The 144,179-nt window shown below is 42.1% G+C and overlaps 1 protein-coding gene and 2 pseudogenes across 2 annotated transcripts; 1 reads left to right on the top strand and 2 right to left on the bottom strand.

The window, feature by feature from the left end:
- Nucleotides 1–21,029: 21,029 nt before the first annotated feature.
- Nucleotides 21,030–104,560, top strand: LOC148019412 (Clathrin adaptor complexes medium subunit family protein). Of its 2 annotated transcripts, XM_087661054.1 has the most exons (13): nucleotides 21,032–21,261; nucleotides 21,400–21,494; nucleotides 36,581–36,784; nucleotides 36,879–36,995; nucleotides 37,102–37,230; nucleotides 37,389–37,515; nucleotides 86,287–86,390; nucleotides 86,471–86,575; nucleotides 86,660–86,754; nucleotides 94,441–94,528; nucleotides 94,618–94,678; nucleotides 94,794–94,867; nucleotides 104,213–104,559. In XM_087661054.1, exons 1-13 carry the CDS (start codon nucleotides 21,204–21,206, stop codon nucleotides 104,309–104,311), a joined length of 1,356 nt encoding a protein of 451 aa, XP_087517180.1. In that variant the 5' UTR covers nucleotides 21,032–21,203; the 3' UTR covers nucleotides 104,312–104,559. The 2 variants fall into 2 exon arrangements, with proteins under 2 accessions (XP_087517181.1, XP_087517180.1); XM_087661055.1 differs by lacking the exon at nucleotides 36,581–36,784 and having other exon boundaries at nucleotides 21,030–21,261; nucleotides 104,213–104,560.
- Nucleotides 52,648–65,843, bottom strand: LOC148019413 (uncharacterized; annotated as a pseudogene).
- On the bottom strand, nucleotides 66,894–68,603 carry LOC148019414 (uncharacterized; annotated as a pseudogene).
- Nucleotides 104,561–144,179: the final 39,619 nt, after the last annotated feature.

The following is a 144,179-nucleotide window of genomic DNA, read 5'->3' on the forward strand; positions in this document are numbered from 1 at the left end:
AATTCACTATGGAATAATCAAGTTGCACCATTCTTTTTAACCTAAAACCATTCATTCTAGACTTAAAAAACATTGCCCTTTGAAACTTCTAGTAGGAAGGTGCCCTTGCCTAAATCCTTAAAACTTTTAAAAGGAGTTGCATATATTAGTTTCAATTTTTTGGGAAATTCTTCCAACATGGAATTATATGCCACAACCCAATCAACTTTCTCAAATATCTTTTTCTTCACATGCCTATTAACCCAGGCCTACCCTTTGGATTGTGTAATTCCTAAAACATAGGCTACGAACACCTATCTTCTTCAAGTTTCAAGAGTTGTTCCAACCAATCATATAGATTTTTAAGGATCAATTTTATGATCCACTGAAATTCTTAGGCTGGGCACAAAAAACTCCATAAGCACAACTTCCAAACCATATATTAAATGAATGGTGTCAATTCCATAGTAACCTTGAAAGCTATCATGAATGACCACAATCCAAAATCAAGCTTTGTGTCCCAAACCTTTCCTATTTTTTTCGACATGCACAATTTAAAATAAATTTTTAATGAATTTAGATTAAAAGTTTATCATTTGGGTCTATGACCACTATAACTAATGATGTTCCAACTACTCACACTTTAGTAATTGACCATAAAAAAATTCTAGAATAAGTGATCAAAAGATTAAATAATCATAATTAAGATATACAACTCAAGCCAATAAGAATTGCAAAGTTATTCTATTTTTTTAAAAAAGATTTAGTTTGGTTACATATTGAAAAGAGGAGGTCAAAATCCCTTGACAAGCATCTGAAAATTAAATTGGCTCCAAGATATATGGGCCATAAGATCAATGATAATGCATTTAAATTGGGCATCCCTCCTCATTTGCATATTCATAATTCATTCAACATTAGTTTGTTAGAAGGATCGCAATATAGCACATAATGAGCTATAACTAGGAGCAACGGGCTCAAAGGTCATGCACCAGGAGAGAGACAGTTTAATGAGATTCACAAGATTCTAGCCATCTCAGATAGAAATAGAACAGGAGGAAATGCCAATACGGAGAGAGCCTTAAAAGCAGATCTTACAATGTGCAAGCTACTCGCGAAGCAATTGCTAGACAACACCAGTGCTAAGCAAAGTGGAGCAGCCTCCTTGGCAGCATCATTGCTAGCTAGGCTAGGAGTCCCACCCACCAAGAGCCAAAGAAAGATACCCGTAGTTGCGAAGCAACTGGACAAATATCAAGCAAGCAATGACCCCTACAAGTTTGTTGAGTAGTTTGAGTAGGTATGCGAGGCTAACTGTTAGGGGTAAAGGCACCTTTGCCTAGCTACCCATGTATTACTACACTGACAGTCACCGCCACTGCACACTGCAGGTGGCGGGCGCCCGCGTAACCGTCACTTTATTCTTTATTCTTTTGCCATTGCATCCCGATTGATTGGGGGATTGAAGCTATATGTAATGCTATGATTTTGGACTGATTTTGGGGCTGGAAATACACAGTTTATAACAATAAGTGCATGCTGAATACTCTTGGACTGAAGCTATCTTTCATGCTTTGACATACGCCTATTGGTTCCGGATGTATGTCTTGGGTTATGCTATGATGTATTGATCATCGAGGGATGACTTTGAGCTTGTCATTGAATCCGGGTGCTTTTTGGAAGCTTGAGCTTATTTCAGCCCACACTTATTGACATTGGTATATACTTTGACAATTATACTTCTTGGGTTTATGCATACCCGTTGCCTACGGCTTGATGCTCATGTCACGATTGATTACCCTATGCATACGTTGAGCTTGAGTGCTCATTGAAGCTCCACCTTGGATGCATTTTGGATTATCTAGAGTAGTCTTGGATGTTACTTGGCTTGTCAGAGTTTAGATTGGGATGTACTTGATGTCTTATATGCCTATGGATGCTACATACGGATGCTCTACCGCCTACATGTTCGGGATGTACTATTGATGTATTGTCTTGGACTTATGTCATTGGCACTTTGTCTTGCCTTGGCTTGAGCTCTTGAGCTCGTACATATGACTTTTGTGCCAGTGGGAGCATTCTTGAATGCTTATTAGACATTGAGCAGGCGGTACTTTTATGCATTGAGCCGTTACATGCCATTGAGCAGTTACAGACACTTGAGACTTTGGGACTTCTTACCTTTTGGGATGATACATCATATGTCTTGGTTCACTGTATGCTTATGAGCTAAGTCTCAGTTTTGGATCCGTATCTTTGTGAACTGACACCTACTTGTGTCAAGTTTTGGTAGTGGCAGGAACACTTTGCCTCATTGCCTGGGGGGTGTGCCTACTCACTGGCAAATGTTTGTATGACATACTTAGGTGTTGGATTCATGCTTATCGACCGTCACATGCTTATGCTATGCCTGCATGATGCCAGCTTTGGTCTTGGCAGTATCTGATTGCCTTGGGATCCGATTTTGGCACTGTTAGCTCTCTTTTACTGAAATCTGGAATTTATTGCTTGCTGGATTTTTCATGCTGAAACACTCTGAAATGATGTACTTTCACTAGTACTTGGTGGGCAGCAGCTTTGGTTCCACTTTCTTTGCCATTTTTCCTCGATTTTGGTGATTTTTTTGGTCATTTTCTGTAGTAAATAGCAAGCAATTTTGAACTGTCTACAGTCTTTCAGCCTGCATTATGGCAAGTTCATCACCACTGATCATGCTATTTTCAACATCACTAAGCTTGATGGTACGAATTACTCTTATTGGAAGACCCAGATTTGGCAGGTGTTGATGCAAAAATCGCATATCAAACCTTTGAGGTTAAACGGGCATCCGCCTGCAACTATGCCAGATGAGGAATGGCTTGAGCTTGATGAGTTATGCAAGTCCACTATTGTATTGTCTCTCACAGAACAGGTTCACTATAATGTCTTTGAGGAAAAATAGAGTGCATGGCAGTTGTGGGAAAAGATCAAAAATCTCTAGGACAAGAAAAGTCCAGCGAGTCAGATGTATTGACTGAAGCAGCTTATGGATTTGCGCATGAAGGAGAATGTGACTATGTCTGCTCACTTGAGCGAGTTCCATGCTATACTCAAGAACTTGACTTCGCAGGACATCACTTTTGCAGAGGTTGTCACTCCTTTTTTCTTGCTTGGTACTCTTAATGAGTCATGGGATGTATTCCACACTGCATTATGTGCCTCTACTGCTACCTTGAAATTATCTGATGTTGAGAGTGCTCTTCTACAGGAAGAGGTTAACCATAAGAATTTGGATGCCTCTCGCGTGTCTCATGCTATGACAGTTAGAGGCAGGAATGATGGATATGGAAAGCATGGCAATGGTAGTGGCCGTGGACGGGATTCTCAGAAATCTCGGTCCAAGTCTCATGGGAAGTCACATAGCAAATCTCGTGGCAGGAATGCAGATGTTACTTGTCACCATTTTGGGAAAAAGGGCCATATTAGGCCACAATGCCATGAATTCCACAATGAAAGGCGCAAAGATAAGGGGAAAGACAAAGTGCAGGATAAGTCTTCTGATCACAGCATAGTACCTGCAAAGTCCAGTGTTAAAATTGAAGAGATCAATGTTATGCAGCCTGAGAATGTTGATGATGATGATTATATCCTAGCAGCCTCTTCTAGTGCTTCACAGATAACAGAGATACACTCTATGTATGCACAGTGTTGGCTCTTGGACTCAGGTGCGTCCTTTCATGTGATACCTTGCCGAGAGTGGTTTCATTTATACTGTACTGTTTCAGGTTCTGTGCGCTTGGGTGATGACAGCTCTCTTGATATTGTGGGCATTGGTGATGTTAGGCTGCAGTTTCCTTCTGGCAGTAGTTTTGTTATGCAGGATGTATGTCATGTACCTGCTTTGACACGCAATCTCATGTCAGCTGGACAGCTTGATGATGCAGGATATCATGTATGTTTTGGAGACTCTGCATGGAAGATCACTCGTGGCAGACTTGTGATTGTAAGAGGTGCCAAGGCTGGCAGTCTCTATCCCTTGATTGTATCAGCTTCTTCCCTTGATCATGTTTTGTCTGTGGGTTCTATCCCACATGTATCTCTTTGGCATGCCCATTTGGGCCATATGTCTTTGAGGGGAATGAAAATGCTTTCTGGTTTGCAGTACTTACCACCCCTTGATTATGCATGTTTTGATTCATGTGAGCATTGTCTTTATCGCAGGCAGACTAGGTCTACGCATAAGAAGTCTAGTAGGCCACGCATGAGTAAGCCCTTGGCATTGGTACATTCGAATGTCTGTGGGCCCATGCCTTGTCAGTCTATGGGTGGTGCAAAGTATTTTGTTACATTCATAGATGATTTTTCATGGAAAGTTTGGGCTTATCCCATTAAGTTGAAATCCGATGTCTTGGCTGTGTTTCAAAGATGGCTTGCATTGGTTGAGAACCAGTCTGGGTATAGGCTAAAATGCCTAAGGATACATAATGGGGGTGAGTATGTCTCACGTGCTTTTGAGTAGTTATGTGATGAGAGGGGTATTAAGCGTCAGTTGATTGCCCCCTACACCCCCCCCCAGAATGGTTTGGCTGAGCGGATGAATAGAACCATCCAGGAGCGTGTACGCAGTATGCTTAGCCATGCAGGCCTACCACAGAGCTTTTGGGCTGAGGCAGTTAGTATAGCTGTGCATGTCATAAATAGATCACCCTCTAGTGGTTTGGATTTCCAGGTTGCAGAGGAGGTATGGGCTAGAAAACCTCCCTCTTATACGCATCTCCGTGTCTTTGGATGTGAGGCATTTTGCCATGTGCCCAGGGACAAGAGAAGTAAGCCAGATTCCAAGAGTGTCAAATGCATTTTCTTTGGTTATGGGGATGCAGGCGAGATGGGTTACCATCTTTGGGATCCGCAGGCGTGGAAAGTCATCTGCAGTCATGATGTAGTCTTCCATAAAGACAAAATGCATAGGCAACCTAAGAGAGTTGTTGAGATCCGTAGGGTCATATTTCAGGAGGAGCCGAGAGCTCCCACACAGCCAGTTGAACAGCCTACAGCTGCAGCAGATGCTCATGGTCAGGGTATTGGACAGGCAGCTGGGCAGGCAGCAGAGCGTGCCGTGAGACGGTCTACTAGAGACAGATGTCCACCTGATAGATTTCATCCCTCGATGCATTATGTCTTGGTTACAGATGCAGGAGAGCCTTTCACCTATGATGAGTCTATACGCAGGGGTGACAATCACTCCTGGGAGAGGGCTATGCAGTTTGAGATAGATTCCCTGCATAAGAATGACACTTGGGATTTGGTTTCCTTGCCTACGGGCAAGAAGGCTTTGCCATGCAAGTGGGTATACAAGCTAAAAAGTACCCCTGGACACCCCAAGGCAGCATACAAGGCTAGATTAGTAGCAAAGGGTTTTAAGCAGGAGCATGGTGTGGACTTTGACAATGTCTTTTCTCCTGTGGTTAAGATGACCACCCTGTGCTTAGCCTTGGCTTTGGTTGCTCAGCTTGACTTGGATTTATATCAGCTGGATGTTAAGATGGCTTTCTTACATGGGGACTTGCATGATGAGATTTATATGGAGTAGCCTAAGGGCTTTGCAGAACCTAGCAGGCAGCACCTAGTATGCAAATTAAAGAAAAGTCTTTATGGCTTGAAACAGGCACCTAGGGAGTGGTATCATAAGTTTGATGCCTTTATGCAGTCACAGGGCTACAGCGGAGTGCTATGGATCCGTGTCTTTACACGAAGAAAGCCCGTGATGGTTCTTTATTGATTTTGGTACTCTATGTGGATAATATGCTGATAGCAGGGAAAGCTCATGATGAGCTAGATGCTCTTAAGGCTCAGCTCAAGAAGAGCTTTGAGATGAAAGATCTGGGACAGGCTGCTCACATACTTGGTATGTGCATTAGATACAACAGGCATCAGGGACTCCTCTACTTGTACAGAGGGAGTACATTCATAAAGTCCTTGAGCGCTTCCACATGCAGGACGTAAAGCCTATTGGCTGTCCATTGCCTTCTTATGTGAAGGTATCACAGGCTGATTGTCCGCAGACAGAAGAGCAGAAGGCCTAGATGGCCAAGATTCCCTAAGCATCCGCAGTGGGCAGTCTTATGTATGCCATGATAGCCACTCATCCAAATATTGCCTTTGCAGTTGGTGTTGTGGCACGCTATATGGCTACACCTGGCAAGAAGCATTGGGATGTCGTGAAGGGTATCATGAGGTACCTGAAGGGCACTACAGATATGTGCATATGCTATGGCAGCCAGGATACAGGAGTCATGGGGTACACTGACTCTGATTATGCAGGATATGCAGATAGTAGGAAGTTCACTTCCGGCTATGTATTCACCTATGCTGGAGGTACTGTTTCTTGGATGTCCAGGGTGCAGAAATGCACGGCCCTTTCTACTACAGAGGCTGAGTATGTTGCAGCCACTGAGGCTTGCAAGGAGGCCATTTGGTTGGGTCGTTTAGTTGCTAACCTTGGTATTGATGCTATCCCTAGATTGCATTCGGATTCTATGAGTGCTATTCAGTTAGCCAAGAATCCGGTCTTCCATGCGAAGACGAAACGCATTGAGGTGAGGTATCACTTCATACATGGGGTTGTTGAGGACAAGTTTGTTGATCTTGTCAAGATCTCGACTGACCAGAATCCTGCAAATCTACTCACGAAAAGCCTCTCTACAAAGCGCTTTGCCTTCCTCAGGAGGTTGATGGGTGTGGGATGAGATGACGTCTTTCCTCAACTTGTTGTATATGTGTACATGTTGTACTGTCTTTTTTCTTTTTCTTTTCACTCCTCACTGTGGTAGATTCACCTTTAAGTGGGAGGTTGTTAGGGGTAAAGGTGCCTTTGCCTAGCCGCCCGTGTATTACTACACTGACAATCACCGCCACTGCACACTGCAGGTGGCAGGTGCCCATCACCGTCACTTTATTCTTTATTCTTTTAGTGACAGTTTGAATAAAGGAAGGCCCGGTCACACATTGTGACTGTTGGAGTTCCCATTTCTAGTCTCTCCCTTTCTTGCTCTTGCTCTCCCGCCATAGCTCTCGAGTCCAACCTTTGATCCGTCACTCCCTTTCACTAACAACCTATGGAACCCGCTCAATGAGCACAAGCATTCGGTCTTTGCTTAGGAGACAAGGGAGGAACTTGGTTTACCAGTCTAGATAATATCAAACGCAATAATTTCAATGATCTAAAGGATCTCTTCATCAAGAGATTCTCGAAGGTAAGGTACTCTAATAGTCTCATCATTAAGCTGATGAGAATGTTAGCTAAAAAGACAAAGAGAACATATGAGACTACGCCACTCATGTGAGGAGTCTCTACAAGAGGATACCTACAGTTGAGTGACCTAATGAGAGAGTTGTCTCCACCATATTCATCAATGGGATCCACAACAAAGAACTCTATAAGGCCTTAGCGAGCAACTCGAACCTATAAAGGGATGTACTGATAAAAGTCTTTGAGGAGGCTATATGAGTGGATGACTTTCTCATAGAGAGAAGCTCTAGGGCTACATAGTAAGAGAATAACACATTTAGAAATGCTGAGAGAACCGCAACACAGTGTGAACGATCAGCCCCTAGCAAGCAAGATAAAGGAAAGAATATCAACTAGACCCAAGCGATAGCTGATCTAAAGTCAAAGCTGGCCATACCACAAGAGTCGTTGCAAAGGCCACATGTGACCTCACGTGCAGTGTGTGCATTGCAGATGGAACCACCTGCCCTTTGAGTGTCCCAATCCCAGATCTTGGCCTTGTGCCAACTGCAAAGATTTGGGCATGACGCTATGCACTGTCAATTGCCAAGATGATTGCTATACAACAACCCTATGCTCAACCATACTATCTAGGAGTTAGGTAGCCTAACTTTGGAAGAGGAGCCCCTTTGTCTCTATTCACACTTAATTATTCAAAGACAGCCACTCCAAGGATCAATATCAACCCAATAGGAATCCCTATACCACCAAGTCCTATAATGGCCCACCCACCAATGATGCTCCATTGCACATTGTAGAGGAACCTTTGGAGGAAGACTCATACATGAACCCTTATGTCTCTTATGATGAGGAGGGTAATCCCATATTGATAGACTTTAGGCCTATGCTAGTCTTGGCTTTAGGTAGAGGGAGAGGTAGAGGCCTAAGAGGATGTCAGAACCATGAGCCCATAGCATGTTGGAAGTGTGGCCATCTAGGGCATATCTCATCCCACTACCCTGAAAAAGAGCAAGCAAATAGAGAGGAGGCAAACTTGAGGTGTCTCGAATGCGAAGTCACACACTTATTCACCTATTGCCCTAGGCAAAAACACTATGATAGTTCATTTGAACTCTTTTTTTTATTGAGTCACCTAAGAATAACACCACACCCATCCCCATAAATGTCATGACATGAGACCAAATGAAGCAAGCTGGTATTTCATTACCTAGACCTAGCAACTTAGATGCATCCTCTATAGGGAAGAAGAGTCAACAAGGAAGAGCTCTGATGCAAGAATAACACTCAAAACAAAGAGCATGGTCACTTTAACAAAGGGAAAGTAGGTCACTGATGCAAAAGTAGAAACATCTTCTCCTAAGATGAGAGAGAAGAGAAGTGCTAAGGTAGGAGAGTACCCCGACCCCAACCAGCAATTAAAGGCTATGGATAAGGTCAAAGAATGGATAAAAGAAGCACAAGCTCACTTGCAATATGCTAAGCCTATCATTCAAGACAATATTAATGAACTCTCAACCATGAGCCCACTAGTCTCTCCCGTGTACTTTAGAGCAGGAGAGGTAATATCACCACATGCACAATCAGATAGGCAGAACATGGATGCCATGAATAGATGAACTACCCAAGAGCATTGGCAAGAAGCCCATGAAGGAGAGGAGGGTAAGATGGTTGATAATTTGCTCACCACACTTATATCAACTCCTATAACATTGTTACTAGGAGGATTGCTTAAGCAAATCCCTATACTATGGCAAGTGGTGAAGCAATGGGTAGAATGAACTAATAGACATGAACTACAAGACTTGTCCGACCATGATGCTATGATGCACATACCAAGCCTAACATTGAACCCAGTGTTTAAGTCCCCACAAGTGAATGTCGTTTGGGAAGATATTAAGATACACGCAATATTACATGTCATTGCTCTAGGAGAAATGCAAAACGGGATAGTAGACACAAGAGCAAGAGTTTGTGTACTTAGCCATACAGTCCTGCAAGCTTGGGAAAACCTGTTGGTAGAAACTACGTGGTTCAATGTCACACTAGTGAATGGAATGAAGGTCAGACCCTTCAGAGTCTTGAAGGATTGGCCTTTAAAGATAGTGGGAATTCAATTCTCCGTGAACTTCATAATCATGAATGGAGTGGATTATGATATCCTACTAGGCAATGCCCAAGTGATAGAGGATTGGGGGAATGGCCTAATATTCTTAAACAATAGATCAGAAGCAGTATGGATGCTTAGAAAATGTCACCAGTGGACCTAGATGCAATCTCTGCCATGCTACAAGGTGACTCAAAGGCTAGAAGTGATTATGGACCTCTAATTAAGTACATTCCTTGTCCTAAGGAGGTGCGTGACTGGATGCATGTGTTGGCAACCATTGATATGCCATTCTTGGATGATGAGGATGAGGATGAGGATGAGCCACAACTTCTAACCTGCCCACAGTGCCTCTATGCTACATGATGGTCAGGAGTTCCATTAGTTGACCGACACCAATCACCTATCATGTCCCAACTAACAAATTCAAACTTCATGGCATCAAGAAGTATTACCCTTTTTCACATCCGCTCCATGAACCTCCAATGATAGAACTACCAATGAATGTGAGAGTTGCAACTATCACTAAAATAGAGAATGAGGACGAGGAAGCAATAGCACCAGTCTACCTGCATATAATAGTAACCACTCAAAAGGCATACACCTTTGATGCACTAATTGATGAGGAAGTTGACTATAATACATTCACACATGACCACTGGACCACTACTATGGTTAACCCCAATTGCAATCAAGCAATGCAAAACTCAACCCATTTGGGGGGTAGTCCTACCCACTCTTAGGGAAGTGTAAACTAATAGTTTCTATTAAGATTGAGAGCCTACCAATCGTCTTTTATGTACTACCTAACAAACAAAGTGTTGGCAAGGAACCCACAAGGAATCACTATTGGGTTGCATGTTTTTAAAAAAAGTTCACTATAATGCTAACTATGACTCCCAGCGCATCCACCTTGCCATAAGCAATATTAGAATAGTAATGACTTCTAGCAAGGGCACCACAACCACCCAAAATCCTATCATGCCATCGGTAGTTAACCCTAGTATTAGCCCTAAGAAGGGGGGTAGTGCACCACAATCTAGACCCATTGTGGAGTCCCACCAACATCTAGAAACCACATCTAAAGCTACTGATCAAACAATCAAGTGGGTCCCCAAGCATAGACCATAGCCTCACAAAAGCCAATCATTAGGAATCCATAATTTTCATGCCTCACACTCTAGACTTAAATGGAGGAATTGGCACTCTTATGGTACATAGGTTACTAGGCCGCACTGGGTTCCAAAAGCCCTATTGCGTGCCCAAGGTTACTATGAAGGTAACACCTTGGTGTGACTACCCACATTCACAAGTGGCATGTATGCCCCTCAATCACAGGCTCTAAAAATAATGTCCAAAAACGTAAATCAAAAGAAGATAAGAGAAAAGGCAAGAGGAAGGGTGCTCAATCCATGAGTACTCCAATGGTCTATTGACCAAAAGCTCAACTAATCGTCAATGAGCAACCCATCATCAATGAGCTCCTACCCAATACTCTGATGTGATCACCACTACACAATCCGATGACAAAGCATCAACAGAAATTCAAACCCAATCAACTTCTCAAACCATGCTCACCAAACCTGATGAGAATCCCTAAGTAGAAACACACATACCAACCTATCCAATCCAATTAAACCAAAGCCACCAATAGGCTTTAAGCCGTCGTAACAATGACAATCCATTCTTGAATTGGCTTCCAATTTGGACATGGACATAGGAGATGACCTAGTAACGTGCATCCGATGATTAGACTCAACTTTCACATTGTTTGTTAGAAGTTATGAACATTTGAACCTAGGCCTACTTGATGAACACATAGCAAATGAGGTACATTCCTTGTCGTGTTCTTGGAAAGAATGCGAATTCATCTTCATCAAGGCCTCCACCATTGCAGAACTGTTGATTGCCAATGAAATTTGAAAAGAGCAAGCCTTAAGCCAATGCTTAATCACATCTTTCAATAAGAGAAAAATTCCCATGCCACCACAAGAAGTTAAGCTCCAATTATTAGTTGAATCTAAGTCCAATGTCTTATGCAAATGGTATACTCTGCACATTCAATGGGAACAAGAGTGTTATCAAATCATGACCAATGCAAAGCAACAACATGCCATCAAGACTTTTGAGTATGACTAAACATATGTGGCCCTGACTTCATTTAAGGTATTAGCAATGTCAAGAAATCGACCATTAGAAGACAATATCATGCTATATCCATACTTGGATAGGATCCTAACAGAAGTGGAACTCCACATTGTAAGCTGAATCAACTCAGGTGACCTCTTGATTAACATATCGATTTATATCATACAAGTGGGCATTCGTCCACAGGATATGGACTCCCATGCGACATTAGAGTATAACCCAATTGTTTACAATTGGCTTTTGAAATAGTGAGGGGGCACACCAAGGATTCTATAAAGGGCCTTACACCTTACGTCCACAATCCTAGGCAAGAATTTTGTCATTTCCAAGGGGAAGGGGTAAAGTGGAAGGTGAATGAAAAATCAAAATAGGAATTGAACTTCAAAAAATTTTGATGAATTGAATTTTCTTCATCTTTTAGTAAAAATTCTCCATGAAGTTCTTGTGTGGAATCTCTATGTCGTGTTGAGTCAAGCTTGTGATATTCATCGGGATAAACCCCCCTACGAATAGGAGCTTTATGTACTAAACTCTTTTAAGCAGTTGGATTCAAATTATATGTAACGTGCTGCCTATCGGCTGTCCAGGCACACTTTTAGCGGTCCATCGAGAGACGAGTCTAAGTGATGCCGCCTGGCACTCTCATGGAATGTCACAGGGTTTTTCACCTAGGGTTTCCCAAGTCCGCCTTGCAATGGAACGTCCGCGGCTAAACTCACTAGGATCGACCTAAAATTTGGGTTCCTAGTGGACAAGGTCTCTTGATAGCATCCTAGCGTCGAATTCTGGACATCCTACTTTATGCAGAGATACCCAATCCAAAGTAGATCCATACCACACTTGGTTCAAAGAGAATGGGAAACGAGAGAGATGCGCCACTCAACCTCTCTACCCATAGGGCATAGTCCCATTCTAGTCCCCTAAAACGGCATGAATCAAGTTTTAACCTAGCAATGCCTAATGTCGAATGATGGTAAAATCTTGTGAGAAGCCTCCTAGTCCTCTGGGACCACCTTGCCATAGGAGGACCCGTCGGGGTTCCGCCCACCTACTTCCCTTGATAGCTTTAGTTTTCTAATTAGATCTTATCACATTTATGTGTGACATTGAAAATCAACTTCCTTAATTGAGCCTTTTAGGGAACAGGGTTCATTCGCGTAATTTATGGCACTAACATGAAAATAGAGCAAGCAATCCTTTGATGAGAAAGTTCAAACAAATTCCTTAACTTATCTTCACGTTAATCTTTGTCTCATGCCCATACAGGAGAAATTATGTATCCCTTCTGTCCAATAGAAGTACCCGGTCCAAAGCACATGGCACCATAATTTCCATCCATGATCTAGAATAGGATCTTCCAACACCTCCAGATGTTGGGCTCATGGCAATCTACAACTCTGTTCCAGACTAGGCAAGCTGTGTCCAGAGCTCCATCTGACCCAAGCAACCTAGGAGTGAGACACAACTTCCGTGGTTGGCCTTTTCACCACTCAACCTTTGGCCCGTGAATCAAGCAATGCCCTCTCGTGTTAATCTGTGGTGCGATCTTGGAGATGATCCACCGTGCAAAATATCCTTCCTTAATTAATCCAATTAAGCACAATCAAGGCAATCAGCCTAGTGTCATCTTCCAAGAAAACACTCCTTTATTTTCCCATGACAACTTGTCATCACTAACCCCTGCTAAGAATTTACCATCAAGCACAAGCACTTGGAATAACCATCCAAATCACATCAACAATCAGTTTAATGCAAAAGCATTTAGGATGTTATTTGATCAATCAACAAAACGATGGTATCCTTTTCCAAACATTGCAAAAATAGTTGTGATAACCTTTCCATCGTGTATTTGCTCTCCCCCTTGGGATCTAAGCGATTCCATGCAATTTTACTTAACCTTCAGCTATGACACATGCCAAGGTCTTATACAACTATGCAAGAACGTAATTTCTATTGAGCACTTATAATGATCGATAACCTAACCCTCTTCTCAACAAGTACGAAAGCATCATTCTTTCCTTTGCCTTGGGTTTCCCTAAACCCTTGAGCTCTCTACTTGCCTTTGAGGCCTGGAGTTGTCTGTATCTAGCCAATCCCCAAATTTGGATTAATAAACATAGTGGTTATCAGGTGAATCTGAAGGCATCTTAGTCTTTAATCTTACGATCGGTACCGCTGTTGGATGGGCAGTGATGTCCTCGCTCGAGGCTTTCATTGCAGGATTGCCATCCTCGTGTGACATCTTCTGCTTGGGGGCCATTCCCGATCTTCGTCTTCCTCCCTAGACACGAATCACACAAGATTTCTATGCCTTTTCCTTGGTTAGCAGGGGGAAATTTGGGAAGAGAATTAAACTGCGGTGGGGGATAATTTCGCAAAAAAAGGGGAGTAGGTGCGTGAGGCCACCCTCTTTGGAGGGGAAGAGAAAGAGTGGTTATCATCGTGTGCTCCTTCCCATTGTGGTTATCATCCACGACATCATCGCCTTCATCATCATCTCCATCTTTCTCCACCACGTCGTCAACTCCATCTTTCTCCACCACGACATCATCGCCTCATTGACATCGCCATCTCCACGTCGCCATGCTGTCTATTTGTCGACGCCACCCCCTCTTCCTGTTGGCGACGACAGGGGGGTGGTATAAAAAGTTCAATTATTTTTTCTATAAAAATTAGGGGGGTTCCTATGCCCCGCGGGCAAGGTATTACATTATCCCCGCAAAGCTTTTAGTAAAAGGTAGTCTTGTGTGTAGGCACAGTATTGATTGTCGAATCTATCAGATGACCTATTTGCAATTGGCAGGAGTTCTTTATCGAATGGGTACTTTGAGATCCCGATTTGCCTACTTAAATATCGTATGGACATGCGAAAGAGGGTGCTTAAAGGCAAGGAACTTTCATCGAAAAAGCAACGATTATATAGGGGGTGCGGGCATGGATTGATTGATGTGGAAATTTTCATTTCTTGGTTTATACATTTCATTATCTGATAGTGTTTCTTTCTAATCACTTTACCTTTTATGCAAGAAATGTCCTTCAAGAGAACTCATTGTGGGTCGTTGTGCGGTGACAAGAACCCAAATGGCAAGGTAATAGGATAAAACTAACAAGCTCCCATTCTTGGAGGAAGAACGTAAAAAGCATTGCTTAGCCGCACTGAGACACGCATCTTCAACCAGTTGAAACACCACATCATCCATAACTTAGAGGAGAGCTGGTGTCATCGAAAGAGGTAGTCAGACAAATAATAGAATAATGCAATCTTACTAGGTACCTGGACAAGGTAGGTCAAGACATAGATCATAGCAAATGCACAAAATTTTTGAAAAATTTTGATGTCTAGAAGAATAGTGGCACGATGATGATAGGGAGATGCCACTAGGAGGGTGGAAGTCAAACTTAGCTCGGAAGTTGCGAAGAAGGACTTGGGGTTAGTGAACAAGCCGAAAAAGAGGCTGAAGAGAGATGTCTATGTGATGTTAGGAATGGATAAGAAGAAAGTTTATATGAATGATTGAATTAGCTTGGTTGATATTCCTAAGTCCACCATTAGACTGCAAGCAAAGAGTGGCCACACTTTCTCCTCAAGTCAAAGATATAATGCCCTCATGAACAGAATAGTAGTGCCCTTACTTAAAAGCCTTGCAACAAATGCATTGTATGAGGTGAACTGGAATGCTTATGTTTGAAAAACAATCTAGGCATCGGCAAAGATGCTAGCAACAACTCTAAGGAAACAGGAGGAGAGTCTCCGACTACAATAGTAGAGTCTGAGAGGAAAAATCTAACATCCAAGGCATTGACCGTAGGGTGGTTTAGAGGGGTGTTGACAACCATAATATAGGAAGTCATGGGGGAGATGGAAAGAGAAGAAGTAGTGGAGAAGACCCCTGAACGATCACCGACCCAAGAAGAGCATCACTCTCCTACTCTAGTGAGCTCTCCTGCTTCATTCTCAACAAGGAATTTGGGGGGAAAAGAATTCAGTAGAGTTCAGCAGGAGGAGACAAAACAAGCCGCTAAGAAAAGAGAAGTCGAATGCCCAACTCAGTAGCAAGAAACTTCAAGTGAGAGGATGGTTAATGAACACAGAGAGCAAGGTTTTGTGCCATCAAGGCAATGAGAAAGAAGAAAAGTTATGTTGAGAATCCCAAACAGATAGATCAGAGCCACAACAGAAGGGGCCAAGGACCTAGAAGCCACCCGAGTAGAATCAAGGGGACTAGAAGAAGAATGCAAAAAGAAACATGAGGAAAAAAATGAGTGTTTGTGGAGAGCGGAAGAAGAGTCAAAAAAATATGAAGAAGAATGTTAAAAAAAACCAGGAGGAGAAACAGTCTTTGCCCCTGCCCATGAATAGGATGCCACTTAACATGTTCCCTTGTAATTTTAAAAAAACAAGAAAAATAGAAAAAAAGGAAAAAAGAAAAGAAAAGAAAAATGAAATCCCTCCATTTGTACTCTATGAGTGTCACAACCACTACACCTAGAGACCACCCTAGCCCCTCCCCTACTTCACAACTTAAGGCACATCAATGATAGACCTGTCTCCCTAAGTCACACATCAACACCTCCCTTTATACAAAATGGGTCCTCAAGTGTGGGACAACACCTTAGGCTTGCCTAACATGACCAACCTCCTAAAGGCTCCAAGAATGATTCCACACCAACTCTCTATGTCTTCAACCCATACCATCAGGTGCGATGGGACAGGTGCTTAGCTAGGAGGGGGCAATGTTAATGCTTGAAAGATCAATATGAAAAATATGGAAAATCAAAAGCAAAAGATAATCCCAAGGCAAGAGGAAGATGGAGGACAAAGGCGCACTAAGGAAAATTCGAAGACCCAAAGTGCAAGAAAAATTCTAAATGTAAGAGGGTGGCACACAAGAATAAGCGCACTTTAATATTTTTTTCAAAAAGAGCACCAAGCGCATTGTAATTTATTTTGTAAAAGAGCTCCTTGGTCACATAAAAAAGTATCGAACAAGCATGGGCAATCTAATCAAAATCTACATGTCTTGAACCAAGGAGATTTTGAATATATTATCTACATATTTGAACAATAGATTGAGGGTTTATAACCATCTAACCATCAGTATTTTGTAATCTCACCATGTTTTCCTAAGTAGGGGTTGCATGCAAACCACGAAAACAGGCATCATGCACTTGTGAAGAAATGAAGAATGGCTATACCTATTGTACCTATAGTGAAAGAGGATATTGTGGATGGGTTAGTAAAGGGGATGCACGACCTATATTTGAAGCTTGCAAAGTTGGATGAAATGGGACACGTTGTAGCCCCTAAGCCTCCTTGGGTGCATTGGGAAAGTCATGTAGAGACAGAGTAAAGGAGTGGCCATGGTTATTACTATATATGCATTATGGGCTGATTGAACAACACATAGTGCAATGTTTGGGTATATGATTGGTAAATTAATGTATGGACAAAAAACTATTATGCCTATTGAAGGGGTGGCTGCCATGTGGAGTGTGTTACCTTTGGAAGAAGGGCTCAGTAGAGAAGAATTGCTTACTCTATGCATTCGACAGTTAGGGAGAAGACCAGAAAACATTGAGACAATAATTACAAGGTTGAGGGCAACAAGGTTTCACAATAAGAAAAGATTTGACAAGAAGTAGAAACTCAATATAGGAAGTAGATTGGGTGTTGGTTTATGATAATAGTTTAGATAATCAACATAGCACTATATGAAAGGTCTCAAAACAACGGTGTTGTCTATATGTGGTGAGACATCTGCATGATAATGCTACCTATTCTCTCAATGAGTTGGATGGGATAGAATCAAGGATTCCAATTGCAATGAAGCAAATCAAAGTCTTCGAGGGACGTGAGTCTGATGCATATGAGATAAAAGATTTGGATACAAGTACTTCCCAAGGGTGTGTGGAGGAGGATGATGAAGATGCCATTGAGGTGGATGGGGAAGGATCTGAACTTGTCAAAGAATGATAGTATGGCATATGTCAAAGGATGTGTAGGTTTGGAGGGGGTGCATATCATACAATTTTATGTCCATACTATGAATGTAGATGAGAACCCATAACTTCATACATTAAGGGGTTTATACACAATACATGTTATATGAGAGCTAAAGACATTGTAGAGTCTTGATTCGGCAAATTACTTATAAGAAATAAAGTTAAACCCAAGAGGAGAAGGGAAATTCATGTAAGTTAGTGACCAAGAGTTTGAATACATGTGACCTTATGTATGGAAGTAAGTGGGAACTTATGGGACTTGGTGAAAAAGGGGAAAGTGGAGAAAAGTGGGGGCTGGGACAACAACATTTAACATGAGCAATGGTGCAACTTGTCATGGAGTGGTGTGCATTAAATGTGGAGAGAGAGAGGGCATGCAAGCTGAACCTTTTGGTGAAGAGGAAGAGAACTAAATTTTCCATGACCTTCATAAAATTGATTGGGGCAACAAAGAAGGGATCTTATGGCTCCCTTGAGCTATAATAAATAGGGTATGCAAGCTAAATATTGTTGTCTTGAATTTTCAACATGAATCTTTGATCTTAGGGTTAAACACTTAATACATATGCTTAGTAAAAATAGGGTTGGACTCTTGAATCAAGTCCCATATAGGAATTTCATAGGTTTCTTCACTTACCGTCACTTGGTATCATGCTCGATTAAAGGTAGCTACTATATGCTACATGTTTTCTTGGTTTGGATATGAGATTTGAAGGTTGTTTGGTTGCATAAGGCCTATATATAACATGGTATTGTCTTACACCAAGGTTATCTCTAGGTTCTTGTCTTAGAGCTTTTGGGCAATTGTCCCAATACACGGTATTGTGCTTGTATAGTGAGTGTATGCATCGGACTTGTTTTGTTCTGCATTGTATGAATCAAAGCACTTTGTGACAATTTCAATCAAAGTTTCTTTGTTCTCAAATTGATTCAATTTTCTCTTTTGTTATTCTTTTCAAATTGTACTCTCTACAACTCCATTGGTTAAGGCCTTCAACTTAATACTCCTTAACAATATTCTTTAGGATTCTTCTCTTGTTTTGATGCAATCAAGTGATGATGATGAGGAGTTCATTATGACCATGAAGAATGATTGGGGGGATGATTTACATACTTAAATTAATTTTCATAGCACCTTAATTATACTAACCTTTGTACTAGTCCCCTTTCATACACCGATTCTCAGTTTACACACATTTTTATAAATAGTTTGGGATTGTGATTGAATTGAGATCATTTATTTAAGATCCTTTATTGAATCAAGTTTGTTACATTTATTATTCCAAACATTACTAGAGGGATCATGCATTCCTATTGTGTTCAAAAGAGAGACTTTCAGTTGTGATTGTAACCTTTGTGTCTTGTGAATATGTTGTTTGTTAGAAATAATACACATACCAATTGAGAGAATAGAGAAATATCTGTGAAGACTTGATGGTTAGACATGGAGAAGGAAGCATAGTGAGTGAGTTAGAGAGAGAAAAGGCCATCATAGATGGAGACACGGTGTTTGTGATTATTTTCTTGTTGAAGTGCATGTGCTTATAGCTTTGGGTTTTCATTGTTGAAGACTTGACACCTTTGAGAGGGAATTGAAGAGAGCAGAGGTCTACCACTAGAATTCTACCACCAAGTAAAGATCATAGAGGGCATGAGGTTTTAAGAGAGCATCATTGTGTGAGCAAAGGATTAGTGTTTTCCTTGGAGTCATTCATGGTAATTGCTACTCATTATACCTAAGTTGGAGACAATCAAGTTTAGTGATAAGCCATGAAACCCTTATTGGTGCTCCTTTGTGTCTCAATGTGGTAGAGAGGGTTTACTCTATCTGTTGGTTGCATATCAATGTATATTGATGGAGGTGCTAAGGTATGTGTAGTCAAACATGCTTGTTTGTAGAGAATGGACTTGGAGATGATATACCTTTCAAGATTCCAGATCAAGCTTGCCAATCACTTGTAGATTAATTGCTTGGGGATCATTCAAGAGATAAAAAGTTTCTCATGGTTCCAAAAGAATAAAATTGCAATGTGATGCTTGCATGTCTAGAAGCCTTTCTAGCTATTATGGGGAGATAATGGCTAAGAGCGGTCAAAGCCATTCAAGATTGGGGATGAGGCCTTCTTGATCTCTATGATAGGAAGAGATTGAGAAGGAAGCTTAGCATGGTAACCAAGAAACTAACAGAGGATAAGAGTGAAGAGGAGGAAGGAATAGAAAGTGAAACATCCACTTTAGAATGATGGAAGAGGAAGACACATCAAGATTAGAGACTGATTCCAAACCTGGAGTATCTAGAGCTCTCTTGGAAGGAAAGGAAGTTGCTCTTAACCAAGTTGTGGAGGAGAAAGACCCAAATAGTAGAGAGAGAGAGGAGCTATTAGATAATAAGGTGCATATACCTGAAAAAGGAAAAAATGCTTAGCCTAGACCTAATCCAAGGGGAGAAAAAGGCCTACCAAGGTATGCTTTATGAATACCCTAACTTGTTCATTACTTCTTATGAGGATATTTGAGGGTATAAACGAGAAGAATTACATATAGAATTAAAGGATGGAGCCAAACTTGTGTGTCAAAGATTGAGGCCACAAATAAGCATGTTTTTAAAGGAGTAGGTAAACTTCTTAATGTATGATTTATATACCAAAGTGGAGTTCTCACAATAGGTAAGTACTATTGTTATTCAAGCAAAGAAGAGTGGTGGCTAGAGAAGATATGTGGATTTTAAGCCCTTAAGTGCAGTTACTCAAAGAGTGGTGGCTAGAGAAGATATGTAGATTTTAAGCCCTCAAGTGCAGTTACTCAAAGGAATCACTCTCCTCTACCATTTACTGATAAAATTTAGGATGAAGTAGCAGATTATAAGATGGAATTCCAACTAGCTAGGGCTCTCGAGGATCAAAAGAAGAAAACCTTTGTTACTGCATGGGGTTGCTTATATTACAAGTTTTTCCGTGTGGCTTGTCCAATGGGCAAGCTTGGTTTAGAAAAGGGTGAATGGAATGTTTTCTCCTTATTTGCAAAAGTTCATAAGATTGTTCATTGATGATTGTTGATTCTATAGCCTAAGGTATATTCATTCTTAGAAACTAGACTTAGCCTTTGGCAACTAAAATCTTTAATTTCTAGTTGAACTACAAGAAATGTAAGTTAGCTCAAGCTAGAGTGAAGTTGCTTGGCCATGTGATATTTGAGAATGGAATTGAAGCATATACTTGCAATAATAAAAAGAGAAATTAATACATTTAATATAGCCATACAATTTGTATGATACTCTAATTATTATATATTTACTAATAACACCCAGAATGGGGTTGCACACCCTGAACATTTCAAGTCACAAAATATCAATATCAGTAGTCGCCGTGGGGACATGGGAGGATTGTAGACTTCCCTTCGAATAGATGACTTGATTTGCATGAAATGCAATGTAGATCGAAGCACACTTTTGCTTATTTGAGCGCGATACGATGTATGTTGTTTGACTATCGAAAAACTTTAATGTGATGTGCTTGGAAAGAAAAGAAGATATAATAAAGGACTCGTAGATGCCACTCGATGGACCCCAACGTTCTTTAAGTCACAACACTAACTTCTCAAGTCACCGTGGGGCGGTGAGAGCATTTGTCGACTTGCCTTCGAACAGGTGACGTGACTCGATTCGCAGCCAATGCCATGTAGAGCCGAGCACGGGTATCTGGCGTCCATGTCCACCTGAAAGCACAGAGACTGCAGAAGAAGATGATCTCCCAGTTCTTTGTGCTGTCTCTGAGGGGAGACAACATCATCTTCAGAGATTGTAAGCGGATCGCCTAATTAACCCTTGCTTGCTCACCATCATATGGAACACGCCTCTTGCTTGAGGTGCATCTTCGTATATTTGCTGGTAAAAAAGGCTGACATTTTTCTGTTTCGTGCTGTAATCCTGACCTCGCAGATCGTGCCGATGTCACCAAGAGCAGTGCGGAGATCTTCTTCCGTAAGGTGAAATTCTGGAAAGGGGAAGAGGGAGAAGAGGCGCCGCCTGTATTTGTGAGTACACTCTCTCCTTCCCAATGGTGGAGCAATTAGACATTAAAATCTTTTAGGATTTTGCCAAGGTCAAATCTATGTTTACGAGTGGATTGTAATGATAAGATCATGAAATTTGACATCGGAAAGCAAATTGAGCCCTAGATGGTCAATATCTCATATATTGTGTTTGATCCACTTAGGGTCGATTTTTGAAGGTTTATGTAATATACTAATATATTTAGTAACTGGAATTTATGTGGATGTTAGGCTTTGATGGGTTTAGACAATGAAACTGAGAGAGTGATTCAAATGGTCTTCCCTAGAGCCTGATGGTAAAAAATGGAATATCAAGTGTGAAGGAGTGATAGTATGTCAGAATGGGCCTACCATATCAATACATTCTCATGTTGTATCTTTGTTCAATCAGCCATGATATAGGGTTGGGTAGGCTTTCAGAAAGTTGTGCAAATTGCCATAAAAGTTGAACAGTAGTCAAGTTTATTTTATCTAATGATCTGGTTCCTGTATAGGTGTAAGCCTAGTTATGAGATAGAATATTCTTGTATATAAAGAAAGAAACCGTATTTGAGCCCATTGGGCCTGCCGTAATCATAGATCTTTATGCTGATGACTCTTCCAGACCCCTGAATAAAAATAAAAAAATCCATACCTACTAAAGATATGGCCAAGTGGCTTAAGACATTGGTTTATGAGTAAAATAATTAAGACACACAACTCACAAGACTTAGAGAACCCAATAACAAAAATGATTCTCCTACTCTTATATTCCAAGAAGAAAAGACTGCTAACAGCAAATCCATGCTGTAGTCCAGCCCATACGCCTACTGCAGTAGAGATAGGCTTCAAGTGTATTCTTAAACATTGCAGGGAATCATGTGATGTCACTCTATAATAGTTGGCTGTGGGATGCTCAATTTGTCCATGTCATACTAGGCCAAATCTACATCATTGCAGAATTTACAGCTACCTTAAAATGCGTATTGCTTAGGCCTCTTTTACTTGATCTATTGTCACCACCAACCATTTGCATTGACCATTAGAGCACCATGATACTTGAAATGTTTGCACAAAGCACATTGAGGTTCATTATCACTGTCTAAGAAAGGATTCATGTTGGTGAGATCAACTTGTTCTATGTCTACATAGGATAATGTGGCAAACTTGTTCTTGAAGCCTCTTCTTTGAGGATGCATACCATCTTGGCCATCAATATTGGTAAATCTCTCCCAATGGGCTTTTGACCACTGTAAGACTTTTGTATGTTTGCTATGCAAGGCTATGTCTCCATACTTTGTATATATATGAGTTAGCATGACTATTATATAAAAAATCTATAGCTTGGTGTTGGGTTAATAGCATCTTGACTAGTCTCTTAGGGCTACTAGGTGTTGCTTGAAGATATACTAGGGTTTGTACTCAGGAAACACAGAAAGTATGACCACGACTAAAAAACAAAGATTGGATAATGACGTGCAAAACTCAAAACCTAAATGCAAAACTCACAACTCAAACACAAATAGAGAAAGAGAGAGAAGAAGAACTTTAAAGTGAATGAATGTTGTAAATGAATGTAAGAGTGCACAGAATGCTCAAGGGTAGAGTTGAAGAGTGTTAGAGTGTGATGTCCACTAGAGATGGATCTCGAGTGCTATGACCACCAATTAGAGATGTCAGAGTGTGAGAAATTGCAAAACACTGATCATCAAGGTAATGGGAGACCTAGGCAACATCAGAGGAATTGGAGGATGATGTAGGTAGCCACATCAATTGTAAAAACGCAAGCTGATTTAGTTGCCAGGTGGAGATCAGCCGGTCGCCAAGTTTGGAGTTGTAAACACAAGTTGATCCAGGTGTTGATGATAGGAAACTGTAGGCGATAGTTGGTAGCTGAAAATGCAATAGCGTGCGACCTCTAGGCAGCAAGGCGACAATAGGGATGGAGATGCTAGGTACTAGAGAAGATGGTGATGATGTGGCAGCAGTCACATGGGCTCGACAGCCATTGAGTGGAAGGCTGATGGTTGAAATTTGCATGTGGGAGTGAGAAATGTGCACATAAGGGTTGAGATAAATGGTGGATAGCTTGTTTATTTATAGATGCAGAAGGATCCTCCCAAATTAGGGTTTTGTACGTGAGTCATAAAAACTCTCTAGAATTGCTCCGGGTGGGAGAATAGATACGGTTTTTGGCCTTTCAAGTAACTGTGTCCCATGGGGAGAATGAAAAAGGGATGGTTAGATCTAACACATGACAAAACAAACAAGCTAACCCAACCACCTGAGGATGTTGATGACGACAAAAAGGGTGATGAAGGATGGTGAGGTGGTGGTAAGGTGGTGAAGAACCGTTGGTGGAGATAGCTCAGGATTCAAGGGGTGCTTTAGCCTTTGTACAATGAGATGCATAGAGGAGTGTGCTACACGATGAGAATGCACATGCAGCAGGTGCCACTAGTCTTCCTCATAAAAAAAATCGTTCACTTGCCTAATGTCCTTAGACAAAAATGATGATGATGATCATGCAATGCAAAGGGAATGTACTAAGGGAAAGGAGGCCAATGTCGAAGACAATTGCGGAATCCTATAGAATACCAAGAAAGGGTAGGTACCCCCTCTTAACCTTGGATGTCGAAGTCGAAGGAGGAAGAGAAATTTGATGTTGGTCTTCGTGTGGTGCTAAGAACCATGATGATAGATGAAGATGAGGATGAAGCATCTCGATTGGAAGAGCAAGGTAGAAGTCACCACCATGATAGCATCAACAAAGATGATGCACGATCCGCTTGGGGAGAGGAAGTCTCCATGCTGGTAGAAGAGCAAATGTCCTAGGAAGATGAAACCATAGAAGGAATGATGCATATCCCTGGTCTCTAGGTCAGGAAGAACTGGTGCAAACTTGCATGTTAGCCCTACACTGAAATACAAAACCTTGCAAAGAGAGTTCAGAATTTGCAAAACAGAGGTTAGTAGTGAGACGCTCCAAAGCAAAAAAAAAAGAAGTAAAGCTAAATAAAATTTGTGCAATGAGTGTGTATGTGTGAGTGAATGCAACAGAAGACTAAAGAAGGAAAACCCAAGGGTGTGGCTATCATGGCATACTTTTATCAGTAGGTCATGTATATATGCAGATTTGTTGAAATTACATCTTCATTGCATGCTTTGCAAAAGAAAGATGTGCCATTTAGATAGACGACAATGGAAATTTTAGCATTTAAAAGGTCAAAGAAAAAGATGACTTCGGATCCTGTGCTTTTGTTACCCGATCTAAGGAAGTCATTTGTTGTTCAATGTGATACATGTGATACATGTGGTAACAACGGTGTAGAAAAGAGTTTGTAGGTTTATAAGAAAGAGCTCTTGGCTATAATTCATGCATTGTCTACATGGAAACATTATTTGTTGAGGGCTGATTTTACAGTGCAGACAGACCATCAAGCTTTGATGTAGTTTCTGACACATACAAAGTTGTTAGAGAAGCATATGAGATGGGCAAATTTTCTCTCTATGTTTCACTTTCAGATTGTACATATTGATGATAAAAAGAATATGTGGCTGATGCATTATCATATAAGCCACAAATTTCTGCCGTCAGCATGGTTTATCACATTGAGTTGGATGCCATGAAAGAGCAATGTGTTGCTGATTTAGACTTTGCTAATGTTTATGATCAACTTTGCAATGGCCAAAGGCCTAGAGTTATCATTGAAAGTCGCGCTTCTCTGTATGCAGACACAGAGGTATTGCTACCACGGTCAAGACATTGGAGCATTTTTTTTATTGGCCAGCTTTGAGGCATGACATAGAACAGTTTGTTAAGATATGCATCGTATATTAGAAGGTAAAGCATGATAGGCAAAAGATGCCAGGTTTGTTGCAGCCCTTGCCTATTCCAGACAGGCCTTGGTAGAGCATTACAATGGACTTTATTTTTGACTTCCTAGGACATCTACAGGGAGTGATGGGATATGGACTATCACTTGCAGGTTTAGCAAACAAGCCCATTTCATTCTGATAAGAAAGAAACTAAAGGCTGATCATATGGCATGATTGTTTTTGTAGCAGCTCTTTAAGTATCATGGTATGCTAGAGTTGATCATTAGTGATCGAGACCCTCAGATGACTAGTTTATTTTGGAAGGGATTGTTTGAGAATATGAGTATCACGCTGAAATTCTCATCATCCTTTTATGACAGACAGATAGTCAGTCTAAGGAAGCAAATTCCACAGTGTTAGATCTTTTGAGGTGCTATGTTTCAGACCACAAGGCACAGTGGGAGTAGTATCTGCCCTTGATTGAGTTTGCTTACAACAACACAATGTGTAGTTCTATGGGCAAAGCTCCATTTGAGGTGGTTGAGGGTGGCAAGAAGGTACAATCTATTTTGCAAACTAAGGATAAGATCTTTGAGGTTGATCGTTATGTGAAAAACTTAGATGTAGCCTATGCAAAGATAAAATATGCAGCTAATCGCCATAGATATGCTTTGCAGTTTGTAGAGGGTGATCATGTATTGTTGTATTTTGCAAAGGTAAGGTTGAAAAAGATAAAAGAAAGAGAAAGTTGTATCCGAAGTTGAGTATGGGCCATTCCAGATGTTGGAGAAGATCAACGATATGGCATATTGATTGAAATTACCTCTACATTGGCAGATACACGATGCCTTTCATGTCAGCTTGTTGAGGCCTTTTCATGGTGATGTGCTAGAGGAAATGTCTGCTGAAATTCAGCTTGAGGTTGAGGAGTTGGATGAGATTTTGATACTCGAGTAGATTTTGGTAGATAAGAAAAGAAAAGTCAAGAGTAAAGTTTCCAGGAGATACTTGGTGAAATTTCAGAATTATCCACCAATGGATGTCAAATGGATGGAAGAGGATGATTGACAGACCATCCTCAGTTATTGTAGCTTTATCTAGATGCCTTTCAGTTAGAATCAACTTTAGTTTCGGGCTCTGTCAAGTTTAGCACAAGGGTCCGAAGTATTGTCTGATTCTCAAGTGGGAGGTAGCACTTGCACTGCTCCAATTATGGACAGCTCTCGTATGTAGTGGATCTCGAATGTATTCAACATGCATCCAAGGTACTGTGCTGATAGTATGTTTGCCATGAGGTCATTTCTTAGTGTACTAGTCATTGTGAGATGTATGCAGATGAGTACGAGTTTTACTTGGGCATTGGAACTATACTTTGGCATTAGCTTATGATTAATTTTGCATGAATTTTGCCTCAATTTTGAGACAAAAATTCTACTAAGTTTCAGCTCAGTTTTCGATCAGCTTGTCACTTTTGGGATTAGTTTTGCTTCAATTTTTGCATTGATTGTTGGTCAGTTTTTGCAATGAGTTTGTAATCAGCTGGGGGTCACATTTGCATCAGTTTATGATCAATTCTTAGATCAGCAAAAAGTGATTAGTTTATGGTTAGATTATGCTTAGTTTTCAATGGTTTACATTTGATTCCATGGACAAGAGTATATGTTATGATTGCCATTGATGTTTTAGCCATGGTTTATGCTTGGTTATGCTATGCTATGGTTTGGTTTTTCCAGATGAGTTGCGCTCATGAGAAATAGACATGCACATGATAATTTGGTAATGTTTTTGAGATTCTTTGTCAGTCTTATGTTATATTATGATTGGCTGGTAATTTTTAGCATGTGTTGGGCATATGGAATGGTTGAGCAACATGCAAAATGTTGTGTTAACTATGATGCCTTGTGGAAATTCCAGTCCACTATTTTCTGATGCATTTGGTAGTGCAATCGAGGATGATTGCAAGGATTTTAAGAGGGAGGGCTGTCATGGGAACGTTTATTTTTGAAACCTCACTTAATATGTGCATTAATTTTTAATCACATGGTTAAGTAAATGTTGCACATGTGAGGTATAACTAGGAATAGAGTAAATTTACAAGCCCAAGAGCCAAGAAAATCACAGGATATCAAAGGAAAAGTTGCTATAAGTTATGCCGCATACGTACTTGGTGATATCTGGTGTCAGTTGTTGGCTTAGGTTATTCATTTGGCCATAAGTATCAGTTGGTGACACTAGAGAGGTGGTGTTTAATGGTACCTAACGCCAATTTGATGGTCAAATATGACATAGAGACACTCACGAATGAAAGTTGCCTATCCGATTTAATTATTGGCCAGTCAGATTATTTTTTGGGTACCAAAATAATTTTTAGATTAATTTTCAGTATTTAAAGACTGAAAATTCATATTTAATTATAGATAATGCTGGAAAAACCATTTGCGAAGATTGCCACTTGTAAAAAATGCACATGCAAGTTTGAAAAACATATTTAGAGGCTAGAGAGAGTCATTTTAGTGCTTTCAATCTGCAAGAGAGAGAGACAGGAGATGTTGCTGGTCTGATTTGCAGCCATTGGAGGAACTTCTAAGGTAGCCAAGGGCAGGAGAAGACTAACTAACAGTAGGTGATAGCATCTATAAGCTGTTGAGAGAGGGCAACAATAGTGAATGATTGATTTTCTTTAGATCTTTGCATCTACAAGCTATTGAGACAGGGTAGTAACAGTAAATGATTGATTTTTTTCAGTTCTTTTTGAAGAAAGTCTGAGTTCTCTCTCTCTCCTTAGTACAGCCTTGCTCTGAAGATTACAACATTGAGATCACCAGAGACTAATAACTTTCAGATTTCTTTGCAGTAAATCCTAATCTATAGAGTAGAAATTAGGGTATAGTAACAGCCTCGAGAAGCGTGCTAGAAATTGGAAGCTCCTAAAGTTGGATTGAACAGGGCTGAAGCTGTTTTCAGTCGAATTCAGGTGGAGGGACTAGCAAATCAATGAATTGTGAGAGTGCGCAACGGAAGAAGAACACGAACACGGAGGAGAGGAGAGAGAAAGCAGAGAATGAAGGAAGAAAATCTGCACTGACTGAAATGAATGCTGAATACACTGAAATGGACTGATCAGTCCCTGCACGCAGCCCAAAGCGTCAGTGAGGGCACCAGATCAGGCTGATGATGACGGCAGCATCGAAGACGGAGGAAGATGACGGAGTCGGAGTGTGCACCTGCCAAAGAAGGAGGGAAGTTGATAATACAACTGACTGCCAAGTGGGAAATGGCTATAAATAGCCAAAAAACCCAAAAACTGGCCGACCTGAAATTTGAGGCCATAAATATGTCCGACCAGCATTTAATGCTGATCTGACCAGCATTTAATGCTGGTAAAAATGCCAGGAATGCTCAGAAAAATCCCGGAAAGGGTGGACAATGTCCGGCAGGTGAGGCAGGCTGATGAATGCAGAAACTGCCCCGGGAAATGCACATCTGAGTGCTCTAGAATGAGCTACCTCCTCCGTCAAAACAAGTGATAGACAAGTCAGAGCTCCTAAAGTCCTCATCTGACTCAGACTGAGGCTCACAGGCAGGAGATGACAAGGCATGACAAACATGACTGCTAACACCCCCTCTCAGATCCTGGATGTGGCGGAAGGCCAAGGAAGAAACGGATCCTGGGGTGGCAAGAGGAATGCCAAGGTCGATGAAGTCCGTCGATGTAGACTACTGCTGAAGGAGCTCCTCACGATCCTGGGAATCCCCCTCTAAAACACTAGGGGCCAGGGAATCCACAGCCGCATCACCGAGATCGTCCCCCTCTGAAAGGGATGGGGGGGTACGAGGGAACCACCGGAGGAGAAGGTGGGGGATGGGAAGGAACCTGTGGAATAGAAGGTGCACAAGCGGGAACGGGTGTAGCAATAGACTGCCTCGGAGGACCCTGCATCAAAGAAGGGGAATGGAGCTTGTAAAGCCCGCTCTCCTGCCAACCTGTAGATAAGACAGCTCCTGTAAGAGAATCCTCAATAACAACGGCATGCTCGGTGAAGATCACTCGTGTGCCAAGCCTCGTAAGGCCATAAACTGAGAGGAGGGGAAGGCCCAAATCCGGAACATATAGGGCCTGTGAAAAGGAGCTCGAAGGTCGGTCGGTAAACAAAGGCAATGTGCCAATACCACTAATAGGCACCAATAAAATGTCACCAACAGTGACTGAACCCTTTGATGGACGGAGATCCTGTAACAAATCACCTTTGGGAGTCATATGACTCGAAGCACCACTGTCCACTAACCAAGGCTGCGCAGAAGACACTGCAGCCACGGAAGAAGGATCCTCCTCCAAAGCATGGATATGAAGGAACACTGACTCATGGGTAACAGCTGGTGTAGAGGTAGAAGAAGGCTCCGATGTAGATCCACCCTTCGCTCCCGGACGAAGGTGAGGGTACTTCTTCCAGCATTTCTCCTCGGGATGTGTCCCTTTCCCACAGTGTGGGCACTTCGGTCTCTCTGAATCTGAGTCAGAGCCTGAAGAACTGTCCTTCTGCTTAGCCTTTGACTTCTTCTTCTTCTTCTGTCCTCCCGAACCTGCAACAAAGGCTCTAATGGAGTCGGATCCACTAGCATTGACCTCTCTGAGTCGCTCGTCATGCTTCAAGACAAGCGGGGATAGCTCCTCCCATAGAAGCTTCTCACGGGTCCTCGATGTAAGTAGGCTGGTGTAGAAGACATCAAACCGAGGCGATGGCAGCTGAGTCAAAAGAATCATAGCCATGTCTTCAGAAGATATCGTCCGACCGAGGGACGCAAGCTCATCCCTCATATCCTGTAATCTGTTGATGTGGTCCGTCATGGAAGGACTATCATCAATAGCGAGCATCCGCAACTTCTTTTCAAGAGATATCCGGTGGGCAAACGTCTTCTGTTGATAGAGAGACGCAAGCTTTCTCCACACGTCCGCTGCAGTCTTCAACCTGTGAACATGAACAAGGACAGAATCCTGCAAACTCAGAAAGAGGAAAGATCTGGCTCTAGAATTGAGCCGATCCCATAATGCTGCACGATCCATAGATGTCCCATCTGCGGGATCCACCTTAGGCCGGGGAATAGGAACAGAAACAAGCTCCCAAAGATCAAAGGAGTCCAAGATACACTCCACCTTGCAGGACCATAGAGAAAAGTTGGAGCCATCCAACCGGTCCTCTTTGGGCAGCTGAGGAAGTACGGGTACCTGTACAGGGGGTACCAAAGGCTGCATCTTCGGCCCACTGGAAGGGGATCGCCGAGATACATGAATAGAAGGGGGACGGGAAAGAGGAATAGACTCCGTATGACGATCCTCGCGATAGAAATCACGCCTCCGTTCAGATGAATGTCGAGACAAAAGCTCATCATCTGAATCATCAAAACCTGTAAACTGATGATAAGACATCTTCTAAATCTGCAAAACACCAAACACCAAAGAAAACTGTGCCGATGCCGAAGAATGACCACCAGAAGGGTCACCAACCACCAGAAGAACCACCAAACTCCAGGAAATCAGGTCGCCTAGCACGAGAAGGTGAGAACGCAGCTGTGTAGGGCACAAAATCCGGAGGGAAAGTTGCCAGGCACCAAAACGCAGCCCAGAAAAGAAGCGCCAGCTGGAGATGAGCCGCCAGGAGGGAAAACGACCACCTTGGATGCAAAACGCAGCCTGTAGTGGAGTCGCCCAGCTGAAGAGAAGGCCGCCCAGCTGAAAACGCAAGGAGACAGGGCTGGTTGATGACGTGGCAGCCTCTGGAAGGGGCTGATGCAGCAAACGCAAATATTCAGACCACCTATGCAGCAAACGCAAATATTCAGACCACCTGGAGGGGCCGCCTGGCTATTGGAGAGAAGGGGGACAGCAACAGATGATAGGTGTGGTGTCTCTCCAGTCGATGAAGACCTCCGTGCTCTCAGTTTGGCGATGATACCATGTGAGAGTGCGCAACGGAAGAAGAACACGAACACGGAGGAGAGGAGAGAGAAAGCAGAGAATGAAGGAAGAAAATCTGCACTGACTGAAATGAATGCTGAATACACTGAAATGGACTGATCAGTCCCTGCACGCAGCCCAAAGCGTCAGTGAGGGCACCAGATCAGGCTGATGATGACGGCAGCACCGAAGACGGAGGAAGATGACGGAGTCGGAGTGTGCACCTGCCAAAGAAGGAGGGAAGTTGATAATACAACTGACTGCCAAGTGGGAAATGGCTATAAATAGCCAAAAAACCCAAAAACTGGCCGACCTGAAATTTGAGGCCATAAATATGTCCGACCAGCATTTAATGCTGATCTGACCAGCATTTAATGCTGGTAAAAATGCCAGGAATGCTCAGAAAAATCCCGGAAAGGGTGGACAATGTCCGGTAGGTGAGGCAGGCTGATGAATGCAGAAACTGCCCCGGGAAATGCACATCTGAGTGCTCTAGAATGAGCTACCTCCTCCGTCAAAACAAGTGATAGACAAGTCAGAGCTCCTAAAGTCCTCATCTGACTCAGACTGAGGCTCACAGGTAGGAGATGACAAGGCATGACAAACATGACTGCTAACATGAATTTGGGGCATTTTCCATTTCCATCAAAGCGATGAAGGCCAATTGACTGCTTGAATCAAGGGGCAAATCAAATTGAAGACTTGCTGATTATTTTGGACAGCTAGGGGAGTTGGAATACCAAAAAGGATTGGGAGAATCCCATTGTACATAAACTTCTTCTTCAATTAAGTTAAAGAAATACCGAAAGGGGCGCCAGTTTTGGGGCCTAGGATGTCCATTGTCCAAGATTGTAAGTTATTTTGCATTTCTCAATTTTGTAATAAATGTTACCATTGTAACTAAGTTCTAATTAGGGAAATCCAAGGGAGATTGGTTTCACATGCTTGTCTTCGAGTATGAGCAGCAAGAGGAGTATCCAAATGACTGTCTTGTAGAGTGTGCAAGTACCATCTAGGTATTTGTCTAGCCTCTTGATTATCTACATGCTCTTGATGAACCTCAAGTTTAGTATCTTGCTGAATATTCAGATCAGCCATAGGCTGAATTTCTGCATTATTAAATCGAGCGACTAGCTGAAAATTTTGTTCATTTAATGAAGCTCTAGTTGTATCACAAAAAAAAAGGTAACAACCCTTTAAACACATCATTTGCAGCCTTATATGTCATAAGTAGCAAGAGATAATTCTGATTTTTCATCCAAAATCACATCTCTACTGACAAAAACTTTCTTGAAAACAGGATCGTATAAGTTATGCCCTTTGCTTTCACCAATATACCCCACAAATATGCACTTGACAGCCTTATTATTCAACTTCTTTCTCAATACTTTGGGAATGGGAGCATATGCAAGATACCAAAAAGTATGGAAGTGACCAATTGAAGGTTTACTATTGTTCCAAGCCTCAAAAGGCGTTATATTTTTCAATACCTTAGTAGGGCATCTATTCAAAACGTGACAAGCACACATGACTGCTTTCATCCAAAACCCATGTGGCAATTTTTTAGCTTTCAGCATACATCTAGCCATCTCCATGAGTGACTCATTGTTCCTTTTTACAATCCCATTTTGGTGTGGAGTATATGCAGTAGTATATTAATGTGCAATGCCTTTTTGCTTCAAAAAATTATTTAGCAAGGAAGACATGTATTCCCTCTTTTGGTTTGAATTGAGAGTCTTAATCGGACAATAGGATTGAATTTCCACAAGTGCAGTAAAAGCCAAAAATGCATCATATGCTTCTAACTTTTTCATTAATGAATAGACCCAACAAAAACGAGTAAAGTTATCAATAAAGGTGATGAAATAATAACATTCACCCAATGACTTTATTGGCCTAGGTCCACACACATCCGACAACCTGGCCCTAGCTCTAAAAGCAACATCATGAGGAAAAGAAAATCGATGCATTTTTTCCAAAATGCATTCCTCACAAATGTGCTTAGGAGGTCTCTCCAAGAGAGGTAAGCTTTGCAACATCTAAATACGCTGCATAAGCATCAAACTGCCATAGTTAACATGCCCCATATGAGCATGCCATAACTTTGCTTGTGACGTAGCAGGAGTAATAATAGATGCCAAATATACTGACTAATCAATCAAATGAGCATCTAACTCATAAAGTCCATGACCTAATGTGCCACTAAATACTAAAGTTAAGAATTTTTCCTCCCTAACCACGCATTTATTATCATCAAATGTGACTTGCATTCCATACTTTGTTAAAGAAAAAATGGACAATAAATTCTTCTTTATTCTTGGTACATATAATACATCTTGCAAACGGAGGGTAGAGCCATCAATGGCTTTGAAGACAATCTCTCCAGCACCTCTAATGGGATAAGACGTATTGTTGGCATATTGCATTGATTTGCCAATAGGACTTGCAATAATAGAGGTAAACAAATCCCTACGGGATGTAATGTACTTAGAAGCACCACTGTCAAAAAACCAAGTGCCGGCATCCTCTATAGAGTTGAATGCTCTATCTGCCCAAGAAGAATCATAACTACAAGTGTAAAAACAATAGTCAGGGTCAACAACGAACGACACAGACTCTATAGCAATAGCAGTAGAAGGTGCATTTGAAACAGACATTTGAGACTCCTTTTTCTTTGTGGCATTTCTTGCATTTTGTGATGTAATGACCTGGTTTTTTACAGTAATGGCACTTGCCCTTCTTGGCTTGTGTGCCCCCTGCTTCTTGTTATTCTATGAAGTTCTTGAACTTTCAGAACTCTACGGAGCATTCCTAGACCGATTGCCCTTGCCCTTCTGTCTTGCCATAAAAGCCTGTTCAAAGGCTACAACATCCATCCCACTACTCTTTCTTGTTTGCTATTCTTCCAGCGATAGAGAAATTCACATTGTGAGATTCTATGCCATGTGAAAGGCCAAATAAAAAGGTGGCAAAGAATTCAAAGTAGTAGAGGTCATTTGAGTATCAAAATAATATTCATCTACATTCATTAACTGCTCGTACAAGTCCTGAATTTTATTAAGATGATCTTACATAGCATTATCTTCTTCCATCTTCACGTTTTCAAGCTCCTTTTATAAGAAAGAAATGTGAGTATCATTTTTTCTAGCAAACATATGCTCAAGTGTAAGCCATGCTACTCGTGAAGTAGCTGTATATCGAATGTGTGGGATTATAGACCGCTGAACTGCCAATGCAATAAGTGACAATGCTTGGCATCCCTAGTGTCCCAAGCCTTCTGTGTAGCTATTTCGGGTGGTGGCTGAACCGGAGCTTGCCTTTGACTATGACCTCCTTGTGGAGGAGTAGCAGGAGCCATATCTCAAGGGCGAACTTCTTCTCCACTGACTTAATCCCAAAGATTTTTTGCAACAAGTACATTCTTCATCATGAAGGACCATAGAGATTAGTTATTGCCTTCCAATCTATCCTCTTTAGATACATAAGTGAGGACATCACTTTGTCCTTGATTGGCCATGATAAATGCCACTCTTCCAAAATGAGCAAGAGCAATAACCAAAGCTAGCTTAACCTAGAAATCTGCAAATTTTCAGAAATTACAGCAAATGCCAAGCTGTAATTAACTTAACCGTGTCACACTTGACTACTATTGTCTCAATGTGCTGAAAATTTTCCAGATTTTAGCAAGTAGCACGTTGTCCAATGCAAGAACAGCTCAGCAGCACTAAAAACAAAAAAGCCCCAAAATTTGACCGTCCAATGTGCACAATTTCAGACTAAAACTTCAGTACACATGCCAATGTCTGCCAAACATGCGAAAGCCCCAAATTTTGTAACCCAAATTCCAAAAATTTCTGCAATTTTTGCACGAATGCACTTGTTGTAGTAGAAGTAGACTTTTCCCTATGGAAGCTCCTTTCTGTAGCTCTGATTTTTTGAATAAAATGATAAAATATACTTGTGACAGCCAAAAACAAGCTGAAGACGAGTCGATGTTGAGCTGTGGTTGCTGGAAGTGCAGGTGGGACTGCTTGGGCTGGCGGCGGAGATCTCAATGCCCAAGCAGACCAGGCGGCAGGCCTGGCGGATCTGGCGGCTGCTGGTACAGCTGGCAGCAATTGGAGGAGCTGTCAGATTGCTGGAGGTGTTGGCAGGGCTGATGCTAGGTGGCTCTTCAGGGCGGTGCAGGTGGAGTCGTCGGACTGGTGGCGCTGCTTGTAGGTGAGCTTGGCTCGGAGTTGTTGAATGAGCTGTGGTTGCTGCTGCAGCTGGCATGGGAGTTGCATGATCGAACCTTATGCTCTAATACCAAATGTTAAATTAGAGATGGCAGCTATCAGCTCAACACACATAGTGTGGACAGTAGAGAGAGTGTAGACATAGCTCGACATTTGATTAGATTCAAAGTGTGTAAGTGAAAGTACAAAAGTACAACCCTTAGACTTTAGGGTTGTGTAAGTGCCTTAAGGTCCGTACACACACACACACACACACACACACACACACACACACACACACACAAACGTGTGTAATGTGTGATAAGTGACCGAATTGTGTAACATAAATACACAAATAAAGAGTAATATGACTTAGGGAAAGGACCTCTCTTATGGAGCATAAAAAGTGCCCTGGTGTCCTGCTAATCACCAACACTCCTATGTGAGCGTAGGCGTGAGTAAAAGCCAACATTCCATAGATATTTATTTTGCATGGGTAGTGAAAGCAAACCTCATAACCTTCCTATACCATAGAAATGTGGGTGAATTCAGAATCTCAAAATTATAACTCAACTTTCGAACAAAAATTGGAAATATATAAAAATTTAGCCAATTAGTGAATATTAACCACTAAAATTATCCTTGCAAAAGAGGCATGCAAACCACTATAAAATTTAGGAGTTCGGTAATTATTATCCTACAAGTCCTTGTAAAATGCAGCAATCTTAGCTGGTCGATAAGATTGCAGCTGAAAATTATTAATGAGGCCTGACAATCGCATAGAACTAGAAGCAAGAGATGATCATCCAGCGAATCCACCAAAACAGAATGCACCAGTGCTAGAAGCTGTTTTGCAGCATCCAATCTTTGTAGACAAAGTTCTCTCTCTCTCTCTCTCTCTCTCTCTCTCTCTCTCTCTCTCTCTCTCTCTCGCGCGCGCGTGCATGCAATGTGCACGAGTATATTGTGCAGCTTTTCTGAGTTTGATGTGGCTGCAGCAATTAGCTTGGAGGTTATAATTGGGCTATTGTCCTGTATTTTCCAGTGGTTTATTTCATGGTATACTTGTTTGAAAAACAATAATGGTGTTATGATTGCAGAATGTGGATGGGGTGAACTACCTACATGTGAAGGTTGCAGGGCTGCTTTTTGTTGCAACATCAAGGGTGAATGTATCTCCGTCTCTTGTACTTGAATTATTACAACGGATCATTCGTGTGGCTAAGGACTATCTTGGCATCCTTAATGAAGAGTCATTGCGCAAAAACTTTGTGCTTGTCTATGAATTGCTTGATGAAATGATAGTAAGTCAAAGATTATGTTGATTGTTTGCTTCGCTAGAGATGTTGCCATTCTTGAGGTAAGACTCACTGATAAATTGTTTGTGCTGTTCTTAAGGATTTTGGTTACCCACAGACCTCCTCCACTGAAGTTCTGAAATCTTATGTGTTCAATGAACCTATTGTCATTGATGCTGCAAGGATACCCAATCTGGGTGCTGCTGCAATATTTATGGTAGATATTTTCTACACCAGCACTTGTGTTTAATGGCACTTAATTTCTAGTTTTGCAATTTGGACTTTTCATAAATTTTTGCCACAGATAACTGTTACTTTTGCAGCAAGGTTCGAAGAGAATGCCTGGGACAGCTGTCACAAAATCAGTTGTTGCAAATGAACCTGGTGGGAAAAAGCGTGAAGAAATATTTGTAGATATAATAGAAAAAATAAGTGTGACCTTCAGCTCCAGTGTATGTATTCTGAAGTTGGTCACACCAACTCTTTTTGTTAGTTCTTTTATTTCCTTTCCATCGTTGGTAGAAGAATAAATTGCTAAATTGTAAAATTGGGAAACTTGCCACCACATATACCATTGAGAATCATCTTGTTGCAATCATTTGTGGATCAGGGATACATTTTAACATCAGAAGTTGATGGAACGATTCAAATGAAGAGCTACCTAACTGGGAACCCAGAAATTCGTTTGGCATTAAATGAGGATTTGAGCATTGGGAGTGGGGGCAGTTCCAGCTATGGTATGTACGGTTGTTGATTGCATGCATTTTCTGCTGAAAGATTATTCATAAAATACAACTTAAGAGGGTGTGAAAGTGGCTGTATGCAAAGAATTCACAAGTTTTTGCATTCGAGGTTATTTTAATCAGGTTTGCTTTTTTGCTTTTGCCCTTGAGTTGGTACAATCCTAATTAAGAAAATGTTATAGCCTAGGCCTAGTTAAGAAAAGAAAACATGTCACAGTAAGCCACAAAGGATTCACTGCAAGGTGTATACCGTTTGGCTATTTAAATAGACATGCCTTTAGATCTGTTCTCAAGTTCCAACTTAATGCAGCCTTATTATGAGTCTTATAGATCAGCAATAGTGCCCAGAATCGAGTTCCCTGAAACATTTCGATAGGGAATATTATTGGTCATGATGTTGTGAAGTTCAAAAAGAAAAGTGTGAATGTGGATGAGTCCAAAGGATGTGGATTATGCCTTCAGTGACACTTCCACAACTTTTACATGGGACCAATGCAGTCTCTCTCTGTATGGGCATCAATTTGAATGTTCTCAATCAACTTAATGCTTCAAAAACTTTTCTCTTTTCCTAGACTCATCATAGACTATGAGAAGCTCACATATTGAAATATGAGAGAGACATAAAAAGAGAAACTAGATTATCTCCATGCAAATGCATCAAAACCACACAAGCATTTGGCCCGATGAAATCCCATCTGATGGTTGTCTTGATCCTTGAGGGTATTCATTTATGGAATTAGAGCAATACAATGATTGATAGGTTTTGGCCAACCTGCTTTCCTCATATAATTGAATGGTCCATCAATCAAGGGATGACTGATTTAATAGTCATTCATCCACCTAGATGGAAGCATGTCCAACTAGGGCTTTCCCTTTCTGGATCACAAACATCTAGTAGTTCCACCACATAAGAGAGACACAAACTTCAAAATAGTTTTTACTTGGATGTTTCAGTTCTTGGCCACGTTATTAGCTAAGTTAAAACCATCCCAAGCAATGCATTGAATGCAAAAACAAAAGAGACCGGAAAATTCAGGTTTGTTGCATCTTCAAGTTGAGAAGGAACAATGGGATTTTCTTTGTTGAGCATCAACAAGGAAAACAACCTCTTTGGGGCTGTTGTAGCACCAAAAGCAGCTCCTTTTGGGATTGGGAGTCATGTTAACAACAAAGAGCTTTCTTGATGGCACTTGATTTCTGCTTCTATTTGAGACCTTTTTGTCTTGAAGAAAGAAAAATTGAGATTGTGATACTTGCCACTTGAGTCACAACAAATGCAAGTCCCCCATCACCCCATTCCCTATATACATATAGAACCCAACCCAACAAACCACTATCTAGATACCCCCCCTCACCATGTTCCCAATCCACTATGTCCCCAATATGCATGACCTATTACCTTTGTAACCAACCTTTTGTATATCAACTGTTACTAAGACATATTAGCTCAATGATTTAATTTAATTTGATGCTCATTTGCTTTGAAAGGCGATTTATATTATTTGAGTGTTTCAAAATATGGTTAAATGCTCATCTTTCTATTTAACGGTGACCAATGGAGTTGTCGTAGAATTATACTTGGGTCATCATTAACGAGATGCCCAAGAGAAATTACAAGTTTAGTTGGGTGGTAACATTGACCAGAAAGCCTAGATGACTAAGACTTCTTCGCTTGGGTAGTCACACTAACTAGAAGCTGATATAACGAGTGGTTTTAAAAGGCGAAACTAGATGCTCATGATCAAAGAAACAAACCATGAACTTGGAAATCTATACAATTAAGCTCTCTAGAATCTAAATTTGTGGGCTCCTAAAATTTAGGAGCTTACTCAAAGGGAAATTCTGTTTGTGTCAAAGGCTCGAGAATCTTGTAAGGAATAATTCTATCTCAAATTCTTAACCATTTGAGAGAGTTTTAGAGCAAAAGGTTTAGAATCTAAGCTTCTTTCTCTAGAAAAGTGATATGTGGTATCTAGATTAGGACATGTGTCATTTTGAAGAGACGAGTATCCTTGTACTTGTCATTTCTGGCCTCTACTTTCCACCTTCGAGCACCCAAGCCCCACCCCTATATATTTGAGGTCACTGTCTTCATTTGGAATAAGCTCTCATATTGAAATTTTAGTCATATATTTTGTACTCTCCTATCTATGACTAATCTAAGAAGCGCTTTGTACTTGGCTTGATTTAGTCCGAGCACTAAAGAAGAAAATCAGCTTGCTTTCCATAATATACAGAAATTAGAGTTTTAAGACGCTTATTTTCAGAATTGCATCAAATTAGGCCTTTGTATATGATTCAGGTACTTCGTATGTGTGCTTTGTTTCAATAAAATCTTATAAAGAGGGAGAGGCTAGTGCTCGTTTTAACGTGGTCTCTCTCTCTCTCTCTCTCTCTCTCTCCCGTCTTTCAATTTTCATGGTGATAATTGATCAAGTTGGTTAAGTTCAAAGTTTTGTCATTCTCATGTTTTTCCATGCGCTTACATTGGTATTAGAGCAAGGATAGCGAGGACTTTCTTGGAAGAACTTTTCTAGGGCGACAAGATCTTTGGGCTGAGCTTTCTTAACATGTCAAGAGGCGAATAGGATTTGGTGAACAAAAAGAAGACTCCCGACACTTTGTAACTTTATGTTTGCCCGATTTTGAGAATATACAAAGATACAAGGAGCTAGAAGCGGATCCAAATATTCAAGCATTGATGGAGAAAACGGTGAAAGTATAGGCTGAAGCAAAGGTCTTTCAAGATTTCCTTACCGAGAAGGCTCTTGAGATAGATGGTGTTATGACTGTGAACTTGGAAGGCCTACCTTAGCATGAAAGGTATCAATGTTATTTGTAACTAAGTCTATGAAAGGTAACACATTACCTATCTTTCGAGGATCCGCCCAAGGAGTGACTTCAAAGTTTCGTTATACACAAGTTGCCTTCTCTTGTCCCAAGAATCCCTCCATGGAGAGAGTCAAGGAGAACGTCAAAGAACTGACTATTTCCATGGTAACTGAATCTCCAAGATGCCTATAGCAAAGGAAAACAATGCTAAAAGAGACTTCAAGCTTGGAGAGAAAAGGGTCAAGTTTGACATTTTCTATGGTAAGAGAGATTCTCAAAAATCACTGTCTTTTGCTAGACAAATTGATGTTGCTTTTGGTGGTGAGGACTATACAAAAAAATCAAAGATTAGGGTGGTTAAAATGCATTTAAAGGATGCTACTTTAAATTAGTGGCTCAAAGTTAAGAAGGAAAGGAACCCAAGCCTTAGAAAGAGTTTAAGGATATATTCGACAAGAACTTTCTGCCTTCATTCTTTGAAGCCGATGTGCAACAAGAATGGGGATGAGTTAAAGCAAAGTCAAGGAGACAATGTTGAGACATATATCAACAAGTTTGCAGTAGCTGTTAAGTTCCTCCTCTTAAGAGAAACCAATTATAGTGCTTTGACTAAGAATTCAGTCTGTCTTGATCCTCCAAAAAGCTCTAGAATGATTGGATAAAACTCTTCTTGCAGAAAAAGACAGCTTTGATATGATCTTATAGACGATGACCCACAAATTACAATTATAGGCTTATATGAGTGCTCAAGGATGTCTCCATTTGAGGTACATCATGTGGAAAGGGGACTGCATTTGACTACTAACATGCAGATGATTGTTCAAATTTAATCTAAGAAAATTTGGATAAAGAATGACGAGTTTTTGGCTCGTGGCACATACTGATAACAAAGCTCCATTGACTTACATCATGTTAAGAGTCTTTTGCAATTTGATATATTAGTCTAGGAGATTTGTTTATGTTGATAGGCTACATTAATATCCAAGATTAAGTGGTAACATTTTTATTTTCAGTTTGTGTGAATTTTTTACTTGCTGTAATTAGTGCCTAATCAGGTTATTACTACCTTATTTGAGAAGGAAGACTGGTTTCATGGTTCTCTTGCTGGAACTCCAATAGTTCCCTTGATTTGGTCGATTGGTGGCACCTAATTGGAAGTGAGAAGCATTGGTTTAGTGTTCAAATTGTATTCAGCTGAGCATTACAACTAGAATGTCTTATTATAGTGAGATGGGATCAAGCAATGATGATGCCTCTTAGTTTGAAAATTCACAAAATGAAGGGGAAAATGCAATGTTTAATCTTGGATAAGGCATTGAGCATGGGCAGCAAGCAATTAATATTAGTTTTGACCACAAAGCAGGTCTCTCAAGGACTCAAAATGCTGATGACTAGTAAGAAGAAGAAGAGGATGATGATCAATTTTAGGCGCAGTTGAGGACAGCAGCTGATCTCTTTGGACAGTTGGCAAAGAATCCTTGATTCATGCAATTCTTGAATGCTCCTTCAAAGCACAACAAAGGCAAGACAAAGAAGTTATATTCTAGAGCTTTAGGACAAATGAGGTTTTGAAAGAAGAGCCACTTAAGCCACAAGATGCACACAATGTTGGTAATGACCAAAAGCAAATGATGCCATTGGGGCAAGTATTGCAAATGCAAGGCTATCTTGATAGATCCAATCCAGTGAGTTTTGGATAACAATGCATGCATGCAAATGCGAAGCACTTGGGATACTTTGGTGGTGGATCTATTTTCTATACAAGGGCTGGTCAAAGACCATCCATGGGTATGTATGGCTTGAATCCTTATGTTGTGCAGCGAGCAATGCATGGAATGGAAGGCCTATGTATTTGACTATGGCAAGTGGAATTCAAAAACCCATGTATAACAATATTGGCTGCATGCCCAGGGCACAAAGTGGCTTGTTTGGTAACACATTTGCAAAACTTGGTGTGTTTGAAACTCACGGTGTCAATGTTGGTTATGCAAATGATCTGTACAATGTTGCTAGTCATGAGGAAATGCATATAATAATACTTGGAATGTATGAGAAAATGTATATTGGTATGGCTGATGATATATAGATTCCCATGCATCGTTACATTGCAATGTTTCAAAGTATACAAATAGGAATGTTTTGTAATGCATCTCGTGTCCCTAGAATGTTAGCTACATATGAGGGGCTAGTCAATTGAATGGGAGGTTTCATGCTAGTTAAGTTAAAAGTGCAGCAATGTGAAAGTGTAAAGGATCTCCATGTTCGAGAGGGAAAAGTGCTTAGAATCTAGTACAAGTTTTGGGGCATGAAGAGTTAGAGGTAAAGTTTATTGTTTTTGTGTACTTCTTGGTGAAGTTTCTATTGACCCAAGTGTGAAGTAATTGTGTGATAAATTAATAGAGAATAAAATAATTAATCAATGCACAACAACACTTAATCACAAGTAAGAAGTGATGTATCAATGAATGAGAGAGAGAGAGAGAGAGAGAGAGAGAGAGAGAGAGAGAGAGAGAGAGATATTAGTGTCTACAGAAGGCCAATGTGGCCTATGAGACAAAATCCAGAGTACATCCATGTCTAATGTCATCTCATCAGTAAGGTAATGATAACATTACGAATAAGTGGGTGGCCTATGAAACAATACTGAAAATAACTATACGATGGGACTATACTAGGGTTGAACCATGTGTAGTGTTGTTCCATCGATAGAAAAGAAAAAGGAAAGTAAAGGAGAACCAGATCTGATAGGACCATGTACAAAAGTGTGGTGGAGACTATGGGCTGTAGCTGATCTCAAGATCTGCACATGATCTCAGCTATGATGCAGTCCCTAGTTGCTTCATTGATATGCCTGGTGGTGAGTCTTTGGTGTCTCGTGATAATGGCTCTAATCTGATTGCGGTGTGGCATCCTCGGACGTGGTCCTGGTGGACAGGGTCGTCGTGCTCGTCAAAGGGAAATGGCTCTATCCAATGTGACTCCACGGTGTGGCCTGTAAAGTGTCTGGTTGGCGGGGTGGCTGTCTCTACTAGGCTGGTAATGTTAGTAGGATCGGCTCTGTAGAAGAAGCCTGTCACTGCTCTGTGTGTGTGTCCCTCTGGGTGAGCTGGCCTCCTATCCCGTGGTAGTGTAGTTTGGCGCCTCTTGAGTTCTAGGAGGAAAAAACCTAGGCATCTTTAGTCCTCGTACTCCATGACTCGGCGAAGGGGTCCAAATCCACCATGGAAGAGGCAGTGGTACCGTCCTCATATGTCATAGCATACTGTGCATCTGCATATGTAGTGCTCCTCCGTCTTAGGCTCTTGACCACAAAGCTGGCAAGTCCTATCCTCTACTGGGGTATTTGTCCATTTGCCTGTCTTCATTTGAAGCCTATGTGAGGAGGTGCGAATCCATCCGATAGCAACTCGTATGCTATGGGATGGGTGTCTATATGTGCTGGCCGAATAGTGAAACCATCATCAAAGAGACATAAGAAATGACTTGTGTAGAACTTCATCCTCGATCTTAGAGGGAGTGGTGGATGGATCCATGTCCTTGCTGTCTTAATCCTCAAGATATCAGCTTTGATCACTTGGCTTAGCTCTGATCGGCTGAGAGAAAGTGTAGGGCAGTCAAGGCTATAATCCAAAGGTGGAAGACGGCGGTCAATATCCAAACCATGTAGACTCATCTAAATAGCCATCTGTGAAAACCAACAGTTCTCACCTCTTGCTGCTAGTTGTCTAGATGAGGTTAGTGCCAATCTAGAGTATCTATGGCGTGGAAGTTCCCATAGTCTTGTGCCAAAAGGTCACTGCCCTGAAGAGTGCCTCCGTAACTATAGCTGTTGCCCCTAGCTCTTCTCTGACAATGGGATGTGGGGTGGAGGGCGTATTCCTAATCATGTGTGCTATCATCATGATCAATGTCTTTCCATGCTATCCCAACTATCATGATAATCCCTCTCTACTCCAATCTGATCAATGAGTGGGCTAAGACGCTTGTGGTACAAGCTGCAACCCCATACCTCTACTCCATATAGTAATGTAGGTGTGTGACTAGGGTGTCAAACAACCAGAGTTTGGTGCGGGACTCCTGGAACTGTATGTGAGCACATTAACTCTCGAGTGTCCCTAGTGCTATGTATCCACGTGTGAGACGTGCCTTTGATGCCCCTCTCAACGAAAAACGTGGGCCAGAGAAGGTGACTCCCAAATAGACATATTCCCTCACATGCTCAAGTATGTCTCCCCCAAATGTGAACTGGTACATAGATCTAGTCACCCATGCTGTTGAAGCATTGAAAACCATGGTTTTGGTCTTCCCAAGGTTCACAGTGAGGTCTTTCTCTCTACAGAAGATGTGCAAAGCATCTAGATGGCACTGCAATCCCTCCGGTGAATGTGAAATGAGAACAATATCATATGCATACAATAATATTGGTATCAGCACCCTTGCCAGGCTGGCTCCAACTCCTCCTCCTCGATCTATGTAATCAAACACTTTATCTATGTATAGACCAAACAATGTGGGTGAAAGTTGACATCCTTGTTTCACTCCTATGGTATTGTCAATCCTCTCTGATAGCCCCCCAGGTGCTCGTACACGACCTGTCGGCTGCCTCATGCATAGACACCCCATCGTATACCCTCTGGTACTCCAATGTCCTGCAATCTCTGCATGATGCGTGTACAAGGCACTGTATCAAAAGCTTTGCGAAAGTCTACAAAGCAACAATAGATCCTCTTGTCTCGAGCTCGACCCTCCTCAATAATGGCTCTAAGTGTGAGAATATGGTCTAGTGTGGCATATCCTCATCTGAAACCTGCTTGTCCTTGGTGCTCTCTTGCCTTGTATTTCAGCCCACTCGCTAAGTTCATGCTCCAATATAGATCCATATATCTTGGCCAAAGTATGACCGATCATGATAGTCCTGTAGTTGCTAGGAATCAGGGGATCACCACTTTTAAATAGTGGAATTATAGTATTGTTTGACCAACTCATAGGGAAACCTTCACATACTGCTCTATTGAACATATGTGCTAATATGTGTGCTAATATGTCACAAGCATGTGAGAAATGTTTTGCTACTAGTCCATCCTCATCCTGTGCCCTCCCATTTTGTAATCTATAAATTGCATCCCTAACCATTTTCCATGTGAAGAAAGACCACTGTGTTGGCCTACAAGCTTGTGGGGGCTGCATAGGTGGCTGTCTTGGCAAGGCATAGAGTTATCTCCCATAGTCAAGCCAAGCATTTAGTGATGTAATCTGTATGGGGGGTTGTCTTTCATGAAACATCCTCCATGCGCTCTTTCTATCCCGCCCCAAAAATAGCTGATATATCTTTGCTTCTGCTTTCGCTAAGTAGTCTCGTTTCTTCTTCCGCACGGCGTTTGAAGAACGCCTTTGCTTGGCGATGTGTTTGAGTGCCTAGCTCCACTTCTCTCTGTAAGCGAGCTCGGGTGACTACACTCATCATCATACCAGCTATTTGGGGAGCAATAGATTGTGTGGGTCTACATCGGGGCAAGGTGTGTGGGAATGTATACATGGCTGATCCATGTATGGCCTCTTCTAAATCCCTTGTACATTCTTTCAACGATCTACTTAAGTCCAATGTATGTAAACTGGTCTGCAGAGAACCACTATAGATGTGTGAGGTGTCTTCTGTAAAGTAGTATTTGGGATGTTTAGGGAGGCATGGTGTTTCATGTTTCATATGTACACAAGAGAGCATGAATGTCAAAATAGCATGATATGCTGCTATGCGAATTGGTCTTTTAGATATCTTAACGTTTTGGATGTCTGGTATCAATGCTGGTGAGTCCATCCAGTAGTCCATAGTACTTGCCTCTCCTTTGTGATTCCAACATGTCAAATTGTCAGATCCTGGCCATTGTGGCAAACCATTAAAGATGGCTAGTCTATGTGCACTTTCCAAAGTCAATAGGTGTGTCCCATAGGTACTCACTTCTTTATCCTGGGCTCTCCTGCGTAGGCCTATTTCATCTATGTTGATCTTTTTTGAACATGGCATTATCATGCATATAAAAGTCACTCTATCTATCTCCAGTGCGTGCATTGAAATCTTCTACTAATAATATGTCCCCAATGCTAGCATATCTCATGATATCCTCATAAAGTACATCAAAGGGAGATCCATCTTGTGTGGCATATGTAGAATTTGTAGGAGGAAAGTGTTAAGAAATACCCTAACACAGAAACATAAACAAAAACCGTACGACAAAGCACAGACTAATCAAATAACACAGTTAGGTTAGGGTAACTCAGAGACAATGAACACAGTGAATAAATGAAGTGATATAACTACTGAATAATACGATGCTCATGCAGCAAACACACTATGCAATGAATGAATACTGAACCTCGAATTCTTGTATCTCAAGGATCAGGGCAAGGGTAATGAGTTGGAGAGTGTGTCATACTCTGAACGGATCCCAAATTGCAGCAAGGCAGCCTCCGGATGTTGAACACCAGCAAACGCAGTAGTGAGAAGTTGAATTTGATGCAGACAGCAGTGAGGAGAGAGAAAGACTAAAAACGCAAGCAGGACAGCCTGCAGGAGAGAGAAAGACTGAAAACGTAGGCAACAGGACTGTGATGACATAGCAGGCTGTACGGTAGCAAGTCTGCACAGGAACAACAGTCGCTTGACTGAAATCAGCTCCAAACTACGTAAAGAGGGCTGGAAATCAGGCGCCAATTGATGGAGACAGCAATGGACAGCTTCGGCTGAGATGTCCTCCGCGAATGGGGTGTGGGCAGCAAGCTGAAACACCTTAAATCTGCAAAAACGAGATTAAGGGAAGAGTGGAGGGCTGGCTGCCAATTTATAGAAAATTAGGGTTCTAGATCCTCTCCCACTTAACTCTCTTGATCCGCTCCCCATTTTAGGGTTTTGGCTAAAATAAGCCTAAAATAAGCATGTTTTGGGGCTGTTTAAGTGACTAAGTGCATTTCTTAGCACAACACCCCCTCTCATGCCCAAAAGAGGGCTAGAAAAGTAGGCCAGTCTAAATTTTGAGTTACCCCAAGGCGTCCCACCCCAAAGTAGCCAGGGCATCGGACAAAGGGTGCGCGTCGGCTGCCTAGTGGCCTACCAAGACTACAGAGGCAATGGTTATCTTACCAAGGGAGCCCAAGTGATCACCCCAGAGAGGCCATGGCATCAGGCCAAGGGTGCACGTTGGCTGCCCAAGGGCCTACCAAGTCCTACAAAGGCGGATGGATACAACAATGGACTATGTTTGTTGTGTTTTGGTTTTTTTTTTTTTTGGTTGGAAAAGTGTTTTGAAAATACATAAGGAATATAGGGGAAGCGGCCGATTAATTGACAGATAGGAAAGGATAAAGAGAGTTTTAAACCCAAGTCATTCACAAAACTAGCAAGCCAATGCCTCACACTGACTAGGATAAGTGCCTAAGGATGATAAAAGTGTGTGTGTGCCAATCATGTGGTGAATATATGTAGAGGCAAAAAAGATGATGGCGGGCTTAGCAAGACAAGCAAAGCAAGCAAGGATAGGGAAATTGCCTTTTAGGAGTATTGCCATGTGTTATGCCACGAATATGGTGGATCCTAGAGTCGACCACTCCAAAAGACCGAAGAGGGATAAATGCGCATAGATGCATGCTTACATGAACAGAATGCCAATGCATGGGGTAATGCAAAGGGAGATGCAAGATGACATGCTCATGCAATATGCTATGCAACGGTGCCACTTGGACAGTGCCCTTGCAGGGGAATTGTTCACTTGTCCAAGTGCTCTTTTACAATCATGTCATCTTGACAGTGCGGATGAAGTTACAAATGTCCATAATACAATATAAAAGAATAAATGAGTGTAATGTCTAAAAAATGTAAGCATCATCACTGTCACTATTAAGACTAGAAGCCGCCTCCTCTCAAACTGGAAGGGAAAGCAAGAGGGAAGCACCCTCTCCCCGTTAAGTTGAAGAAGTAGGGGAGGGTGTACCCAAGCCGATCTTGGGTAGCAGGTACTGAAGAACTAGCCTGTTGACCGCTTTGGTCAAAATGTCTGAAAAATTATTTGATGAAGATAAACTCTAGGCGAATAGTGCCTAGCTCAACTTGCTCTCTAAAAAAGTGAAAGTGGACTCCCACATGTCGTGTCTGTGGTGTGATGATCTGATTGCCCGCAAGGGCAATGGTACTCTGGTTGTCGTAGTAGACAACTGTGGGAGAGTCACATGGTAAATGAAGTGCCGCCAGTAGACTCCTCAGATAGATGGTCTCGGTGGTGCCATCAAAGAGAGCCCGGTACTCAGCCTCGGCCGTAGAAGCCGCCACTGTCTTATGCTTACGACTGGACCAAGAAATGGGAGCCGTGCCCAAGGTAAAGAGGTAGTCGCCATGGGAAAGCCGGGTGGTAGGATCTCCTGCCCAATCAGAATCAGTGTACCCGTGCAAACATAAACCAGAACCATATGTCAGGCCATAAGAAAAAGTACACCGCAAATAACGCAACACACGAAGATGTGCAGTCCAATGTGACATCCTAGGTGCTGTGAAATACTGATTGAGTGTGCTAACTAAGTAAGCTAAATCTGGCCTAGTGTAAATTAACCAAAGAAGTTTTCCTACAATAGAGTGATAGGTATGGTCATCGAAAGGCTGTCCTAGGGTATCCTTCGACACGTGGACAGTAGGAGCAAGAGACGTGGCCACTGGCCATGTCTGATCCGTAGTGTATTGGTCCATGAGAGCTGAAGTGTGTACTTCTGCTGTGACACAAAAATATAGCTCCCAGAATGAACTGCCTCCATCCCCAAAAAATAGGACAACAAACCAAGGTCTGTCATTTCAAATGTAGCTTGAAGCTTAGCCTTAATTTTTGCTATGGCAGCAGAATCTGAACTTGTGATGAGTAAGTCATCAACGTATAGCAGGATATAGCTAATCCCCTCTGTAGTAGATCGAACATATAAGTTCGGATCATAAGGGGTAGAATGGTATCCATGAGTCTGTAAGAACTCATTCATCCTATGGAACCAAGACCGCGGTGCTTGCTTCAGCCCATAAAGAGCTTTATGCAAGCGGAAGACCTTATTCCTCGGGTTGCCAGAAGGAAAGCCTGGTGGCTGCTCCACATAGACCTCCTCCTCGAGAAAACCATTTAGGAAGGCACTCTTGACATCCATTTGATGTATCGGCCAACCGTGGTGAGCGGCTAGCGCAAGTAGCAACCGAAAGGAAGTCAACCATGTAGTAGGGGCAAAGGTCTCTTCATAATCAATGCCATGCTTTTGTCGAAACCCTTGCACCAGCCTTGTACTTGTTTAAAGTCCTATTAGCTTTTAGCTTAGTCCTAAAAATCCACTTTGTCCCGATGACACGCTTTCCTATCTTGTTGTTAGGCGTGCGTGTGTACGCACGACACGCGAAGACTGTGAAGTGGGAAATAACAGGCCGAGAGCCGAAGAATGCCTCATACGGGGTTTTCTGAGGAAGAGCCGCAGTTGGGCACTGGTTAAGGATATATATCGAAGTGTTAATAGCCTCAATCCAAAGGCGCTCAGGAAGCTCTGCTGAGAACAACATAGAGCATGCCATTTCCATGACTGTCCGGTTCCTACGCTCGACAACTCCATTCTGAGAAGGGGAGTTGGTAGAGATGAGCTGGCGAGAACTGCTATGCTATTGTAGAAACTCGGAGAATTTGTGGGAGATAAACTCACCATCGCTATCACTCCTCATGCAATCGACACAACGACCAGTCTGGTTATGGACCAGCAGCACCCAAGCAAAAAAGTATGTGAAAGCATCGGATTTATGCTTGAGGAAGTACACACACAAGTATCTAGAATGATCATCCACTATCAAAAAGAAGTACAGTGCGCCATTCAAGGCAGCAGTGGATGTCGGCCCACAAAGATCAACATGAATCAATCTAAGAGGTGCCTCAGCTCTATGAGAGGACTGCTGAGGAAATGGGGTACGGTGCTGCTTCCCGAGCTGACAAGCTTTACAGACATCTTGAGCGAGCTTCAGGCGTGGAAGGCCCTCAACCAGCTCACAGCGTGACAACTCATAAAGTGAGTCATAACCAAGATGCCCTAAGCGAAAATGCTAAAGACGCTCATTGTTCGTAGGCTCCCAAAAGACGGCTAAGGCTTGGAAGCTATGGAACACGGAGCCCTTGGCTGTCAGCTCGGTTAGAAAGTGTGTCATGTGGTATAGGCCATTAGGCTGTGCCTCACCGCGAGCAATCACTAAACCAGTTAGAGAGTCAAGCTTCTCGAATGTGGTTGTTGTAAAGAAAACCGCTCGCCCCAACCGACAAAGCTGCTGAATAGATAACAAGTTCACCCCAAGCTGAGGGACATGATATACATTGTCCAACGTAGCCAGATTTGGACCCTTATCAGTGGCAAAACTGACGCAACCTTGTGCCTGAATCTTGACCGAGGAGTTGTTTTCTACGTGGACCCGCCCGGCTGTAGGGGCTCGGGTACAGAAGATGTCCTCTATAGGAGTCATGTGATGTGAAGCTTCACTGTCCACAATCCAAACAGGAGCTGAAGTGCTTGGCTGTGTCGAGTGGGCCTCTGCAGTAACCTCGTCGGGAGGCAACTCACAGATATGGACGAAACTCGCATCTGATGTCTCTATGGAGACGATGTAGGCCTTTGCAAACCAGTCAGACAAGCCCTTTGGAGTTGAGAAGGTTGTCGACTGAGATGGTTGTGCGGTGGCAGTACGAGTCTGACCTTTAAACTGCCCCTTGCCGTCACCTTGCCTCCCCTACAAGGGGTTGCCCGACTGAGGGCAGGGGTCTGAGACTTAGGTTTTGGTAGTGTGCCTCTTGCCTTTGATCAACACTCGTCGTCAAATTGGCGAGCCTTTTGACAATGTTGACAATACCTATTCTTTTTAGGTACATTCTGCCACCCAAATATATCCCATGGTCATCTTGCATGTATCCTTATCCATAAATATCATGCATCATCATCTCTTTTCATTACTTGCACTATCCCTTTGAGGTCTTCCCGATATAGTATGGCCACACCTCTAAAACATCTAGTGCTTCCTGGTTTTCTAGGTGTTGGACGAAATGCACTTTTCCACCTGTATCCCGGCACGTCTGGTAGTCGGCTACCTTTACATTGGTGTATTTTTGTGTACATTGCTATATCTATGTTTCGGAAGCTATCTTCAAAGTAACCAGCATCCAAGCGTAGGGCTTCATTACAATTCTATATTGACATCCGAAGTGTCTCATAGGCCTCGTACCGTCATGAAGTCCTTTTGTCAGTGATGATGACTCGTCCATCCCTATAAACAACCCACTTTCCCTCTTTGCGAGTCTCCAATACCTTGGGCATGTGTTCTCTACGATGCACTATTTGTGCTGGGGTAAGGTCCTCATCCAAATAAATCTTCTCACCCTTGAGGCCTCTCCTGTTGGAGAAGACCTTTTTTTTCTCTGTCTCCAAAGCGAAGAATTAGAGCCTTGGACTTAGAGTCCTCTTTCCCCACTCTCCAAGCATTGACAATAGGTACGTTTGAAGCCCCAATTTTGTCAGCAAGTGTCTTAGCATCTTCCTGTGGGCTGCTCTTCTCCTCCCATCCTACTACCCGTACATGTAAAACCCTAGCCCGTCTCCTAGCCTCTTCTTCCAAGGTAGCATTCATTACTTCAGTCTTGTTCACTGATGTTCCCTTATTGTTTTTTACTACCTCAATCCATGGGCTGGCTTCTTCTATCTGCTTTTGTGTTGTCTTTGCCACTTCTGCCCACGAGTGAACCTCCCTTTCACATGCCTTCAAAGCCTCTTTCTCTTTTTGTAATTCTTCTTGCACGTCCATTTCTTTTTTCTTAAATGTATTCAACTCTTTCCCCAGTTCTAAGATTTCAGATTTGTAGGCCATACTAACGGGTGTGTGACAGGCGAATGCTCCAGGTGATCATAATGAAAATGCCACACTTGTGTGCTGATGACGCACAAAGTGTCTTTTTATATTAAAATGAAATCCTAAACAATTTGACCGCCATAGGAAATCCTAACTAAAGCCCTAATCCTAGTGTCACTTAGTGTCTAAGACAATAGGGGCGACAACTATATTTAATGATAGTTTAAATGCCTAAGGAGCCAAGATCATGGATCAAAGGGCATCATTGTATAGCCCATGAGATGGCCTATGAATTCCTCTCCTTGGAATGGGTGGACTAGTCTAGGAAAGATAACAAAATCCTCTATATGTGGTCATGGTTGGACATGATCATCTTGATGGATATAGCACATGACAATACAATGAATGACATATCATGTTTTAAAAGGTATCACATGTAGAAATAATTGAATAGCTTGAAACTTTGATAGAGGAATAGCCTTTATAAAAAGATCTATCAAAATGTCTTTTAAATAACCAGCCCAATCATGATCAATGAATCCATGTATAAGTGAAAAAACAACCTTGAAGAAAAGGCTTAAATCCTCAGTGTCCTTGAGGTATGTGAAGACACTCTTCACTGCTTGCCAATGATTCACAAAAGTGCTGTCAATGATGATGCTTGATTGGGCAGTTGAATACTTTGTTGGTGATGGAAGTATGCCTTCCTCAATGATGACAAATTGGGGAGCCAAAGGTGGACAAAGAACACCCACATAAATGACAGCAAGTAGCTGCTGAAAATGATGCTGTAATGCTGCAATTTGGACAGCATTGATCCCAATAATAAGCAAATAATCAATATTAGCACTAAAAATTAGCAAATGTGAAATATATGGCACTGAAGGAACATGTGCCAAAAAAAGATCACTCATTGAAGGAGCGTGACCAAGAGAAATTTCAGCATGCTCTTGATCATAAGAATCAAGACATTAAAGTCTTGATGTGAGTGTGTCGGTCAATACAATGGAAGAAAGTACTTGATCATCATAAACCACCCATTGAGGGCCATAAAAAAGAAGGCGGAAGTCCATAGTAGCAATGAATAAGATGGAAAGAAGATTCTTCTTAATGCTTGGCACATAAGAGGACATCCTGCAACATCATGGACGTGCCAGAAATAGTATTAACTTGCATATTACCCAATGCCTTCAATTGCATAGGAGATAGTGTTTGCACACATAATTGTGGGCCCCTTAGGTACATGAGAAATGTATGAGAATAATTCTTGACAAGAAGTGGTGTTCCTAGAGGCACCATTATCCAAGTAGAAGCTACATTAGTGAGAGAAAAACAAGCATTATGAATAGGAGGATTATACTAACACTCCATGAAGAAAATATATTCCTTGTGCTTGGCGAGGTTGGCGGTCTTATTGGTGACAGTAAGACTGCACTCCTCCAATGCAATGTGCCTACGACATTCTATGTGCCCTGTCTTGCAGCAGTAAGTGCACCTCTTTGATTTGTTGGATATGCCTTTGGAAAGGTTGAAAAAGAATGGACCAGCATGGGAAGGTATCTTGGAGGAATTATTTGATGAAGAAGATCAATGACCAGCATGGATATTTGCGTGAGTGTGTGCAATGGAAGAGAAACACCAAACAAAGAGAATAGAAGGGAGGAGCCAGGAATGAAAGAGAAGATTGCACTAAATCTGGAAAGAATGCTGAATACAATGATGGACTGATCAGTCCTTGAGGCTTGCACATAGCCAAAGCATCAATGAGGGATTGGATCAGGCTGGAAAATGATGACACACTAGAGATGGTGATGGAGTTGGCGATGGTGATGGAGTCGGAGTGTGCAGCCAGCAACCCCTGTGAATGACACAGAAGAATGCTGCAATGTGAGTGTGCATCTGCAGTGCAGAAGATAGAAAAAATGAGATGCCCCAACTAGTGGGCTGGCTATAAATAGCCACAAAACACCAAATCTGGCCAACTTTCAATCTAGGGCCATAAATGTGCAATTGGCTAGTCAAAAACTAGCCAACCAGTCCCAACTAGAGATGAAAAATGTTGCCCCTCTCTAGTAATCAGGCCACCCTGCACAAATCACGAATAATTAGCTCTTGATTGTGGAAACTGTGGTATGCATAGTATGAACACTCTGACACTCGTTGAAAAAGAAATACACACAAAAACTAAGTGCTCTAGAACAGTTAGAGCTCCAATATTCTTGTCAAACGCTGACGGAGCTCACAACCAATAGATGACAGATTGACAAAATATGGCAGGCTAATTTTTTCCCCCTCTTAGATCCTTGAAGTGTTTGAAGACCCAATAATCTCATATGATGAAGCATAGAAGCATGTGGAAGAGGCTTCATGAAGAGATCTACCGCATTGTTTGCCGTGGATAGTATGCCATTGCTAACTCAGAATCCATGATCCACTCTCGAAAAAAGTGGTAGTGAACCTCAATGTGCTTTGTGCGAGCATGAAACACATGGTTCTTGGCCAGAGCTAAAGCCCTCTGGTTATCCATGCGCAGTTGTGAGTCCTATCTATGGAAACTTGAAAGCCACTCTCCGTCGACAAGCAATGGAGCCAAATTGCCTCTGGAACTATAGAACAAAGTGCATGATACTCAACCTCTGTAGAAGATAAGGCCTTGATAGGCGGCTTCTTGCTGCTCCATGAGATAGCTCCCGAGCTGAGGGAGAAAGCAAAACCTATAGTGGAGCGTCTTGACTCCACATGACCTGTCCAATCTGAGTCACTCCATCTAGCAAGAGTGGCCCCCTCTCAAGACATGATCCTGTAGGATTGAGTCCTCGGTAAGTAGTGCAACACATTCGAAGCAGGTTACCAGTGAGCTTGAATAGGAGTCTTCATGAAAGAACACAATGATGCCGCCACAAAAGAGATGTTTGACGTAGTATAGATAAGCGAGATTAGTGATCCAATAAGATACTTGTACCTGGTAGCATTAGGAAGGGGGTGTTCGTTAGTAACCAATTTGGACTATGGGTCCATGGGGCAAAAAATAGGTTGACGACACCTAGCCATACCAAACTTCGAAAGAAGCTCAAAGATGTACTTGTGTTGGGAGGTGAAGATGCTTTGTGTGCCATTTGATGTGCCATGTGAATGACAAATGACAAGATGCTGAAAATGAATTTTCAAAATTTGCAAATCTCAGGACAAACTTACAAATAATGGTGAAAACAAATTAGAGAAGTAGTGCTATGTTAAAATATTCTAATGATGGAATGTAGTGAAACAAGCTGTAATGCACAAAAGGCCGATAAGAGGTACTAGCGAGAGAAGAACCTAAGATAATTTTCTTAAAAATTGTTAGTGCATTTAAAAGAGGAAACATGCAAAGTATGAATGAAAACATTAGCCTTTAGGTATATGTCATTCACAAGTAAAACTTTGGAGCACATACATGCAAAGTAAGAATGAAAACATCAGCCTTTAGGTATATAGCATTCACAAGTAAAACTTTGGAGCACATATAAAAACCTTCAACCTTAACAATTTGCAATTCTTTTTCTAGACTTTTCAAGGTTTATCACTAAGATACTAGCAGAGTAAATCCATTTTTTGAAATTTAAAGACCTTGGATGGCTTTGTTTCTCTTATAAGAAGAGAGAGACAAGCTGGTCGAAACTACAGGCAACTTGGTTGCCTATAGTTATTGTTATGTCCTTGGACATCTGGATGGGTGCTAGTAGCATTGGTCACGGTGGTTACGAAGTGACTTAGTGCAAATGCACTAAGGATATTTTGGGGTTAAGACAGCCGAGTTTTATAAATAGGACTCCAAGCGCTATTATGCACATTCATTGTGAGATCACCACTCTTGGACTCTTGGCCCATTGGCCAACACATCCGTACATTGGGATAGTATGAGCTAGCAATATGGGATGTCAACCCTTGAGATGTGGTTGTGGTGTGTAGTGCTGCTAGCTCCCAAGCTCGGGGGTGAGTTTGCTTGGCTCTATGGTTAGGAGGTGAGTTTGATGTCTAGCCCCTTTTGTGTGAGTTTGGCTTGCGTCATGTCTCGTGTGCAGGTTGGACCCTAGGGAGATGTTTCATCGGTATCGGAGTATCAACCTGCAATTGGATGCAAGATCCAATGATGTGCACAAAACCACTGATGCTCAGGGAACTGTAATGGTCCATGCTTGACATGTACACCTTTATCTCGTTAAGGGTGGTATGGGACACTGTTGGTAGGAGGGCCGTGCACGGGGGGCATGTGTTGCAAGTGGTTGGTATGAGAGGAATGTATGCTTTTTGTTTCATACTTGTGCTTGGGTTTTGTATTGAGGCAATACTTGTGTGCATGGTTTTTTGGTGGTTTTGACAATCAGAGTTGGAGAGCTGCCACTCTGGGGCTATGGTAGACCCATGTCAGAAATTGAAGCCCAATGTCTTGAATAAGCATCATAAGTTTTTTTCCTTTCATGGTAATTTTCGTCAATTTAACATTTGATGTTAATGTATCAGTAAATGTTATTATTGTGCTAACATTTAATGCTAGCGTTCTTTTTAATCTTAGCATTAACATTAAAGCTTACCTTGGATTTAAGTGTGAATTTCGGCAATTTGGGAGAGAGAAAGATAAGGAAAAAGAGAAAATTTAATTGTTGAGAGCGAAGACGATTGTGATAATCATTGAGAGAGAAGACGATTGTCATTAATTGTTGAGAGAGAGGGTGATTGTGATTGGGGGGAGAGTGAAATTAATTTTTTTTATTTTTTATTACGAAGCTAGAGGATGTGGATCCGACTGATCGACGATGAGCAGGAAGAGAGAAGAGTCGCTTGCTTCGTGATGTGATGGGTGGAAGAGAAGTTGCCTTGATCTCCTTCTTTTGTGACGTGAAGGGCAGCGACAGATTGGGGTGCCAGTCAATTATGTCGGCATGCTCATAATTGGTGTGGCTACTCCGAGCTACGTTTCATCCATTTAATCCTCCACGTGGAGGAAATAAACCTTTCTATACTAGGAATTAAGCCATGTTACTTGCATGCATGTTAAAGACACATTCACTTAATGTTATTATTTTCTCAAACCATTATAAAATTTCATTGTTGTGACCTTGGTCCACCGTTCTTATTTGTAATGTGACTTGAAGCAAGCCCCTTGATCTATCCCCTTGTTTCTTCAAAAAAAAAGAAAGGGGAAAAAAAAGAAGATTAAACACTTACTGCAATCTGTTTACAATCTTATTCTTTCTCTCTCTCTCAAGTCTTAATTGCACAACTTTTTGTATGCTCTCTCAAATTTCTTAATCCCTCTCAATATATTATCTTATCCATTATGTCTTTCGGTGGAGTATCTCCCTTTGATGCACCCGTTTCCACTAAACCTCAGTTTATGGAGGAAACCTGTTTGGTCAACCCGAACACACGCACGGGCAGTATCATGAGACTTCTTCTTCTTTCAAGTCCAAAGGGGATTCGTCTATCATGGCGATTCTTCAAGATCAAGTAAAGGAAACGTAGTACTAGTTAGCTAAGCTCTGTACTCTCTATTTTCCGTTTATGCCCATAACCATGAGAATGTTGTCTCTTTAATTCCAACCTGATCCCTTTATAAAGGGAGAAAGAAGGAATGTGATGAGAGACGAACATCGATTTATGGTTAGCCAAATGGACGGCATATTTTTATTTGTATCAATTTGATGATGCCTAGTGCATTGGTTAGATACAAATTATGCTACAGGGGAAGGCATACACTTGGTGGGTGCGTCTACACCCTAAGCTAGTGACATGGATTGATTTTTAATCTGTTTTTCGGAAAGTTTCGTGATTGATGATTGGATTGAAAGTTTTCGAAAATTATTTAAGCTTGGTTTGGGAAAGAAAAGCTTGAATGTACTCTCTCAAGAATTCAAAGATTTATTGTATAAAACAAAGACCTTGGATGATTCTCAAGCGTTGCTCTATATTTTATATCTTTTTGGATTTCCGTCGGATTACTAGAATGAGGTACTCCACAATCCTCTTCACTCGCTTAAGGAGGTCTACAGATATGCAAATAGTTTTGATGTTACTTTGGTTGCAAGTGGGGGTAGCTAGTCGACCAGGATTTTCCATCGAGTTGTCCTAATTTTTAAGTCAAAGAAGTTATCTACCTCAGCAACAACTCGTCAGCCAACTTCGGAAGACCATAAGAAAAAGGATAGTAAGCACAAGGTCACTCACAACGAGGATTGCTCAAGGACCATTGCTGTGCATGCCATTAGAGTGCCATTAGACAGACCATTTTCGCAGTGATTGCGAGTATTCCCAAAGTGGGTTATTAGGAGGGCTACTTCCAGGGATAAGGTCTATGCCATGATCTCCGGGTCTTTCAGGTGGTAGCTGCCCTGGAAGTGACCGAGAGAAGCAATCAGCATACATTTTCAGAAATGACATGCGATCATTCTCTAATTTAGACATATTCCCAACATTCTCACTATCATCCTTATCCTTAGCAAAAACTAAATACGCTGAAAGATGATTTTTCATTACTTTAGAAATAGCAGCTGCAGATACAATAGAGACAGATTCCCCTTTCAACTTTACATCAAGTGTGAGTGTCTTTCCCTTATGTTGAATAGTGATCTCTTTTGCATATGAATCAATCACTGCATGCATACGGTGGCACCATGGCATACCAAGCAACACATCACAACCCTCAAGTGGAGCAATGTAAAACTCTTCGCTGTCCACATATCCCTGTATGTGCAACCGAAGCTTTCCAATGAGTGGTGTGACAGGTTCTGCATGACCCTTACATGCCATTCCAACTTCCCCCATGGCTCCCATCTCATCCTCTTTGATGCCTAGACGGGCTGCCATGTCAGTAGAGATGAAGTTGGCTCGTGCACCATTATCAAAGAAGATCAATGTATGCTGATCCCTAATTTTGCCCCGTGCTCTGCACAACTCAGTAGCATCATCATTGGTCTGATCACTAACAACATCGGGCACCAATCCCACTGATGTTTTGGGCCTTTTACCTTTAGGATCTCCCTGATTTTCTGATTTTGCAGCTTGCTGCCTATTGGGACAGTTCTTTGCAATATGACCCTCCTGTTCACAAATAAAGCATTTATTTGCAGCCATCAATTCCCTACGTTGTGCCAATGTTTTTGAGCCCTTTCTTTGCTGTTTTGGTCTCTTTTCAGGCTGGTTTTCAGATATGCCCCTTTTCTCAGCCTTAAACAACTTTTTATTCGGCTTCTCTCCGCTCTCTTGGAAGCCCAAATCCTTTCCATGCAGCAAAGCATCGGCTGTAGCAGTAGTCTCTATGAGCCGAGACATGTTAGACACGGTGGATTTTATGCAAAAATCCCTGATTCCTTTTGGCAGCCCACATACATATTTTTCCACTTGCTCATGAAGGGGTACGGCACGATAAGAAGTGACGGTAACAATGCATCCCAAAACTTGTATTGCTCTAAATTCTTGCATTCCTTTGCATCAAGCTTGTTCCAAGCTGTCATGATGTCCAACTCAAAGGTCCTAGTCAACCAATTTGATGCAAACATTTGCTTCAATTGTACCCATGTTGACGGTGAGCTTGGACCACCACTGCAATGCATTCCCCTTAAAGAAAGTGGTTGCCTTTCAAATCTTAGAGGATTCGGTGAAGTTTCCCCCTGAATAGGCTGCATCAAACTGTTGTGAAGGTCAAAGCTTTCAGCCTATCTTGTGCACCACTGAAGGACTCAAACTTCACTGCTTTTCCACCCTCATCAGTCTTTTGCTTCCCCTTTGGGAGTCAAGTTGTCATACATTGGCTGCTGCAAAAAGGGTGCATTTGCTGTATTTACATCATGACCAAGCCCAAATGAAGCATTTGGATGACCAGCAGTCATTCCTTGAGCCCCATAAGCATTCGAGGGTGCAGATGCATTGCCAAACATTCCACTTTGTGCCCGAGGCATCAAGCCAATGCTACCATACATAGGGTTTTGCACATTTCCAGCCATACTCGAATACAATGGGCCTTGCACACCATGCATTGGCTGCTACATACCATAGGGATTTGTGCCATGCATTCCCGTATGCGGCCCTTGGCCAACCATTGCATGAAAAATCGTACTACTATCAAAGTATCCTGGCTGCCCCATCATAGCATGCATGCCCAGCTGTCCAAAATCCATTGGATTGGCACTTCCATAATGGCCTTGCATTTGCATTCCTTGCTCCATAGGTACCAACTGTTTAGCTTCATTGGTCGCTTTAGGAGCTTCAAGTGAAGGATTTGGCACTACCTTCGGTGTACTTTGCTGTCCTTAAGGTGTAGAAGTTGACTTCTTCTTCTTGCCCTTGCTGTCCTTCTTCGGAGCATTGAAAAATCGGGTGAACTGAGGATCCTTTGCCAATTTAGCAAAGAGATTTTCTGCTATCTTTATCCAATTCTTGAACTGGTCATCAAATTCCTCTTCACTTTGCTGGTCATCTACCTCATGACGGCTTGAAGGCCCTGCATCTTGCCCAACAGCAACATTTTCAGCTTGTTGTCCATCATGAGAGCCTTGTCCAAGATTAGGCATTGCATTTCCTTCATTCCCATGAGAATGTCCATATTGAGAGGCATCATTACTGCTTGATTCCATCTCACTGTATGAAGACATGTTGCTGTAATTTCTCAGCTGAGCACAAAAATTAGCACTAGCACAAAGCGTTGGCTTGCAATCAGGTGTCTCGGGCCCACCAAATCAAGAGATTTGATGTATCCCGGCAATGGAACCATGAAACCAGTCTTCCTTCTTGGAATGGGTGGTGATAACCTGATTTAAGAGTTAATTACAGCAATAAATAAATGCACATAAAATGAAATACACACTTTACCATAACATTCTTGGACAGTAGACGCCCTGTTGACCCCAAAATTGGCGCCCCTTGCGGTATTTCTTTAGCTTTCATTCAATTGGAAGGAGTACAACTTGAGATTCTTCAATCTCCTCTTGCTAACCAATTGCTCTTGCTGTCATAAATGTCCAGCAAGCCTTTTGGGTCATTTGCCCCTTGTTTCACCCAGGACTTCTTCTCCAATTTGACACTTGGTTGGCCAAATGCTACTTCGGGAAGGGCTGGCTCCTGAAATCCCTTGATAATCTTCAACTATCAGCTATTGATTTCAGTCCCTTGAGCCTTCAATCTCTGGCACGGATCCCAAGGTGGCTGGTAAACGCTAATTTCTGCTGTGAATTAGGGTTTACTGCAGAAATTACAGATCAGCCCACCAAAAATGACTGAGATCTCTGAATGGCTGAGAATTGCTGAGAATGGCTGAGCATAGGCTGAAGGAGATGAGAGAATGCTGTAGAGAGAGAAAATTTTGAGATTTGTTGCGAAGAACTGATCAAAATTAGTTGCTGCTCTCTGCTTACCAGCCCCAAACGGATGCACCAACAACAATAGGAGCATCAGAAACTGTGATCTTAAGGAGAATGCGCATCAGTAGCAATTGTCAGCTTCCCAAGGTCAAGAATATGCAATCTCCATCACCAAAATGGTCTCCAATGACTGGGAATTGGCCCCAAAAGCTAGCAGCAATAGTCCAACACCTCTTTCCCACAGCTCCAAAATGAAAAAACGAGATTTCCCTCTCCCTTCAGCCCTATTTAGCCTTTTCCCTCCTTCCATGGGAAAGTTTTGCCAAGTGGCAGCTTTCTTAATTCATTTTCAGCAATTTCCAGCCATTTAATTAATTTTCAGAACTAATTAATTCTGAAAATTAATTCAGCCCTTAGTCCATGCCCAGAAAATTGACCTTGCCTATCCAAAAATTAATTGGCTAGGCCATTTGCAACTCAAAGTGGTCCCATGCATTGATTGACCCTTGGGCAAGCATTAATCCATTAATTAATGCCTAGTCCCTAGTGTCACCACTGACACTTAATGGCCAATTAATGGTCCTAGGGGCAAACTGACACCAAAATTCACCTAGAATCTAACAAGTGTAACTTGTTACAACTTTTGCCTTTGACACCTATCTTTTTCATAGGGTCCTTTGGTCTTTAACTGTGAGAAAGTAGCTTGCACCTCACATGTGCATCTTTTAATTGCACATTTGATTAATCCTTTAATCAAATGTCAATTAAACATAAGCAAAGCATCAAATTTTCACATCCTCGTGACATATAGCCTTCGCGATTGCTGCCATTACCTCGTTCTACTGCGGCGATCTATTGCCGCGTTTTACTGTGGCGTTTTAATACGATGTTCTACTACTCGGTTTTACTACCGCGTTTTATTGCAGCATTCTACTGCGGCATTTCACTGCGGTGTTCTCCTCTTGCGTTTTATTGTCTCGTTTTATTGCGATGTTTTATTGCGTCATTCTACTGCTATGTTTTGCTACTTCACCCACATCATCAGGCATCATCCTTTGCAGTCACCTCAATCTCCTCACACTCTGGTGATCAACGTTTGGTGTTTTTCTCACTCCGTCACTCCGATTGGTGGTCACAATACTTGGGACCTATCTCCGATGGACGTCACTCTTCGACACACTGCTTTGCCCTTGAGTATCTGTACACTCTTACATTCACTTCAGAGTTGTATTCTTCTCTCCCTTCTTTTGTTTGTGTTTGAGTTTCTGTGTTTGAGTTTTGAGTTTTGCGTTTAGGGTTTGAGTTTTGCTTTTTGTGTTTGTGTTTGTCTCTTTGTGTTTCTGTCGTGGTCATATGCTCTTGTGTTTCCTAAGTGGAAACCCTAGCAGTTTTCTTCACATGGTATCAAAGCTGGTGCTCTTGTAAATAGTATCTTGCGGATATTGTGGAGAGCTAGTCTTTGTGCGAGACACACAATACAACTCGTAACCGAATCACAATGTCCCAGACATCTTATTCTCCAGTTCCTACGATGTCCTATCAGGTTTCTCCATCACACTGGAGGCCTTGAGACGGCATTATGGACTCGGTGAGGAGGACGACACTCCACTTTCACCTTCACCTTATTTTTCTACTCCTATTCTAGATTTCACTAACATGAGAGAGGACTTTGAGACATAGTTGTCAGGTACGAAAGGTACGATACGGTACGGTACGATAAAATACGGTACTAAATGGTACCTTAAGATTTTATAAGGTACGGTACGATATTAGAACGACAAAAAAAATAACTTGATTATTTTAGAAAAAAGATAATAGAATAGATATTTCAAGTTTAAATAGCAATGCTATTAGAGTATATAAGATTAGTACTTTAGGGTAATATGCCAAAACCTAATGCGGAATGTGCAACATGTGCTACTGCTACCTACAACTTATAACTACATAGATGGGAGTGGATATATCATACATGCATGATCTTACAAATAAGAGAAGTGTGGGCTTGAGAGAGAGAAGGTTGAAAGAAATTGTTTGAATCTCAAATAACTTAATCTCATGGGAGAATCATATTAATATAAGGAGCATTTAGCTCGTCCCAAAGTGCAGTTGGAATGGGAAAGATGCATCCATTAAGTTGGTACCTTATGGTACTAATACGTAAGGTATGGTACCTAAAGTATGGTATAGTATCAAACCTTTCGTATGTGGTACTAGTGCAACTAGCGAGAGAGAGAGAGAGAGAGAGAGAGAGAGAGAGAGAGAGAGAGACTAAGAGGATATGAGAAGCTTGAGAGAGAAACGAAATGATATATTAACGTCTACAAAAGGCCAAAATGATCTATGAGACAATGAGTTACAATCATGTGTATGATGGTACCACTGTCTGGGCAAAATATGTATGTAGCACAAAGCAAAATAAGAAAAGAAACTAACTATGGCTATGTGTAAAACATAGAGCTCTATCTAGTAACAATGAGCTCCAAATGGTACAATCTCATGTGGGTATGGAGGACCTAGCTCTAGCCCGAGCAATAATTCCCTGTATCCACCTATGAAGGTGTCGTCGATGTTTGTGCCGAGGCCTAGGACATCTGGATCGGCTAAGCTGAACGGCTCGATCAATCAATACTCCTTGTTTGTGTGTGGACTGTGGCGGTGAGAGAGGCTCTCGTGTGGATTGTGGCTATAACTGTATTGAAGTCTTCTGAGTCTTCTTTGCAAAGAAGTTTGTGAGTTGCCTCTGTGAAGGGCCTCGATGTCCTGGAGTAGCTGTGCTCCTCCTGAGGCGCATGCCACAAAACTGTTGTATCTCAAGAAGAAAGAGGCCAAGGCATCGCTGATCGGTAAAATCCATGACTCTAGATAGTGGTCCAAATCCGTCTCTAAAGAGACAGTGGAAACGATCACGGACCTCATAATACGCTGGGCAGCGGCAAATATAATGCTCCTCTGTCTCTGGCTCTAATTGGCATATCTGGCATACGCGCTCCTTTGGTGGGATGGATCTATATCTGCCAGTCTCAATCTCTAGCTGATGTGAGGAGGTGCGCAACTAGCCAATAGTACAATCCCATTGGAAAGGTGGATGTCCATGTATCTCGGGCGAACAATAAATCCATCATCTGTAGTATGAAGGAAATGCACGTGGTAGAAAGCCATCTTTGTCCCTAGCTCTTGCCCTGGCATCAACCATGTCTCTAATATCCAACTGGGTAAGATCCATCCTGATGATCTTGCGGATCTCTAACCTGCTCAGATCAAGAGATGGTGTATAAAGGGAGTACTGGAAGGGGGGTAACTTGTCCATGCTAAAGCCAGGCAACTCAAACCAGGCCGACATCTGTGCATACCAACATGAAGTATCACCCTCTTTGGCAAGTTGTTTGGAGGACTCAAGGGCCAACTGTGCATATCTGTGTCTGGGTAAGTCCCATAGGCTATGTATATATGCGACCGATCGGGTGAGGGCCTCTACCACAATCGGTGTAGTTGCTAGCTCGGCTCTGATGATCTCATGTGGCACTAAGGCCTTACATTTGATCATCCTGGATATCATGGACACTAGGGGTTTCTCCATCTATCTCCATTCGTCATAATTGCGCCCTGATCTGCTACGGTGGTCAAGACTAGGCCCCCATATCTGTACTCCATAAAGTAGTGTGGATGTGACCAGTGTATCGAAGAGCCATAGGTTGGTGCGGGGTTCTTGGAATTGCATGTGTGAGCACATCCTCTCCAAACCACCTAGTGCTGTGTATCCGTGAGTCAGTCTAGTGTCCACTACCTCTCGCATAGAAAAGGTGGGCCTTGTGAATAAGACTCCTAGGTATGTATAAGAATCCACATACTCCAACTCCTCAGATCCATATGTGAATTTAGGTGCTGATCTCCTGACCCACTGTGGTGTAGTATTATATACCATCACCTTGGTTTTACCAAGGTTCACTGAAAGCTAGTATCCAAAGCATAGAGTGTAGTGCATCCAAGTGTCTTTGTAGACCCTCTGGAGAGTCAGCTATCAATAGAATGTCATTTGCATACAATAGGAGGGGTATCCAAGTGCCAGCTAGTGGAGCTCCTCTATCTCCTTCCTGTGAAATGTAATCAGCAATCCCATCAATGTACAGGCCAAATAATGTCGGAGAGAGGGGGCATCCCTGCTTCACCCCAATGGTGGAGTAAATAGGTGCCGAAAGGCCCTTAAGTGTTCGGACTCTGCCCACAACTCTCTCATACAATGCCAAAATACCCCAATTGAGCTCTTTCGGTACTTCCATGGTATGCAATCTACTTATCAGCCTGTCTCTCGGTACTGTGTCAAAGGCTTTGCGGAAGTCCACAAAGTAGTAGTAGGTCCATCGGCCATGGGCCCTTTCTTTCTCAATGACCGCTCTGAGTGTGAGGATGTGATCCAATGTGGAGAAGCCTCTCCTAAAGCCAGCCTGTCCCCGTGCTCCAAGACCTCACATCTCTGCTCACCTGCTTAACTCATGCTCAAGGATGGAAGCATATAACTTAGCCAATGTATGTCCAACCATGATAGTCTGATAGTTACTGCGTAGAGTAGGGTCCTCTGACTTGAGGATAGGCACAATAGTGTTCGTGCTCCAGCTTTTTGGTAGGCCTTCACACATGGCTCTGTTAAACATGTAAGCTAGGAATCCTGCCACCAAATCTCTAGCATGGATCAAGTGCTCGTCTACTAATCCATCATGATCTTGTGCCTTTCCTCTGCTAAGTCTGCCAATGGCCTCTCGAACCCTACTTTCTGTAAAGAAAGTGGTGGTCTCTGGACAAGGCTCAAGCGGGTCAGGAAGAGGTGGTTGACCCTCCACAGTATAAAGACTAGCTGCATACTCCTCCCATACAGCGGTGGACGTAATAGGTGTGGTTGGGCAATGCTCTCTAAAAAGCCTCCAAGCCTCTCTAGAGTCCTGGCTCAAGAATAACTGATATAGGTCTCGCTCCAGCTGGGCCAAGAATGTTCTCTTCTTCTGCCGTGTGAGGCGTCTAAATAGTATCTGTGTCTGTTTGGGACCCCAGTGCTATCTCTCTTTGTAGCCATGCTCTGGTCTCATGGCACTCATCATCATACTAGCTGCATACTCCTCCCATACAACGGTGGATGTAATAGGTGTGGTCGGGCAATGCTCTCTAAAAAGCCTCCTAGCCTCTCTAGAGTCCTAGCTCAAGAATAACTGATATAGGTCTCGCTCCAACTGGGCCAAGAATGTTCTCTTCTTCCGCCGTGTGAGGCGTCTAAATAGTATCTGTGCCTGTTTGGGACCCCAGTGCTATCTCTCTCTGTAGCCATGCTCTGGTCTAACGGCACTCATCATCATACTAGCTGTTCCGAGGTGTCACCCGAGTGGAGTCTCTCTGTGTGGGTTGTGAGTGTGGGAAGGCTACACCTGCAGCGATGTGTAGGGCCTCACTGAACTGCTGAGTCAGCTCCTGTAGTGGAACGTCGGGATTTGCATATGTAACAATCTAAGGATCTCCGCCTCATAGGTATCCTTTGTCTCTCTGGAAAAGAGGTATCTCGGGTGCCGGTGAGCTGCATGATGGGTCTGCGTGTCAGTGAATTGGAGGTCGATGGTGAATGATAGGTAGGCATGATCCACTACAACTCCGAGAAGGCGTGGGGATATTGAGAGGTTCTAGATGTGAGATATCAGCATCGGTGGGGCAAGAACATAGTCTACTATGCTGGCACCATGTCGGTGAGGATAACATATGAAGGCGCTGGAAAGAGGGTATCTAGCCAAGCCATTAAGAATGGCCAACTTGTGTGTTGTGCCCATCTCCACAAGGTATCTACCATATTCGGTGACTTCCTCCATATCCTGAGATGTCCTCTCTAGCTGTAGCTTTGACACATCTTGCTCCTGTAGCATCTCCTCAGATGTATCAAAGAAAGACACCTGATGGGAGGCTGTCCTGGCATTAAAGTCTCCTAGTAAGATAACCTCTCCCTTCTTCGTGAACTCCCAAATATCCTCATCCAAAGCCACATATGGTGATTGCCCCTTGGGTGGGGCGTATTGGGACGTCATAGGGGGAAAATAGCATATGGCAACATACAAAGTGCGTTCCTCACCACGCACTCTCACCCACATGTATCTGGCCTGCTCATCTCTGCGGACTACCTGGATCATCTGCTGTAGCTTCTCCTTGAATAACATTGCCACTCCTCTTGACCCGCGATTACTGTGGTCTGTGCGTGTCTCCTTCCTGCAAGCTAACTCCCACCTATAGCCTGCCACCCGTGGAAGTGTAGTATGTGGTCCTTGATATGTCTCTAAGTAGAACACTATATCTCTCCCTCTGAATGTCTCCTCAAAAGCTCCCACATCCAATCGGAGGGCTCCATTACAGTTCCAGACTGCCACTGCAAGGCTGGTCCCATAGGTCCCATAGGTCTTACACCGTCATTTGTGGCGCCTCTCCATGACTACCACTCTCCCTCCTCTATAGAAGGCGAGTTTGCCCTCCCTGGCTGCCTTAATTCTTGGCATGCACTCCCTCATGTGGGCTAGTTGGGTTGGTGTGAGATCGTTACCCAAAAACACACTGGTCCCCTTCAATGTACGGCGTTGAGCTAGAAAGTCTCTCCTAGGCTCCATGGTGGGGAAGCGGAGAATGAGTGCACACTCTTTTGAGCTCTCCCTTTCTGTGCTTTTCTTGCCCACTCTCCAAGCGGAGACATGCGTGTCTTTTTTAATATTCATTAATGTGTATAGCACCTTGGTGTCCTCATCCACTTTTTCATGCATCTTCAGCCCCATCACCCGAACATGGAGTGCTCTCATTTTCCTTTTTTGTTCCTCCTCCAATGTGTCATTGATTATGGTTGTTGTAGGTGCATGTGCTAGGTGTTTCCCCTTATTTGCAATTTGAATTCATTGCTCTGTCTCCTCTACTTGCTGTTGGGTTTTCTTGAGAATCTTTGCCCAAGAAACAACGTCCTTCGTCGTCTCCTCCTTTTTTTGGAGTTGTTGTACTTCCTCTTTGATGCGGGTGAGCTCCTCAGTCATGCTAGGTTGTATTTCTCCTTCCTCTAGCTTGGGGCTGAGCTGAATGTCAGTCAATAGCTACCTAAGTGATTGAATCTCCCCATCTTGGGCTTCTATCTTCAATTCCAGCTGTTTAATCTTATTGTTCAGTTGCATGTTCACTATGCTCAGTCCGTTGTCATACTCTTTGTTGACTTTGTTGATGGCATTGGTAATCATCTGCTTTATCTAGACCTTCTCCATTTTGGGGGCGAACTCCGTACAGATAGGGCAAGTGACGGACGGACGGGCCAGTGAGACGAGAGAGAGAGATGACAGGCGACGGTGACGGGCAGTGAAGTGCGGCAGAGAGAGGGCAAGTGACAGACGGATGGGGCAGTGACAGACAGGGCAGTGACGAGACAGGAGAACGAATGGGGGGCAAGTGACGAACGGACGGCAGGAGAGACGGACGATCGACGGCGAACGGACGGGGGGCAAGTGACGAACGGATGGTAGGAGAGAGAGGGACGAACGTACGGCGGACGGCAGGTAGGAGAGAGACGGACGGGGCACAAGAGAGAGTGAGAGACGGGGGGCAAGAGACGAATGGACGAGAACAGATGGCGGACGACAAGCAGGAGAGGGGTGGACGCATGGACGGGACGAACGGATGGTGGACGACAGGCAGGAGAGAGAGAGAGAGAGAGAGAGAGAGAGAGAGAGAGAGAGAGAGAGAGAGAGAGAGAGAGACTATGCTTGGTGATTATGTTCAACATAATCATGAAGTGTTTTCTGGCTCTGACATTGAAGATGTTCTGGAAGCCACTGTGGATCCTAAAAATGTGTTGCGCTCATTTTCAGTGTTTTATAAACGTGTGGTTATACTCTTCTTCGTTGGTAGGATCCCAGTGCTTTTCTATATTCGCCAGTGGCTCCAAAGTCTACTACAAGGGGAGTGTGTTGAAGAGATTTTTGTTGGGCCCCGAGGCTTTTATGAGGTGCTGTTGAAATCTGAGCATCATCGTGCCGATCTGCTGACTAAACTGCCATTGTTCTTTGATTGCCGTTTGGTTCATGTTGTGCCATGGCGCCCAGTGGCAGATTTTCAGCGTTGTGGGTTGAAGTGGAAAACTGTCGAGCTGTCTACTGGCCACTGTTAAAGGATGCCTAAGGGCCACGAATCGTAACCGTTTGTGTATGTTATGGGACACTGCTCAGAAAAGGCCTGCTTGGTTACGTCTTAATTGCTTTGGCATGCATCCTTTGCACTTTCGTTTGAAATGGGGTAACTTTGCAGGGCATTGTTTCTCGTGTGGAAAATTGGGGCATTTTATGGCCAAATGTCTAGCGAAGCAACTGACTTCAGATGGTGAGCATGTTTTGCCTCCCATGGAAGATATGGTGCTTGATGCTCTATCGCAGGATGCGACCCAGCCACCTAAAGTTTTGGATAAAGGCAAACAATATGTTTCGGGTTTGGATTCTCGTGACAATGATTGGGTAGATGTACGTACCAAGAAAGGTAAAAGGTTTGATGCTGGTATGGCGAATACTGTGCCGATGCTTCACAAGATTCCTTGCGTACTTATATGCGCAGGAAAGACATGTTGTCTTCAGAGCACACTGCTCATGCTATGGTCTCTTCTGTTCCTCGCAATCAGCCCACTAGGAAAGTATATACGGATGGTCCGAAGGGCCCACTTGCTAAGTTGGCTTTTGATGCTAGAGGTAACGTGATTACCCCATGGGATCGTTGTTATCCCCGTTCCATTCCCAAGACAGTGGATACACTGTCTACCTCTAAATCTGCTCGTCGGAACTCTTTTGCCGTGCTAGCTAATTTTCTGGATGAGGGAGTCCTTGACATTCTAGCAGAAAAGGTTAAATCGAGGCAAGCTTTGCCTCGTTCCTGATTTTCTTTTTTGAATACACATGAAGATAGCCAGGTGGAATGTGCGAGGCATTTGTTCTCGCAATAAGCAACATGCCGTGTGGAGTTTATTGCATGAGAATCAGTGGGATGTCTTGTGTGCTGTTGAGCACAAGAGTTACGGTGAAGTAGGAAAAGTTGTGGATTGCCATGGGTTTCGCTTGTTTTATGCAGGGACGCATGCCATGCATTATTCGGATGTGCTTATGATTGTACATGAGAAATATCAGCCTGTTCTTATTAAAAATGATGTATATGGTCGTTTTGTGGTGATTGAAGTTTTATTTGAGGGAGAGATCTTATGGTTACTTGGGCTCTATGCTCCAAACGACCCCCTATCCCGCCAGGATCTTTGGAATACTTTGCAGACCTCCTTGTTACTTGGCAGCCGGGGGTTTTTTGATGGGGGATTTTAATATGTGTGTTGATTCTTCACAGTCCACATCAGAGCATTCGATGATGGACGCTCCGGAAAGCGGTGTGTGGAATGCGTTTACTCTTGCCGTACTTAAGCAAGATCTCTGGTCATGGCTACACCCTTCTTCCACAGGGTTTACTTTTCATTCTACGCAGTATACAACTACATGGTCGCGGTTGGACCGCATGTACATCATGCAGGATGATGCTTTTCTTCCTGAGATGCTGGAAATGAAAGTGTTGTAGCAATATGCCTTGTCGGACCATTTTCCTCTACAGCTTGAGATGCTTGCACAACTCATTGCACCTTTTAAGCAATTTTTGGATAGACTCCCTTTGCGTTTCAACTCATCTTATTTGAAGCACTCAATCTTTCAGGGTTATATGAAGCAATTGATTGATAGATTTTTATTGGACTTTTCCTCTGAGGGCAATGCTTCTTTTGAATGATTGCTCTCTAATGTGCAACGGGTTGTTCGCCAGTATGGGATTCATCATGCCTCTCTTTGTCGGCGGTGTCGACAAGCAGCGGAGGAATTACCGGCTTTGGTTTGTTCTCTACTGGTGGAGACTCTAGATGATGTATTTCTGCTGCCATTGGCTATGCGTTTGGCTGATCTTATTAAAGAGTTTTAGTTAAAATCTTATCAGCAGGCCAAATTGCGAAATTTGACTGAGAATTTGCAAGATAGTGCTTGTCAGACTCATAAGTTCTTTCGAGCTCTCCATGCATTCCTTGCTTGAGAGAATATGACTAGACTCTGGATGCAGACGATCAAATGGTCATTGATCCTCAGACTATTGTGAATATGTGCATGAATTATTTTCTAGACCTTCTTGGTTCTACTCCTTCACCTTTTGACCAAATTACTCATGCCCGCTTAGTTTTCTATGATTTGGTCCGTAATCAGGTTCCGCATGACATGCAAACTACATTGGAGACCGATATTTGTGAGGAGGAGGCTATGGATGTTTTGTTACACTTGCCCAAGGATAAAAGTCCCGGTTGGGATGGTCTCACCAATGAATTCTTTGAGGTTTTTGCTACCCGACTGGTGAAACCATTGATGGTTATGTTTCAGCAGGTTTGGGAAACGGGGTTCATGCCCTCCTCATGGAAAGGACTTATCAAACTGCTTCCAAAAGTTCCTTCGCCGTCTATGTTGAAACATTGGCGTCCAATTTCTTTGATGGGTTCTATATATAAAATCTTTTCCAAAGTGATGGCGAATCGACTCCATAAGCATCTTCCTGCCATTGTGCATCCTCTTCAATATGGTTTCATCAAGGGCCGAAACATTCTACATAATGTCTTAAATGTGCAAATGGCTATTGACTATGCAAGGCACTCTAATCAGGAGGTGGTATTGATCCAATTGGACCTGGAAAAGGCTTTTGATTATTTAGACTGGTCTTTCATTGCAGAACTTATGTCTACTATGGGCGTTGGTACTCGGATGTCTCGTTTGATCTACACCATTAGTGTTGCGGCTTCTTCGCGAGTTATGCTGAATGGTGGCTTTACCAAGCCATTTGTCCTTGCACGCTCTGTGAGACAAGGTTGCCCTTTGAGTCCTCTCTTTTTTGCCATTGCAACTCATCCGGTTCTTTCGATGTTATCCCATATGGCAGCTTCTAATTAGTTGGCTGGATTGTCTCTTCCTTTTGGACAGCACTTTATTAGTCAATCATTGGCTGATGACAGCTTTATGATTTTGCATGCGGACAAGGATAATCTTCGCAAAGCATTAGATGTTTGGACTCTCTTTGGTCAGGCTTTCTGGTCTTCATATAAATGCTTTGAAATCAGCCATTCTCAGTTGCACGGAGTCAGATTTGCAGTCATTGGACTGGCAGGGAATGGTTGCTCCCCGTGGTTCCATTGTTAGGCATCTTGGGTATCCTTTGGGTGTTGATGTTCGGCCAAAGCAACTACTAGAGTGGATTTCATAGAAACTGGCAGCTAAGTTTCTGTATTGGAAGTCACAGGCGTGGCCCTTCCATGTTCGCCTCAAAGTGGCTCAGACAATTTTGTTGCCAATGCTCACATATTTCTTGCCGTTGCTGCCTTGGACTACTACTACATTGAATGCTCTTACTCAGCACATTCGTTTCATGTTATGGAAGAAGGATTCCTTGCATGTAGGCATTTCATGGATTTCTTGGTCGCATGCATGTACCCCCAAACGCATGGGTGGTGGGGCTATTTTGGATGCCGAAACTCATATGATGGCACTCCGTTGGTCTCTTTTTCGTGCCATGTGCTTGGATCACCACTCGTGGGTCTTTATAGCCCGTTATTTTCTTGAGGATCACCGGCTTATGCATGGTAATACCCACATTCGGAGCTCCTGGTGGCATGTTCTTAATGCAGACTCTCGGTTTTCTAGTCCATCATCCCTGCTTGCTCATCTGGTATGTTCCTGGAAATTGGTTCTCCAGAAGGCTCAGTGGGATCCTGCGGAGGACCGCTTAGCTACTAACTATTTTCAACTGGAATTGTTGGCAGCCTTGCGATTACTTTCTTGGGAAGGCAAACATGAGCTTAGACCAAAATTTAATCGCATGGTACGCTTTGCAGATGCCACCCTTGCTAGTCGCAATGTGTTGATATCGTTTTGTACAGCCAGGAGGCTTTTCAGGATCCCTCGTGGATACCGTGATTTATGGGGACAGCTGTTGATGGTGCTCCAGAGCAGACAACCCTTTCCTGCCCTTGCTTCAGATCGTCCCTGGCAGGACTGGGACTGTAATCGGCTTGTTCACTGGGAAGGGCGGTAGTGTACAACCAAAATAAATAAATGCTTTCACCCAATTTAACAGTCGCCCACTTTACCTGAACTTAAAGACACAGAATCAAGAAGAAATACAGGAAGCTAGAATGCTCCTGTTGCAACACACACACCCTGTTGGCCCCTAAGTTAGGCGCCCCTTGCGGTATTTCTTTATTTTTAAAAAGAGAGGGAGTACAATTGGCTGTCTTTCACCTATTCTGGGTGAAATTTGGCAGCATAATAGTACAATTACTGACCCAAAACAAGCCGACTAGGAGGGGAAACTCTGCCCAAGTCTGAAACTTCTGGTTGGAGTGCAGAATTGACCATTTCAGACTGCTGTATTTACTGGTTCAGACCTGTTCTGACACCTGTTTACAACTCATACTGTTCCTTGTACTGTTCAGCCCATTGTAATTACTGGTTTAGACCTGTTCTGAAACCTGTTTTCAGTTCATACTGCTCCCTGCACTGTCCTGCATCATCTGGGCCAAGTGCCCCTTGATTCTGACATCAATTGGGCTCTGAAATAACCTCTGAACAGTCCAGAATCAAAACTGATTTAATGCTGTTTCAGACACTTGCTTGGTGAGGTTACCACCCTCACCTGTTCCTGCTTGTGGGCAGCAAACAACTGCTCTTGTTCTTGGAGAAAAGAGGCTCTTGCCTCATGCAAAAACAACATATTCCACACAGTTGTACCTGAATCAGAAGAAAGGCCCTTGATTCTGCAGCATAACCATACTGTCAGGGAGAGAAAGAGAGAGAGTAGTAAGCAAGGTCAAGCCTTTGTGCATCATAGACAAGGTAGACCAGCTCTCAAGAGCTCTCCATCTGCAGCAATCCATCTCCCTTTCACAAAATGAGGCCCCCATGCATTGAAACTCGTTTTTGTGCTGCCCTCTCTCTCTCTTTTGGGAAATTATGCCCAAATTGTGACACATGGCATACATGTAACAGTTTTCCTGTTTAAACCTTTCGGTCTAAAATTCTCCATCCTCGGTTCAAAATTTGACCTCGGCACAGACCAAAGGATTAATCCTCGTACAAAAACGAAGATAATGACGCGAACAGATTCTGGGGTCCAAAAATAGTAACTCCCTAAATTTTAGGAGTTGCTTCCATTGCATCCCCACTAGTCTTCTGACCATCTTTGCAGATTATGGCTACATCCAAATCTGTAATGTAGCTCAATTGAAAGTGAATTTCCACTGATGACCCCACATGGACTAATCTCTTGAAGATTTGTCCATCTTCACTTTGAACTAGTCTCTTCCACGCTAGTTCTTCAATACACTTGTCCATATACACTTTCACAAGTCTCTTCCAGGCTTGTCAATCTACAGTGCCATCAATCTCTTCCAGACTTATACTAGACCTTAACTGTCCAGTCTTGACTCACTAGACATTCCTGTCCGTTTCACAAACTGGCCATGCAACTCAGGCGTTTAGATTTCAAGAGGGATTCTTCCAAAAAGAAAAACCAAATAAAATATGTAATAAAGAGATCAACAAAAAGGTAATAGTTGTCACAGTCTTGTGTCAGGGACCTTGCAGGCTGGCTGAATTTGGAAAAGGCCTCAGCTAACCAGGTGTATCATCTTCTGATTAAAGATCATCAATGGCTGGCTACTAAAGCTAATACAATATGGCGATTGCGTAAATCTTAGTCATGGTGGAAGTTAACTGTGATGGAGGGCTGGTTGAACAAGACACCATTCAAATGCAAGGTCTTTCTTTGGAGGTGATGATTGGTGGTCTTCCTCTTGCTTCAGCCCTTTCCAAGCGTCGAATCTCCAACGGCAATTGTTTCTTTTGCACCACTAGTGTGGAATCGGCCCGTCATCGATTTATTTCTTGCCCTCTCGCTAAGAAAATCTGGTCACTCTTGTCAGCGGTTTGGCGAGCAGTGGTTGGCTTCTCGCTAAGCCCTTTTGATTGGGTTTTTATGCGGCCCAAATAGCCCACACCGGCACAGTCGCATATGAAGATCTTGTTTCACTTTCTTCGATATTGGGGCTGTTGACACAATTGGACCATTCGGAATGCTTTTCTTTTTGATTCAGCCTCTAATGTTCAAGGACATATTGCTAGGCTTAAAGGACTCTTGCATTGGTAGATAGATCTCATTCGGCACTTTGACATACTCCCTCGGGAGGACTTACTTCCTTGGCATATGGCAATTTCCTCTGCGTCTTTGCCATGACTTTTGTAACTCTTTTGTTGTTTAGTACTTTATAAATATAACATCCATTACGAAAGAGAGAGAGAGAGAGAGAGAGAGAGAGAGAGAGAGAGAGAGAGAGAGTAGAGCCATCGTGTATCTTGTAATCATGTAAACTTGTATTTTTTTTTTCGTAATTAATACAATTACCTTTTACGAGAGAGAGAGAGAGAGAGAGAGAGAGAGAGAGAGAGAGAGTTATATTAACGTCTACAACAGGCCAAGTTGGCCTATGAGACCAAAACGTTGCATACAAAATGTCTGGGAGATTTCAAAAGTCCCAGTGAAGCTAACGTTTATGCTATGTTGAACTAAATTGAGTGGGTACAAAATGATATCTAGACTGGATACAGTCTAGAGGTACTCCCATTGCGGTGTGGAACTGCTCCTGGGGTGTTCATCCTAGGATATCCTACATGGGTCGGTCTAACATGGAGAGACTAAAGCGGCGGGGCAGGGCCCTCCGATGGCGGCGTAGTATCCCTTGTATCTTCGACACTTGTCTTCTGCGGACGGGGGCCGGTGGGGCGTAGGCGCCGGGCTTTGCCTCTCGCTGTGGCTATTTCTAAGGTGGTCCCCCGGGGTCGGGAGGCCGGTGGGGCTGGTGGGGGCTCGGTGGTGGGGAGGGTAGCTGGTATTTGGTAGAATTCGTTGAGTGTGCGTTGGTTGGTGGCTCCTTGTCTTTGCTCCGTGGTTCGTAGGAGGTGGTCTCTGTGGTGTCGTATTTCCAGTAGAAAGAGCCCCAGGCATCTCTGGTCTTTGAATTCCATCACCTTGGAGAGTGGTCCGAATTCTTCGTTGAATAGGCAGTGGAAGCGTCCCTGGATTTCGTAGTACACTGGGCATCTACAGATATAGTGTTCCTCTTTCTCTGGCTCGAGATGGCAAAGCTGACAGATTCGGTCTTGTGGGGGGAGGGGGTTGGCCCCGTATTTGCCCGTTTCGACCCGTAGTTGGTGTGAGGACGTGCGGATCTGTCCGATGGCACTTCTGACCCCGTGAGACAGGTGTGTGTCCATGTAGCTTGGGCGGGTGATAAAGCCATCTGGGGAGATGTGCAGGAAGTGCTCTCGGTAAAAAGTCTTCTTGGTTCTTAGTTCCGACGTGGGGGTCACCCATGTCCTGGCTGTGTCTGTCTGGATGATATCCATTCCGATGATGCGATTCACCTCCTCTCGGCTAAGCTCCAGGTGTGGGCAGTCTAGGCTGTATTGTAGTGGGGGGAGGTGGTCCATATGCAGGCCATGGAGCCGGAGCCAAGTCTCTGTTCGGGCATACCAACACTCAGTGTCCCCTTGTGTTGCTAGCTATTTGGATGACTCCAAGGCGAGTCTGGGGTACCGGTGCCGGGGCAGGTCCCATATTCGGTGCAAGGTCACGGTCTGGAAGAGGGCCTCAGCCACGAGGGGCGGTGCCCCCAGCTCTGCGCGAATGATCTCGTGTGGTACGGAGGGCTTGCTTCGGATCATCCGTGAGATCATAAGTATTAAGGGTCTCTCCATCTGCTCCCATCCCTCATAGGTGGCCTCCTCCTTAGGCAGTGGCTGGTCCTGTGGGGCCCTCCGTGTGTGGTAGAGACTGGACCCCCATATGGGAGCCCCGTATAGGAGGGACTGGTGTGACCAAGGTGTCAAAAAGCCAGAGCTTTGTCCGGGGTTCTTGGAACTGTATGCGGGCACATTGGTTCTCCATTGACCCGAGGGCTGCATAGCCTCGGGTTAGTCTATCTTCTGCTGCTTTTCTCAGGGTAAATCTCGGTCTAGAGAATGTAGTCCCCAGAGAGACGTATCTTTGGACCACGTCCACGATCTCTCCGCCGTATGTGAAGGGGGGTACCGACCGTCGGAGCCATTGGGTTGACGTGTTGAACACCATGACCTTGGTTTTCCCCAGGTTCACAATTAGGTCTTTGTCTTGGCAGAAGGTCTGTAGTGCGTCTAGTTGGCGCTGTAGCCCTTCAGGTGTGCTGGAGATGAGGACTATGTCATCCGCATATAGTAAGATGGGTATCACTGTCCCTCCCAGGCTCGATCCCTCCTCGCCCAATCTATCTATGTACTCTGAGATCTCATCAATGTAGAGGCCAAATAGGGTGGGTGAGAGTGGGCATCCCTGCTTGACTCCGATGGTGCTGGTTATCTCCTTTGACAGCCCTCCTGGTGCCCGGACTCGGCCCGTTACCGATTCGTATAGTGCCACTATCCCCAATTGCATTTCGGTTGGGACCTCTAGTTCCTGTAGTCTCTGCATGAGCCTCGCTCGTGGGACTGTGTCAAAGGCCTTCCGGAAGTCCACGAAGCAGCAGTACACCCGTCTTCCGTGTGCTCTGCCCTCCTCTATGATGGCTCTCAATGTGAGGATATGGTCAAGGGTGCAGAAACCCCTCCTAAACCCTGCTTGTCCTGCTGCCCGATGTTGGTGTTGCTGTGCCCACTTGGTCAGCTCGTGGTCCAGTATGGATCCATAGAGCTTGGCTAGTACATGGCCAACCATGACTTCTCGGTAGTTCGTGGGAACCATGGGGTCTCCGGTCTTCAGGATAGGTATTATGGTGTTGGCTGACCAGCTGGCAGGGAAGCCTTCGCATAGGGCTGTGTTGAACATGTGTGCTAGGAGAGGTGCCGGTATGTCTCTGGCATGGGTCAAATGCTCTGCTACCAAGCCTTCGTGGTCTTGGGCACGGCCATTTTGGAGTCTATCAATGGCGTCCCGAATCCGCCCCGTGCTGAAGAATGTGGATGATCTGGGTTTGCTCCCTGGGGGCCGGGGTAGCTGGGGCTGCTTGGGTACTTGGTATAGTGAGGTTGCATATGCGTGCCAAGTGTCCGCATATGGATGATCTGGGTCTGCTCCCTGGGGGCCAGGGTAGTTGGGGCTGCTTGGGTACTTGGTATAGTGAGGTGATGGGTGTCTGGGCTCAGGGTTCCTGAAACGCCTTCCATGCCTCTCTGTTGTCCTATCCTAAGAATAGCTGGTAGAATTTGTGTTTCACTTTGGAGAGGTAGGCTCATTTCTTCCGTCGCACTAGACGACGGAAGATCAAGCGTGCCTGTTTATGCGTGTGTACTCACCGTGCTTCGTCCTGTTGAAGACGGAGCCGGGTTTCCCTGCACTCTGCGTCGTACCAGCTATTTTGTGGGACCTTCTTGTTCGGAGGGGTGGAGTGGGGGGATGTGTGGGGGAAGTATTCGGCAGCCGAGGTGTGTAGTGTGCCCGCCAATTGTGCTGTGACCTCCTCCAGGGGGGGTCCATTTCCTGCAGGCTCCAGTAGAGATGGTCGGAGTATGCGCTCGCCGTTAGCCTGGTAAAGTGGTACCTGGGGAATCTTGGGGGGGGGGGTTGCTTGCTGGGGGGGTTAGGTCATACCTGCAGGTTATGTCAAATTGCAGGTAGGCATGATTGGCAGCCACTGGAGTGGGCGAGGTGATATTTTAAAGGACTGGATGTCGGGGATAAGTGATAGAGGGCCGAGGATATAGTCCACTGTGCTTGCTCCCAGTTTTTGTGTGGGTGCTCCATGTACCCCCCGTCCGGTGCAATTGGCCGCGTGCTTGTGTGGGAAGCATGTGAGGGTCTCCGACCCGGGCCATTTGCCGAGACCGTTGAGGATGGCTAGTCCGTGTGCCCCCCCTAACGCCAGTAGGTGTTCACCATATTCGGTGCATTTAGCTGTGTCTTGTGATGCCCGGTTGAGTCCTATCTCCTCCGGTGCGATCTCTTTGTACATGTGGTCCTCGCTCTCGAAGAAGGGGGTCTGCCTCTGTGCTGTGCGTGCGTTGAAGTCTCCGGCCAACATAACATCCCCCAAGCTGGAGTAGTGCATGATATCTTTGTACAGTGGTAGGTATGGTGACTCACCCTTTGGTGATGCATATGGGGAGTGTGCTGGTGGGAAATAGCACACCGCCATGTATATGTCTCGGGGGCGATCTGTGTGTATCCGGATCCACATGAGCCGGGCTTCCTCATCTTTCCGCATGACTTGCACCGTGGGCTGTAACTCCTCCCTGTACAACACAGCTACCCCTCCAGACCCTCGGGTCCCTCCTTTTGTTCAGGCTCTAGGGCGGCATGCTGTCTCCCATCTATATCCCCTCACTTCTGGTAAGTAGGTGCCTAGGCTTTGGTGGGTTTCTGTGTAGAGGACAATGTCCTTGCCGGTGAAGGTCTCTTGGAATAATCCTGCATCTGTTTTCATAGCTCCATTGCAGTTCCGCACTGCAAACCTCAGGTGGGTCTCATAGGCCGCGCCCCGTCATTGGCGTTTATCTGTGATGATGACACGACCATCTCTGTATACTGCCCATTTTCCCGCTTTGCGAGCCTCCAGGATCTGTGGCATGCATTCTTTAGGGTGTGCCACCTATGCGGGTGTGAGGTCATCCTCCAGGTAGACTTTTTCCCCTTTTAGAGCTGTCCTTTTGGAGAGGAAGGCTCGTCTGGATTCTAGGTTGGCAAATTTGAGGATAAGAGGCCTTCCCTTGGTGAGGTCTTTTCCTACGCGCCATGCATTCTCCACTATTTGAGGGTCCGCTACTCCCATCTTTTCACATATCTGTTTGGCGTCTGCCAGGGGGCTATCCCCTTCCTTCCATCCGAGTACCCGGATGTGGAGCGCTCTAAGCTTTCTCCTTTTCTTCTCCTCCAGTGCTGCATTCACAAACTCCTCCTTCTTTGTTGGTGACTTCTTGGCTACCTCAATCCATTTGGAGTTCTCGGCCACTTCGGCTTGTGCTTGTTTCACTATATTCGCCCATGTGTTGAGCTCCTTTGTTACTTGTGTCTTCCATACTTCAATTTCATTTAGTACATCATCTCACAGTCTCGATTGCCAACCTTCTACAAGTTTGAGTGTCAATTCTTGCGTTACACGTCAAGTCCACAAGAAATCCTCATCACAGCCTTATTCAGAGCAGAGGGGGTTGGTTGCCTCTTCTTTGGGAGGGAAAACCAACAATGGCAAGAACTCGCAAGATGCGAAGGCAAGCCAATCAAAGGGTGACTCCTCTTTCTTAGATGGAACCAAAGAATCTAGACCTATCTGACAGCAACTCCCTAAGATAAACCGGTTTTGCACAGACTGCTAGAGAGCAGGCCATGTGGACAAGGAGTGTTGCTCCAAGGTCCAAGGTCTGCCACCTAAAAAGCCTCACTTGACCGTTGCGATTGCACAGTCCAGTGGGGCTATGCCTTCCGCTCTTGCTTTATCTGCCCTTTTAGCACCTTGGAGACATGTGGCCCGAGCACAATCTTAGTAGACAATCTCTTTTACTACCCTTGAGGGATTGGCTGATTGGTTTGTAGGTTCCGATCCCGTTGCATTTCATGCGTCCATCTCACCTTCCTCTCTATCTCGTCAGGCATTCCCTTGGCAGAGCCCTACTACTAGACGTACGCGATGATAGACACTTTCTTAGACTAGTATGTCTCTAGGTCCTTTAGGATACCCTAGGTCAATCTAGCATCCATTTTTCACACTCTTAGAGTCGGGCCCATAGGATTAATGGTCCTTAGTTTTTCCATTCTTATGTCTTCCGTTGCATTTACTCACACACATACACATTCATTGCATTGTCTTTTCAGTTAGATTTGCTCTCTACTATGTTTTGTTTTGGAGCATCTCGCCATTGACCTTTGTGTTTGCAAATTCTCATCTCTTTTGCAGGGTTTTGTTTTTCAGTGTAGGGCTAACTTGCAGATTGCTTTGGTCCTAGCTAGGCTAGAGACGTGGGGATGCATATTGTTCCTTTCATTGTTTCATCATCCTAGGAGTGCTTACTCTTTTTTTAGCATGGAGGTTTCCCCTCCCGAGGCGGATCGTAGAGTATCTCTCTTGATGCTATCATGGCGGTGACTTTTACCTTGCTCTTCCAGCGAGGTGCTTCATCCACTTCATCTTCTTTCATTCCTTATGGTTCTTGGCACTACACGAAGACCGACATCAAGCTCCTTTTCTTTCTTCGGTATCTACATCCAGGTTGAGGGGGGGTTCCTATCCTTCTTGGTATTCTACAGGCTTCAACACTTTGTCTTCGATATCGGCTTCTCCCCCCTGTTGTACCTTCCCCTTTGCATTGTATGATTTTATCATCTTTGTACTAGGGCGCTTGGGCAAGTGAATAAATTCTCCACGAGGGGCATTGTCCAAGTGGCACCTGTTACATGAGCATTCTTCAGTATGTAGCATACTTTGCATCTCATTGTGCAGAGCACCACTTGAGCGGATCCTAAGTTGTTTCCATTGGTGGCTATTGTCACCACACCACCATACTCCTTTATCACATGGATACTGCATCATTTTTTTTCCTCGTCATCGACACCCTTTAGTAGATGGGTAAGCTTGTACTGTTTTGTGATGTGTTGGGTGTACCCTCTCTACTCCCGTCTCTTGGGTCACCCTTTGTAGGCCTTGGTAGGCCATTGGGTAGCCGACGCACACCCTTTGTCTGCGATGCCTTGTCCTCTTTGGGGTGACTACTTGGAATCCCTTGGTAAGATAACCATTGCCTCTGTAGTCTTGGTAGGCCATTGGGCAAGCGCCGTGCACCCTTTGTTTGATGCCTTGGCTACTTTGGGATGGAACGCCTTGGGGTAAGTAAAAATCAAAGTGAGTGGCCTAACCTTTCGGCTTAGTTTTAGGCCTGAGAGGGGTTGTTGAGCTAAAATACACTTTGTAGTTGATTAGCATTCTTAAATAGCCCCAAAACACACTTAATTAATGAAAAACCCTAAAACAGGGAGCAGTCCGAGAGAGTTTCAGTGGTCCCCGAAAAAACCCTAATTCTTTGGGGCACCCTTCAATATCTATAAATAGACAAGTTGCCCCTATTTAGCCTCATCCCTCTTGTGTAGGTTTCTCACCCTTGTGTGTAGATCTTAGCTATCAGTCTTTCATCACGTGGTGGTCTAGCCTTCGCGATTGTTGCCATCACCTCGTTCTACTGCAACGTTCTGTTGCTGTATTTTACTACTGCGTTTTATTGCAGTGTTCTACTATGGCGTTTTACTATTGCGTTTTATTGCCGTGTTTTATTGTAGTATTCTACTACGGTGTTTTATTGCGATGTTCTACTGCTACATTTTACTGCCGCGTTTTACTATGACGTTCTACTGTAGCATTTTACTGCAGCATTCTACTGCTATGTTTTGTTGCTTCGCCCACATCATTAGGCATCATCCTCTGCAGTCGCCTCAGTCTCCTCACGCTCTGGTGATCAGCATTTGGTGTTTCTCTCACTCTATCACTTCGACTGGTGGTCACAACACTTGGGATCTATCTCCGGTGGATGTCACTCTCCGACACACTGCTCTGGCCTTGAGTATCTGTACACTCTTGCATTCATTTGCAGTATTCATTCACTTCAGAGTTGTGTTTTTCTCTCCCTTCTTCTAATTGTGTTTGAGTTTTGAGTTTTGCGTTTAGGGTTTGAGTTTGACTTTCTGTGTTTGTATTTGTCTCTTTGTGTTTCTATTGTGGTCGTACACTCTATGTTTCCTCAGTGCAAACCCTAGTAGTTTTCTTCACAATTGGTACTAAATGGATCTATAAGTTGAAAAGAAAAGCGGATGGATCCATTGATAAGTACTAAAGCCCAGACTTGTGGCAAAAGGCTATGCACAAAAGAAGGGCATTGTTTATGATTGGACATTTGCTCCTACATCTTATATGACCACCATTAGGTATATGGTTGCTTTGATTGCCCATAATGGTTGGATTGTGCACCAAATTGATATGAAAATTGCATTTTCACATGGGAAACTTCAGGAAGAAGTGTATGTTCAACAGCCCATGGGTTTTGCAGTTGAAGGATCTTTACACTTGGTATGCAAGCTGAAAAAGGCTTTGTATGGTTTGAAGTAAGCTCCATGAGCTTGGTATGCAAAAATTAATGCCTTTTAACTCAGTCAAGGGTTCATTAACAGCCCATCAGAGTTTACGCTTTATGTATGCAAAGAGGGGGGATCCTTGTTGGTCATTTGTCTTTATGTTAAGGATCTTCTGCTCACAAGGACACATGCTGATCAAATTTCAGTATTTAAGAAAAATTTGCAGCAAACTTTCGAAATGTCAATTTGGGGCCTTTGCATTACTATTTGGGCATTTAGTTCATTCATGATGCTAGAGGCATTGGATTGTTAGAGTTTAGATATATTGGTACACTCCTTGAGAGATTTCACTTCTGGGATTGCAAGCAAATTAGCACATTGATGGAGACTAAACTCAAGATGTCTTTGCATGATAACAGTGATTTGTTTGATGCTAGAGGCATTGGATTGTCACAGTCTAGATTTGGTCTCTAGGATTGCAAGCGAGTTAGCACACTAACGGAGACTAGACTCAAGCTGTCTTTGCATGATAACAATGATTTGTTTGACATTTATAGATATGCTCTAGCAGTAGGATGCCTCATTTATTTATTCAACACAAGGCCAGATATTTGGTTTGTAGTTCCAGCCTTGAGTAGATATATGCACAGCCCACGCATGACACATTGGCAAGCTATGACACGTATTTTTCGTTACTTGCAGGGTACTAGAACACTTGGATTGCTTTATGCCAAGGGGGGATTGTTGCAATTACATGCTTACAGTGATTTAGATTGGGCTAGTGATTTTGATTCACGTCACTCTACAAGTGGAAACTGTTTCTTTCTTGGCTCATCTTGCATTTCTTGGCTTAGCAAGAAACAATCCATTGTTGCCACATCGTCTTGTGAAGCTAAATACAAGGTAGCTTTCACTACTACAATTGAATGTGTATGGCTGAGACGTTTGTTAGCTGATTTTGATGTATATGTCATGGAGCCTACTCCTTTGTTTACTGAGAGTCAGAGTGCCATTGTAGTGGCACGGAACCTAGTGTTTCATGTATGCATGAAACACATAGAGATACATTATCACTTTGTCTCAGAGAGGCTACATGTAGGAGATATTAGCCTTGTCTATTGTCCTATCAACAACAATGTGGCATATATCTTCACCAAAGCTCTTCCTCGCGACAAATTTGAAGCATTTCGCAATGCTTTAAATTTGATCTCCTTTGGTGGATGATCCTTGTATGCCGATCACTTTTCACTCCAAGGAGGTTTGTTGGGTTTGACTCACGCCTACGCTCACAGAGGAGTGTTAGTGATCCACAGTAGGACAATGGAGCACTTTTTACTCTCTGTAAGAGAGGTATTTTCCCCCAGCCACATTATTCTCTATTTGTGTCTTCATGTTATATACTTTACACACTTTCGGGTGTGCACACCTTAAAGCACTCACATAGCCCTAAGGTCTAAGGGTTGTACTTTGTACTTGACTTACAAACTTTGAATCTAACCTTGTGTCGAGCTGTGTCTACACTCTCACTCTCTCTACTGCCTACACTGTGTGTTGAGCTGATAGCTGCCATCTCCTTCTTCAACAAGGTCTACTTTTATTTTTCTGGAAAAGCTTGATACTGCCACATGTTGCCCTATGGTGTGACAACCCTTCCTGCTTTCACTCTGTCCTTATGGTTTGTTTGTAGTGCCATCTCAAAGCATGGTTTCCTTGGTGTTCACTAAGAGCCATCCAGTTGTGGCTCAATGCCTTTAAAGTTTAGATCCTGCATGTCACTTCAGCACATGGTCACATCCTTGTCTTCCACAGCACTTACACATCTAAGTGGGTCAGGTGTGGGGAAAGGACAATCTATTGACCAAAACAAAGACCACATGACATAGATGTCTGGTGTAGTACACTAATGGGGTAGCTATATTTGGATAGGATATCCAAAGGAGACCAAGAGTACCTACAAATTCAAGTAGATACCCTCTGTTATTGTTTAGCTCTTCTTTAGAAAGGCGCCATAACATGGACAAATGCCTTGGGCCCATATAGTTGAGGAGGTGGTATTATGGGGTGCCAACACCTAGGTCCTAAGCACATGTTTGTAGTGGATGTGTGGCCAGATCTTACTGATGCATGGGTGTTGTGAGTCTTCTTGCACAATGCACATCAGTTCATGTTGCTGTTCTGTTTTCTGTGATCTGTGTGCAAAATCTAGCTGATTTGCAGGTGGATCATAAAGATTGCTGGAAGTTTTGTGCTACTTAATTACTTTTTTAGAGGTAAAATTGTAGGTATCACATATGTGAGGTTGTCTGCACTCTTTAGTGCTATCTTGGGGGTTCTCCAAGTCTGCATACTAATAACTCATTGTAAATTTCAAAAGGACTGTGTTCAAGAAAACTTTCTGTACGCAATTTCAGCAATTTCAATTTGGATTATCCTGTTTTCATGGATTGTGTAAGTTATAATGCCATAGTTCTGAACATGGCCTATTCAAAGCTTCAGGAGGCAAGATACTTTTCTTAAATTCCTTACCTTAATGCTGCTTTACTGTCCTAGAGTATGGCGGATCTGGTGGAATGGGTATGGTCTTATTAGATGATTGTAACTTTCATGAATCTGTACGATTGGATGACTTTGATCTGGATCGAACACTTACTCTGGTAAGGTAACACTGATGTTCTTATTTTTGTGTATCTTGTATTGTCCAGTTCATTTGAGATTCTTGTGAGGCTGCTTTCAGGTTCCTCCAGATGGAGAATTTTCTGTGATGAATTATAGAATGACTCAAGAGTTTAAGGCTCCATTCAGAATATACCCTGTGATTGAGGAATCTGGACCATTCAAGGTTTGCAGTACAAATCTTAAAAACCCTGCAAGTTTCCAAGTTTTCTGTGCTCATATATTTACTTTCATATTTCTACTTGATCAGGCAGAGCTGGTGCTAAAAGTTCGTGCTGAATTTGCTAGTACAATCACAGCTAATTCTGTTGTTATTAGAGCTCCACTTCCAAAATCCACCACCAGGTGACACCCACTTTATCAACATCACCTCGTGCTTAAAAATTTTAAACTCAAAGGAGGTGTTTGTTAGGTATTGTAGAAATGAACAATCACAAATTGATGGTATTTTGACAGCTGCAGGAGCTTGAGCACCAAGGTTGTGCACCCATATATTTATCTAGGTTCTACTTTCACCTAACCAAGCCAAATGACAGTGACTTTTGCAAAGGAAAACAATGTTGTCAAGCTACGTGGCATGTCTTATCATGGGAAGGAACAATGGAACAACTAGAAAAATAAGAAGCACGATACGATTTATGTGAATGGGATCCGCTTCATGTATGACTAGCTCAAGCTTGCCCTCAGATTATGTAGTATTGTGAAGGGGATGTAGATGTTCTACTCTGCTGTTGGTAGGTGGAATGTACTAGCCCGGTGCCCACGCCCAACTGGCCCACGCCCTCGCAAGAGGCACATGTTGAGGATACAAGGGATACTACGCCACCACCGGAGGGCCTTGCCCCGCCAATTCAGCCTCTCAATGTTAGACAGACCCATGCGGGACATTTTAGGATGACCAAGCTCCATGAGCAGTTCCACACCATACTTGGAACACATATGACTTGTACCCAACCTATATACCATTTTGTACCTACTCAATTAGTTTATCATAGCATTAGATGGTAGCTTTACTGGGACCTGGAAAGTTTCCCATACATTTTGTATGTAATGTTTTGGTATCATAGGCCAACTTGGCCTTTCGTAGACGTTAGTATAACTTTCTTTCTTTCTTCTTTCTTTCTAAACTAGAGCTTGTATATTGACTGTAGTCTGAAATCTACGGCCTGAAGGGGTCAGGTCTGCTGTAGTTAACAGGTGCTGTATATCATGAACTCCTCAACGACTTTCATGTACTGGTAACTTTTTTGATGTCTTGTACTGGTTGGTCTGTCTGTTCAAACATGAAAAGCTGATTGTTTTACTAATCAAGGGTATGTTGGCTGGCCTTGCTGGGTTTTCCCTTTGGCTCTCTATGTTGTTGAAAGTCCCATTAGAAGAGGCCCTAGGCAACATTCATCTAGAATTTGATCATTGAGTGAACTGATCAGAGGAAGTCTTTATTGTCTCATGTTGGTGTGGCTGGCTGCTCAGTTGTGATCTTGAAGTCAATCATTGTGCATATGGGTCATAGATCTGTAGTGTCTCATGCTGGTGTGGCTGTCTGCTCAATTATGAAAAAGCTGGCTTCTGGTGAGTGTGAAAAACAATGTTGGGAGGAAACACATGGGAGAAGTAGAAGAAGATGATGATGATGGAGAAAGTCATGCTAATATCTATTGAAGGCCAAAATGACCTGAGACCAAAATGTCAATTACAACTGATCCATTGTATGTCTCTTCATGTATAGACATAAATAACAAAACATTAGAGTCATATATGTAGACACGAGCTTCTAGCTCTTTACCATATGAAAGATCTACCGGAGGGTTACTGTGGAGGGATCTCACTACATCTATGATGACATCTCTTGAGGTGAAGCTCTTTGACATTGACTGAAGGTGATGGGATGGATAGTTCAGATGTCCATATAATCCCAATAGTATGCTTGGCAATTTTTTAAGGGGGCTTGGGTACCCACCTCTACACAGCTTTATTGCTCTATCAATAGTCACCTCACCTCTAGTGGTCCTCCACTAAGTGGAGCTGAGGCAGGTGGTAGGGCCCAAACGAAGAAGTTTGTGACTGTCCATTGTTTGCTGCCATATGTATTCATTTCTACCACATGAGGGTGGGTCTAGTGAAACTTCGTGTTTGTGGAGCTTTTAAAGATAAGAGTGCCAGACATCTTTAGTTGGGTAATACCATTATTTCATGAAATCCCTGAGGGAGAAGGGTATGGTAACACCTCCATATTTCGTAGAGGGCATGGCATTTGCATATATAGTGCTCCTCTGTTTGTACCCTAGATGGGCATCTCTAACATATCCTATCCTTGCTCGCCTTTCCAAAGTATCTCCATTTATCAACTTGAAGTTGGTTTGAGGTCTTGTAAAGATATGCTAGAGTTTGTAGAGAAAACAAAGAGCGTGAGTGAACATGACTGTCACTATGAACAAGCTGAGGGAGAGTGTCGTCCCGAGTGCAACAAATCATCAACATTGATAAAGGAATCTGGTGTGGATGTTGAAACATGACAACGTTTTAAGGGAGTAGACATAGGCTCTCAGTCCTCGAACTGAAAGCATTGAAGAAGTGGTCCAATATATTTGGAGTGTGTATAGGATGATACCCATCTTAATGGTGGCAAATTGGATACCCAAATAATAATGAAGAGGATCAAGATTTTTCATGGCAAAGGTTCACTGTGCAAATCAGCCTTAAACGCTGCAATTTGATCAGCATTGGTCCTAGTAACAAAGATCATCCACATGGCAAAGGTTCACTGTGCAAATCAGCCTTAAATGCTGCAATTTGACCAATATTGGTCCTAGTAACAAAGATGTCATCCACATAAAGTAAAAGAATAAGATCAAATCCTTGATGTCGAATGGAAAGAGTAACTGTTATAGGGCTATTCTAGAAGCCAAGGTAAAATAGATGAGGATGTATGTAGGAATACCAAGCCCATGGAGCTTGCTTTAAACTATTCAAAGCCTTTTTCAATTCTCGGAGGTTGTGAAACCTCTCACTTTGGTGAGATACCCATGAAGAAGTGCCAGTTCATGCACCTTCCAATGAAAATCAGCAGCAAGGGCAATAGTCCTTTTGATTGTAGTGATGCGAGAGGTAGGGGCAAAGGTTTCCTCAAAGTTGATTCCTGGTTGCTAGGCATAGCCCTTAGCAACTAGGTGGGCTTTGTACCTATCAATAGAACCATTTGAATTTCTTTTGATTTTCAGAACCCATTTGGTAACTATTGCATGCTTGCTAGGAGTTTTGAAGTGTCATTCTGATGGATGGAATCAAGTTCTACCTTCATTGTCTACCCATGGATCATTTGAAAAGCATCTTTACAGCATAATAGTTCTTCATTCCATGTTGTAGCCGCTAGTGCACATACAAGAAGATTGCCCTATTTTTTATGAGTGGAGGCTTGTGTGTGGGTAGCCAATGGAAGAGATTGCTTGTTGTCCCCAAGAGTGTGAAGTAGCTAGTGGGGGATTGAAACCAGCCTCTTTTCTTCAAAAGGGTGGCAATGTTTACCTTCTATTAATATTGGATGAAGTACATTGAGTTTGGGTTCCAATCTCCTTCACTATCCAATGTCTGCTGCTGTAAAAAGTGACCAGCAAGATTTCTTATTAGTTTGCCCCTTGATTCACCCAAGGTTCGGCCTCCAATTGACCCTTCGTTGGTCAAATCTAACCGTGAATCCAATTGGGGTGGCTGGCTTCTTGAAATCTGTGGCAATTTCTTGAATTCCAGCTCTTGATTTGAAGTACCGCCTTCAATTTCCAAGCACGGGACTCTAGGTGATTGCTAAACCCTAATTTTTGTTGTAAATTAAGGTTTATTGCAGCAAATGCTCTGCTATCCACCTTCTATGGCCGAAATGTGTTGTAAATGGCTGAGAAAAGTTGAGGGAATAACTGTAGATGAGAGAGAAGGGAAGATGTGAGAGTATGCAATGGAAGAGGAACATGGACATAGAGAGAAAGAAAGAGGGAGACAACAAGAGATGAAAGAAGAAAATCTGCACTGATTGAGGAGGAATGGAGAATACAAAGGGGAGGACTAATCAATCCCTACATGCAGCCCATAGTGTCAATGAAGACACTTGATCAGGCTGATGCTGATGATGGCATCACCAAAGTTAGAGATTGCGGGAGATAGAGAGTGCAATCAGTAAAACCTGTAGGAGAGAATGAGCTGCTCAATGCCTATCTCTGCTGTAAATAGGTGAGTATGCACAAAACTGGCTGACTGCTGCCAGTAGGGGCCATAAATGCTGGCCAACTGCATAAATGCAGTCCAATCGCAATATATGTAGTTGCAATGTTGACGGGGCACATCAGGTGCCCATTGGCATTGGCAGACATTAACAAGCACTAACACGGCAGCATACACCTAGTAAATGCACACTCAAATGTGCATAGATAGAGAAAATGCCAAGAAATGCACACTAAATTGCCAAAGTTCCCATATCTCTGCTAGACTTTGACAGGAGCTCACAACCAAGAGATGACAGATTGACATGATTGAAATAGACAGGCTAACACCCCCTCTTAGATCATGGGAGTGTTTGAAGACTCTAACCACCACATGTGATGGAGCAAAGAAACCTTGGGCAAAGGCTATGTGAAGAGATCCATTGCATTGTTTGTTGTGTGACAATAGATTACTACCAACTCGGAATCCATGATCCGCTTTTTAACATAATGATACTGAACCTCAATGTGCTTTGTGTGAGCATGAAACACAGGGTTCTTCACTAGAGCTAGAGCACTTTGGTTGTCCACATGCAACTCCATAGGTCTTGTTTGCGGAAAGCCAATATCTGCCAACATACGAGGAAGGCAAACTACCTCCATAGTTGTAGAACAAAGGGCGCGATACTCGACCTCTATAGAAGAAAGTGCAATAGTAGGCTGCTTCTTACTGCTCCAAGAGATAGCTCTCGATCCAAGGGAGAAGGCATAACTTGTAGCGGACCATCTCGAATCCACATCACGTGCCCAATTGGAGTTACTCTATCTAGATAGAGTAACCCCCTCTCCAGACATGATCCTGTAGGATTGAGTCCTTTGCAAATAGTACAGAACACATAAAGTGGCTCTCCAATGAGCGTGAGTAGGAGTCTTTATAAAAGAAGGCAATAAAGCCACCACAAAAGAAATATCTGGCCTAGTATGGATTGGTGAGATCAAAGAGCCAACAAGGGATCTGTAGTGGGTAGCATTTGGAAGGGGATCGCGTGTTGCCAATAATGGCGAATGCAATAAGAAGGTGCCCAAAAATTTGAGACTGTGTATAAAAATTAGAAAGTGAATGGATAAGCCCATTCTTGTGGTGTGCAATCTCGAGAGCTCTCTTCTTGCTTCTTGCGCGCGCGCGCGCGAGAGAGAGAGAGAGAGAGAGAGAGAGAGAGAGCGGGGGGGGTGAGGACTTGCGTCCCTGGCATATGGCAATTTCCTCTACATCTTTGCCATGATTGTGTAACTCTTAGTACTGGAACCTTTTCACATGATGGCTTAGTGTCATCATGTATCTTGTAATCAAGTAAACTTGTACCTTTTTCGTAATTAATACAATTACCTTTTACAAAAAAAAAAAGAGAGAGCCGGGGGGGGGGGGGGGGGGGGGAAGGGAAGAGTGCGAGGTAGAGTGAGGGACCAGTTGGTGAATCTTCTTTTTCTTCTTCGTAGAGCTTGAGCGACGATCGAAGCTAAGGAGTTGGAGCACGCTTAAGGTGCATGGCAAGGGTCATGGAGCCATCGACGGGCCTTTTGTGGATAGACTACAATGAAAAGGTAAATCGGTGAGCTCACTATATTTGTTTGGAGAGCTTGCAATGGTTGGACTCGGGATCCATAGGGCAAGAAATAGGCCGACACTCCGCCATACCAAACTCCGAAAAGTGATTTGGAGATGTACCTGTGCTGGAAAATAAAGATGTCCTATGCTATTTGATAAATCTCCAAACGAAGAAAGAAGCGTAGGATCCCAAGATCTGCCATATCAAACTCTTGTCTCAATATCTCCGGAGTCCGATCAACCCCTTGTGAGTCACTTTCTGTGATAATGAGGTCATCATCATACAGAATGACCAATATACACATATTACCCTCAACCTTATAATAACGGTTGGGGTCATGATTTGAACAATGAAAGCCACTCTGTAAGAAGTGACCAATCCTCTGGTACCAAGCTTGAGGAGCTTGCTTTGGGCCATAAAGTGCTTTCCACAACTTGTAAATATGGTTCTCCTTCCCTTGTAGAAGAAAACTAGGAGGTTGTGAGACATAAATCTCCTCCTCCAAGATGCCATTAAGAAAAGCCGACTTCACGTCCATCTGATAAATTGGCCAATGGTGATGAGTGGCTAAAGCCAAGATAGCTCAAATAGTGGACATTTGAGTTGTCGGTGCAAAAGTCTCAAAGTAATCCAAACCTTCTTGTTGAGAGAATCCCTTGTCAACAAGCCGTGTGTCCAAGGTCCCATCTGCAAGATACTTGGCCTTATAGACCCACTTCATACCAATTACCTTCTGCTTCTTCGGATGAGGAACTCGCTCCTAGGTTTGGTTTTGCTTGATAGAATCGACCTTAGCTTGCATAGCACTACGCAAGACCTATGCAAGAGCCTCACCAACTATAGTAGATTATAAGGTTATTGATTCACAGATCAATATCTTTTCCTGGAAGTCAAACGTGATGGAATGCAGAACCACCTCCCCTATGTCACCGATTCAAAATCAGGCAATTTCCCTGATCTAAAGATTGCAAACTTGGAAGAGGTGGAGTATGTGTATGGCACTCCTTTCTCCTTCAAAAACTTCTCAAGTCGCTGCTGCACCATCTCAGGATCAGTGGTTTCGCACTCAATCTCAAAATTTGTTCCAAAATGGATCTGCGTCTCATTGAGCTCCAACACCTGGCCTTCCCAATCGAAGACGTTCTGCTCATTCCTGAAGCTAAGGTGTTGGGTGCTGGTGGCATTCAGTAGGTGGTGCCTGGGGCAGGGACAGGGAGCGTAGAGCTGGGGCGCGCCTGTAGCACTGGCGGCGCCTCCAAAATAGGGCGGCATTGGGGAGTTGATCGTGCAGAGGGCGGCACAGGGGATTTGGTCGTACAAAGGGCAGCGCTGACGGGCGCTGGAGGCGGACACGGCCAGGCAGCTGGCATGTGTCGGGCAGGCGACTACTCAACAGGCGCTGCTAGAGGCAGCACAGCTCTCCAAACGTGTCCTGGATAGGATGGGGCTCAGCGACACGCTGATGTGCTGCTCGTTGATGCTAGAAAGCATAGAAATAATAATTGTTTTCTTGCTGGTTTGGGGTAGTGGAGAGAGAACCATTTGCTGAAATTGGAAGTTCAATGAATATAATGTTACCTGACAAATGTGGTGAACAATGGTATGCTTGAATCAGCGGTTGAAGGCTGATGATACTTTGAAGGTGTGGACAGCAACAGAAATCAATAATGTTTGCCCAATAAATGCGTCTGAAATATAAAGTTTTTCTTCAAACAAATGTCAGACACTGTGATATTACTAAAACATCAAGGACCTGCTGCTTTTGAAAACACTAGTCTAAATATAACTATGGCCCCAGCTTAGTCTTGGCTCTTTCAAGATTTATCTCAACACTTAATCAGATTTCCGTTGGTATTTCTCTCAGTTTCTGCCAACTGGCTATGCTTTTTAAGAGCTTTGTTTCTTAGAAGTGATTGTTCTGCTGCTTGCACCTGGGGCCTTACTGCTTTGTCGGACAAGGGTCCTGCCATATGGTATGAGGCCACTCCCATTTCTTGTGATTATGGAGAATCTCCATCCAAAATTTACATCGTTCAGGCCCCTGATTTAACTGTCGTGGATCCTGTAGCTTGCCCTTTCAAAGATGTTATTTGCCAGCCTCATTGCATGGCATATCTGATCAGCCTGATGATTATTGATACCTACAACTCTGGGATACAATCCGTTATACTTGATGTCCTTTCTCTCTTTTGATGCAAGTTGCAACAGTAGCGCTCACATTAAGTGGACTGCAGGGTTGGCTTTCAGCTAGAATTAGGGGCACTAGGACAGTCAACTGATTTCAAAGAAGGAATCAAAACCATAGAATGGGGGTTAAAAAAGGTTAGTACAAGTATCTTTATGGCTGCAAATTTCTGTTCTTATGCTTCTAATACAAAGGGTTGCTATCTGATTTGCATTTTTGCTTACAGATTGTTGGTGGCTCAGAGCACATCTTAAGGGCAATGCTTACACTTTCACAAGAGCGAAATGGTATGAAATATGCACTTGTCACTATGTATCTATTGCTAATATAAGATGACAACTATTTTGCAGGTTTGCTTAATGGATTTGACTTGATCTGATGGATTATTGAACTTTTTACCAGTAAATATAAAGAAGGAGACAGGTCCAGTGAGTATGAATTTCACCATCCCCATGTTTAATGCATCGAGGTTGCAGGTGAGACATTTTTTAATGTCTTTGTTTCAGAGAAATGTTTAAAGTTACATCTGCAGAAACAAATCAATGCTTTTTTGGTTTGGTCTGTTTCCAAAAAATGTGAGAACTTGCATATTTAAAGTGCCCTACTTTTAAGTTTGTACATATCTTTATTGAATGGTACACATGGCAGCTTATTGTTTTACAGTATCACAGTAGAAATAAGAGTGCTTGGTTCTTGGTAGAGCTCCCTGCCCATTGCGTCGCGACCGCTGCCCCCGCCCCCGCCCCCGCCTGTAGCATCACGCCAATGCTGCCCCTGCCCTCGCCCCCTGCCTGTACCATCGCATCAACTGGGCTGTCCCCGATTGCTCCTGGCCACAGCCCGCCTGCACCCGACCTGCCGCTCCGCACGCTCCACCTACGCCCGACCTGCCTATGTCGCCTGCGCCCCACCTAACCTTTTCCTGCCCACCCCGCCTGCTCCCGTTCTGCCTTATCTGCCCCTGGCCGCCTGCCCCCCCCCCCCCCCCCCGGCGTGCGCTGCCCCGCCTCCTCCGCCTTGAGGCCCGGCCCCATCAGGTGGACCCACCACCTGCACAGAATAAAACGATTCCCCCTGGCCCCTCCTCGCCATCGACCCCTTCCCCTCCCTTCCTCTACAGAAACTTCCCCCTCCGGTAGCACAGCAGTGTGATAGGTAGGTTCTTAGCAGGGACGCGCAATGGAAACCTCTGGTCAGACGCCGGTGCATTCTGCGAGTGCCCCCCAATCAAACACCTTGCGCATCCTCCTCTCTGAGGAACAACTTTTAGCTGTCCGGATCACAGAGCTGGAGCTTAAAGAAACAACAATATTTGGTCAAGTAGTTGGACACTCCCCATCCAGGGCCCAGCTTCGGGATTGGCTTCACTCCATGCTACGCATCGGCACAACGTAGATCGTGGAGGCGGTTCTAATGGGTCAAGGGATCTTCATGGTACGACTCACCTTGGTAAACGCAACCCATGAGCTACTAGCTAGTTCACCCTATGCTTCCACGAAGGGGGTTATCTACAAGGTTCCCTGATACAATGGTTTCACAGTGGAGGCATTTGCGCTCCACAACAGGTTCCTTAGAGGGTGGACCCAGTTACCCTACTCTTCCCCGCACTGGCGATAGAGTATCGCCCATTAGTGGAAGACTTTGGATAGCTCTTCGGCACTGTCCTTCCCGCCTCTTTCGCGGATGCAGTGACAGCCACAGGAGTCCTAAAGGTACGGGTGGCAGTGAAGGAGACAAAGAATATACCATAGTTTCTAGAGATTGAGGCAGGTGGTCACTCTTTCAAGCAGCAGTTATTGTGATTGGGCAGCCAGGGCAGTGCTTGCGTTGCCATGACTTTGGGCATCAGACAATAGAGTGCACGTGCCTCAAAGCCAATGCGGTATCTTCGACAGGCCCACAGGTGGATGCGGATGGCTTTACACGGGTCTAGAGATGACAGAGAGGGAGACGGAAGGGGGTGCTGCAATCAGACTCTCAGACACAGCCACGGCAACAGGGTGCAAGAAGGTGAGCGTCGCCCCCCCTGGCAAAGCACTACGCATTTGGCCCCCTCCCCCCTCTCCCAACTCCACCCGGCAGGACCACATGCCTACTTGCCCACCCCCCATGGAGACGTCACAGGCCACCTTTCCTGTGGGCCCACACCCTTCACCACCCCCACTTTCCCACTCCCCTAGAGCTACCGACACACCCCCCCCCCCCCCCCCCCCCCCCAACAACACCCGCCTTGTGCGTCTGACCACCCCTCCATCCTTTCCCTCCCCACCATCCCCCCCGCTGACTACCCCCCTTGATCCCCACCTAGTACAGGTGACCCCCCTCCCCTCCCCACACAGCCACCAGTTCTTCCGCCCGTCACACCTTCCCAAGACAAGCACAGCTGCTACCACAAGAGTTCTTTTGCTGTGGACTTTGGTCCTACCCGAGAGTTGCAGAGCACGGAGAGTTCCCATTATCCTTGGAAGTGGGAATCTTTGTGGTACGCAAGTCAAGGAGCGGCAAGGTCCATCTACTAGCAATGAGCATCATCGGATGGACCAAACTATGCTTTCTTTCTTCAGACCTCTCACAGAGGAGACTGGACGATGACTCAAATAGAGGAGGTGAAGAGCCAGGTGCAGACCACATCTCCTAGTGGATGGGAGGAGGACAGACACATTTTTCTCAGCAGTGGCCAGGTTGCATGATGGACATCAACTGATGGGTTGGGACCGAGGTCCCACATCTGAGCATTATCTTTTGAGCCCCCTTGCAGTGGAGAGCTCCGATGGATGTGATCGAGTGGCCCCTGGCATAGGTGGCCCATTTCTACCAGTGCAAAGAGTCCCGCCTTTCAGCCTGGCTGATAGATGCCCTGGTGGTACCACCAGGTGCATCCATCACCCCCATGGTCTGCTACCATGGGGAAATGGAGTTCACCGTCCAGGCCGGCAGCGAAGCGTATCTATATGCCTCACAGCTCCTCTTCTTTATGAACAGCTTCCACACCGAATAGATGCTTGTTCGGTGTGGAAGAGCTCTGATGGATGTGATCGAGTGGCCCCTGGCACAGGTGGCCCATTTCTACCAGTGCAAAGAGTCCCGCCTCTCAGCCTGGCTGATAGATGCCCTGGTGGTACCACCAGGCACATCCATCACCCCCATGGTCCGCTACCATGGGGGAATGGAGTTCACCGTCCAGGCCGGCAGCGAAGCGTATCTGTATGCCTCAGCTCCTCTTCTTCATGAACAGCTTCCATACCGAATAGATGCTTGTTCGGTCAGTCACACAGGTTTTCCTATGAGCTTACACCTCACATCCTGGAATGTGAACAGCCTCCACTATAGTGGAGCACGTGGTTCCAGGAAGTTGATTGTTTGGTAGGAGCTGCAGCATACCCTTGCCGGACAGATTGACATTTTACTGCTTCAAGAGCACAAGCTCACTCCCGCCCAGGCCCAGCGGGTAGGGAAGGCACTCTCGGGTAGTCCACACACTTATTTGGAGCACTCCATTGGTGCCCACGGCAAGAGTGGAGGTGTATGCGCCTCGATTGCCCCGAGCCTCACCGCTCGTGTACGGGACCATGGGACGATTGTGGCAAGGAGGGTTCTATGGATCAGATTGGATATCGGGGACTCGTGCCTTGGAGTCTTCAATGTCTATGCCCCTACTGAGGTCAGGGCACGCAACAAGTTCTGGGTGGAAATTGCAGCAGGACTCCCAAAGGCGGACTCTTGGATTGTTGGAGGAGACTTCAACAACCTGGTGGCCTTAGAAGACTAGCAAGGTAGAGGCAGAAACTACCAGGGTATGACTGGGGAGGAGCAGGAGGCATGGGAGGTCTTCCTATTGGCAGTAGGAGCACGCGATGCTTGGAGAGACCCAACTTTCCATAGGAGGGAGAGATCGCTGGACTTCTCGTGGGGATGCAGGTGGCTAGGCGGGAGTCTTGCTGGAGTGGTTGGATAGGTTCTATATGGGAGAGGGGATGCTCTCATGGAGGCCAGATAGGGCAGTTGACTGGCACCACTTTGTACGATCACTGCTCGGTTCTCCTGACACTTGATCCCTTAGCATCTTCCGTAGACACACGATCCGGTTAGATCCTTGACTCGATCTATAGGAGGAAGGAGGTGAAGAGTCAGATTGAGCAGATTTGGACTAGGGAGTGGGGCAGTAGGGACCGGATTGCAGAGGAGGTTGCAGAGGTCCTAGCTGAGTTGAGCAGTATCTGCTAGGAGGCAGCCCTGCAGGCCAGTCAGCAGAGCTGGGAGGAGGAGAGAGCACTCTGGCGAGACCTAGCAGCCACATAGAGATTACTACAGGAGGCACCAAATGATTCCATCCTCCACGCACAAGAGGTACGTGCACGAGCAGCCATCGCCGGCCTAGAGGACAGGTGCTCGGAGTTCTCATTCCGCGCTTCATCAGCCTTCTGGGCATGGAAGGGAGACAGGATGTGCAGGGAGTTTTTCCAGGAAAATCAGCCCCGCACCTCAGGAGAGCAGTTATGCAGCCTTTGGGAATAGTATGGGACGACTCGCTCTAGCCCAGACGAGGTGATGGAGATTGCCACCGACTACTATAGACGCATTTTCGAGCAGGAGACAAACTCAGTCAAAGGACAACGATGCAGACAGCAGGTTTGGGATCACATCCCGTCCCTCGTCACAAAGGAGATGGGATGCTCCCTCATAGACCCCTTCACAGAGAAGGAATTAGAGGAGTCTTTCCACACACAGGATGGGCAAAAATGTCCGAGAGAGGATGGCCTCTCTAAGGCCTTCTTCACCACCTACTAGTAGGTAGTGAAGGACCCCTTACTGCCGGCTTTCCAGGAGATTTTCAGCTTAGGACGGATGCCAGGGAGTCTATCGGCAGGTCTTATCAGTCTCCTTCCCAAAGGAGGAGACCGGTTGGAGCTATCCCAGTGGAGACCGATCATCCTGTTGTCAATAGCCTATAACGCACTGGCAAAGATGATTGGTAGGCGACTTCGTCCCGTGCTTTCAGACATCATTTATGACACACAGACAAGCTTTGTCCAGGATAGGAGCATCCTAGACAATGTTTTTACCTTCTTTGAGGCGACAAAGTGGGCCCAACACAGTGGTTAGGGATTGGTTGTACTACTCGTGGACTTCGAGAAAGCCTATGACAAGGTGGACTGGGACTTCTTGGAGGGCACCATGGTGAGGTTGGGCTTCCCCCAGGTATGGATCCGTGGGGTCTCCACACTTTACAGATCGGCTACCAGCAGGGTTCTCATAGGTGGCAGGAGAGAGGAGGAGTTTCGGTTGGAGAGATCGGTACGGCAAGGATGCCCATTGACCCCGTATTTGTTTCTACTCTTTGCAGAGGTGATGTCTCACTTCCTCAGATCACGAGTGAGCAGGTTACGTGGCCTCCGACTTCCCATGAGAGAGAAGACAGCTATTAGACTTAGAGTATGCAGATAATACAACACTTTACATAGAGGACGATGAGTTGATGCTGGAGAGAGAGAGACTAGCTCTTGAAGTGTTCTATACTGTAGCGAGAGCGAAAATCAATTGGCGAAAGTTGGCCGGTTTCCTTACAGACCCAGACTCTAGCACGGAGTGGGGCGTCCACTTGGGATTTAGATGGGTGTGCAGAGGGCAAACCGTCTGTTACCTAGGGTTCTAGGTGGGACTCGACATCACTCCCACCCAGCAGTTTCTTCCACTCCACTCCATTTGGAGGAAGCTAACCTACTGGAGTATTGCTCGCCCTCCCCTAGCAGGCTGAGCCTTGGTGGTTAACCAGGCTTGGTACATCGCTTCGTGTTGGTGCTTCTCCTCGTCCTGTGTAGTTCAGCTTCGCCGCCTAGTGCGGAATTTCCTCTGGGCCGGGTCAAATGGCTGCAGGGACTCTCGGGCCAAGGTGGCATGGGTGACCATCATCCAGTATCGGTCAGAGGGAGGGCTTGGGATCATAGACCCAGTGTATCAGATTCTGGCCCTTTTGGGCAAGCTAGTAGTCTGCTGTCTCACACCAGGAAGGTAGACCTGGAAGATCCTACTGTAGGAGGGTCTCCAGGAGTGTAAACCGAGGTTGGGCGGTGATTGGAGACCATCCTTGAGATGGATCTTCACGACAGCCTAGATCACGCCCCCTAGGTCCCCCTTTCTACACAGCTTACTTCGTGTGTGGCAGGGCCTCCGCAAGGCCCTAGTTCAAAGCCCTCCAAGCTGCCAGGAGGAGATTGACCGCCAGCCGGTGATTTGGAATCCCCAGGTTAGAAATTAGGAGGGGGTACATATTGATGAACGCCCCCACATCTAGTGGGCTGGTTGGGAAACCGGCCCGGCTCGCACTATCAGGACTTGGAGGGAGGTGTACATGATGGTGGACGAGGAGGTGTTGCAGCGGGCATCAGGTTGCCAGAGAAGAGTTGAGTTGAGGAGAAGGGAGATTGATGCAGCAATACCTCAGGAGTGGCTTCGCCCCCTGATATGAGAGCCAGTAGAGCTCGGGGAGGTATGGGTTGCTAAGTTTTCACCGACATGTATCCCCCTACAGGTGGCAAGTAGAGTGGGCGGTGCCCCACATGGGACCTTCTTCACCATACAGGAGGGGGGACGTCTGGCCCTTGACAGAGGGTAGCAGGATGAGGGGATAGCTATGCTTTCGTGGAGGATGATTCGGGTGGTTGGCCTTCAGGAGAAGACATGGCGGTTGGACCCCTATGTGTTTTCTAGGAGGAGCTTTGGGAGTGGCGCCTCTGGATTTGGCAGGCCACTTGATGTGTTGGAATGGGATCCAGGAGAGTGACTATGGCCGGCCACTACGGTCGCCAAGAAGCCACCGAGGTTCCTGGAGTACAGAGCCAGGATTGGCAGACATGTACTGATATAGGACATGGACTGAGCGTCGTTGCATAGCAGGTACTCGGTGGAGCACAGCATCACGGATGCCTTCCAACGGACTTTCTGGTGCCGCCTATGGGACAGTTGGAGGCGGAGGAGGGTATTGTTTTTCTTATGGTTGGTGGCACATGGAGGTCTAGCGGTGGGGAGTTGGTTAGCCCAGATGCAAAAGGATGGAGGGTTAAACGCTGCACACAACAGTTTCTGGAAACTCCAAAGCACTGCCTTTGGTCGTGTGAGGCGGTGCAGCTTGTGTGGAGAGGAGCATGCCGCATCCTTGCCGTATAGCACCCAGTCTTGGAAGTATCTCATGGGGAGCTTTCTGCTGGCAGGCAGTCAGCCAGGGCCATCACCTGCTGAATGAGGCTAGGATGCAAGACACGATATTCCTTATTGAGGCTGGGTCGTGTGCAGTGGTCGGCTTGGAGGCCCTACCCATCTGCTAGGTACTGGAGCCCACAGCAGACCGCTCTGAGGTATGGGAGATTGTAGGGAGCCTCACTGGATGGCATATCTGGAAGGCACGGTGCCAGGAGGTTTTTGGCGGGGAGAGACTTTCTGTACAAGTGACTTTATGTAATTTTGTGGGACTTTGATGTTCTATGCCTCCATGGCTTCTTGCCCCCTTCCCCCCTAGACCGCCCTGAGAGGCTTGCATACTTGATATATCTGTGACTCCGCATCAGCTCCAGCTAGTCTGTTGAGCATGAGCACTTCTTTGTATTCAAGGTTTTTTCTGAAGTAATATAATTAGCCACACCTTATTTGCAAAAAAGAATGGTACACAACTCTTGTAGCCAATGAGTAATCAGTGAGAAAATTATGTTAATGGGCAATGGATCTATTCTGTTTACCTTGATAAATGTACAGTGCAGGTGTATAATGGTAATGATGCCATGTGTACAGAGCAGATGTGGGCATGTGCAAATACTGTGACTTCCCTGTCTGCTTAAAATGCTCTCTAGACAGGTTTGTGGACATGCATAAACTGTGACTCCCCAGTCTATTAGCATGATGTCGCACTGGGCATATATGAGGACATGCATATAGTCTACAGTGATCATATAAGTGGAATGGTGTCTGGGATACTGCAGTCCCAACTCCTTACATGGCCCAAGGCAGGATATCCTGAATTTGTAGCTGCTGTACTATGTTTCGCTAAGGTTGACTGAAGTAATACCTCTACTTGCTGCTGCTGCGTTTCCTTCTGAAGATGAGTCTGGCACAATATCACGTGCATTCAGTAGAACAGGAGAGCTACTTTATGTGTGTTTGTGCGTCATTGATGCATAGAACATCAAAGTCCCACAAAATTACATAAAGTCAGCAGAATCTAGGCAAAAATAGGAGGATGTCCCAAAATTCCAAATCAGCAAATACACGTTGCTTTTGTGCCCTGCACTAAAAATGTACTTCTGAAAGTGAAAGGTTGCTTCAATATGGGCTTTCTTGAATGTGTGAGTTGCAGCAGCATGTCAATCTGAGATATGCACTGAAGAGAATTGAGGATGCACAGTGAGATAGATTAGATGAGATATTATAAGACTTTGTGGTGTGCTAGGGCCGAGTGCTTACTGGGTGTGATTATATAGTCCTTGCTCATGCTCAATGTTTTTCCTGATGCAACAAATGCCTAGTCATATATGATATCACTCAGAAAAGGTAATTTAGTGGTAGTGCTACCCACTAAGATTGAGATGATCAACATACACCACCAAAATGAAAGGGGCACCAAGCTGCTGATCCCTTGGGAAGAATCCTAACTTTTGGTACCGAGATCTAGGTGCCTGCTTGATATCATCCTAGGCTTACCATCAGATGGTGCAGTCAGCCTTCTCGGTGCGCCATATTCACCTCCTCAGATCTCACAGTTAAGGAACATGGTCATAAACTAATGCTGACATAGGTAATGCAAATTTAATTTGAAGAAGCTTGATCATTTGATTAAAAATGTATTGGTATTCTACATGAGCTGCTCTTGTATAAGCCCCAAATATGAGCAAACCATGAATCAATTATCATAATTGAGGAGAAGACATTCTTTAAAACGCTTTAGTGGATGTGATCTAAATGTGTTTGCAAATAAATGACACACATGTAGCTTTGTTCTCTAGGTTCCCTTGAAGTTCCATCCTTTTTATTGGAACCAAAAGAGGGTTTCACAAGAGATCTCACTTGTCTCTTATTGAGACATGCAAACAAAGACATAATGTCTGCCTATAGCTCGAAGCAATGATATTGAAGTAAATTGATGTGTTTTCCTTGAATGCTTCAAAATTTCATTTCACATTGCATTGGTTTTCTCCTTGGGCTCTTTCTGTCTCCTCTTTAGATGGGTAGACTCACTCTTTTGTGCATACTATTCCACAATCTCTGCATAAGATGTTTTAAGCACAACAGAAATGTACTTGGGCTTAAGTCGCTTGTGCATACTGTTCAATCTGCTGTTCTGAGGTAATATCAATCCATCTTATGTTTTAAATCACAGGGAAAGTTGAGAGAGAGAGAGAGAGAGAGAGAGAGAGAGAGAGAGAGAGAGAGAGGTCTACCTACAGCTTGAAGCAATTATATTCAAGTAAATTGATGAGTTTCCTTGAATGCTTCAAAATTTCATTTCACAATGCATTGCTTTTTTAGTTAGGCTCTTTCTGTCTCCCCTTAAGATGGGTAGCCTCACTCTCTTGTGCATACTGTCCCACAATCTCTCTTTAAAGAAAGCAAAAGGTGATTGTCCATTAGGAGCTACCAAGCCCTCATCGCATAAGATGTTCTAAGCACAACAGAAGTGTACTTGGACATTGTGAGTGAGGACCAATTCAATATTGTAGGGAGAAACTTTCTAGATCTCCCTTAAAATAACAGGGAAAGTTGAGAGAGAGAGAGAGAGAGAGAGAGAGAGAGAGAGAGAGATTTCACCTTACGTATGATTCTTTTGTTTGTCTTAGGTGCGATATTTGCAGATTGTCAAGAGATCGAAGTCCTACAACCCTTATCGATGGGTTCGTTATGTAACACATGCTAATTCCTATGTTGTGCGGATTTAGCTCATCAAATCATTTTACATGTTCATCTGTCAAGATTGCCAGCCATATCAGAAGCAATTTTGTTGAATTCTTTTTGTAAATTTTCTTCTTTTGCTTTGGGTCTATTCTTACAACCCATGTGTTATCCAATTTCTTCTTTTTTTGTAAATCAAGCTTTAGAAGCTAATCTCAAGTTGAACAATTTGTTGGCTTGGCAAGTCTGAAGTATGGTTGACTATCGGCATATTTGCTTCTAAGGCTCTTGGTTATCATTGAGTCATTGCTTATATAATGATGTACAAGGATTGCATGTATGATTTGTAGCATAATCTTTGTGTTACACACACACACACACACACACACACACACACACACACACACACACACACATATGTATGATTGCATGTGTGCATGCATGCCCTTCTTTTTTTTTTTTGGGGGGGGGGGGGGGGGGGGGGGGAGTGGAAAGAGAGGCCAAAGAGAAAAAAGGACATTCTTCATAATTTGGGTTTGATGTGCAACCCCATATTGTAAGTTTGTAGGAAAATAAACAACCCAACATGATTGAAAAGGACAGTAATCTAAGTGACTTTGTGTGGGCTCAAATATTCTTTAAGAGGTAGTTGTCTTGGTATATAATGATTCTTGGACATGGTATATAAAGATTTTATATAGATAGTCATTCAACGTGTAGTGAATGAAGAAGTTATAAATTTGGCTTGTGATATGCTTTTCAAAGGTCAACTTAATGATTTGGAATGTACTTTAAAGGGAATGCTCTTTGTGGCTTAGTAATGCATTATGTAGAGACCTATTCCCATTATGAAGACAATATCACACAACTTGTAGGTCGAATGTGGAGAAGGAAAGTGGATGTAAACATTTGGTTCTCTTTATGGGTGCTATTGAATCCTATACTTTACCAATGACAATGCAATCTTATGGTATTGGGAGAGGTTGGATAAGTTTTGAATATTATCTTAATGTTAAATTAAAGAATAACTAGATATACAAGTAGTTGTGTAGCTAGCACATGGTATGCAAACAACTAGATGCAAATAACATGGCTACTTGCACAATAGTTGAGCTTGTAGAAACTCGTAAGTAGCAAGAGTATTTTGCATTGTCATGTACTAATAAAAGTTGAAATTGTGTGAAGAACCTCTACTAATCGTGTAGTGAAACCATATCATGGATAACAACCCTCTTAGATATTATAAATGCAACGTTGTAATAATAAGCTCCGAATGTAGCAAAAAATCATGAATTCTAGAGGCCAAATCAAAATAAGAAATTTCTAGTATGTTAAATGTGTTAGAAGAAGACTATAACACATGAAGCGCATAAACAAGTGTGTGGTGGTTGTAATGTGTAAGTTTTTGAAATCATTTCAATATCCATGTTTGATTAGTAGTTTTTTGTGATGTCACTATCATCTAAATGCTAGGTCATATTTTTTATATTCTCGTTAGTATGATTCATTTACACAAAATATGGCTTGATAGAGAAATCTTGCATTTTTAGCAAGTGCTCTATTATGACTCAATTTGTTGTTGTATTTGGATAATATGTTCTCATAAATGAATGCAAAATGTTGGTGATGAATGGTGGTAGCAATGATCATGCCACTTTAATTCCATGAGCATATGGGTATGGACTTAGCTTCTTGATTGGAGGTGATAATAGAAATATATAACTAATTATGCTAGACAAGTCTTACATGTGTTTATGTGGGTATATTGAAATGGGCATTACTATTTTTGTTAAATGTAAGCAATATTACATCATGTGACAAATGTATTGTATATAGATTGTGTGAGGGGATATGTGCTAGGTTTGTAAAAAAAGGTTGCGTGTGAGTGAAAATGACAGCATTATTTCATGAAGAAAATTGTGAAGCAAAATGCAATACAATAATCATGCAAAATGATAAAGAAACGATGAACAAGATAAACTTGTTCAAGACAAACATTGCTATCTTGGTTTGTTATAGCAAGTTGCTCAAAATATTGAGATATGAATTAAGGGGAGCATCAATCCCCTTATGTTGGAGATGTCCTCCCTAGTTATGTAAGGGGAAATATCTAAAAAGAGAGGTGTGAGTGTAAGAAAAGGACAATCCCAAATGAGTTTGTTGAGATTTAGAATATGTTTGTTTCAATTCTTGTAATTTGAATAAAGATCTCCTTAAGAGGACATTATTGGAAGCTAATAGCACAACTTGTTAGCCTTGTTTGAGATACTAGCACTAGCAAAATTTGTCTATTGTCTTGGTATCTCAAAGATTAGATTGCCAATGATTCTAAAATTCTAATGGGAGCTAGCATTGTAGATATTGGATTATTGACTACAATGCTTTAAAGTTATGTACGTGATCATTAAGGCCTTTGCCAAAGACGTTCTTATAATATATAGGCCCTTCATTATTTTTTCTTGTGTAAATAAAAGTATATAATTGAAGTGTCACTTATGAAAGTGCAAAAAGAAGCTAGTAAGAACTCAATCATGTGTGATTGGCTTATAAGAGCTTATCCTCACTAGAATAAGTTTACATCGACCAAAGTGGTCAATTCTTGCAATGATAAAAGATTTCTATTTATAATCAAATTGTCACATGTGTATAGTCTTTGGGTCATGGTAAAATGATTACAATGTGTATGGCGATCTTGATGAAATTTTAGGGTAGATACTCCATTAGTCCTTGATGTAATCATTGTAATATACATAGACTCATAATTGAGTTACAACACCTTTTATCAAGCGTACCATACTTTGTGGTATATGGCAAGTTAGTATAGTACCCGATTTGTAAGACTTGCACATTATAAAACTATTGAGGCTTAAGACTCATGTGAGGATTGCAAAAAGAAAAAAGAAAAAAAGGTGAGGTAGTAATTTGAAGGTGTCTTCTTAATCTTAAGTATTAAAAAAGCAACTTTACAAGCTAATAAAAAAGCCATCTAACCCAAAGCTCACAATTTGCAGTACACAAAAGTCAAAATGTTAGGATGTCAAGTTCAACACGAGTTGATGTTCACATGTCTGGATGACTATTTTCACATTCATATCAATGGAGTAGTTGATACTTGCATTGGCATATGCTTCTAGTGATACTTGATATATGGATATCAATTAGTCCACCTACTCAAGTTACGGGATATCTATCTAGTTATCTTCCTAGTTAGCATGTTGATACTATGGACCACTTGTATATTATGTATGTTGTACTTTCTCTTTATTCTCGATAGATTGTTATAAGGGAGAAGAATAATAATAATAGTAAAGAAGGGTTTTCAACTTTCTATCTCGTGTGCATTCTCTATGTATCATGCGTCTTGCAAGGGCTCAAGCTCTCTTTCTCTTTCCCTATCTTACATGATATTGGTGCCTCATCTAGGTAAGGAAGTATGACTTGTGAGCACGAGTCTAGAAGAAAGTGTTGCTATGGAGCACACAAGTGGAGATCTCTCTCATGTGATCTTCGATTGATAAGCCATCTTCGCGAGTTTGGAGTGGTTGAGGGAGTGTTATAAACCTTGAGTCTGTAGTAGTTGTGTGGTCAAATTCGTGCTTTGAGTGCATTTCGGTCTTCACTCGAGAGTTAGACTGTTTGTGTGCTAATTTGTAAGATTTTAGAACTCAACAAACCTTGTCATTTTGTGAACATGTTACTGGTGTGGGGTGCGGTAGAAAGTATTTGCAGACTATCAAACATTATAGGCATTGTTCAATATATGCTTATATAGAGAGACTAGTACAAGTAATAGTTTACTTGAATGAGTAAGTTATTGTTGATAATAGCAAATTTTTGGGTTCTATTGCATGATGTCTTAGGGTTTTAATCAGATTGTCAATGAGATAAGCTTCACAAGCATAACTTCCATGCTTTGAAGTTTAGATTGACTAATTTCATTATGGCTAAAGGTTATTGGGACTACATTGAAGGAGATAATGTTAAGGATCTAGAGTTACAAGAGAAAAATGCCATGCTTGAATATGCAAAGGTATTTAAGGGATATAACTAGGGTCTCAAAAAGTTATATATTAGCTTTTGATCACTACTTTGGATAATATGATTTACATAAATGATACATATATTTATGCAAAAGTAAGGAATAATTTGGTCAAGTTTTTTTGTACAAATACAAAGCTAGAAAGTTACAGAGTCGAAGTCTATATTAAACAATGTCAAGCGTGGCACATTGTCTATCAATGACTATATGTTGAAGATTAAAAGCATTGTTGAAGCTCTTGAATCTATTGAATTGTAGGTTTTTTATAAGGATATAGTGACTGCATGTTTGAATGGTTTAGGTGAGGAGTATAAGTAGCTTCAAACATCCATCAACACAAGAGATACCATTCTTGATTTTGCAGATCAAATATCTATGTTGATATTAGAAGAGAAGAACTTGGGTCGTGTTGTACTCTTGTCACAAAGCAAGAACAGTTTGGGTACTCTAACACAACTAGAGGTAGAAATTTCTATCAGGAAAATGGTTGAGAAGGGATTGCAATTAATGTTTAATCAGGATAAATGTAAATGTACCCTAGCATAGTTGAAGGCTACCATGTTTGCATAAGGCGTAGGAGTTGTGGTTGATATTGACATTTGACATAAGCATATTGGTTATGTAAATGTGTAGTGATTGAAGAATATATATTCATGTGAAATCATGATAGGCTTGCCTAAGTTCAATGTAGTTGATATGTAAAATGTCTATGAAGCATGCAGATTTGGAAAATAGATAAATGCATGCATATCCTCATGATAAACATGCAAGCAAACGTGCATTCGGATATGTGAAGTCCTATAAATATTGAGTCAATGGTTAGATGTATTATTGATGATCATACAAGGAAGATATGGGTGTATTTCATAAAGGAGAAAAGTAAGGTATTCTCTCCCTTTTAGGGTTTTAAAAATATGGTTGAGAAACAAACATGTGTGCAAATAACATTAGTCTTGTGGTAGAAAAGTCACTTTTGTGGCAATTTGAACCCTCTATAACAAATTCAATTTCTCCATAATGATAAATTTTAAGAAGAGATAGTTTTAGGAAAATGCGAGCAACACAATATAGTAGTTAAAAAGAAACATAAGGGTTTAAAGAAAGCTAGGAAGCATATATTTCTATGTCCATCTTTGATACGGTTTTTATAAAGAATAAAAAACTTTTAGTATTTCTAATCAAAACCATCTCAAATTTTTTTTAATAAAGCTAAAACTTTCATGAAAATACTTTGAATGTATGACATACATTACCATTAATATATTTTCAATTATATAAAAACCATGTACTTTTTCAATAGCTCCAAATAGCATTGTGGAGGATTATTTTGACTAATTTTCAAACAATTTTGTAAATTCAAATTTTATAGATAATGAATTTGTACATCCAATTTTGATATTATATGTATATGATATTTCAAATATAACTAAATAGGACATGAGCCACTCAAAGTGGCTTGCAACCACTTTTGTTGCATATTACAAGACTAATGCTAAGTGCCTCAGGTGAAGGGGGAGAGTATGTCTCTAAATGAATTCAATAATTTTTTGACTCACATGAAATTGAAAGGTAGTTTACATGTAACAATACAACATAACAAAATTCAGCTCTGCTGAAAGAACATGCACACTATAGAAATTGCACGAGCCTTGACATTTGAAAAGAACATGCCTCATTATCATTGGGTTGAAGTTACATATGCAATTGTGTATATTGTTAACATGACTTCCATTGCTATAGTGCACAATGTGATATTAGAGAAGAAGTTTACTGGCTAGAAACTAGATTTGTCACATGTTAAAGTATTTGGATGCATTACATACGCTACAATATTCTAATGCATTACATATGTACATGTGCCTGATGATCTAAGAAGGGAGTTTGAGTCAAAGGTTGAAACATGTGTATTTATTAGCTATTCAATTGTGCAAAATGTTTACATGTGTTATAATTTGATTACACACAAGATAGGATAAGTAGAGATGTAGTATTTTATGACATGAGCAATTGATATGTTGTTGAAAAATATATATTACAAATGGTGTAAAAGAAAAGGTGGTTGCAAAAAATCTGGGTCCTCAATTACATACATTGAGTGGACTAGTTGTGTTCTCTTCTAGTAGGTCTATTGTGAGACCATAGAGAAGTAGGTTGCGTACAATAACACTCCTATAAATGCAAAAAATATATAACTAAAGAAAAAAAAAGTGGTTGAGCCACTTGGTGTGGTAGATGTTTTTGTAGGCTATTCACATGTAGATGGTGAGTCTGATGGCTCAAATCAAAGTATGGATCGGAGTTTTGGATTTCAATTGTTCGTACACTTGGTGTGAGAAAAGCAAGGGTTGATGGCAAGGGATTGCAAAGTGTTCCGCAAGTATGTAAGTCAATGAGAATAAGGTATCATGTGCATAGGTTAACATATGATGGTTATGTTGCTTGCCATTATGCATATATGGTGGATGTTATAAAATTAATTGAGCCCACTTGTTTTAAGGAAGCTATTGGTCATGTGCATTGGGAGAAATCTATGGATGAAGAAATGGCTGTGTTGGATCTAAGTTAGACTTGGGATTTTGTGCCATTGGTTAAGGAAAAGAAAGATATAGGCTACTTGGGATTTTGTGCCATTGGTTAAGGAAAAGAAAGATATAGGCTACAATGGGTTTATAAAGTAAAACATAATGTGGTGTTGTCAAAGAGTGTAAGGTAGAAGGTCTACCACACAGGGGTATGAGAGATAGAATGGTTTAGAAGGAGTGAAACAAGGAGCATGAAGAAAGAAAGAGTATTAAGTATTTAGATGAAGTGAAAGATAATAATAGAGGTGCAATCTAATGATTCTATTCCATATATGGTCCAAGTCCAACAGTACATCTCAATACAATCATAAAAGATGCCCGGATCCCAAGCATGCCAACATACTTGGGGTGATTGCCCAACACACAATCCAAGTTTAGCCTCTGACATGCATCAAGGTCTCTGTTGCACGTAGATCAAAATCAAAGACGTGTGCCTCATAAAACCATATATACATTCAAATGTCTATAGTAGATGATGCATATTAATGCCAAGAAGTGATACCAAGTATCAATTTCCATCAAAATCACTGCTTAACCATTATGGGGTTTCAAAAATCACTTTAGCCTTGTATGATAGTTTTATTATAGCAAGAATAAAACACTCCTTGGTTGTCCATAAATCTACTCTAAACTTGAGTTTTGATGGTATTTGAACATTCTCTAGTGTTAGAGAGTCCGATTTTATTAATATATGCATTTAGAAGTCTGTTTGAAGCTCATGAACTTCATGGACATCATGCTGCCCTATTTTGGACCATCTTGGATAGCAAAAATAGTTTAGAGATCACTCCTAAGGCCCTCCTTTAAGTCCTTTTGTCATAAGCTTTGATGGCTTTCCCTTCTACCCTTTCTTGGGAGCTTTTTTCTAGAGCATAAGAAGCATGTATCTCACCTTCCCAACCACTCCATGTTTTTTTCCCAAGTAGGCTATCTGCAATTGGCTTCACACAAAAAAGGTCTGACTTTGCTCATTTTTACCTTTGCACGCTCACTATATTTGGACACTTTTCCCTTATCCCATGAGTAGTGGACATTATTTTTTGGGCACTCCCTTCTTATTGACACTTTTGTTCCTAACCATTTACAACCTTTGCAAAGTACATGGTCACTGACTTGGCAGGTATATCATACATAATCTTTGTCTTACACTTACCAAGTCTTTAATGTATCATGAACTATCACTCATACTCTCATATAGTCTTGATGACATAATCAACTTCCATTTTTCGTGCCAAACACTAGTGCTATATTTAATAAGTCGGGTTAAGAAATTAATGCCACTCATCATCATAGAGTATCTAAAATAATGCTAATATTATTACACACACACACACACACACACACACACACACACACACGTGTTGAATGTGTAAAATAATGCTAATATTATCACACACACACACACACACACACACACACACACACACACACACACACACACACACACACACACACACACACACACACACACACACACACACACACACACACACACACACACACACGTGTTGAATGTGTAAAAATGAGTGGTAAGTAAATTCAACCATTAATTGTTAGCAAATCATTAAAATAGCTCTAGAAAAAATATCCGCAACAACATTAAGATATATATTATAATGGATACATTTGATTCGAGCTTCAAATTGAGATAATCAAATTAAAATGCATGAAGTGATTCCTTGATTCTAGGGTGAGAACTATTAACAAGGCATTAATGATGATGGGTGCACTTTAATTGAGATGTAGCAACACAACCTTCAAATGACAAGACAATCAAATCAGAAGGCACACAATGATTTCTTACTCAAATTTTAGTTTGAAAAGTAGAATCCAAACTACTATCATATCTCATGTTGATTAGCATTCCCTTAGCAAGGTCCTTCCTCATCCATTGAGTACTAAACCAATCCATTCTTTTCAAAAGTTATTTCTCATAACAATCCATTTTGTATTGCCTATCTAGGTATAGCATATGAAATTTTAGTCCTCTATCAACTTCCAACCCTAATTGATCCTACTGACATATTCTTAAAAACTCCATCATGGAAAACATGATATTCATAGGTATTATAGCATCCTAACCATCTATCAAATGAAATAAATTGAAATCTATATTCATATTTTGAATTGTCATACAAACCCATAAAGCTTGATGTAGATACTTGTCCCAATCCTTGGGATGGTCTTTCACTAGTTTAAAGAGAATATTCTTCAAAGTCCCATTGAATGATTCTACCAACCTATTACATTGAGTCTAGTATATGCTTCAAATCTAACTTCCTTGTCAAATCCTGAACTAGCTTGGATTGTATCCTCTTTCTTACATTTCTAAGTAGCTTTTGCTTTAGACCATTTGGTCATGTAATCAACTACTCTATGGATATAAGGCTTTCATGTTTTAGTATTAGGTAAAGGTCTAATGAGATCAAAACCTTGTTTCCTAAATGGCTCATAAGTAATGATAGTTTTAGCAAAGCTCTAGAATCAACACCCTCTTAGCAAATGATTGACAAGCAAGGCAACTTTTACAGGAGTGAGCAGCAGCATTAGTACATATATATATCTTGGTATTTCTATCTAATATGTAAGCTTTTACCAAATGAGCATGTTGTGTCATGATAGCAGATGGAAGTGTGAGTAGATATAAAGAAACGTTGATTGCTAAAGGTTATGTACAGACTTATGGGATTGATTATGAGGAGACATGTTCTCCAATGACAAAGATGGCACTTACTAGAGCTATCATTGTAGTGGCTATAGCAAAAGGTTAGGTCTTGCATCAAATGGATGTAAAGAATGCATTCTTGCATGGTGAGTTGTAAGAAAAAGTTCATATGGAGTAGCATAGGATTATGAAAGCACGGTTTACCCTGATTATGTATGCAAACTATACAAAGCCTTATATGGAATGGAACATGCACCAAGAGCATGGCATAACAAGATAGTACAATATCTTATCTCTATTGGTTTTCAAGTTGGAAATCTAGACATATTGTTGTGATTACCTTATATTTGGATGATTTGATCGTTGGGGACACAAGAGCAAAGTATGTAAAGAGTCTTCTCAAGTAGAAACTTGAAAGATTTGGGAGAGCCAAAGTACTTTCTTGGCATTGAGGTGTTTAGGATATCTAGGGGATATGGCTCTCATTAACATCGTATAACTTGGATATGTCAATGAAGTTTGATATGTTTGATTGTAAGTCAATCTTAGTGCCATTGGATGAAAATGTGAAGAAGTGTTGTGGATGAGCTATTCTAGGATCCCACAATGTACAAGATAGTGAGCAATTTGATCTTTACTACTATCGCCAAGCTGGATTATAACTGCATAGTTAGTTTGGAAAGTTCATTTATGTAGGTGCCTTGTAAGTCTCATTTGGATAGTGTGAGATGTACCTTGTGATACCTTAAGGCCACATTGGCTTATGGTATTTTTTATGATGCTAACTTGGTGGTACAATATCAACATGATTACTTTAGATGCAAAGTTCATGTATTTGTGACTACACAAGGCACCTTTTTCCATATACGAAGGAATGATTAGTTATGATGATGTAGATTGGATATGTGTAGTGTGTTTGATAGAAAGTCAACCAGTGGCTATGTATTTTCCTTTGGGAGTGGGACTGTGACTTGGAGTAGTAAGAAATTTTCCATTGTTGCACTATTGAGTACAAAGATAAGAGTATAGGGATGCTGCTATGGAAGCATGTTGGCTATGTAAGCTACTTACTGATTTGGGGATATAGACAGATAGGAGAGTTGCCATTAATTTGTGATAACATCAATGGCATATAGTTGGCGAGGAACCCAATGTTTCATGTTTTTATGCACACCTGAAACACATTGAGGTTCATTACCATTTCATCAAATAATGGGTCTTGGTAGGCGAGATTGATCTCACATATGTGAGCATATAGGACCCGTGTTACAAATATTTTTATCCAAGACCGTAGGAGCAAAAAAGCTTCAATGATTTTACAGCTAACTTTGAGTGCATGACATGCTTAATATGAGTTGATAGTCACTTATCTGGATGGCCATTTCTACATTCATATCATTGGCATGGTTGCTAATTGCATTGACATATGCTACTAGTGATACTTTACAACTAACATCAGTTAGTCAATCTACTTGAGTTATGGGATATATATCTAGTCACCTTACTAGTAAGTGTGTACACACACTATAGACCACCTATATATTGTGCATGTTGTAATTTTTCTTTATTCTTGGTAGATTTTTATAATGGAGGAGAAGAAGAAGAAAGATTAGGGTTTTCAACTTCCTATCTTGTGTGCATCCTTTGTATGTCGTGTGTCTTGTAAGAGTTGATGAAGCTCCCATTCTCCCCCCTATCTTTTCATGAAAGGGTAGCATACCTTTCATTGAGGTAAGTGAGGTTAAATTTATTTGTCATAAAAACCAAGGGCCTGGGGCCATTAACACATGGTTGCTTGTACCCCAACCTTACAAAAACACATCAAATACTCTTTATTTTTCAAAAGTATTCACCTTCTATTATAAGAACAATATTATTTTTAGGTACTATACTTAAAATGAAGCATTAGGTAAGAGATTTCATAAACCTTATATGGCATTTTTTATTTTAGGATGTAGATTTGATAAAAAAAGAAAAGTTCCAATTTGTATCTAATGAAAGACAACTCAAATAGTGAATAAAAATAATTGTGGTGATACACATACAATAGACTCACACTATAACACACATATCATAGCATACATAACTAATCCATAACAATGAGTTGAGGAAACAAGCACTGCTTGCCATTGCTATAGTTTAAAAACAAATATACAAAGGGCGTAAAATAACTAAACTCTAGTAGGCTATGTTAACCTTGATTTGAGATTGCAAAGATACACCCATATCATAATAACATGTCAATATCTATGCGCTCTCTCTTTATAAATGCCTTGGTGAGCTTCATATACCTTCTATGGGATTATTTAGGTGTCTTAATCCTAGCATCCATCACGGTACATTATTTTCTACAAGTAGTTATACACTTATTGTTGTTATTCCTTAGCGATGTCTAGTTGCTAGTAGTATCCTTCAACCTACTACAAGCTTCACCTTCAAGAATTACTATAAATAGGTGGGATAAATAGTTGTTCCATTCACCAATGGCCTAGCACAAAGGTACTATGTATGTTGGTTCAAATAAACCACTCATAGCTTGCCAAGGGGCCATAGCACAATGGACCTCCAATTTGCTAGAATGATGTTGGAGAATTTGCCTATGGTTTTCTCATTGTGTTGGTGGTTCAATGTTTTTACATGATTCTCTTTGTCATGTTGACATATTGGAAATGCAAACTTTTTTGTAGTACTTCCCTTGGACTTGCCCAATGTGCTTGATCTAAGGTGAAATGAGTGAGAAGGTGGTAATAGCATGTTGTTCAATGCCATCACATAGTCGGAGATGAGGCCTATGATATGCAAGAATAAGAGCCATCGCATAATGGGAGTTGAGGCCTATGATATGCAAGAACAAAAGCTCATAGGGTTGAATTGTACTTGAGCTTTTATTATAGATGAGATCTAAAGGGTAATTGCCATGGATAGAAGGTCTCAACAATTCTAGGCAAGGAAAACCAAACAAGTCACGACTATGATATGCAAGAACAAAAGCTTGTAAGGTTGAATTGTACTTAAGCTTTTATTCTAGGTGGGGTCTAGAGGGTAATTGCAATGGATAGAAGGTCTCAACAATTCTAGGCAAGGAAAACCAAACAAGTCAAAAGTATTTGTCAATTGCATAATGGGAGTTTCAAGGCCTATGATATGCAAGAACAGAAGCGTGTAGGGTCGAATTGTACCAAAGCTTTTATTGATGAGATGTAAAGGGTAATTACCCATGTGATAGATATTACCAATGGGTTACCTAACCCATTGGTAATCTTTGTTTCTCCTCATTGTCACTCCTTATTAGAAATCATTGCCTCCAAAGTTTTACTTACCCTAACCCATGGGTAATCTTGGCTCCTCAAAAATCACTACCTCCAAAGTTTTACTTAGCCTAACCCATTGGTAATCTCTTCTCCTACTTACTAGCACGACAAATCCTATTATATGCGCCTCATAAATCACTGCCTCCAAAGTTTTTACTTAGCCGAACCCATTGGTAATATCTCCTCCTCCTCCTCATTGTTGGCATAAGGAAACTTATATGCAAAAGGACTCTTTGCTCCAAGGTACTCGCCCCCGTTAACTTGGCTCAACAATCTTGTATGCTTGGCTCGTAGGTAGTCGCCCCTCTTAACTTGGCAAAACAATCTTGTATGCTAAAAAGGACTGCTCATGGTCTCTATCCTCGACAATACCTTCTTAAGGAAGCAACCTTCTATTCCCACCTTCAAACCCATTGATTAACCTCCACTTAAACCAATTCCGTTTTTCATAGCAATAGTGCTAAACCCGTTGATTAAACTCCATTTTACCCATTCAGTCTCCCATAGGAGTGGTGCTAATTGGCTATGTGCTATGTGCTTTCTTAGTCCTGGCCGATACAACCCTCCTAGAGTCCTAGGCGTAACACGGCTCTCAATCAGTCTGGACACCCCGACAATGAATTGAGAACATCATTAAGATGAAATACGATGAGAAGCGTACATCTCACCAAGAAGTACTGTTAGCGTTCACGAAAAAGCAGCCAAGAAGGTTAATGTCGAAGCCAATCATTTCTGGAGAAGCTGCTGGTGACAGAACAGCTTTGCGTTTCATAACAAACGCACCACGAGTTTATGTATTTCACTTAACTAGCGTAAAAGCATTCAACATACCTAACAGCATTCTACATACATGAAGGCCATTTGATTCTTGGAATTGGAAAAACGCCTTGATGAGCAGACTTGTATGGCTGGAACGTTTGGATTAGACATCGATCTTAGGCGCACTAAGCGGGGTTGTGAATGAACTGATCATCTCCATTGGAAGAGCGGGGAGGGGGAGAGTTAAGCTTCCAGTACATGTAGTTCAGCGCGACGACGAAGGTGACCCAGGCGAGGTAAGGGTAGAGGAGCTGGGCAGCCAGGGGGTTGATCTCCTCGAAAGCCCGGATGCAAGCGACGACAACAAGCCAAAGCGCAGTGATGTCGAGCAAGGCTAGGCTGAGGCGCTTTGCGCCGAAGAAGATGGCAGGCCACAGGAGGTTGAGGACGAGCTGCAGGACGTACAGGGCGAGGGCGAGGATGTGGGCGTCCCAGCCGCCGTCTAGCCACACCAGCCAGGAGGCCAGGCCCATCACAGCATACAGGACAGACCAGGCAGCCAGGAAGAGCCAGTTGGCCGGGTTCCAGCTGGGCTTGCGGAGGCGGTCGTACCACTGCGTGTTGGCCGTGTTGAAGAGGGAGGCCGCGAGCCCCGCCGCCACCGGCACCGGCACCGCCAGTGCCACTGCCAGCGACACCAGGGTCTCCTTCGCCCCACGTCCCGCATACGCCGCCACCGCCGGCTCCCGCCTCCCGCGGCCTTTCCTCTTCGGGAAACTTCCCTTTCCAATCGGGAAACTGCCCTCCCGCCCGGCGCCGCCTTTCCATATTAGCGAACTCTCCTCTCGTGAGCTGCCTCTGACAGTCCGGGAACTCTGCTGAGCGGCTTTTCTCATGAAGCGACTATCTGCGCCTGCTGCGACCCATCTGCCTGTCCTCTCTATCCGCAGCGCCCCGGGCCTCGCTTCCCTCGCGTATAATATTCCGGCAACATCAGCAATATCATCTCGGCCCCATAGTGGTTCGACCTGATTATGCATGCTGTTTCCATTGAAGAGAGACGCTACCAGCTAGAGCACGCAAGACAGTATATTGACGACAACGACGACGACGATTGCAAACTGGATACAAGCACTGCCACGGTTTGACGGCCTAGTGCATGTAAGCGTGTATGTCGACGATGACGATGACTGCAAGCTGGAGGAAAGAGGTCCTACGGCCTGTTTTCCCTGTATTATCATCGTCATTATCATATTCTCGTCATCGTCTTATACGGCATGCCTCCTGGAGTATTCTCGTCATCATCGTATGTGGCATGCCTCTTGGACTGCAGCCAAGTAGAATGCTACTTGGCTTGCTTGCCACTTGTACACGTGGCACGCATTTTAACCCTTCGCCCGAGGTCTTATGCGATGGTCTAAAGTAAAATAAACACCCAAAGTAGGCTCCAAGTGCTGTTGTCTGGGCACTCAAAGCTTTCTCAGGACGATATGCTACCATTTGCCATGACTTATCTAAGCATAGAAGGCTAAAACGTTGTTGCGCTTTAGCATAATAGGTAACAATGTATTGCCATTTGCTTATGACTACACCAAGTGTACTCGGATTGCACCATAATCTTATGATTGCACCAACCTTAGAAGGCTATAATCATTGTTCTAAGTGTCACTTCTAAGATACCTTGTAAGCATTTTGACTTCAGATGTGATACGACTTTCACACCTTTCTACTCTCACAATGAGAAATCCCCTTTAAGGTGGAGGATAACATTTGCTAACTCCATCCCACTTCCTTCTTTGAGGGCCATTCTATTTTCTTTGTTTTTACCTCTTCTTTTCTTGTTCAATCTCTCTCCTTTTACTACTCTTATTATGGCATTAGATTGGGATACAACAAGCCAAAACAAATCGAAAGTACATCCAAGGATGTCATGAATATTTTACCATTGAAATCTACTATGTGTTTGAAAGGTACATACTTCTAAATAAGGTTTATATAAAGAAGTAAACACTAATAGCCTCACCAAGTAAAATGTCCTTCTAACTTGCTAATAGCATATTTAATGCTTCAATATATGACCTAGGCCTAAGAATCAAGTGAATGTCAAGTAGTGAATGAACAACTCGATGGATGAGTTGGCACCATAGAGTGGCCACACGCAATGTACATTTGCCTATATAAAGAGGCACTAGGTAATGCAATTTTGTCTCAAGCAATGCAACTAGTAGTTTCATTGTTCAAGTCTTTCGTCTCTCTCTCTCTCTCTCTCTCTCTCTCTCTCTCTCTCTCTCTCTCTCTCTCTCTACACACACACACACGCACACACCCATTTTTCATATATTCTGATGCATCATTGTTAATGAGCTCTATCCACATTATGAGCTTCACACAAAACTTAACGAGAAAGATGGAAACAAAAAATCAACCTCTGAAGCACCTCAAGAATTATACGCTTCTTAGGACTAGTTTTGAAAAGGTGGGCTACTTAGTCTCAACCCATGGCTTGGCTACATGTGATGAACAACCACTTGCCAAAGTCCAACCTCGCAACTCCATCATTTATTCAAACACTACTAGAAAACAATAGATTTATTGATGCAGGCAATTCAAAGGAAAAATAATGGGCATCGCTTATGTGATCATGAAGGTGATAACTAAAGTGACATGTTTGTTAAATAAGAGGGCATAAAATTTGTATTATTTCTACAAGCATTGTAAGCATCCAATAAGAGATATTTTTGGTGTTACTAGTGTCATGTACCCACCAAATTAGCACGATCCTCCTATAGACCTAGCACTAGATTAGCACAACCTTCTTGCAAACATGGTGAGATCTTGGTGCCCAGTGGCAATGCAGACACAGAGGAGTAATAGACTCAAATAGTCATCATAGAGTCCCCTTTTTTGATGTGAATCACATGATGTATAAGGGAATAAAAGGAAGGAAGAGATAAGGGACCAGGGCGAGATCTCTCTCTCTCTCTCTCTCTCTCTCTCTCTCTCTCTCTCTCTCTCTCTCTCTCTCTCTCTCTCTCTCTCTCTCTCTCTCTCTCTCTCTCTCTCTCTCTCTCTCTCTCTCTCTCTTTGTGTCTTCATCTTTCGAATTATCCACACACATCGTCTATTCTACATTGGTGGAGATGGCGAGCTACATCAACAACTAACAATAAACGTGTACGCAAGTGTACTTAGAGCCTATACAATTGGGTACTAGCATAGGACACCCCTACTTAAGAGGCTTGACAAAAAATGTGGACACAATAAAATACAACTTGCCAAGTTCACAAACGTGCAATAGCAATAGACATCTAACCATGAGCATGTTGACCTCATCTCATGCTTTTCCATTTTCCCTCACTATAAGGATACCCACATGAATCTAGAATTTGCACAAGAGCCACAACACAACACCATGAAGCAAATGTTCCATATGGTCTTCTCCTTAATGTTGTAGATCAACTACACAAGCTAGACATTAGAAAATAATCAAACACATCAAGGGTATAGAGCGGATCCAAAAGTACAACCCAAACATTTCAATGGCCTACCAACAGAAGATGTGCTCAGTTAGATAGATCATTTTGAAAACATCTCCAAATATCATGCTTGGAATGCCGAAAGAGAATTATTAGAAATTTGAACACTCCAAGGAATAGTTCCCACATGGTTTATGCAATAGCCCATCCAAATGAAGCCAAACTAGAGCATGATGAAGAAAGCACTAATAACAAATTTTGTAAAACAAAGTGTTACCCAAACAACCCTTTAACATCTAGACAATACACAAACAACCCTTTAACATCTAGACAATCTCAAGAGCAAAAAAAAGCTAAGCCTGTAGTAAAATTAAAGCAATTGCTCTTGCAAGTTGACCCAACAATGCCAGGAGATGGAGTTGTTCTTTCTATGGCCATGACGCATACATGACATCTCTCAAAGAGTTTCGGGCAGACCAAGGACCAAGGGCCAACAACATTCCATCAAGCCATCTAGATTGCACAACACATAGAGTCCATAGCTAATTAGGAGGCACAACATCAACAAGTTTAGCAACAACAAAAATACAAGTGGATCAACCAACTCCCATGAAAATTGATGTTAAAAATGCATAATTAACATAAAGACGACAACCATACATAATAAAAACCCAAGTGCATGCACAATATAGATGTCCACTCCTGGTGTCAAATGACAACCAAGGTAGATCAAAATGCTTTTTCTATAATATATATGGTCACATTTAGTAGTACTGCAAGAAGTTACAAAGACAACAAACACAAAATCTCCAACTAATTACAAATGAGCTAGCTTAGTTTTCGTAGCCTTGCTGCAAAACATATGAGTGAATGGATGATGAAGGCCAAACATTCTCCAAGCACCATGAAGCAAAAGCATTTGCAAAGAAAAGTTTGCACGGTACTCCAATTCAAAGTGTACAAGCACCAAGTCAAAGCCTTGATAAACACGTGATGTACAATTTGATTCGTAAGCCAACAACTAGTAGATACATTAGGAGGATTGATCACACACACACACACACACACACACACACACACACACACACACACACACACACACACACACACACACACACACACACACACACACACACACACATCCTATAACAATATTCTTTGGAATTAATGAAAATTTCTATTGCACAAGGAAAACAACACAACTATACATGGAGCTAATCACTACAAGATATAGACCTTATACCGACGTTTAAAGCGACGAAAATACAAACAACAAAATTTTCCCCCGTCGTCGCAAAAAGCATCGTTATTGGCGACGCCATAGAAACGTCGCTATTGGCATCACTATATGCGTCGCTATAGTGACGCATATAGCAACGCGAGACATGAGCAGTAAATTTGCGACGCAAATAGCGACGATAACAGGGGGGGAAAAATTTTGTGGCAGGGCAGCTTTTAAACAAAAAGAATGTATACTGAAATCATAAAACTGATACATGAAATAAATACATGATCGCATAAAATGTGATTGGTACAATCATGAAAGGATATCACTAATACATAGAAAATGTCTACATAGATCAGGCGACTAAAAACTAAAGGTGTGTGAGCTCCAAGGATCCAAGGGCGAGCTAGAAATCCTCGTGCCCCGAAAGCTCGTCCCGCCGCAAAGGAGCATTGAACGGATTCTACAGAAAAAGAAACAACATATCAATCCACCATACAATAATGCATTCAAATATCTCATGGTAACTACGGACAAGAAAGATGAGTGACTTACAGGGCCGCCGCATCTATACAATCGGTCGATCAATGCATTGAGACTGTACCTCTCTGCATATCGAGTCTCAAGGCCTTGCGGATCGCGATTTGTAATGGAGTGCTGCAAAGAAAACAAAATGCTAACTGTTAGAAACATGATTGTCAGTACAAAGAAAATTTCAAAAAAACAAATAAGCAAAACAAAAGAGAAACTTACAAAGTCCTCCAAATATGTCCTGTGGCCGCCACTCCCAAGATGATGGACCACTCTGGCCTCGAGTCGTGCCCTCGCCGCCTCCCGCTGCTGACTCCAACGTCCTGGTGAATCTGTAGCCTCCTCCCTCAGTCGGCGCCAGTCATCTGCATCTAACCACTCGGGCTTTGCAGCCCCACTCTTGATTGCCTTGCGTGTGTTGGATCGTCTATGTGACATGTATGCACCCATGCAATCCATCATCCAACCCGTAGAGAATCTATCTACTGTGGCTAGCACCGGAAACTCCTCATGCAAGGATGCTACTATGTAGTCCTTGCTCCCCTCCGGTATGTTCTTCCAATGATCCAGGACGTTGTGCCGAAAAACTTGTTGGCACAACTCTCTCATGCGAGCCATCACCCTCCTCCCCTCATCATTCATGATGATGGCTCCTGACCTACTATCAACCAGGTATCCATAACCCCTAGGAGTCTGCCTAAGATGGGTCCTCTCCCATCTCCATCCACGCTCCTGGGCATATCCAGGAGACCCCTGTGCATCTGGTGTACCGACGGGAGTAACCTCTCTCGGAGTGCCACTCAAAGGGGTGCCACCAAAGGGGGTGCCACCAAAAGGGGTGCCACCCCGCTGACGGCTGCGCAAAAGCTGGAGTAACTGGAGTAGACGTCCCCACAGGTGTGACAAATCCTGGAGGTGACGCAACTCCAGCTGAACGACGAGACAGAGACACCACATCCGTGTCTCCACATCAGCACCCCCTAATCCCGATGCAGTCCCTCCCTCTGGCCCAAGTCGTGAGCGTCGAGATCGTCTGCTCGAAGCTGAAGCATCTGATCGCGCTGAAGCAGATCTAGCAGAGCGCCCTGACGAAGAACGAGACAGCTCCTGGTCTGCCATCTCTCTGAATCTCGCGAGCTGGTCTGGAGACATGCGTGCCATCATGTCCTGAAACTCCTCATCGCTTATCCCTCGACTCATCCTGAAAATGTCACCTGCACAGATAAAAAATGGTGTTAGAATAATCAATTTAAACTATACAAAGCACAGTAATATAAATCATTTTTGAAAAATCCCTCTTAAAATGCATATCTTATGTACCTTTATGGAAGATCTAAACAACGAATTGAGTAATACAATTCTCCAAGAATGAAATATTCTATGGTCCCATGTTATTCTCCTGACACAACTCTGCATACACTGGAAGGTCGATAGACATGTCACCACAAAAGAACGAGTCTGCCTCGTTCTCAAAAAATTCTTGGACTACTGTATTTCCATCATTGTTAGCCGATGTGGGCTCCAAGCTTGCGGTGGCCTCCACCCCTTGTAATATCGACCCCTCTATTTGTATATTTTCTTCATCTATGCCCGGAACATCGCTTTGATCATATACTCTCGCACTTCGAGGAGTTGAAGGTATAACATACCACCATCGAGGTTGTCGGGGGTTTGGATAGAAGATTACCTGTTCACAAACACGTACAAAGCGAGTTCAAACCATTGTGACATAAACCATGTCGTGTTACAATTAGCAAGCAAATGACTCTATGCACCTGTTCACAATGGGCCGGCAACACAAAGGTGTCGCGCAAATCTGTCCATTTTTTTTCGGAATCTATTTCGAGAAATCCAGATGGACCTCGTCGAACTGTTGCTCCAGCTCCTCCAAGTACCACTTTGAACCACTGCACATCGAATAGTATCATGGAGAAGCTACAGTAATCCACCGTAATAATACTTTGCAAGTTCCCAAAATACTCCATCTCATCCACAACCGTGTTCGGATCCGTTGCTCGTCGCCGGCTCTCTTGCTCAAACCTTGCCATGACACCACAGTCCATTGTGGAGCGCATTTTGTCAATACCCTCCACGCGAAAATGCCGTCCGCGCGACCACGCTGCACTATATATTTTGTACTGTACATTGAAACACTCAAATTAGATGTCGCATATAAAATTTAGATACGACACATTCTAAACCCCTCATCACCTTTGGACTACATCCCCTCGAGAACTCCCACTCCTCCATTGAGACCTCTGTCCCTTCGTTGGATGCTGCGGTCAAGACTCCATGCAACCATCGTATTGACATAAACCGCAGCATCTCCTCCATGCCTTCGGGATATCGAATCGGTCGATGACGCGTACTGAGTCGGAATTCAGCTCGCGCTTCCTCTCGATCTTGCCTTGCAATCTGGTACTTGGCGAGCCACGTCTCCATGGAGGCATGGTGCAACATACAAAAGCGATTCACCTTCTCTTCCATTGAGGTATCCATTCTTTTTTCTACCCCATTTCCAACCACCACATCTCCAGTCAGTCTATCATCGTCCTTCAGCGTCCATAGCATTTCATTGTCTGGTTCCACCGTTGGTAGCCATTGTGAGATATGCACTAACGCCTCTGACACCAACCAACCTTCCGCCATGCTACCTTCTAGACGAGCTCGTTGTCGCACAAAGCCTTTCACGGTTTTCATGAAGCGCTCCAGGAAGAACATCCATCGTGTATGGACAGGTCCAGCAATCTCCACTTCGTCCACAAGATGCACAAGAAGGTGAACTTGTATCGTGAGCATGCTAGTGGCCAGGTATTTCTCAAAGAGACAGACCGTCTCCACTGCCCCCCGCCTTGTGGATTCAATAGAGGACGTCTTAATATCTTTCTGTGAGATCCATTGCACCAAAGTCGACAACTTGTAAATGGCCCCACGAATTTCTGGAGTAAGGCATCCTGCGATCGCGATCGGTAGGACAAACTGCCACAAATGAGAAAGCATTATGAATAATGGCCACTTTTCAAATTGCAAAATGCCCACGCTAATTACAATCCATTATGTTCACAAACCTGACATATCTTATGCCAATCATGGGATTTTAGCCCCGACAATTAGTCATCTTCAGAAAATGCGGACCTGAGAGAACGCATCATACCCGTCAGAGTGCGGATAGACTTGATTACTTGCTTCACAATGCGCTCTTCTTTGGTGGACAAAACCCAAGGAGCGTGAGGAAGCTGCATTCCCCCTTCAGCACCACTCAACTGCGGCCAAAGCGCCTCCATCTTACCTATCTCCTTCAAATCCATTCGTGACCCTATAGTGTCTCTCTTTCCTGTGATGTGGTCCCATAGCAAGCTGCCCACATTCTTGAAAATATGCATGGGATCCAACAAGTGGTTGACCTATAAGTGGGTCCAATATGGCAACTCGTAGAAAACTGAGAACCATCGCGTACCAGCTTGCAGCGTTCATACGTGTTGGAGGTCGTCCAAGAAAACCTTCCCTGAGTTCATGATCCTCCGGCAAGAAAGCGGCGTGTCCTTGATATACCATCTTCTTCATGGTTCGTGATGTAGACTGCATGCCAAGTAGTCTACAAATACAAAATAACTAGCTCTACCACATACCAACAAATCAAGATACACTTGCATAGCAAACAAGATGACCAACTAGCAAATAAAAAAGGATCAAGTTGAAAACAATTTATTATACTTCATACCAGTAAGAGCAAGAGCCCCGTTTCTATGTTCCCAAAATGTTGAGAGAAACATATATGGACTATTTTCATTCACACTCCATATTCGAACATTGAGGATTCTATAAGATGCTAGAGAAGATCAGAAAGAGATACTCAAAGGAATGCCCAACATGCTAGTTCCGTGAGTAGGTCAGTCATGTATATATGTATGTATCACGTGGGTTCAACATAAGGGATTTTTAAAATACCATTTTTACACATTTTTTACATATAGAAGGGTCCCTTATAAAGGGATTACTTATAGATTTAATAGAATTTAAGGGTTATGTTTTATTAAGGAAAAATTCATAGATAAGGATATTTATAAATAGGCCTTGAACGCACGTGATATAGAGGGTATATATATAGTGAATTACCCAGGGCCAATTCTTTTTGAATATTTAAGAAGATTTTAGAAGTTATCTACATCATTGCTTATGTCACCATTAATGCCAACATGCCATGTGTCAGTATCATCTCATGCCATGTGGCATCCTCTTGTAATGTCATGTATGTTGTCCAAAAGGGCTATGATGCAAAACCAACTTCACATCTTTAAAGAGACTATGTTAAGGTTTGCAAATTTCATCCTCAACACCCAACCAAGCCAAGCCCTATTCAAAAGCACACCAGTGCCTCTTGTGGAACTTGGTGCTAGAAGGGGATATTGTAATGGACACTCAAGCAAGGACAACCCTTGGTTCGTATGCAAGCTAGGACAACTCTTGGTTCCATGAAGTTTCTAGAAGACTATAGAACATTCTAGAAGATATCTGCATCATTGCTTATGTCATCATTGATGTCAATGTGCCATTCATGCGATGTGTTGGTGTGCTTGTCATGCCAGGTGGCATCTTCTTGTAGCAACATGTGTTCCCCTTAGCCTTCCTAGGCTATAGTATAAATAGGGGTCATGGGCTAGAAGCCCTTCAGTCTTACCAACACTAGTTGTAAGATTCATGTGAGATAAGTCCTCTTCTAGTTCTTCTCTTGTTCTAGTCTTGTCTTGTATGGAGTCTTTTCTTGTAGTCAAGCCACTCTTGTGAGCCTTCTCTTGTAATCGATCTCTCTTGTAATCGAGTTATCTTGCAATCAAGTTCTAGTTCAATTCATCTTTCAAGTTCTTCTCTTGTAAGTTGTGAGAGCAATCTCCATGCTCTCAAAGGGCACTTGTTGTGCCCATAACGCATGGAAAGGTACAAGAAATAACAGTCATCACCCCATTTGAAATGGTAGGATGTGATTTTATTAGCCCTTCCTTAGAAACAAGGGCAATAAATAAATACATTGTGGTTCTCACATATCGTATCATGTGCTGGTGTGAAACAATGGACATACCAAATATTTTAGCAACAACCATTGTAGATTTCATCTTGCACAAAGTCATTCTACAACATTCATGCCAAAAATAATATTATCATATTAGGGACAACAATTCAAAAGTGAAGTAATGCAAATACTCTCCAAAGTTATAGGCATCACCTAGGTATTCTCTTCACTATGACCAGCTATACAAATTAAGGTATTAGTGCGGTAAATACATCATATTGTATTGGGAAACCAATAAAAAACCTAGAAATAATGACATAAGGAAATTGCATGGCAAAGTCATAAATTAGAGAATACACTAGAAATGGATAAAAATATATAGAGAGACATGGTGCCAAATGTCAAATCTCATTGATAATAAAAAATCTCCATCATACATCAAGTTGTAATCATATAAGAATGACCAAAAACATGAGAGACCCATAATACCTCTTCAGGGTCACACCTAAAAACCGCCTACTTAGCTACACTTTATGGGGCATTTAAAGACTTCTCGCATATGGAAATACTAAGACTAAGGTAATAGACCATGCTAAGGGTAACAATCATGCACCAAGCCATAACTAATAGTTATACATAGTATGATTGCTTATATGAATATCTTAGAATATTGCTATGAAGTGGCTAGATCATTTAGAAATTGAAGCCTATCAAAAGTTATGTAGAGTCCAAGGAAGTAGGGGAAGATAATTGAAACTAAAGTCTAGTGAAGTGTGGCCAAGACTACTAGAATGGTGCTATCCCACTTTGGAAGCTAACAAGTAGGCTTGGGAAGCCTTCATCTACACTCAAAAGGATGAGCGGGAAGACCTGCTCCTTTTTCCCTACCCATGGAGGTACAACTAGAGTATTCGAAAAAAGATCATAGTAGGTACAACTTTCCAAAGATCCCTAATATCAAAGCAACTCATGTCCACAAGATCTTCGTATTTCAACCAATTGACCCAATCTATTTCTTTGCTCATTTGAAAGAGAATTTGCTAAGTGCCTAGATCCTTCCCTCATCACCACTAGCAAGTATCTTCGACTCCTCATCAAGCTCCTTCAACAGCTAATAACACCTTATGAACACAGGTTGCCTCCACTCTTTTTTTATGTCAATATTGAAATTGATTAAGTGGTGATAATTTGTCTCCACCTTTGCACTCTATTACTACCAACCTTTAGTAGCTACTTATATTGGAGGACATGATGGACAATAGATTTGCTATGTACATATATCCTTTTTACTTGAAGACATCATTGAAATAGAGGAAGCATATAAGGAATATCTTCTCAGTAAATGTTGTTTTTAGTGCACACTTAGGTCACTTATTAAGTGAATAGTTTCCTCTCTTAGACCTTGTCACATATTGTATTTATATATTTGTTAAAAATTTAAAAATATAAAAATTAAAATGTTAAAAAAGCACATATACATTCACTGCACCTAGGGCAATACCCTAGCCGTTTCCCCACAACACAACCTTATGATACATCAAGGAGGGAAGGACATCGCGGGTTTGCTTGGATGATTGATCACCCTAGCATAGCAACCCACCACATTCTCTCACCAACTGGGTCCTCAAGTGTGGGATAATGCTCCAAATTTACTTGAAATTCAACCTAGCTCCTAGTTGCACATACATGAGCATGAAACCACTACACACTAAATGGACACACCCTATAGGAAAAGTTTGAGTGACTTCAAAGGTACAATGAATCTCTTCAAGATCCATCAATATCGATGGCTTGTAGCCATTACAATCCATCCAAGATTGGCCATATCATCTCTCTTCTTCTTCAAGCTAACCTAGCATGCTTCGAGAGACTCTCACTTTGGCTACCTTGCCCATCCATGGTCTCTTTTCTCACACCACTTAATCCATGCCTACCAATTCCCTCATCAAATGTCCGAGAGCCTTTCACCAGTAGCAACACCATACCATTAGAAAAAGTGCCATGGGACTTTTACTCATTTAGGAGGGGGAATACTGGTAACTCCAAGAAGAAGATAAAGAAAGAGACCTATGTATTTTCAGACAATGAATAATTTTTGTAACATTTTATGCTATTATTTTCATGAGAGACAACCTCATGCAAGTTATATCTAATTAGCTAGCATCATGATCACAACTTATATTAGGTCTAATTTTCATCAAGTTTAAGGTTTGCTTGCATATAAAAAGATCCATGGCCAATTGGAAGGACCACAAAGGGGTAGAATGCCTAGGGGGGATGGGAAAACCCCAACTCTAACTTTCATATATTTAAAGGATGAGAAAGAATAGAATAAGCTATTCATATGTGTGAAAACTTTGTGTATTTTCTTTCTTGCTTTATATTGTGAGAGAGGGAGAGTTTGAGAGAGTTGAGAGAGAGAGAATGAGAATAAGGGACCATACGGATAAAGCCTCCTTTCTCTTGAACAATTTCCCATGCCTATACTCATGATGCTTCTTCCTTGCATGCTAAGGATGTAGAGAGTTGAGAATGAGAGGAGCACATTTGTGCATCATGGGGCACTGCAAGAGTATATTTCATGCTTGAAGGCAGGCCATGCAATCTTACTACAAGTGGATCTTAGTATTTGTTCTTGGGCTCATGTAGCACAACATTAGCCTAAGGCCACTTGATTAATTAAGGATCTAAGAAAAGAACCACCCATATATCTAATCGAGCTAAATAAGATAGAACCACCCACATACCTAGAATAGTTATTATGGCTTAAGTGAATATAGCAATGTGTTTCTAGAAGACCTAGCTATAGGTATGAAGTAGATCGTGAAATTAAATAAATTCCAAGAGCCCAATTGATTGCAAAAAGACCCTATAAGATGTCTATGTCTAAGGTTATAGAACTAAAACAATAATTAAAACAACTATTGAAGTAGGGATTCATTTCACCTTGCAACTCACCTTGGGATGTCCCTATACTTTTCTAGAAGAAGAAAGTTGAGACTCTAAGACTTTGCATTGACTATCATGGATTGAATCAAGTAACTATCAGGAATAAATATTCCATCCTGTGAATTGATGAGTTACTTTGATAGATTGCAAGGAGCTAAAAGGTTCTCGAAAATTGAATTAAGATTGGAATACTATCAAATTCAAATAAAAGATAGAGATATCCCAAAGACTATCTTCAATACTAGATAGGGACATTTTGAATGCACAGTATGTCCTTTGTTTTAACTAATGCTCTAACCACTTTCAACAAGTTAGTACTTGATATTTTTAGGCATTACATCAATGAATTTATTGTTTTACTCTTTGATGAAATAGACCACCTCTAAATCATCCTTGAGACCTTAAGGATGAATAAGATCTATGAAAAATGAAGTGAATACACCTTCTTTAAAAAGAAGATTGAGTATCTCTGCTTCATTACCCAACCAAAGTAAAGGACGATTAGGACTCGCCACCATCACATTGTTATTCAAAGAAGATTGAGTATCTTTGCTTCATTACCTCATTCACTTGACCCAACCAAAGTAAAGGACGTTTAGGACTCACCACCATCACATTGTTATTCTGGGTAAACAAAAGCTTCAAGAAGGTCCTCAATAGATTTATTTTGAATGGGTTGCCATCCATGAGGTCAATAAGAAATCGTTTTTTTACCTCTGCCACAATTGACCGGGAGAGACTAATGACGGAACAATCATGATGGGAGTTTTTAGGAGTCACAAAATAGTATTGTATCTTTATCAAGGATTATGCCCTCATCACTACCCCATTGATTGAGCTTCTTAAAAAGAAGATTAAGATAATGTGGACACTTTAGGGGTAGAAGAGCTTTGACAAGATAAAGGCATGTCTCACTATAGCTACTGTACTAAAGCTACTAGTAGTCATTCATGCTATCAAAATCTTGTCCCACTATCTACTTGGTCAAAGGTTACTCTACTTATCACTACTCATAAGAGTCTCAAGAGGATTTTAACTTAGCCAAATCTCAACATGAGGCAAACAAGATGGATCAAAGTCTTGCAAGAATCTAATTTCAAGATCAAGTACTACCCTAGAAAAATGCGGTGTTTATGCTTTGAGCCGTAAAGTCTTCCTAATTTCCCTAATAATCAAGGATCCTTCAAGGGAAGGAATTTGCATAAGTCTTATTTCTATGTCATTCAACCCCATTCTTGATGTTGCGACCTTTGAAGCCCGAGTGAATCCCCCAATAACTCAAAATACCTTGAGATTAAGAATATTATCTAACTAGAGAGAAAGACCCCAAAGGAGGAAGTCAAGTTCAAGAATTATCTCTTCAATATGAACTTTTGTACTATTAGTAGCAAGGGTTGTATGTACCCTAAAATTAGGAGTTAAAAAAGAAGATCTTGTGGGAAGCATATGAAAGCCCAATGGCCAAACATCTTAGCTATGCAAAGACCTTGAATCCTATAAAAACAACCTACTATTAGCTAGGAATAAAAGGCAACACCCTTAGGTGTGTGACCCAATGTTTGAGCTACCAAAGGGTTAAGGTTGGAAGGATCAAATTATCAAGAAAATCATAAACCTTAGAAAATATGAAAGTGACAAAAAAGAAAACTTATAAAAATTATAAACCTTTTGAGGGTAGTTTCATTGTCTATGAATGAAAAGAAATCCCTATAGCATACAAAACTTGTAAATAATAAAAAATCGCTCTCTTACATCTTTTGAGATAGTATGTAGGAGGAATTTTACATGATGTTCCCTTTGGTCGATCAAGTAGAGTTGCAATGTAGCCTTCCCTTGTGTGAGCACCTTTTTCAAATGATGGACCGGATCTTCCTCCAACCTTGCTACCACTTCTTCAAGACCCACAAGTGGACATAGTATATGGGATGGTATATGTTTCCTCCCAACTATTGTATTTGTGTCAACGGTGTTGAAAACCTAGAGTATGATCTGTGGAGGATTCATTGGGTTGAAAGGCTCAACATCATCCAAACTTTTACCTTTTACCATAGGCCCCCTAGCCCTTTTGAGTACCATGAGGGCGAGCCAATGACTTAGCTCAGTGGGTATAGAGGAGAGTTACCTAGGTCATTCAATCCAATGTATTGTATTTGCCCATTGATCTCAAGCATCTAGCTACTAGGCGGAGAGATTTCTTGATCTTATTTCATAGTATTTAGACCTAGATATTGCAGTGAGCCACCTAAGTACTACGTTCTTTCCTTACAGAAATATCATGGTTGATCTTGTATGAGATGCATGGCTTTTAAGTAAAGCATTTGCATATAAATAAGTGGAATAACATAGATGGTTTTTCTTTGATTTTTCTCCGTACAATCTTGTCTTAAAAATAATTGCTATTCAAATGAAATTAGCTTGTTGCAAGTTAGATTTAAAATGAGATGTGGTATGATTTTATGGTCTTTCTCCACACTATGTACTAATCTACCTTGCATTCATGGGACTACTTTGAAAAGATGCATGATTAATGTTTGGGAATTTTCATAAATTTTGGGAACTCCTAATGTGATTAATATTTAGACACATGATCAAATCTTATCCCCTTACTTGAAGGTGAAATTTTCCCTAGATACTATATAAGCAATCCCCCCAAGTCCCACTCTCAAATATAGGGTTAATATTTAGCCACTTGGTCAAATCTTTACTCCTTATTTGAAAGTGGAACTTGGGAGATTCTCAAATTCTCTAATATGGTATTACAATACAACAAGATCACAACAAAGATGCAATGGCATGACTAACCACAGTAGCAAGTATATGTAAAATACCATGTAAATTCATGTGTAAATATGTGGGGCACAAGGTTGAAAGAAATTAAATTAAATGCCATTTTGAATGTGACATTCAAATTTGCATTTTTTCTATTTATTCCATGTACAATTAGGTGCACCATCTAATTTAAAATCTAAATGTGCTATTCTTGGATTTTTCTTTGAACAAAAAGACGAAACTCAAACAAAAGTCAAACACACATACACACATTGAGAGAGAGAGAGAGAGAGAGAGAGAGAGAGAGAGAGAGAGAGAGAGAGAGAGAGAGAGAGAGAGAGAGAGAGAGAGAGAGAGAGAGAGAGAGAGAGAGAGAGAGAGAGAGAGAGAGAGAGAGCTTGAGCTTTGGAGAGGACTTGTAGCAAAGAGAGCACTTGCTAGCAATTGAAGCTTAAAAGGTAAAGTCTTTGTTTCTTAATGTCAATCTATTATCTTATTATGTTCACAAATTTAAATGGCACTATGATGATGAGGTTTTACATGGTGGTTGTTGTGAAAATGCATGCTTTATCATCTATGTAAATGCAAGGATTTTCAGTTTGATCAACAAGCATTTGAACGTGCATATTACTACATGTATTATTGTGTTCTTTGATGTGGATTTAAACATGTTTTGCCTCGATAGTTCTAATGCTTACCTGTCACAATCCACACAGGCTACTTGGCATTTCCTCTCATGGATTGTTTGACATTTTTAAAACATATTACAAATAGAGTGAATGTGGAGTTTGATGGGATTATTAATATGCTAACTATATAAGTAGTGTCATTATGCTTAACATGTTGTTTAATTGTTTTGTTCAAAGTTATGGTGACAAATGTGAGGATGTGTGAAGTTAATATGTGTGATGTTAAATGTGTTTAGATAGGGGCAGTGAGGTATCTAATCCCTAAGAGGTCTACTACATCTATTTTAGAGGCCATGGTAGTTAAGCTACCAAGAGGAGCCTACTATTGTGATGTGGTGGTATAATGATTGATGTGTTTGAAAAAATTCAAAATATTGGATTTGGGATTAGTAGTTACTACAAAATGATTAAGTCACACTTATGTTTAAGTGTATGCATATGGCTATGTACATACATAAGCATGTATACAGGCTATGCATACATATATGTATGCTTGTTCATAGTGTAGCTATACGTATATGCGTATATGTATGAATGTGGCCTATGCGTATGTGTACATGTACTTGTGCATAGTCTATGCAAATGTATATGCATATTTGCACATGCATATGTACATGCTACACGTACACCTATACATATCTGTGTATGTACATGTGTAGCCTATATATATACACATGTATATATGCACAACCTATATGTGTATGTGTGTGTCTACATAGCCTATACATATATATGTGTGTGGACTTTGCATATTCTTATGCATAGCTTGTACAACATATATATAGTCGATGTAAATGGATATGCATATGTGTATATGTATATGCATAGGTTGTTTTTGGTGATAATCAGAGCCCCTCTCCACAATAAAACAGAGAGAGAGCCTAGCAACATGAAAAGAGGGAGGTAAAATCCTAGCCATATGTGTACAACTGGCTAAATCATTTGGTAGGGTCCTCCAAGATTCTACCATTGAGAAGAGATCTGTTGAGCTACTTGTGCACTTTAGTGCAGGCAAACTATAGAGATTGCTTTTCAGCCTTCAAAACCCAATACTCAAATGCACTTTAGGTAACCACTATTGTAGTGCACGAGAAGTATCCTAACCCCCCCACACATGAGATTTGTAGACCATTAGGCTTGAGAAAGGATCATAAAGGCACTTTCCAATAAAAGAACCATAGTCAAACACAAGGTAGTGGAAAATAAGAAAAGCTTAAAGCAAGGCTTAGATCCTACGCCAATTCCAATGACTGCATTGGTCAGGAGTTAGATAGAAGCCCAAAGTAGGGTGGACTAGGGTTTCTTTATGCCACAACAAAGGGAGGGACAATACATCCAAATGGAGTGATTTGGCTCGTCACACTTTGGGTTAGGAGGCATTGATACCTAGGAATAAAACTTTGTATATACATATATATTTTAGAATTTTATATGTGACTATGAGATGGATTATAAGCATCGTCATAACATACACAACACATGGATGCACTTGTGGCAACAAGGCATCATCATAGAGCAACAATGGTAGGAAGTCAGAGTACAAAGAATTAAGTTGTCTCTTTTGTTAAATGCATTGAAAGTACTAAAATATTCTAAGGTTGAAACTTTTACATCTACAAGGATAGCAACCTAATGGGGTGGGTAGAGAGGGAGGAAGTGGAGCACAAGGTGATGCAGATCTGAGTGAAGGACACCATGATGAGGAGCAAGATAGTGGTGTGGATGATGAGAGCAATTTTACATAGGGAGGGGATGGTGGTGACAATTCTTCATAAGACATAAGAGCTTTGATGTGCATAGTAGCATATTAGATACTAGAAGTCATACTAGATGGCTTCAAAATCATGTACACATCTTTTGTATATTTTAAGCAACACCAACTACTATTGGTCATTTTCAAGTAACGCAAGCTGCTCTTGGTCATTTTTTAAATCTATGTTTAATTGTCTCAATCTTTGTTAATGGTGTATAAAATTTTCCTAACATGCAAATATCATTTGTAAAGTTGATACGTAGCCCATTAAGTATGCCAAAAGGGTTGAAAAAAAAACTAGGGGGCCGTTGATTGGAGAATTGTGGCTACATGGCATAGCTTTACTAACATCTCCTTTTTTTTTTTTGCACATAGCATGTTTATAGTAATGTGAAAATTGCATGTCAAAGCACATTTAAAATTTCATTTAAATTAACATGAAAATTGCAAGTTTTTTCACATATAAAAAACATTAAAAATCACATTTATAAGTCATAAAACAAATGTGGATGTGGGTCTCCCAATGTGTTTTAATTTTACAACCATAGATGCGCTAGTGAGTTTTCTTTCTGAATTAAGAAAATGCATCAATGAGGCCGTTTGTGGGACTAATCTTTGGTAGTACAGAGTTTGTTTGAGTAAGAATAAAATTGCAGCTTCTATAGAGTGAGCTATGATAGTAAGATATGGAAGGAGTTGATATAATGCTTCTAGATGTTGAATTAGAGGTTTTTTATGTATTCTAGGACTTGTTTAGGATGGATAAAAGGAGATATAATAAGGTTAAAGGTGATAATGGATAGAATAGTGATAGAAAATGGAGAGCGGGTTGGTATTGATAGTTAGAAAGTCAATAGATTGATTTAGGAATATACAAATGGAGCAAAGAGAGTGATTTCTAAAGGTCAAGGATATTCTTGATGAGTAGCTTGATCCTTTGTGACCTTGGGATGTCCCTCTTCTCTCTCTCTCTCTCTCTCTCTCTCTCTCTCTCTCTCTCTCTCTCTCTCTCTCTCTCTCTCTCTCTCTCTCTCTCTCTCTCTCTCTCTCTCTCTCTCTCTCTCTCTCTCTCTCTCTCTCTTCTCTCTCTTTCTCTCTATCTAGTGCAATTGATAAAAATTTATGTAGCCCCATAAAGGCTTTACATAGCCTTCCTATCATAGCTCTCTCCCTCTCTAATTGTTGACACTACCTTGCTTTTCTCTACTTTATGAGTCAGAGTATTTTCCATCTCCATGGAGATGATGATTATCATTCTTTTTGTGTTCATAATCACCTTGGGCTATGACCTCAAACTCTTGATTTAGATGAGAAATCTTGAGAATGGGGTTGCTACTAAACTTTCCTTGAGTCTTTCAAAGATGATTTACACAATTGGGGTGCATACAATGTAAACTTATTTCTTTAGCAAGTTGATGAGGGGTATGGCAATCAAGGCATAATCCTCAACAAAGAATCGATACCATCTGATTAATCCTAAAAAATTGCACACTTCTTTGATTGTCATTGGGGGCGACCATTACTCTTATATATCCTTGACCTTGTCAAGGTCTACCACAAAGAATGTACACTCCTTCTTTTTAGCATAAAGCTTGTGCATCCTAATTGTTTCAAGAACAATGTGGAGTTGTGTTCATATTTCTCCTCTTTCTTGGAATAGATCAAAATTTCATCCAAAAATATGAGAATAAAATCATTGAGATAAGGTTAAAAGATACCATGCATTAATCTATTGAAGTTTGTGTGAGCATTGGCCAGTCCAAAAGAGGTCCACAAGACATCATAACAAACTCATAGTGGCCATACATTGTATTAAAGATAATTTTGGGAGCATCTCCTTCTTTATTCATCTTTTGATAGTATCCGGATCTCAAATTGATCTTTGAAAAGATCCATTCTCCTTAAAGTTTTCCAAGTAACTCATCAATCCTAGGGATTGGGTACTTATTCTTAACTATGACCTAGTTCAACATGTGGTAGTCACTATAAAGACAAAGAGTTTTTCATACTGGGACTCCCCATGCAAAATTGATTGGCCAAATGTATCCATGATCCAATAATGTCTTAAGTCATTTTTGCACCTAAATACCCTCATCATGGATTGTTATAGGATGATGAATGTATTTTCGATTCATATGATGGAGTCTCTTATGAAAACACAGTGTTAGAAAGTGCCGGCATATTGAGATCCCAATAGAGTTTCAAGTTTAGTATTATATAGGTGAATTGTTTAGATATGCTTTAGGTTAGGTTGATTTTGTGATACAGGAAGGGTTATGTTTGGATGACAAGGCTGAACTTAGAGTGGATACAAACTATAAGATAATGGGTTATGTTTGGATGATAGGGTTGAACTTGGAGTGGATACAAACTATAAGTTTGTGGACAAGAAGGTGAAACTAGTTGTAGTGCCATTGCCTCCTAATACTGAGGAATTGATTAGATTGGCTTCTCAACAACCAAACTTGAGGGATCCAAAAGCATGTCAAATTTTTTTTGTTTCAATTGCTTGAGATAGCTTGTCTTGATCCAGGAGTTTTTGCATCCATGGTTATCTTTATGATTCCAGATGTAGCTTAGAACTTATGGCCTATTTTAGTTATGAGACCACACTTGCCTAAATTGATTTATCTAATGAATAAGAAGATAAGGATGGGAATTCTAGATCCCTTTTCAACTCCATATTCCAACAATTGATTCACAATTCTCAAGAAAAAGGGACACTGAGATTTATATGGAACTAGTGAATAAGGTGACCATCAAGAATGTGGGAGCAAGATCAACTGTAGATGAGTTTGCTAAAGCTTTTGGAGGGAGAGTCATATATTGATTGGGTGAACTAGTTTTAGTTGTCACTTGAGAGCATAGATCTTAACATGATGAAGACTCCATTAGATTTAGTTCACATGTGCACCTTGCCACAAGGGGCTAAGAACTCTATGGGCTACATGATGAATGCCCCATGAACAAAGTACTCACAGATTATATCCCACATATGACTACACCTTTGTTGGATGATGTACCCATCAAAGGGTGTGCAGATGAAGCAAAGAATGAGGAAATGGATGACTAAGGATGCATGAAGTTCATAGCATCTTGCATTGTTGATTGTGCAAAGATATTGACCAGGCTTGAAGAGGTGAACTTAACACCTTTGGATCAAAAATTAGTTTTTGGAGTGAATGAGTTTTTTGATAGTTGGTCATATGCATAGGCCTTATGGAAGAAGTCCATGTCCAATGAAAGTGGATGCCTAGAGAAGATTGAGGAGACTTGTTCTTTTGTGTTTAAAGTGAGAAGGTTTTTACGTGCTTGTGTGTTTTACTATTTTACTTGATTTAGATACCCCATTTTTCTCATGTTGGAGATTATCTATACTAGTTACTGAGAGAAAGATTCAGAAGTTGTATTGGAACATGAAACACGTGAAGGCTATGGGAAAATTGAAGAAGCTATAGAGGACTATGCCTACTCTAAGGAAAGAAGATTACATAGGTGGAAGACATTTTATCATTACTATTAATACTAGTCTAATTGGCATCGGTTCAACTATTGGAGAGGGTGATGATGAGGTTAATAGGTATGTAGTCAATATTGGAGCAAAGATATTGAATGAGAGATAGAGAAGATACATGTAGATAAAGAGAGAATTGTGGGGATTTGTGCCCTAAAGTATGATAAAGGATATTTCATTAGAGCACCATGATAGTGGAGATGGATTGCTTGCCTCTATTAGGAATGATTGCCAATTGTTCAAATCTAGATATAGCTATGCTGATATGGATTGCATACATTAAATCAATGAATCCAAAGTTTCGATACATTGCAGGAAAAGGGAATTGAGTGGCAAACCTATGCCTTCTATCAAACCTCTTGGTACCAACCTATTCCTTCTATCAAACCTCTCTTTGTTATGTTTATTCTGAAGAAGAAGGCTTATGATAATGCTAGATATGCTTTATGTGAATTGGATGGGAGAGATTTGAAGATACGTATTGAAGGGAGATTGATCAAATTATTCAAAAGAAGAGAGTATGATGCTTATAAAGAGGAAGAACTTGAGTCACGTACTACATAGGAAGGCATTGAAGAGGTTGACAATGTGGATAATAAAGAAGAATTTGAACATGTTGAAGATTGAGTACAGTGGCACATTTTGGAGGATGTGCAAGCTTAGAGGGGATGGATGTCATGTGGTATCATGTCTAGTAGATGAATTAGTGGAAATTTTAGCCTACACAAGGAGTTTAGTTATACACGTATATGGGGCACTTGTTTGCCCTATCTACATGATGCCCTACCAAGAAGATTTAACAAGAGTCAAGAATGCTCAAAGGGAAAGCATCTAGATGTTCAATGAAGAGTTCTTGTTTTTCATACTTCTGCTTAGGTGAAGGGACTTTACATAGAGAGATATGGATACTTAACAATAACAAAACAACACAAGATGAGGTGCCTTTTGTAGATTGGGTTATCATGACTTTCAAGAAGGAATATGCATGATGGAGAATAGGTGTGAATTGGTTAATGTGGGCTGCTCCACTTTGTGTTGAGTAGGGAGAGAGTGAAGGATATTGAAGAGGATACAAGAAGGATATACTAGGGGATTTTCTATGAAAAAAGAGGGAGCCATATCTATGATGTATATGAGGGTTTTTGTGGATTGAAAACAACAATTCATTGTTGTAAATAGAATAAAACATGGCATCACTACTACTATCCACCTTAATTCTAGATCTATATTTTATGCTTGTATAGAGGCAATTTTGTGTATTCGAGAAGAGGATATTTGAGGATAGATCTGGGAATTTCTTTACCTACAACTATATGTGATTAAAATCATCATTTTTTTGGCTATTCATACAAAAAATTTTAAGCTACAATATAGGAATAATGATTTTTTATGGGTTGTTATGGTTACGGCTTGATCTATACATGTAGGGGCTGATTTTTGGGCTCCCTATATATTGTTTTGCCAACAATATATTCTATAGCATACAAAAAAGCTTTGGGCTGAATTGTAAAAGGGTTTACTGATCCATAACCTTAGTGAAAGTGTTCTACTCAAACCATAGTCTCAATTTTAGTGTTGGGTTTGAGCCATTGTCTCAAGTGTTTCAATAAAAAATGTATGTACATACTCATGGGCTTGTGTTACAACTTCTTGATTATAAATACAAAATAGTGTTGGATATATTATCTTGATTGAGTTTCAATTGTATTTATGCTTCATCTTGCATAGCATCTTTGGTCTCTCATTTGTAAAATCTTCTTACTTGAGCCTTAATAATTTAGGCCCAACACAATACAACCTTTGACAATGCTTTTAACTAGCCACATCCTACAATTTTCATGATGTTTTAAACATGGATATATATACATATCTTGAGCCGATAATTTTTATGCAATTTAAAATGAACTAGGTACAAAGAAAAATATAGGGAGCCATGGAAGTGTGTCTGGAGCCACAATTTTGCAACTAACATCTCCTTGGGTTATTTTATCTGCCCTTGCATGCTTGATGGGTATTATTTTCATGAATCAAATCCATTGGTTATTATCTACCCTTGCATGCTCGATTGGTATTATTTTCATGAATAGAGATAGTTGAGATATAACATTGAAAGGCCAAATAGTATTTTTATTTTTATACAATATGCACATGAGTAGAAAAAAGGTTTTAGAAACCAAGGTTTGGCTTGCATATAATAAACGTAAACGTAAGGCTCCCAAATCTTGACTTGGATTATTATAGGGTACACATTTTATGACCTAAGATAGTATGTATCATCCACCAACCTTGGGAAAACCATTTGATTCACTTCTACTAACTTCCAAGTCTCCCTTTTTAATAATATTTTCTATTGACATAAATGAGACATCTTACATATCAACTATACGAAAAATAACACAATGCAATTAACACTAGTCTTGTAGCAAAAAAGCTAGACTTGTTGCTATTTGTATACCTTCTTAGAATTTTCATTTCTTTGTGAAATTTTTAAAGCACCTCAAAATTTTATGAGGAACTTTGAGATATACAAAAAGCTCATCCATTTATCTAGATTAAGCATATGCTTACTGAATCAAGTTAGATAATTTTGGTCATTTCGCTAAAGAGCTTTTGTAATATTCACAATAAAAATTCATATTAATTGGCATAAAAAACTCTCCTATGATAGCCCTTGACTATAATCACAAGGTTCAATTTATAAAGAGTAAATCATACACCATTTTATGTCAATTACATTATCAAGTTTGGCATAATGGCAACTACTAATCAAACCCATATGAATCAAATTATTATAAAATGAAAGACCTTAATTGTAACAACAACAACTAGGTTTGTTGTTAGTAAAATACTAAATTTATATAAATTAGAGGACTAAACTATATATTATAGGCCCTAACTATAACCATAAGAATCAATTTATCAATAGTAATTCATATGCATCACCATAGCAGGCTACAATAATTTCATATGCCTTTAAATGTCTAGCATTCATCAATAATCATTGTATCATAACAATTAGAGTATCAAAGTACTATCATATGACAAACATTCATTACAACCATAAGAATCACTAATTCATACTCATGTTTTGTTAAGAGACTCAATTTCATGTGAGCTAAATCGATCTTACTTAAGATAACCATAAACTAAAATCTTAAGAATTAGACTATCATGAATAAGTTTTAAAAATAGCATCCTAATACATATTAACTACCTGATCGATATGACATTCATAAGGCTCAGACTATAATACAAAATTCAAATGCATGATATGATGGGATTGTAGTGATTTGCACCCAGCACCAAGCATATGACACTGCCTTTAGACATTGGCCATGGATACCTAGACTTTGTTTATACATAGAGTAGACAAAATCTAGAATCTATACTAGGTTAGATCAAGCTATGCTTGGTCTACAATTAGGCTAGATTAGCATACGAAAGGGTAATTCAATGTCTGTGATAACTGTTGAAGATGTGCTGTAGTGACTTCTTTAAAATCTACAAAAGTTTTAATAGCAAATTCGGTCTTTCTCTTTGCATGAAAATACTCTGGATTCTGAGAGTACCGATATGCTAAACCTAAAACATCTATAGATAGTCTAAATACATGTACCAGAGGATTTCTAGACCACAGAATTTTTTGTGCTTGATCAGTTTCTTGTTTATCATCACCCATGCCTTGTTGAAAAGAGGATGCACTAGAAGGCTGCAGACCTACAGCGTATAGGATACACTTAGCAATGGAGAGAGAACTTAAGAACTCTGATTTTAGACCGTCAAAGATCACTCCGCATGAGCAATCATAATCTTTTATCCTATCTCTATGTCTGCAAGACATGCTCCAATCCATGAGCCAATCGTCACTATTTAGTATTGGAATAGGTTAAGTGTAAGTGTTGTTTGTGTTCTTCTAGGGTTTTGCTATAGAGTAGGAGATCATCAATGTAGATAATGACAAAGACATGTATCTCAGGTCTAGAGACTCCATCCATGAGGCCACAAAACGTGCCGGGCCCATTACTTAGTCTAAATCCCAAGACTAACCGTTCAAAACTGCCATATCGAGTGCAAAAAGCTATTTTGGGGATATCTTCATCAACTATATGGATGTGGTGGTATCCTGACCTAAGATCTATGCACTAAAGTACTTGGCTCCATGTAGCCTATCTAAAAGGTCCTCCACTAGGGGTGTGGGATATTTGTTTTTTATGGTGATTTTATTAAGGGCCCTATAGTCTACACATAGTCTAAGCCCCCCATCCTTCTTCTTAACAAACAACATTGGGGCACCAAAGGGGGACTTGATGGGGCAGATGAAACCTTGTTCTTTTAATTCATGCAGCTGCTTCTTCAATTCCATGAGTTATGTATGATTCATGAGATAAGGGACTCTGCCTGCTGCCGGTGGGGCGGCGGATCCTGGAATGAGTTTGATTTTGTGATCCACATCCCTTTTGGGAGGTAGGCCCTTGGGTATCTTTGCTGACATTACATCCTTGAACTCCTCAAGTATTTCTACCACTTTTGCGCTATCGTTTTGGGGTTTGGGCTTCTTGGTGACCTCCTGCTCAACAGGTCCAATCATGCATAGATAAACCATGTCTCCTTGCTTGATTAATTCTTCACTTGCTTGGCGCACTGC

This window comes from Lygodium microphyllum, chromosome 20 (genome assembly GCF_053477565.2).
Source record: "Lygodium microphyllum isolate KBCC chromosome 20, Lygodium_microphyllum_v1.1.10, whole genome shotgun sequence".
NCBI classification, from domain to species: domain Eukaryota; kingdom Viridiplantae; phylum Streptophyta; class Polypodiopsida; order Schizaeales; family Lygodiaceae; genus Lygodium; species Lygodium microphyllum.

Bases quoted from the DNA above. Each gene is read 5' to 3' on its own strand.
- LOC148019412 (XM_087661054.1), top strand. From the start codon at position 21,204: ATGATCTCCCAGTTCTTTGTGCTGTCTCTGAGGGGAGACAACATCATC. The intron at 36,996-37,101 runs GTAGATATTTTC...TTACTTTTGCAG, and splicing joins GTGCTGCTGCAATATTTATG to CAAGGTTCGAAGAGAATGCC. The intron at 86,391-86,470 runs GTAAGGTAACAC...GGCTGCTTTCAG, and splicing joins TGGATCGAACACTTACTCTG to GTTCCTCCAGATGGAGAATT.